The sequence below is a fragment of the Centroberyx affinis genome, unplaced genomic scaffold (assembly GCF_046629955.1).
Source record: "Centroberyx affinis isolate AG114_WGS23_722 - 3 ecotype Tasmania unplaced genomic scaffold, CSIRO-AGI_Caff_v1 ptg002900l_1, whole genome shotgun sequence".
Lineage (NCBI taxonomy): Eukaryota > Metazoa > Chordata > Actinopteri > Beryciformes > Berycidae > Centroberyx > Centroberyx affinis.
In genome coordinates, this window is record NW_027281025.1 from 8,006 (window position 1) to 146,108 (window position 138,103).

The 138,103-nt window shown below is 42.6% G+C and overlaps 3 protein-coding genes across 5 annotated transcripts; 1 reads left to right on the plus strand and 2 right to left on the minus strand.

The window, feature by feature from the left end:
• Positions 1-25,092: 25,092 nt before the first annotated feature.
• LOC139658431 (kinesin light chain 1-like) lies at positions 25,093-52,319 on the minus strand. 3 transcript variants are annotated; one of them, XM_071536562.1, is made up of 17 exons: positions 52,261-52,319; positions 44,014-44,284; positions 43,208-43,438; positions 41,961-42,039; positions 41,127-41,355; positions 40,477-40,564; positions 39,644-39,745; positions 38,798-38,971; positions 37,890-37,989; positions 36,092-36,144; positions 35,731-35,798; positions 35,208-35,316; positions 35,035-35,043; positions 34,589-34,741; positions 27,161-27,285; positions 26,731-26,788; positions 25,093-26,570 (listed from the first exon to the last, which is right to left on the minus strand). In XM_071536562.1, the coding sequence occupies exons 2-17, from the start codon at positions 44,260-44,262 to the stop codon at positions 26,496-26,498; spliced, it is 1,902 nt and encodes a 633-aa protein (XP_071392663.1). In that variant the 5' UTR covers positions 44,263-44,284; positions 52,261-52,319; the 3' UTR covers positions 25,093-26,495. The 3 variants fall into 3 exon arrangements, with proteins under 3 accessions (XP_071392663.1, XP_071392662.1, XP_071392664.1); XM_071536561.1 differs by lacking the exon at positions 35,035-35,043 and having other exon boundaries at positions 41,961-42,042; XM_071536563.1 differs by lacking the exons at positions 25,093-26,570; positions 26,731-26,788; positions 27,161-27,285; positions 35,035-35,043 and adding an exon at positions 30,311-30,695 and having other exon boundaries at positions 34,616-34,741; positions 41,961-42,042.
• A 5,123-nt stretch (positions 52,320-57,442) lies between these two features.
• Positions 57,443-60,234, plus strand: mrpl2 (mitochondrial ribosomal protein L2). Its single transcript, XM_071536560.1, has 8 exons — positions 57,443-57,508; positions 57,991-58,083; positions 58,184-58,391; positions 58,539-58,680; positions 58,810-58,925; positions 59,063-59,173; positions 59,719-59,792; positions 59,882-60,234. The coding sequence occupies exons 2-8, from the start codon at positions 58,012-58,014 to the stop codon at positions 60,089-60,091; spliced, it is 933 nt and encodes a 310-aa protein (XP_071392661.1). The 5' UTR covers positions 57,443-57,508; positions 57,991-58,011; the 3' UTR covers positions 60,092-60,234.
• Positions 60,235-60,310: 76 nt separating this feature from the next.
• On the minus strand, positions 60,311-108,820 carry LOC139658429 (phosphofurin acidic cluster sorting protein 2-like). The gene is made up of 24 exons (XM_071536559.1): positions 108,549-108,820; positions 86,788-86,875; positions 80,633-80,722; positions 79,862-79,987; positions 78,183-78,345; positions 76,633-76,724; positions 76,176-76,256; positions 75,746-75,805; positions 74,122-74,273; positions 73,886-73,979; positions 72,827-72,910; positions 71,960-72,084; positions 71,555-71,687; positions 71,345-71,449; positions 70,851-70,957; positions 69,513-69,667; positions 69,276-69,386; positions 67,776-67,878; positions 65,548-65,590; positions 65,406-65,448; positions 64,816-64,954; positions 64,372-64,595; positions 63,552-63,665; positions 60,311-63,308 (listed from the first exon to the last, which is right to left on the minus strand). Exons 1-24 carry the CDS (start codon positions 108,758-108,760, stop codon positions 63,193-63,195), a joined length of 2,760 nt encoding a protein of 919 aa, XP_071392660.1. The 5' UTR covers positions 108,761-108,820; the 3' UTR covers positions 60,311-63,192.
• Between the last annotated feature and the right edge of the window lie 29,283 nt (positions 108,821-138,103).

The following is a 138,103-nucleotide window of genomic DNA, read 5'->3' on the forward strand; positions in this document are numbered from 1 at the left end:
CTTTTTCACCCAGCGAGTGTCGGGGACGTGACACGGTCAGGCAATCAGGGACAGCGCCTCTGTGGCGTCCCAACAACACAACCCCAACCCCCACCCCACCACCTCCTCTTGGCACTGCAGCGGAATGCAGCCGCTAACAGCTCGGTCCCATCTTGGTGCTCACCAAGCCGCTAAGCACAATGTCTCTTTTCAAAGGAGACGCTCAGATGAAAAAAGCAGAGTTAATTGCCTTGGCCACAAAAGAAACCTCCCAGCAAGGCCGTCCCATTTCCCCTGGCAATTAGGGCCCGGTTCCCCTGGGTGCTCGTGAACGAGTGCGTGGGGTCGACGCTCATGTGAGTGAGCTGCACCATGAAGACCACATTCCACCTGTCATCTGCTAACTGCAAATAATGTGTGTAGGACTTGATAGATTAGTTCCTGTGTGCTGCCACTACCTAGATGTAACAGGAAGGAAGGGAGGCCAATATTTTTTCAAAAGGGATGGCATGGCAGCATTAGCCAAGCAGCAGCTGAAGCCTGCGTTGCGTGAGAAGCACAGGAATCCTACAGCAGAGACTATGCCTAGCTGTCCATTTATCTATCTCTATACATGCAGAAGTTCATTCCAAAATGCTTCATATCCATTTTGGGAAAAGAAATTGCTGCCTCAAATATAGGTGTCTTCAAATGGTGGATATCTCATTTTGCAATAAAGCTCTTCATATGCAGATCTCACATCAGGGATAACTAGGTGGCTGGGGCAAGATGAATACGCAGGCTGTGGGCTCCCAGAGGACAAACAGTAGACACTCATCATATAGTGCTGGTGAAGTTTAAAGGCAGGGAGGACATGAGAGACATCAGATTTTACATTGCCAATTTTAGATGATGCTCTTATCCTGAGCGACTTGCAGTGAGTGAGCAGGTAGGGATTTGGCATCTCACTCAAAAGACTGCGTCCTCACATTCCCGCACAGCTAGGACTTGCAGGACCAAACCGCAGCTACAGAGTGGCTCATTACAGGCCAATGGAGATGTAGCCATTAGCCTACCGCAAACGATAATACTAAAAACAGGGGAATAGTAGAGAGAAATATGAGGTGTTAAAGGGGATAGAGGGAGGAGAAGCGGAGAGACAAAAAGTCATAGGTCACTGAAAAGGAGATTCTTTCTTTTAATGAGAAGTGCAGATGTCAAATTACAGAAAAATAGTCACTCAAATAGTAACCCAACACACTCTTTCGAATTCCTTAATCAACATTAACATGGACTCTGCTGAATGTTTAGTCAAGTGTTGAGCTTCTGATACTAGCAAATTTATCTGAGATTTATGACGCAGTTCCAGATGACTCAGACTCAGAGTGGTTGTGAACCAAGGGCATCATGTCCCTTTGCCTCTCTGTCTCGCTATGAACAATGAACCCTCTGTGACTAATATTAAAAATAATAATTATAACGGGGCAGGGTGAGAACAGTGGCTAACTAACTAGACCGGTGAGGCAGCAGCAGCGGAGTTTTCGATGATTAAAGCAGAATAATTAGCTCTAATTACTTCCTGCTCTACACATCATCTCCTGCAGGTCATGCACACCGAGAATGAACAATGTTTTGCTTTTCCCAGGATTTAGGCTGGAGGAGAGGGAGAGGGAGGAAGAGGGGGGTTGAGCTGAGTTTCTGCTCACCAATCTCTTCAAAACGCACAAGCATGGATGTGTGCACGCAAACACACATACATGCATGCACATACTTCATCGCAGGAATGACACACATGCACACAGATACACACAGAGGGTTTGTTTGTCAGATTAAACTAAGAAGGAATTGAGTGACAAAACCACCTATTATGGGCTCATTTGTATGTACATCACAGCCTCTCTTTGTATTAGAATAAGATGTGTTGAGGCGCGCTCCTCTGCTCCTCAATGAGAGAGTGACAGCCCTGCAAACCCCAGCCCCCCTCTACAAGCCTGTGAATGGGCGCTCTACAGTCGTTCCGCAAAGTGCCCAGTCTGCATTAGCATGGGTAACGGCTCCCTGAGAGTGGGATGGGCAACACACATGGCATGGACAAAACGGCATGGAAAAAAGGGATTGGTAAGAGCTAATGAAATGGTTCAATTAAACAGCTGCACTCCAACAGCCAGTATCATGTTTAAAATCACAATCATGTGATTACATAACATCAGATCTAATGTATTCATTACCGGCACTGATCATTGAGGATTAGCTGAGGGAACATTGGGTACAATGATGGCTCTTTGTGCTTAATTGGAAGATTTCTGCAGACAGTCTGCGCATTATGCAGCAGATTGTGAGATATGTGAATAATGTGAATATGCAGGGGCCTGCTTGGGCAGCCACTGTCATTAGTACCATCCATTAAAGGTGCTACGTGTAGCATTTTTAAACATCAATATATCATTGTCAAATTAATTTTGTCCAGGCTCCCTCTACATTTATTTTGAAGAGAAAGAAGAAGGATAAAAGCCAACAACAGCCCTTGACAACAGTGAATATGCATTCTGTCAAGGTAGGCTAACAGGTAGGCTAGAAGTTACGTAGTTAGAATAGTGGAACTGGAACAAAGTAAATATGGTTCCCGTTTCGTGCTATAAAGCGATCTCCCTTTGTGCTGTAAAGCAACTGCAGCAGATTCCCCACAAAATCTGACCCAGCGGCACACAATGTGAACTGCAGTGTAGAGGCCGGTATAGATGCTCCCACATCGTATTGGCAATGGTCTTATGTTTATAGTAATTGCACTAATGTGTAAAAATTCTCAAAATTATTGTGGTAATGATTTCTTGATGCTAAAATGTTACACTAACATCTTTAATAGAATGGCTGATTCATCTATTGTCAGACCAGGTGAGTCAGGGTCCACTGAAGACTTCCAAGGGCAGGACTCTTGTTTACTCCCTGTTGGTCTCATTGGATGATCAAAGCCTTATACCGCTGAGAGCTCAGACTGTGTACTCTTCTGACCTCATGGCTAATATTAACAAGCCCAGGAAACCGCACTCCCACAGGCAGGAAGGCCTTACACACTCCGCCTGAGTCTCCTACGACTCTCCCAGATCTCCCAGCTGTAGCAACCACAGGTTAATTGCTTCAGTCTGTTTCTGTGTTTAGCTGACGTGCAGGGGGTGAATACCTAGAGTGCTAACTATGTGAAAGCCCAGTCATGGTTTTGGAAAAAGCACTAAAATGGGAGTCTAATGATGGTCTCTCCTGTGACTCTCGTTAGTCCCAGCCAAACCGACTCGGGGCGCATTTCCAAAGCATGACTTGATGACACATCAAACATGCATTTAGTGCATGCTAGATCAAAGTGAAACGAGAGCTATCCTATGTGAGGATGTATCTGCACGCAAGACTCACTGAAGGAAGATGAGTCCAGGCACTCTGACACAGAGAACAAGGGTAATGAGCCTACACAATATCCTCCTCACCAGTCATCCACATCCATCAATGCCACAGCAGGAGCAGATTAGATGGACAGCATCCATCACATGACATCACACACTACTGCTGCAGGCTCTCTGCCAAGGGAAAGAGATCTGTGTGTGCATGTATGTGTGTGTGTGTTTTGTGAATTTCGAGGGAGGTGTGCTGGTAGAGTGTGCAGCTGTGGGCACAGCGGGGACTGTACCAGTGTGCCAGAGATGCACTAAAGTGAGCTCTGCGACCCATGAAAAGTGACACTGGGCACCCAAGCCCCCGCTGTGGGCAAATCGACACCCCCATTTACAACTTGCCATATCCCCCCCCAAAACTCTCCCTATCCACACACATCCTCCACCCCCGCCCACACACACACCAACACATATTACACCCGAAGGCACCCGCACCATCATTCAGGGAGAGACGAGCCAAAGGAGGGTCAGGCTATACCCAGATCCCAGGACACACAAGGTCAGCCTTTGCCTGGCAGCGCAGTTCGTTAAACCAGGCACACGGAGAGACATGGCAAGCAGACACACAGCAGAGGGATCTCATTATAGATGTTAGCCTAAACACAGCCTGCCTGTCAGTACTAATGGACCACTTGGGCTCCAAACCTTAGGCCCTTAACGGGGCGCACCAATAAATTTCAGGATTGAAATATGAGGTTCTTTTGCCCTAGGAATTTCTAGTTTCTACAAACTTGTATACGAACTGTCAGAAACAAGAGTGGAAAACTTGTCCAACCCTTTAATCTGTGTCATGTCTGTCAATTAGAAGTCAAGCCAGGTTTATTTATAGAGCGCTTTTAACAAGCAGGAATGCCACAAAGTGTTTAACAGACAACAAAGGACACAAACACGTACAAAGTCATGAGAAAAAAATAAAAGATAAAACAAAACGTAGCTTTGTGGGCATCCAGAAGGGTTTCCTGAGGATACATGTACACATCAAGTCCATAACTGTTAGTAATACTACAGAGTGAAGCTTGATTTGTGTATGAAAAAAAAACATCACAAAATCTCTGTCTCTCTTTCATTGTCTGTGGAGCATGTCTAGGCTGCACCTCTTGATAACATGACAAGTCTGAGCTGTTGAAAAATTTGACTGGACTATCCTTGACCATAGCTCTAATTAAATGGTAATCTCCTTTAACAGACAGCAACAGCTACTCAAATCTTTCTATCCCTCCACGCCACCCCAAGGCATCCCCTGTAACATAAATCTCTCTCTCCCCTCCACCCCTTTCTTCCCCTCTCTTTCTTCCTCTTCTTCGCTGCCCTGTTGAAAGTCGGAGCCCCTGAGAAGCTGGCAGTGGCTGCAGAGGCAGCTCACATTTCAAGACAAAGCCCGATCCTCTGTCAGAAAGGAGACACTTTCCAAACCAGGCCTGCTATTTATCACTGGGAAACCTGTTTTTCAGCCTGCTCTCTGTCTCACACCTCAGCATTGAAAAGCTGCCCAACAAAGTTGCCTTTCCACAGGGAGTGACTAACGGATTGTTAGGAATCGAGCTTGTCGGAGCTTTAACGATTTCACAATGAGTAGATGCCACCTAAATTACCTCCCCTCTGTCTGCTGTCCCAGGGAATGATGCATTTTGTTGACAATGGGCACAAAAAAATCTATTACAGTATGTGAAGGTATGCAAGGTGACGTGGGCTCTGTTTGAGTTTCACACAAACAGAAAGAGCGGGGTTGAGAAGCTCAGGGTAGCCATTGCGTCAGCACAGTGTTAGTTTAGAAAGGTTCGGATGAGCTGTATTTTCAGCGGAGACGGCCTTCGAAAACTTTTGCCACATCGTACAAACAATGCGTGAATTTATATCCTGAGAGTTATCAACATTCCAGCCGACTGCAACAGTCCAACTATTGTGAGAGTAAACAGAAAACCCATGGCCGCTGAGACTGTTTGGAGAAAAGTGACAATTTGTTAGGATTTAAACCCTTGTTAAATATACAACATGGCTGCAACTGGTTAAGATGCAGTTTCCTGTGTGAAATTACATGGTAGGGATAATCAGATAATGACCCTGTAAGGAGCAGATTTGCCTTGTTTTAAGGTGAAAGGTCATATTATACAGGAGCCCCAGTGTTTCAGGGCCTTAGGTTAGAAAACATGTCTTGACCTTTGATCATAAAGCTGCAACTCTGGCTGACATGTTTGACACCCAGGGTCAAGCTTATAACTACACAGGCGACAACTTACAACCTTCTTGGAGAGTGGAGGGTCAGAAAACACGTTCTCTAATCTTCAGTAACAAAGAGCCACTGATTCCGGCAACTGAACTTCAATTTTGAGGGTCCGAAGGCGCAGCCAGCTTCCCTGCACTGTGGCCTCATGGGTTGCCAAGAGTCAATGAAGTCTTTTCTGACAAGTCTACTACTCATAGCCTAAATGAGGAAAAAATAGCTGAGTTCCCTCGGCCTCTGCAACATAATCGTCTGCTGTCTGCAGGAGCAAACATATTCTTTAACCCGACAACCCACCTCTTCATTGAAGCATATTAAAAGGCAAACCTCTTGAAAAATCAAAGTGCTTCAATCATCCAACAACTTACATGCTAAGCAAACATGCAGAGTGAGGGAAAAATCTGCAGGCTGCCTGAAAGAGGTATAAGTAAATGTTTTTGTTGTTTTTTTTAGGGGGAGCCGTTATTTCGTTTGGATTAGCCTACTTCTGTTGGAGCATGGCCAAGGGAAACAGCACACTTGAGCTTCTGTCTCCCCACATACCTTCAATCGGCCCATATTTCAGCTCCATGAAGCCACCTGCTCTTGTCTTTACACATACTTACCAAGTTAAGAGGAAATGACATTACTAGCACTGCACCGTCATTTAGAGAACAGTGAAAGATGCTCTTGTTGTCTCAAAGCAGGATAACAAGGTTAGCCTCCAAGTGATAAAAAAAGGAGGTCTGATGAGACCATGTGCAGCAGATCACATGAAGATTATTAGCACAAAAAAAACTCTCAAGGATTCATTCATTCCTTATTTTTACAGCATAATCACTTCTAGGTTCGGAGTAATATAGTCACTGAACTGAATCCAAGAAAAGAACAGAGGCTAATGTTTCATTTGAAAACTGGAAAGTCAATGAAAGCCTGACATTAAATCGGTTGAAATTTCCTTGGGAACTGGTCTTTGTCATACAGTAATATTCCGTCATAAACCATTGAAAATAGGCCTTTGTTTATGACTTGTACTGAGTAGTTTGGCAACACTACATTTAGCTAGGGGAAAAAAAAAAGATTTTCACCAAATAAGAAGCATATGGTTTCACATTCAATTACAGCCATTTTCTCCCGCTCACATTTAATAAGAACCACTTGTTCTCCGCTGCACAACTTCTACAAGAGCTAGGAATCATCTCACCACATAGCTCAGGGTGACCTCAGGAACTAGCCACCTAAAAGCAGCCCTCATTCATAAAACCCTCAAAGGACCTCAAAGGAACATCAGACACACCACAAAACCCTGTAGGAGATTCTCTCTGCAGGCCTTTAGGTAAAAACGTTGTTTTCATGGAATAAAACAAGGCTAGATTCACTCCAAGGTCAGCCAGTCAAATTCTGGTCATAAAACAATGTTAAAACTTAAAAATGGTGATATATCACCAAAAAATGCATGATAAATTGAATTGTCAACAAATAATGATATCAAGATGAGGGAGCATCATTTTAGGAACTACTACAGAGAGATAATCTCATTGAGTAATCTGTAAAACAGTGTGATTTAATAAAAAAAATAATTTATCTTGATCCCAGATGTGCAGCTGAATTGATCCAATCTGTAATCCCTCTTCTTGTCATACATATGAGGAGCTCAAGCTCACTGCAAGACACATGGGCCTTGGCATAATGCTTTGGAAAGCCAAAGTAGTATTAGCAGACCTCTGCACGCAATGTCTATGCTATATAAATGGCGATTTCTGGTGCGCATAGGCTTTAGGCAGGATTAGTGAAACCAGCAGCAGCTTACAGGAACATTGCCATTTTCTTTAAATTTGAGTTGCCTGTTTTTTTTTGTGGTATATGTTTTCAATTAAAACAAAAGCAAATTAAATCAGGAAAAGTCTCATCTAACAACCAAAACAGTGCAATAATATATGATGCTGTAACCACAAAGCACTTAGCTAAACTCCAACAAGAACAAGAAGTAGCTATGTAAACTAATCAGGGTATTAATATGCTCACATTGATAGGAAAAAGTGACTGTTTGAGGCAGAAACCTAATAAACATGAAGCCAGTGAAACCATGGCAACCCACCCCATCTTCACAGTTAAGTGAAGGGAAACTGATACCCATCATCCACATCCGTCCACCAGGCCGGGTTTTTGCTGATTTCAGATTTGGCATCAAAGGCTGGTGCGTCGCAGTTAGAGCGCTGCGGTGGCGACGCTCCGGATAAACACATTCATCTGAGAACATTGAAGGACGGGCCCTGGCTCACTCACATCACCTGATCCACAGAGAAAATCAGATCAGGATCACAGGATCAAGTTGGCATGTGCCAGCGCCAGAGAGAGAGAGAGAGAAAGAGAGAGCGAGCTGGGAGCAGGAAGGGGGAAATGGAACAGAGTTCAAGAAGGTGAAGATGAAGATGAGGATTACTTTCCTGGACGATTTACACACAGTGGCTGGTCTTTATGCATATCCCTCCAAGCACACATAGTCACCTATGTATACATTTCTTCTGAGAGGTAACTGAGCAAGTTCTGCCCACAGTTCTGCCCCCCTTGAGCAGTTTGGGCTTCAGCGCCTTGCATAAGGACAGTACAACGGTGACAACATTGACCAACCCCCGCCCCCAGTCACCAGTTCACAGCTGGAACACACTGTTGTTGCTGTTGCATTGCACTACTGCCCAGTGTTTCGTTCTGTAGAAAATCAATTCAGGTACCCATTTTTCAAGATGGAACCTTTTAGGCAACAATTTGCAAAGAGACCGTAAATGCAACAAATGGATCCTTTGTGTGACCTTTAATCCTTCATTAGGCTTTTAAAGCTGACAGAGTTCCACTTGAGAGCTTACACTTCAGTCTGTAGTGGCTCAAAACGTGCCTCTCTTTCCCACTCTGTATTAGCCTAATGCTTATTAGCGGCCATCTGCATTGAAATATGAGCAGGGTGGCTGACCTCAGGTTCTCTCTGACCCTCTAACCTCCCTCCCTCATGTTCTAATGTCCTCCTGCTGACCAAATTACTGGTTCACACACTCTAAAAGACACAGATTCTTCATTAGAGCATTTTCTAAAGCATAGTGAACCACTGTCGACATTTTGGAAGCTGGAAAGCTCTGCAGTAACCCACCAAAGAGAGTGCAGTGGATAGTCTGCACAAGAGGAAACCGCCATAAAAGTAACTTTGAATTACTGTTTGCAGCCCAAACCACCTTTCACTTCTTTCTGCTTTCCAGCTGTGACATGAAAAAGGAGGAGGCAGTTCATCTTCAACTTGGGAGACGTAAATTCATGACTGATACAAGTTTTTGACTGGTCAATTGTGGGTTCCTCATGTTACTTTGGGGAATATATTGAACTTCCTTGCCTCAGTTGGAACTACTTAGTAGTTCAAAAGCAGCGCTTCTGTCTTCAAGTTACTGCCTTTTGCCTTTGTATGTTTCAGTGCCCACATCAAAAGAGAGCATAATTAAGAGATGAATCTTGGGGGAAGGCTTTAAACAAATGACAGTGCTATCATGGGTATTTTATAGTTGTCCGCAGTAAGACTAATGTGCTCTGCCTAAGCTTTAAAAAAACAATGCCTAAGAGCACTGGTTACTCCTTCCTTCCTTCCTTCCATAAGCATTAGTCATATTTCCAAAGTAAACCAACTATTTACCAGAAAATAAGGTGCCAAGTAATGGCTTTGGGAAATGCATAGACTTAACCATTATGAGAATCCCAAACGGCAACCTCAAAAGAAAACATTTATAGAAATAATGTATGTGTGTGTGTGCGTGCGCGAGTGTGCGTGTGTGTGTTTATTGAGGGAAACAGAGTGCAAGGGGCCAACAGCTCGGGGAGACTCGGGCCTGTTGCACGCCTTTAATGCACACGGCCACGCTCAACATATTCTGTGAACGTCTCTCACCATTTCCTTCCACTGGGGAACGCGCTCATGTTTAATGCCTTTTGAACAGCCACAGAGTTTAGAAAGAGTTACAGTGCCAGAAAAGATCAAACAAAGAGCGGGAGGGGGGGGGGGGCAAAGCTGCAGGACATCCACTCTTTCTCTTGTAAGAGATGAGAAACATTTGTGCGAGCGTCTATGAATAGCAGTGCTTGTTTAATTCATGACTAGCCTCTTTCTGCGAGGTGTTGTCAAATTCAGCCCCAGCTGGCTGCTAATCTGAAGGCCTGCTTATCCATCAGCGGGCCTGATGTAAGGATAACCACTGCTTTCATCAGGATACAGTGATGATCAGCTTCTGTAACATTTAATGCAATCAAATTAAAAGCCAAACAGCTTTTTCAAACAAAATTACTTAAAAAATGGAAAAATGCAGCAATTTCCCCTCAAGGTATTTATCAGTGCTTATGAGTTAGGACTGAGAACTAAATGGGAAACGCTGAAACGAGAGCACTCAGCATTACTACACTTCAGCATAACCACTACCATTTGACATGCGTTTTCTTCCACTTGACTTGAGCATGTGAGGATTGGAGCAATGAGTGGTTGATTGTCATTCAAGACACGTACAGTTCGAACATAAAATTTTTGAGAGCGGATAGCGGGGGTTCTCTACCCTTTTTTTTGTTTTTTTTACATCAGAGTGCGAGACGCTTGCTGTTCCCGAGTCAGAGGGTAGTCTTCTCCTTTCAAAGCGCGCCACCATCGATCTGCATGTTCAAAGGGCGTGAGAGAGAAACAGAAAAGGAGAGCGAGAAAGAGAGAGAGAGAGAAAGAGAGAGAGAGGTGCACCCGGGGCTCATGTGTCATCTGACCTCATTTTAAGACGGACCCGTGAGGTTGCAGGGAAGGCAGGGGTGTACCTTTTCACGGCAACCTTTTCTTTCCTTCCTCCAAAATGACAGAACAAGAGGGCCCACACAAAGAGGAGTAAGACGTCTGCCTGGAAACCATCCACACAGAGATGAAAGAGGCCTGGTGAAGTCACGGCACAAAAACGCAACGGGCAGAAATACACAGCCCCATTACCCAATAATGGTCCGGTGTGTTTTTCCAAAAATTACACCTCAAGAGAGAGAGAGCAAGAGAGAAGGAGAAGGTGCTCAAGAGAGTGTATATTGAATGAAATTAAGATTTAATACACATGCAAGGTGGATGATTTGTCATGCATATCATCATGCAGTATTGGCACTTGACTTTATTAAGGCCATGGGTTCTTCCTGAAATTAACAACCCAAATTTTACTAACAACCAAAAATCACTCAGAGGCTATGCTAATGGAAAAGGAAACCAGGGTGAAACAGCTGGGCTTCCATTGCCCTCCTCATATATTACAGTCTGAATCACAGGTTTTGCATTTTCCCATGCAGCCATGAACTCACTTAGAATTGCATCCCAGGATGAGGCATTGCCAGCCATGCGTAAGGAGGAGAGAGAAAGAGATGAATAAAAAAAGAGTAAGTGTGTATGGGCCCGAGTCGGCCACTACATGGGTCTATACTTATACAGAGTGCCACACTGACCCACTTCAGCACAAACACAGAGCGCCAGGTCTGCCTCGTTGTCTGGCTTCTTCCCCAGTCTGTCAGTGGAGACACACACCAGGACAAACAAAGCGCTTACTATAAGATACAGACAGATATGCACCCGCAGATGCACGTGTCACATGCACATACCACACTAACACATGCTTGCACATATATACACACACACACACACACACACACCGCCTTTCCTGAATGGCGTCAGTCTGCGTTTACATATTTTCTAAATTCCAGAGTCAGTGAAAGCGCTGTGTGTTCGGCAGCGCGGGGGCCCCATCTGCACCACAGGAAGTCAACAGCCAAACGGCTGCAGGCCTCGTCCTTCCACGGCTGTCGTCCAGACCCTTAGGGAGACCGCAGCCTTTGCCCTCCCTCCTGACCACACACACACAGAGCCGGGGCCCTCGACCACACAGTTCAGGCTGAGGAAAGACAGCACCGCCGCCCTCTGTCTGGGTCTTAACTCAGTCGGGGACACAAAGTGGTGGTGAAAGCTGTGACGCGCAGGCTGCCGAGGTCCTCATCCACTCTGACGTAACGCCAGGAGGAAACAACCACAACAAAACATCCACTTCCTCAGCTATCTGGCACAGGAGCAGGAGTTGGGGGCCCCTGTCAGACACAACACTGCATTTCTATCAGTCGTCACCCCGACAGATAGTGACAGGAAACACCGTCCTGTACTCCCTAATCAACAAGGCTGTGTTCGCTAGCTGCACCTGCACAGAGCAGGCTATTGTGTTTTGTGTGTGTGTTTTGTGTATGTGTGTGTGTGTGTGTGAGTCCTCTGTAGGATTTGACCAATGTGGGTTTTTGTAGGCTGATACCAATACCAATATTTCTTGACCGAAACTGCTGATAGCTGATATTTTGTGATGACAGTATCCAAAATTAACTTTTTGGCTCACCTGTCAAGGGATAGCAAACTAAAACAATATATCTGCCAAGAATAATTTCTACTGAGCAAAATGATTAGTTTCACCCTACCTGTTTTCAATGCTATTTCATGTGTAGAATCAGGTGCTGTATGTTAATTTAAAACTTGGTCACTCGCGTATATACTGGATCAAGTTTGTAATTCATAATGAAGTGTGACAAAGTTTGAGAACAGGCAAAGACCAAAGACTGTATATAACCAAGACGCTCAAATGTTATTGTTTCAAAAAGTTACTGTAGCCAGATTGGTGGGTGACCCTTATTGATAATAAGACAGCATTTGGTGCTTGGCGAGTGTTAATTCTGGACCCTGTGCGCTGATATTCAATAACTTTGAATTTGACAATTTTTATGCCAAAAAATGCAACACATTTCAAGGATTCAGTGTTTCCCCCAAAATGTTATTCTTGGCAGGGTGGCACAACCTTTGAAACAGCAATTAGACCATGCACCACTACAATTTTCCATTCAAACCCAGGATAAACATATTCATGCATACCAGTATTGATCAATTATACAATAAATCTATAATCATGTATGTATGTAACAAACTGCATCGTATTGTACGTGGACAACAATGACTAGCAGATATCCGATTTTTAACAAAAATATCAGCAATATCGACCTGACATATCAGATATATCAGTCTAACCCTCGTTCTCTGGGATGCGAGTCCATTCATTCACCACAATACCAGAATGGAAGGATGGGGGAATCACACAAGACAAACAGGAAGCAGGTTGCTATGGCAGATGTTGCTGGTCTCACCTCTGACCCCTTGTAGCACTGGTGAGAAAAATCCCCAGTCAAACAACAGAGCATTTCTCCTGTTGTGAAACTTGCTGTAAGAAGCAGAAAGCTCTGGATGAGGTTTGGTCACAAATGGGCACGGGACCCGAGCCAGAGGCCTTTAAAGGAGTAAGAAGCCAGACTCCACTGTGTCAGTACAGACTTGGGAGAGACAGATGTTTTTGGATAAAGAGGCAACTTCCCCAAAGCAGCCGCCCGAATACAGTTACAGCACGGGCTCATGTCAGCTCACATCCCATCAGGACAGCCACTTCCCAAACACAGAGTAACAAGGTGATGTTTTAATGAAACTTCCTCACGCAGCAAACGTAAATTCAATTATTCAGCCTCTGCTGCGCCATCCCTCTGTCGGAAAAGATCAAGTAAAACACACTGATGTCTGGCTTAACGCAGACTGAGAGAGAGTTAGGGAGAGAGGAGAGAAAAAGGAGGATAGAGGTTTAAAAGGAATCAGTAGTCGGAAATGGCATAGCTAGTGAAACTGTGGGAGGAACAAACCGAAAGGGAGAGGAGGAAGGTGAAACAGAGTGTGAGTACAGAAACAGAGAGAGGACAAGATGAGACGAGGAGGCTGGTCTGGCTGTTTAATTAACGTAATTAAAGCCACAGAAAAGAATGATGCGCTCTGTGTAATGAGCTCCCTTCTCTGCTGTAGTAATTACCGTCCACTAACATGGAACAATGCTGGACATAATGTGCTAATGCCACTGGGTGTATTGGCTGGTGGAGAGGAGATGTATAATCATTAAACACGGCTAGGCAACAGACCTCAGGTCAGCAGAGGGTGATTATGTGACCAATAAATAAATCTATAGAACAATTAGCCTCACTGTTAGAGGCCGATTACATGGCAAACAGCAGAAGATACAGAAGTTCCTCAAGTGTGCTGGAGTCCTGACAGGAACGACTGAGAGAGGCAATAATGGAGAAGTTAAAGGAAAAATCCACCCCAAAACACTTTAACACTGTTAAAAAAATGGTGATGTACCTTGCATTTCTGGGCCCATTTTGTTTGGTGGTACATTTTAATTATTCCCGCAGATAATTTTTTAAATCTAAAACAACAGTAAATCAACGGTGAACATCAGGTTTTGGTGTCTACAGTGGCCCTGAGGGTCAAAACACAACGACATTTCACAAAACACAATGACATTTCAGATTACGGAAAAGGTGGGACAAGAGTTCTTGTTTGTGATTGGACAGAACCCAAGTCCCTGGCGACAGTTCAATGTAATTTCCTGTTTCTATTGTGAAATTCTTTGTGTTTTGTGAAATGTCATTGTGTTTTGTGAAATGTTGTTGTGTTTTGTGAAATGTCTTTGTGTTTTGTGAAATGTCGTTGTGTTTTGTGAAATGCTGTTGTGTTTTGTGAAATGTCTTTGTGTTTTGTGTAATGTTGTTGTGTTTTGTGAAATGTTGTGTTTTGTGAAATGTCTTTGTGTTTTGTGAAATGTTGTTGTTTTGTGAAATGTCTTTGTGTTTTGTGAGATGTTGTTGTGTTTTGAGAAATGTTGTAGTGTTTTGTGAAATGTTGTTGTGTTTTGACCCTCAGGGCCACCGTAGCTGTCAGTACCTCAGAATCAGAGAAAGGGCTTCTTTCTAGACTCACCGTTTTGCAAATCATCCGGGGAGAAATCCATCATAGAAGAGTAAGACTAGAAACCAATTTCTCTACAGACAGTAGACTCAATAGTCCATAATGCAACGCAACCACAACACATGTTGTGTTTTGAGTAAGGGCATGATCATAGACACGACCCAATGTTCACAAATATTTGTATGCCATATCTATATGCCCTACAGCCACCTTTGATTGAAAACAACAACTGCACACCCCTTTTCTGGGGGAGGAGGAGCACAAGGCCACACTAGCAAACGTGATATTTTAGACCAATTCCACACTGTTATGCAGTGGGGGCTGGTGTGCAATGAATTTGACTCGTTCGGCCAGCAAGCTTATACCCACTGCAGTCCAAAGCCAATGTGTGCCTTTGTTTTTTCTGCAAATGTGTCCTTTTGTTCATAAGAACTTACAGAAATTTGTGTCACAGCAAGTATAGGCCTACTGCCCACTTATCCACGTAAGAGTAACTGAGGGTGGATTTTTCTTTTAAAGAAAGGGAAGGAGGAATAAGCTCTTGACTGATTTCAGAAACAAAGTTCTCTAAAAGTACGAACTGCAACTTACTAACCTACAGCAAAGTGATGAGTGAAAGGGAGGATTATGAAAAGGTAAAACCGTCAAAGCAGGCCTCAGCGTGTTTGAAGCCATCAGGCTGACAGATTGTGATGGAGCTGATTTTTATAAAAGGTTATAGTGACTAGTAACTGTTAAAAGCTGTGAAGTCTCATTGAAAAATCTTCCTCTTCCACGTACAGACACTTTGCTCTCTTCATGTGTCCCACTGCATTCATCTCGCTGTCAGAGAAACATTAGAATGGTTGTCTTTGGATATAAAAGCTGGGGAGATATAATCACATCTGACTATCAACCCGAATTCAACAGGGATATCATGGGTGGTATGGGTTGTACGTGACACCTCTTGCTTTCAGATTTGGCAATGATTGTGACATTCAAGAGCAAATGTAGGCATGCAGTACGCGTATCAGCCATCCCCGCTTGTCAATCAAGTTAAGTCAACATTTTCTTAGGCTTGCTTGTCATGAAAAACACAGAAATATGCAACAGTGAGGCGTCTCCAAATCCATTTTAAAATGTTTTCTTTGTGCCTGAAGTTCTTTGAAGGTCCCTTTCAAAAACTCACAAGAAATATTGTTGTGGTGGGAAATTCTTCTTTGAGAGGAGTTACTGAAAAGATACAACTGCTTTTCCAAGGCCTGGCAGAACACTTGAGGTACTGCGGCGGTTGGTTCACATCCAATATGTATGAGTGCCGCGGATTCAAAGAAACCAGGAAGCTCTAAAACATTCACATGCTCCCAGTGCCAAGAGCTGATAAAGCCACCAGCTTCAGTCATACGGCACGCTGTACGTTGCCTCCATGCTACGGAGTAATCCCCAGATCCAGGGCTTTAGTCGGGTACTCGGGCTAGGAGGTTATGTATATGGGCACTGGCACTGTATATGTAGGCTGCCATGGAGATGGCTCTGCCCCTCCTGTGGCCTAGGAGCTCTGCTGTAGTCTACCACAGCTGAAAGACTAGACACAACATAATGTGGAGCACTGCCAGGCACCACAGACATCTAAAACACCCAGCTGACAAGCAAGCTGGATGATATAGTAAATCAGCACAGATAGGAGGACGTGCAAACCACTGAAGGTAAATGTATTCTCTCTACACAACAGAGTGGGTCCTCCGCAGGGTCAGTTGTAGACAGCTGACCCCATTCATTTGGAGATCAAACATAGTTCATGGCCCTTCCCATTAAACACCAGTGGCCCTTTCAGCCTGTTTAAATCCGCTGGTGTGGCGGGGAGGAGCCGAGGGCTGATTGAGAGCTGCCTCATGTCAGTCTGCCTGTGGCCGTTGCTATGATGAGTTCATTCAGCCTTGGGACACAAAGAGTTAATGGCTGTTGGGATTATGCAATGGCATGCCAGACGCTGCCTCCCCCCTCATCCCCCTCCTCCCCTTCACACGGGCTATAGCCAAATTAGGCATTCCTGCACGTTTCAATCAGATGCATTTGAATGCAGCGGCGGCACCACACATGCTTTGGCACAGACGTGGGAACAAAACAGGGATTTGGTTTCACTCCTAAAGGCGAGCTGCCCTCACCCAGGACTCACACCTGGCCTGCGGGGAAAGAAGTTGTCATAAGGATTTACGGTAGTCGGAAGGGTGATATATGCAGAGTGTCAAACTAGTTAAAACATCTGTATTTATCATTTTTAAAGTGCACATGAAACCATGAGTAATCGCTCATAGTAGATAAGTGATCCGGCAACAGCAGATTAGACAGGGTTACGGTTAAAGAGGGTCAGAAGATGTCAGCCAGTGTATCTGATAAAAGAATAATCATGTCACATTATTAGAGGATCACAGCAACTAAAAGCGGGAAAAACTCCTGTTTATGCAAACATGCTACTGCATATATGCAAGTCTTGCTCTAAATGACTTTAATTACTCTAAAATGAGACATTTGATGATATACAAGTGATGCCAAATCTTAAAAAATGACTTGCTGGTATGAAAGTAAAACTCATCACAGCATACCATTCAAATTCAAATAGCTGAGGCTGAGCTGAGTAAACTACAAAGCCAGTCTGGCATATCATCTCACTAAAGCATGGAAGAAAGGGCCATGAGTAAGCGCCATAAAACAGAACATTATTGAGAATAATACAACAAAGACAAGAGTGGCGGTGGTGGGTTGGGGTCCAAGCTATCCACTCCACCAGCCCAGACAGTGTGGTGTAGGCAGGCACCAAGTCAATAGGAAACAACAGACATCCTTCCAGACAAGGCTGTCAACCACAAGGGGCAACAGACCAAGAAAGATAGAGAAAGAGAGACAGACAGAGTTCTAGGCCCTACTTCAATCACAACCACGGGGTCCTGTTCCAGAGCCAGCAACACCACAAACACATGAGCCAACACACTGTCACATGCACTCACACACACGCACACCAGCTAAAGCACATGGGCCATTAGCTACAGTTATCATAATTTAAAGTGAGTAGCATTAGCCTCACAGTCCCTTGTTGATTTGGCTTTATTGATCACGCAGAGCCAACAGAGGCCACTGAGGGCAGTGGTCATTATGCAGGAGTTATTTTCCTGTCCCAGGCAAAGGAATGTCAGGGAGATTCTGCCTTCCTGCACACATCAGTACGGCCATTAAGCACCGGCACTCTTCCCACTGAGGCTACATGCAGAGGCGGCGGTAACCTATCAACGTCCTGGCCTGCTCATGTAATGGATGTCCATGCAGGACGAATCTGAGCCAATGCATTTGAACGCAGCACCATTTCTATGAACTGGAAAACATGCTTTGATCCCCTTCCACTGCTCGAAACCACCTTGTTTCTCTCTCTCTGTCTCATCTCCGCCTCAGGCTCATGAGCCAGTTGTTTTTTTGGCAAGCATTTGATCCATAACTTCAGACTCCAATCAACACATCTTAGAAACACGAGTACAAACTCAAGTGGAGGTATGCTTTTTTTTTTCATTTCTCCTCCAAATTATTTTATTTATGAGGAAAATAAGGAGGGCGATAAGATGGAGGTAGAAGGAGATGAAGGATGAGGTCAAGTCTGAGAAACTGAGCAGCCATGAATATAACTTCTGAGTGTGTGAGAGAGGATCTTCCCCTGGGAAAAGAGCCCAGCGGTAACTTTGGTCCGTCTCTAATGGAGTGAGTGCAAACGGCACATACATCTGGGTGAAAAAGGGGGCTCTCAAGTTCAAAGGCTGCACCTAAAATTGGGTAAACATTGTCTGATGAATGACCAGAAACAAGAGCTGTGAAATACCTTCAGGAATCCTCCCCCAGTTCCACAACTTGTGTTACCGATGCAGCCCTCTGATGTGCAGAACCTCACTGAGAAGCAGATCTATTTATTCGACTCTGTCCATCAAGCTTTCTCTGCAGTGTGTGAATGGCTTTGTTGTGTTGTCACGCTTGGCTCTCAGAGTACAGCCAGCTTTGGCTAACCTTGGAAAAGCCCTGCCAAAGTTACCCTAATGACCAACATTTCTGTCTCTTATAAGGTCTATAGGAGACTACATTTTAAAGCAGAACCCCGGCCATTTTCAACCTGGACCCCATTTTCCCATCTTTTTCCATCATACCTGACTGACAAAAATCTTGTTAATTGCTTCACTATAGAGCAACTTACATTTTACATGCCTTGGTGCAGCTCTCCAATACAGTCCTACTAGGCCAACAGACACTCCAAAAATCAACCGCAAAAGCATCCAAAGTTCTTTTTCAACACATGGAAGCTCTATAGCAAAGCAACTGACAAGATTCTGGTCAAAATTGATTGGTATGATGGACAAAGAAAAAAGTTAAGAAAACAAATCAAACTGTCTTAAAATTGTTTTGCCATATGATACAAAGTAAATCACGACTCCCTTGCGATGTATGCATACAGTTGTTGCACAAATATAATAGCTGTGGATCTAAGATACCATTCACAAATGCTGCGCTCCCTATTTTTGTAATCCATTTAGATCTACCAAAAAAAAAAAAGAAAAACTTATCCAGACAACAATCTAAATATGATGATTGATGTACCCCTCGGGATTACAAAACTGTGTGTATGTGGGTGTAAAGGAAGCTATTTCACTCCTCACAATCTAGGCTATTCTTGTGTTTATTTACATCTCTTATCCCCTATGAATCTCAGCATTCACAGAATCAGGACCAGTTTGCAGCCAAACAGCCTATGGCCATGGCAGGGTTAATAAAAGCCAAGTGTATGGATTTTAACAGAAAGCAGCGGCAGGTGGGCATGCCAACAAAACATCCAGAAAGCCCACATAGTATCTGCTCTGCCCCAGCCTTCAGACCTCATGCTGATACAGTACAAATATTATAGATTAGCTTTATGGGCCCTCTAGCGCTATATAAATGCAATCAATTATTATTATTATTATTATTATTAATCATGGTAGTGGAACCACCGCTTAGTAAATGCTGCTTTCAGGATTCCTTTCTGCTACACCGAGCTTAGACTGCATAATACCTGCTTCCTGTAAACAAAGCTTTGGGCAAAAAAACAGTCCATTTGTTGTCCAGTTTACAGGCGGCTGCGGAAGATGGTGTGATGATTCAGAAAGTCAATAAAGTCACATTCAGGAGGGCTCGCTTCTGAAATGCATGATGAAAATTTCAACTTGGAGGCATAACTCTTAAGTCGCCGTGAAGTGAGTATTACTTTGCGTCAGGCATCGAAATTATTAACGCCCTAGGAGAACCGAAATGCAGATCTTCTCCAGCCGCACCATGAGTTAGGGAGATCAAAGACGAGGGCCTGAGAGGAGATGAGCGCGTGAGGATGTTAACTAAACATTTCAGATCTATCTCAGCTGCTCGGCGCTAAGCCCAGTCATCTTTTCACAGAAATACCTCAGGTCTGAGACTCTGTTGATGAAGCAGCGGAAAAGGGGAGGGGGGGGGGGGTGAAAAACACACAGGGAGAGAGGTGGGGAGGGAGGGGGAGGAAGAGGGCATGGATGACATTGGCTGTAAGGGGGAGGGGGTAGATGCTGCATTTACATTATAGATGTTTAACTTCATAAGTGGCTTTCATCTGCGCTGAGAGCTGCGTCAAGAGCACTTCACTGGTCAGCTCCAAATGGAAACCAGATCGAGATAAAGAACCCAAAAGCAAAGACTGGAATGGCAAAACGGAGTGGTTATTGTAAAGACAAAAAAAAAGAAAAGATCTGGGTAAATATTTGATCACGGCGCCCAGATTCTGTAGATCGGACGACCCTGCAGAAACATGGACTGTTACAGTGTACGGTGTATAGAAATAAATTTGGCATACAATCACCGTCTACAGCGTTGGGAGTGCTGCAGCCCGCTCTGGCCCTTTTGCAGTGCATTCACAAGAGAGCACTTTAAAAAAAGAAAAAAAAAAAAATAGGAAATTTCTAAAGCGGGCTCACATGCGAGGCTGTCGTGACAGTACCTGGCTTGGCTCTATTCATGCCTCTTATAAACAGGAGCCCAGAGCAACCTCCCTCTCTCTCCTGCTGCCTACACACAGAGGACACATTCATCCCTAAGTGGGCACCATGAGGAGGCTGGGGAGGGGGGAGGGGGGGAGGGGAGGGCAGACACACTTCACCTTTAAGGGAATTTTTTCAGGCGCTGTGGGTATCATGGCTACACAAACGGTGCAGGCAACACTGCTCGTCTACATTACAGGCTACATGTAGAGATCAGATAAAAATTCACCCCGTTTTGACATGATGAGCTACGAGTTTGTGGGCCTGATCCTTGGCAGGATAATAACATTCCCCTGCACAAACTAGGAAGGATCACTGGCACTTTTCTTGGCTTTCCTTACACTCCGCCGAGGTTATGAACTTTAGAGGCTTCAACAATCTTTTTAGCTCCTTTTTTCTTTTTTTTGGATAGTACTCTACTGTGTTTGAAGCACACCAACCCAGAATACAGCACTGCTCTCCATCAGCACACATGACTGGGACCCATGAAAGCATGCCAAGCTCGGGCTCAGACAGGCAGCTCAGAAATGCAAACATGGGAGTTATGAATATGATAATCAGAAATGGCGTATCCGATGTGTTGTGCAGGTTGCAAGTACACCCCTGGGAATACATAATGGGGGGGTGATGGGACTGCCTTCAGTGATAGATGGAAACCCACTATCATCCTGTAATTCCCCAGTTCCAAATGGGGAAATGTAATTACTGTGTAATTGCATAGGCTACTAATACCCTGATAGACATACTGTATTGTTTAAGTGATAACAGATGTTGTTTGGAAGAGCTGAGTTTTCCTATAACATTCTCAAACTGGGGTGTGGGGGTCGGGAGGCGCGTGGGGTCCCAAACAAAATGAAGAATAGTTTAATTTGTCTAGAATGTAATTAAACAGCAATTATCCCAGTCAGACAACGCATAACAATGACAATACTAATCATAGGTTTCACTCTCAGCGGCTTTTTCTCCTCGCGTACAGTGTAGGTAGTTCTACAATTCAACAGTCAATCAACAACAACAATAATCTCCCTGTATGGGGGTCCCCGGGGACAAAAGCAGGGGGTCTATATGAGGCTCCCTGGGGCGTCGTGTCTTAATGTGTGTCTATGTGGAGGTCTGTGGTAAGAAAATGTTTGCGAAGCCCTATTGTATACAGCATCTAAACAGAGAGAAATTGATGTGCGCTCGCCGTACAAAGTGTCCAGGAGCTTGTTACCAACCTTGGAGGCAGATAATACCGACGGCGTAGAGCGTTTCCACCGGTGTCTTTCTCTTGTTGATCCCCGTGGAGTTAGTTTTGCCTTCCCTCCGCCGGTTTTCGCTCTTGGGTGATAGATCCATGATTGTACGGTGCTCAACGGCTCCCCGGCGCTGTTCTCCGGTTATGGGAGACCCGTAGGGAAAAGGGAGCGTACAGGGGATCCGTGCGTCACCGCGCGCGTAAAGGTAAGCTAACCCCCGCTACCTGTGCAGGTCTCCCGGGAGAGCAGACGGCCTGCTCACCTGGTTGTTTTGGAGACTAGGAAGAAGGCAGAAACATGTGGGACTGACAGCAAAATACTACGCTACGGTCTAGGCTAGCCAGGCGAACGAGTTACCGAGGAGTTAAGACCGCGAAGACCCGGTGAAAGTTTGTAGTTTAGACTTCCAGGCAGCCTACGGACCGGTGGATAAACAGCAATTTTCTCTCCAGCCGGACATTACAACCCCGTCTGTCTCTCCGCCGTCTGCCTGCGCCCAGAGCCGCCGACCGCCGGACCAGTTCAGCCTGCAACAAGAGGGAGTTTCGCTCCTCGGTGCTTCCAACTTGGCTTCCTCCCACTCGCTTTTTTTTACACCAGTCAAGACAGCGGGAATAAAACACACCGCTTCCTGTTACTGTTTTCAAAATAAAAGCCTTATTCATACACGTTGCAACTTTTTTTAATAAGCGTTTAAGTAAGATGTTTTCCCCCAAAATGTCCTTTTCGCAGCATATATTCCTGGCCATATGGGCCTGTGCTAGATGTCATATATAGAGAGTTATAGAGAGATTTCAGGTATCATATATGTGACTCACAAAACATATACCTGAAATCTTGAATGGCTAATTCTCTTGTAAAATTCAGTTTTAACCCATATTAGTGGCACAAATTTTGTGAAACACGATAGAATACGTACCATTTCCACATCCTGTATATATGTTATAAATTCACTGTTTTGTTTTTGGCTTGTCACATTTTTTCATGTTCTCATATATTTTTACTTAATTTGTCCATTTGTTCGATTCTTATTCATATCTTTTTTTTTGTTGTACCTGTAACGACCCAACTTCATGACGAGGATCATTTAATTTCATCTAATCTGTACACCCCAAACTTTTATTATTTTTTTTTCAAAGGGGAAGAAAAAGTTTTGCTTTTATTTTGAAGTCAGAATCATCTAACTTCCTGTTTTAGTCAATGTCTCTCTGTCTGCTTGACGGCCTCTCTCATTCCCCACAGTGCAGCTTCCGGTGCCCATACCTGAGCTGGGATAAGGAATACAACACTGCGACCCTCTGGCGGAATGCGATTTGTTTTCGGGGGGTTGAACTATCTTGTCTATCAAGTCTATTAACAGTCAAATAAATACAAATATCAAATAACTAAATCCAATATGTTTTTATTTACAACGGCATACCTCTGTGGTTGTGCATAAATGCACAATGTTGTAATTTGGCCATAACGACTAATCCCTATAATATTCCTATAATATTTCTATAGTGATTTACAGTGGGAGTGTGGCCCGCCATGATAGTTTACAGTGACCTTATCCTTCCTTGTGGTATTTGTTATCTCACATACATGGCATCACTCATTCCTACCATCATTCCTACAGAGAATTCTAGTTTCCCTGTGACATTTGCACAGTATCCTTATGAAATGCATTCTAGGATTAATAGTTGTTTTTGGTAAGGGGTCTAACCTTGATGTGATGTTCTCAGTTGTGTGTCTATTTTTTTTTAAGTGTGTGCACCGTTTGTCCACATTTGACATTTAATCCAGGTGGAAGGTGCACCGCCTTCTGCCAAGCTCACACAGCCTGAACATGAATGATTTTGACAGATAATAAATGGCATCAGCTGCACAGAGCCATGAGTCTTGGCCATGCTAATACATAATGCTCTGCACAAGGGCTGCTGGCACCACTGGTGGCTCTGTGTGTGACTGGTGCCATGTTGCTGGTCCAGCTGGCACCTTGCTACCTCTGGGTCACTCAGTGTGTTCCAGTGTGAGCATGTAGTTAACAGCTAGCAGATTAAAGGGCCAGCACAGTGTAATCTGATGATCTGAAGGGTCTGCTGTGACTGGGGCAAACCCGGGAGAGAAAAACAGAACTCCAAATCTACCTGTTTGCAAACTTCACAACACCGTCACAGCTTTGGCACCCTGAACCCCTGAATCCCAACTATATTGTACAAAAACCTGACAGCCTTTCACCTCATTCATCCTCTATGAATTCCTCAGTTCCAGGGAGCAGGAGCGCTTCAGCAGAAGACAGGAGCTACAACCTGCCTGCTCTGTTCTTTTGAAGTTTCGGAGGGCACGGTGTCAAGTCTCATGCACTAATGAACTCAGCTACTCCAACATGCTGTTTGCTTTCCTGACAGCTGCAGCTTCCAAGACCTGGGAGAGGGAGTCTGACAGCTCTGGGTGTGACTGAAGCATCTTGGGAGTGGGGAATTTCAAAGCAGCCGGAGAGGCTCCCACTGAGTGTAGAAACCTCAGGCAGACTTCTAACTGCAGGGAGGAAACTCTGGTAGACACATCATGTATGGACAAGGCACACTATAAATGTTTATAGGTTTCCCACACTCACCTGGACATTAAATTTAAAGTAAAAGTAAAATTTGGGGTAAGACATGACTTTGGTCAGAATTATTACTTATGATCTTGTCAAGAAATCCTGTGAAATCATTCATTTTAAAACTGTTATATCAACACAGATATCCTTCAGTGTTTCCCTCAGGATGTTAATTGTTGATCCAAGGACAGAGAGCTGAAGCATATTGATGAATGAAGTACTTTCATGACCATTCGTTAATGTTGAAAACCTTTTAAGGAATTTCAAGAGTTACGGGAACTCTGTGTTTACAGGGAGCATAGTGCAGGACTCTTCTGCCTTTTCAGAACAATTTATTGGCGAAGGCAGGACTGACAATGTGAAATGAGTCATCGAGTGTTATGGATGTGTAATGAGATACAGGTTCAGCTATAGGAATAAATAACAAAGACACACTGCTGAACAGGAAAATTGTTGGTTTTATTTTTGAATGAAGATTGGAAAATGGTGAAGATTTACTAAAAGATGCAGAATTTATGACAACAACCACACCCAAATAGATGCAAATTCTTGATTAATTCTTACCAACAATGACTGATTCTGAACCAAAAGAAATTCACTTCAATTCTGTCGCCCATAATCCCTGATTAGGAATTGCAAAATTTATCAATTTATGATCAGATCCTATTTTGTACATGAATTAGAATGAAGGACAGAAAAACATGACACATGTAAAACAAGAAAGATCAAACATAATTAGAACATTCCAGTTGTTTTGAGTAGTTTCTCTAAAAAAAAAAAAAAAAAACGCAATCAAAGACAGAAGAGACCCATCTGAGAATTGTGCAAAATCTATCATTTATAGTTTACATCTAGAAATGTATCATTCAAATCCTAAGCTCTGTAAACAGCAGGTTGAGAAGATGTGCCCACAGTTGGCAACTCTAACTGAAGACTGTAGACTCGACTGAAGCACAAAGAAACTCTGAGTCTGAACTTTCCAACAGTTTAGCTTTCAGCCAAGTCTTGCATGGCACCAGAGATCATTCAGGACGACCGGGCCAAATTACGCGGCCCAGTCCAGCTTCATCATTTTATACAACTTCAAAATGTGTAAGGTTTTCCTGCAGCAGGTTCTCTTATGGTTGTGTTTTCTTATCTAACCGACTCTCTGAGACCATAAGCTGCTCTGAGACGATACACAGGAAGAGCAGCAATGACACGCTCCATGCACTTGGATCTCAACGCTGGAGAGAATAAAGTAGCAGCCTATCTAAAATTCAATTTTTTTCCCAACATTGTATGAACAAAAACTATCCATAAAAAGTAATCTGACTTAAATCGCATGTCAAAATCTAGTAGGATAAACATTTCACCCTGTTTCCCAAAGCTTTAACCAACACCTTGCATCCTCAAAGAAATCTCAACAGGCAAATGTATAACTATTAAAATGAAAATAAAACTTTCTTTTAACAAAGCATAATCAGGTGCCAACTTTACAGTATGCCATTTCAACCCCAAAACCCCAACAATTATTTCTATTTGGGGGGGAAATAAAGCAAAATCTATAAAGCATCTTTTTTAACATGTAGATAAAAACAATCAACACTATGAAAACAACGAATGGCACAGGAAGACAAAAACCCAAAAGGGATTTTCAGGAATGAGAACATCTCAAGCGAAACAACATAACAAAAGGAGAAATATACCAGCACAGTTGACATTTAATGGCGACAGATTCCATTGATAAGTAAAAGCACGGAGTCACAGTGATTATACATGAGGGGGAGGGAGAGATGAGGTATGAGGCACCGAGGCGGCTGGTCCTAATATCAGGAACATGATCAGGAACAGAACAGTAATCTCTCACTGGAAATGAATGGAAGTCCAAAAAAACTAAAATTGTTAATTTAAAAAAAAAAAGAAATGCCACACCCCAGTAACATACCTATATATATATATATATATATATATGTGTGTTGGAGAGTGAAAATGTCTTTGGGTCAGATGCTCAGATGGCTGACAGATTGTGTGGAGTGGGGGTGGAGGTGGGGGTGGAGGGGGGTGTCCGGGGCTGAAGCGGTGCTGGTTTTGGTACCGTTGTCACTGTGGCTCAGAGAGCAGGCCAAGGGAGAGTGGGAGTATCTTTGGGACAGTGGTGACAGCAGCTTGAGGCTCCCCGCCTGCCCAGCTGCTCAGTTTCCACTGTACAGATCCACGGTGCTGGAGCTCAGGCCCCGGCTATCCCTTAACTTACTGCTGCCCCGAGTCTGACGGAGAGAAGAAGAAGATAGATAGGAGGAAGATACAGAGGGTACAAGAGAAGGGAGAGGAACAATGTGGAGGGGAAAGCAGATGAGATTTTAAGAGTTAGAAAATGAATTTCTTCCCATTTCAAGACTCCAAACTTTTCCACAAACTGTTCCTCACCTGGAATGGGTCGTCACTGGTCTTGTTCAGGTAATTTAAGGAAGCAGCTCGCTTCATGCTGTTGAATGGCAAAGGAAAATGGTAAGAACAAATTTGTGACCAAGGCAATTGTACACGTACAAAGTGATGGTGGCATGAATTTCACTCTGGGTGAGTTCATGAGGTTTATTTATGTAGTTGAAAAGTTAATTTCTGAAATGCTACCTATCTGTTTTTTAAATGCTACACATCTGTTTTGTCAAAAACAAAGAAAACATTAACTAAACTTAATCATCCTGTAAAACATAGAGAAGCCAGTCTGCAAAAGTGTTGTCAGACTTTAAATTACCTACAATCCTTCAAAAAGTACAATTTGCCTGAACTGTCTGCTAACCATCATTCTGTGAGAATAGGTGGCACTTTCTTTCAAATAGATTTCTTCAGTTCTTACTTGGTGCTGCGAGGTTCAGGCGGTCCGTTGCCCTGCAGTTTCTTCACCAGCAGCTCGCTGCTGCGGCGCAAAACGTCCCTCAGCTTCCCCAGAGAGCCGCTGCGCTGCAGCGCTCCACTGCCATCCTGCAGACACACACACTCATCAGCCGTCCCATCCACTATCACTGCTATTTTGGAAAAAATAAGTCAGAACCGCAGCATTTTTCTTTTTCTTAGTTGAACTGAAAATGTACAACTCCATTTATATGTTGAGTGAGTTGACAACTGTTACCAAACCCACTGTATAATTTAAAAAATACTGTACATGGTTGTCAATGAGAAAATAACCTTTTATTTTTTTACCCAATTCTGAAAACCTTACTTTTACAGATGCATGGTTTTCTTTCAGCAACATGTCATATATTATTTGTCATATAGGTCAGTCCTATTCAATGAATTCCTATTCAATGGTTGGCTGCACACAAACAGCATGATCCTGAAGTACTCGCACAAAAGAGCCTATAAATGAGACATATGTACCTATGTGACCTTACAGGCACAACCACTAAAAAATATTGTGCTGTGTGAATTAGATGCTCCTGAAATATTTATCTAGATTTGTGTATGTTTGTACAGCATTGACATGTTACAATAACATGGAAATGTTAGCAATCATCTAATTTTCTGTTAATAACTGGCCATCATCATTTATATTGTGACCCATAATTGTGAGTAAGGTTTGCACAGAAGAGGGGAAGTTATAGTATGAAGGTCTTTCTTATTATGATCCAATGGTTGTACCCCTGTTCATCAACAGTACACAACCCAGAGGTTCTGTTCATCCCATAAGATATAATACTCAAAAGTGTTCCTACATAGTATGTGTGCTAAGTGTACGTATGATAAGTTTTATGGTAATTTATCCATCCATCCATTCATTCATTGTTACTTTTGGGTCTACCGTCTGTCACATACCCAGCTGTTGTGGATAATGTGTGCGTTTTAGTTACAAACCATACAATCATCAATTATAACTTGTCTGCCTTCCTCTGGTCTGGGCATGATGCATAGCAAGGTAAAAACCGTGTTTGAGGTGGGGTCTTCATAACACAATTTAGCATCATCACCAGCAGGGGGCACTAGGTGCATGTTTGAAGTTTTAAATGCAGCTGCCAAAGAAGCAACATTACTGTTCCACTAGGTGGCTCTGGAGCCAACATTGAAGATGAACAAGTCAGAAGAATCTCAACTCCCACTGGTTGCAAATAGATACAGACGTTTTTATGAAGTGTATAATCTGATGAAGAGAAAAGACAAACTTCACAAATGAAAAACTTTATTTGAGAATACCAACAAGTGTTGATGCAATAATCTTCACAATGCAGAATGGTAAATATAATGCAGTCCTACTTACTAAGATAGAGTTTATAGACCTAACCATTTAGGTTCTTCCGCTTTAGGAAACTGAAGTCACACTATATATGTCAAGAACAGACAGTTCAATAAATAATCAGCATTCCACTAACACAACAATATTGTCATAATTATGTGATGAACATTGTCAATTCTCATGTTCAGAGTTGCATTAGAAGTATAGGCCTACTCATTGGAAGGAATGGAGAATCAAGGCAAGTAGCATACTGAAAGCCGTATAATGAATGCACTTATCAAATCTATAAATACAGCCTACAATTACACTTCCAAGATGTTAAAGTAATTTTACATTCAGTTAGTTGAACATCTGAAATAACATTTGATCTTGAGGAAACACTCGCACTGTACTTTTGGTGTCTAAAAAGAAGCTTCACCAAAGTGACAATGTTCACTTGCAATGAACTGTGTGACAAAGGCAACACACTCCATTAAGCTGTGTTCAATATACAGTATCCATAGCCAACGTGGGCCTTGTACCACCAAAACACACACAAATACACACTAACACTACTGTGGAATCCAGACTTCCATCAAACTGTAAGACTAGCTTGTCTATTCTATTCCTACACCAACAAATAAGTCAAAGGCAATTTTCTGGGCATTAAAGTCCATTATATGTTGAAATCTATTATGCTGCAATCTCATACAGGTAGGTGGCCAATATCCGTGCTAGCTGCTCCAGGTTGGTCTCTACTATTATTTTTAGCTTTTCAGCACTTGCCATTGTTGCAAATTCCCTTTGTAAATGCAAGCGAACCTGTACATGGTGTACAGATGTACAGCCTGTGTGAATGCTGCACCAAGGACATTCTGGCCAGTTAGAGCGACTCGAAAATAAATTACCATGGCAACAACAGCTTGCTTTGATCAGAGCAATTTGCTAACAGCATCGGCCTAACTGCAGTGGGGCACAACGTCTTCTGGTCGTTCCTGACAGGCAACAGCTATGGTACTGTGAAAAACATGATTGCCTTTATATTCAGCCACAAAATCATAAAAAGCATTTTAAAAAATGTAAACAAAATTATATAAAATTAAATTGGAAATATATTTATAAAAACAAAAATGCTAATGCTCCCTTCTCATTTCTTCCCAACTAGGCCGTTAAAGTTATTACCTATTGTGATAAGCATATAACTATACAGTACCTTTTAAAACTGCTTAAGCATTTGATCTCAAGCATTTGTATACATTTAAATAGATGCAACTTTAAGGTAGCAAATCAAAGCAATGAAGAAAAAAAAAACCTTTCTCAAAGAAAAGATACTATGGCTAAATACAGGCACCAGGTTGGAAGCCAGTTTGAGGCCATCTATGTCAACTTTCTCTTGTTCTAGGAATAGGCTGCAAGTGCTCAAGGCTAGCAACAAACACAAATACAGAGTGAGACCAATGCAGAGCAACTGTGAAAATCCTTTTTTTTTCAATGATATCCGAACAACTTCAGCCTATAGTGACAGTAACTTTCTACAATGTATCAGACTGTGGTTTGGAGTGATGTGTGGAGCAAAGGGTGCAGTCACAGGGGACACTGATCCTCCTTGTTCAAAATCATACGGCATTTATGTTTTGCCTTCTTCCAATAGATTCAAATTCAAATGTTACTGCTCCCGTTTAGTCAGATAAATCTACTAAGCACATGTGAAAAATTACAAATGGGTGTTGGAGAGAGGAAAAGTGTGGGTGAGTTCCTCAGAAGGAAAAGGTTACACACAATGACATTTCAATGTGTTACTGAGACACAGAGAGAGAGAGAGAGAGAGAGAGAGAGAGAGAGAGAGAGAGAGAGAAGAGAGAGGCAAAGGAACGATTTCCGACAGGGTGGACGACACAAGGTTAGTGAGAGTAAAAGGATAGAGAGAGAGAAGATGGAGAAAGAGGAAAAGGGAAGAGCAGAGCAGAGATGAGAAGACCAAACGTCCCAGCAGGTGTCAGTTGAACAGGGGACAGAGGTGACAACCAGGAGGGGCTCTCTGAGTCTCTGCCGGGGGCACCGGGAATGGTAGAGGAGCTGTTCATTTGGTGGGAGAGAGAAGGCCAGAGGGAACGACAACACACATCCTTTGCTATTGTGTTGGGGAAGGAGAGAAGGATGGAGGAATAATCTTGATGGCTTAGGCCTGATAAAAGAGAAAAGAGAGAGAGAGAAACAGACAAAAAGACAAACGGCACACATTGTAAGATTAAGAGCTCTGGGATGTGCTTCCTACGCTACATGCCTAATGAGCAGTACATCTAGGCTTGATCCCTTTTCTACATTAAACTACACTCTCCACTTTCCTAGGCCAAGTCTGTTGTATTAGCACTTATGGCTTGAGGTTTCTAAACCTCAGTAGAGCAGGTTCGTATGTACAAAAATTATGTGAAACTCCAGCACCAGAGCCATGTTTCCGTCATCTTATGAATTGTGCTGCAACGACCAAGCAGGTCAGCGATGCAGTAGGTTGGTGGTTGCAGTCACCGTGACTCAGCTGTTTTTCCCTGTCTCTCTGGGTGCCGGGAAGGATGAACTTGGCACGCTGCACCCAGCCAGTGACTGTGCACTGCAGACGCAAGACATCTGCAAGCATCAGCACTGCAACGCACATACTCATATACTCATTACACTGATGATAGACTGAGTGACATTGGCCCTCATTGTGAATAATATTTCTATATTTAGGCTATAGCATTTTGAATTCTCCTCCATTGCTATGGAAATCTTCCATAAACCTAGCAGGGTAAAACGCCCAAACCTAAACCCAAATTTGTATTTGACAAATGATGAAAACATAACCTTGATCAAACTATATAAAATCTAGCCTAAGATCTCACTTTGCTACTATAAAAATACCTTAATTGATGACTAATTATCTAGCCTATTTTGTCAATATCAACCCTCAAAAGCTTATTGTGTGGAATGTGAAATGGGAGGTCAAGAGGGAGAGTACAATCCACTGAGTGAGGAAAGGAAATTTGATTGATAGACTGATTGGTTGTCATGGCAAGAGTAATCAACAAGGAAGTTGGTTAGTAACACACAGAAAAGGAAAAAGCACAGGATGACACTTAGAGAGCATGCAAACTAATAAGCAATACACAGAAGCAACCTAGCCAGCAGCAAATACCAAAAGCACAGCCACACACATACACTAATCAAATCATGCATTTTAAAACAGACACGGAAATACATATTATTCATGAACCTGAATAGGCCAACCACAAAACTGCTGACACGCTAGCTTTACAGTGCACTACTGACATCTCCTCACTGTTATTTATCATCTACTTCCATTGGTTAATTACACACTAAATAAATGAGCTTCTGAAAAGCATCGCTTAAATCAGTTCCATGTAAATCAATACACGGTAGGCATGTATTCAAATGCCTTTAACCAGGCATCATTTTAAAGTCAAATGTCAAGATTAGCTGTATTAGTGTGTAAACATCTTCAGTAGTCTCAGTGGTGTATTAGGTTTATAATCAGACCGGCCGCGCGCCACGCTGGGACACGTTCTCAGCTAAATGATGCATGACAAGAGCGAAGCGTGTCAGAGGACAGATGCCTTGATAAATGACGAATTTGAAACTTTGGAAGGTTTCACATGATTTATGTCTGGCTAGTCCATTTTGATTGTCGTTGACCACCATAGCAGGGCCCGCTTTACCCCATGATGGAAAACAGACCTTTGTCTCTGAAAAGGTTTCATAACAGGCAAAGCGATGGGTGACTGGTCGAGCCTAGATACCTATCACATCATCTGTCAACAGATATCTACATAGCCTAAGGACGAAGCAGGAGATAAGACTGTAATTTGCAGGTGCATGTTCTATTCTACATTAGGCCGACTGATACCATGGTAGAATGAGACTAATTACAATGGTAGTTATTAATTTTTGCAACTTTGAATAATGAGTGGATGGATGGAATACGCGAAGCAATCTTTCAGTCAAAAGCATCAAGTTATTTGACATACTAGCTCTCTGAAATGAGCACATGAGCACATTTCTCCCTTATTTCTTCCCTTCTCCCGTGTCAATATAATGTTTACTGCTATGGTCTTTATGAGAAGAGTGAGCACACACCCAGCAATCCTCCGCATGCCATTACATGCCCCAAAGAGAGATAGGTGCATATATACTCACATTAATATACATGCCATTGCATTTGAGTTTTAGGGTGGTTTTGAGTAGTTCTAGTATGCGTACGGAAATGTGTGTACATTTCAATAGAAAAGGGATTCATTCAGCAATCACTCAAGACCCAGCAAACATAATCCCCACCTTTCTTCCTAATATTACTCTCAGTCAGAGAACACAGCAGACAGGTTAACAGACAAGGTTGTGCATTTCACCCCAAGTGAAAAAACAGTGAACACAAACGAGTGTCCGTGAGTGTGCATGTTAAGGGTGAGCCTGGCAGGCTGGCAGTGCCACATGCATGTTTGAACTGGGCTGGTGCGGTGAAGGGCGTGGGTGCACTAGTGAGAGGAGAGGCATGGGCACAAACTCAAACAAGGCATCTCTGGGGGCACAATCCCTGCCCTGTGGCCTATCTAAGGCTCATCAGTGGGCTATAAAACCCCTTAAACTGCTGGACGAGAATGTCTTGCTTTCCAACACTCTCTCATAGCGAGGAGGCGGGTGACAGGTCCAACAGCCAAATGAGACAAGCAGCGCAGAGATAAAAGCCCGGCAGTGAAATGACACTAACGATTGTTGGTCTGGGTGAAACACAGGCTTGCTGGACGTTCTAATGAGGTGATAAAACAGCAGGGTGAAACATTACATGTCAACCCCCCGTTTACTGCGCTGAGGGAGAAGCATCAAGGATATTGGCATCCCTGTGAATTGTGTTAAATGGTCAAAACAAGAAATCCTAATAGGGATGTGAACAGGCTATATCTTTGTGAATATAATTAATATATATATATATATATATATATATATATATATATATATATATATATATATATATATATGTTGTCAGGATGTCCCAGAATGAGCTTGTGCCTTTTTGTCACCACCCCCCCACTTGTGTAGAAGCATTACCAGCAACATTTAACACAACCACTTATTAAAACAAGACACTAGGACTTCATTCACAAGCAATGAACGATAAAACATGAAGATCTAGTCCAGAGCAAACTCAGCTGCTGTCAAATAACAAAATCAGCATGCCAAGACACTCAATCAGCTTTATATTTTGCAAAAGGGATTTTCAGTTAACCTTTATGGGAAGGACAGGGCACGAGTTGATCGACTGGTACAGGTACAGTTCTTTGAATGCATATGACTCCAGAACTGGGACTGAGCAGCCTATGGGTGTGTTCACACTATTCCACTTATTTAGTGAAAAAAAAAAAAGAAAAAAAAAAAACACTGCCTCAACAGCATTTTATGAAAACATTTCTGTGATGATGCTGGTGCAGCATTTCATTTACATTGTAAAATAGACCTATGTTACATAATAAATGATAGATACATGCATGTGCCACTGATTTGGGTTATTTATGTACTTTGTTTGACCATGGCAAAGAGAAGGCTGCCTGCACTGGCAATGGAGTTAGAGGAGCCAGAGGGCTGGCCTGCAGTCAGACTGTTAGTGTCCTCTTCATTGTAATTGGTCAGCTCACATAAGAAATGTAGTCCACATCATGTGCACTTATCTAAAAAGCTGCTATTTTCTCACCTACAGAAATCGCTCCACTCTTCATAAAAAAAAATGGCGCACCAATTCTGAAGTGACTGCTTTTCTTTTGCCTTGAGGCTGCTCCCCATAGACATTAATGTAAAAAAAGGCAGTGGCAGTCTGAAAGAGATCTAATAGTGAGAACACACCCTAAGTGTTCAGTTACATAACAAGCCATTCTCTATTATTTTGTATCCAGGCTTTTACAGCACAGTCTGAGAGGCTAGGACTTGAGGACGTTCTGTACCAGTCCACAAACTCGGCGATGTTACTAAAGCCACCCTGTCCCCCCCAGTGAGGCCGCTGGCCATGAGACTGAACTGTAGTGGATTTGTACTCACCCCGTTCCACTCCACGCCCATACTCACTTCCTCGCCGGTCTCGGAGCCGCTCTCATACTTAACGCTGGACAGGCTGTCCCTGCTCCTCCGCCTCTCGCCATCTCCATCCTTCAGGATCTCCACCACACGTGTCTGGTGGATTGGGTCAATGCCCTGGTGGAGGTAACACACAGACACACAAATACACACACACTTCATAATCATACCTACTGTATCTCTGAGGGAGACTTTAGCTAGCATTATAGTCGATGCGGTGAGGGTGTATTTTTAATTATATGGAGGTATTAAAGTGATGTTTGTTCCCCGTCTCTTCTGATGCGTGAAAGCATCGGCACAGTAGCATCACAGAGACAAAGACGCATTAAAATGGCTGTGAAATGGGAGTGATGTTAGGAGTGAGTAGTGGAGGCTCTAGTGAGGCTATCCGTTAGAGAGAAACCACTTACTGTGTTGCTCTGGATCCAAAGCAATGCAGAGAGAGGAAAAAAATATAATGAGATCGACTGCCCTAGCATGGGGAACACACTCCATAACTTACAACAAAATGAACTAATAATCTATCTGTATGCAGCAAAGGCCATTCTCAGCTGTTGTTTGTGAGTGTGGAAGTGATGCTGACCTGCTTGCGAGACCTCATGGCACATTCCTCCAGGGTCTCAGCGGCCTCTAGTTTGCCCTGTCGGCGGTACAGGGCACCCAGGTTCCTCAGGGTGGTGTTCACTGTGGGGCTGCGCGCACACACATACACACACACACAAGACAGGGGCAGATCAATATTTACACAAGAGGTCACACATGGAACAACAGATTTTGTCAAAGCAGATCGATGTGTCATGTGGTGCATTGCGATCTAAAGTATCATATTAAAACGGTATTAATTCTCAGATTGAAAAAAACTGATTTATAAATCCATGCTAATTTAGTTGCACTAGAAAAATCAAGACAAATTACAGAAAAATAAATGTATCTTGTCCACAATATATTGATTGCGAACACTGATAATTATATTGACATTTTTATTTGATAAATGAAAGTCTGAAATGAAAAGAAAATCTGAAAGGCCCTAATAATGAATTCATGTCCCTTCACATGTTTTTATTTCTGACCAGGTTGTGATTTCATGTTTCTGGGCTCTGCCTCACCTGTTGACTTTGCAGGCCTTGTACCAGCCTCCATACTCTCCATACGGAGTGTTGTCTCTGTGCTTGCCCTGGAAGTAAATAAGGGAGAGGAGGAAGAAAAGCGCATGAAGGGGAGTGGTGGTTTGTACTGGATCAGCAGCATTCTTGCTGTGTTTACATATAACTATCGTTGCCGCTAGGGCTTATTCTGTATATGAAGGACAGCGTCCTGAAATAAAATCGTATGTCCAAAACGTTTCAGGTGGTGAGATAAACTGGTACATTTTCCCCATTGGCACTCATGCGTTTTTAAATGCTTTTTTTGCTGAGTTTTTGATCAGAATGAGATCAGCATGAATACACAAGCACTAGGACTGCTCACCTTGCTCATCTCCTCCCTTTCCTCTGCATGCATCCAGATAGGCTTGTTTTCAGCTGCAGACAGAGAGACAGGAGAGGTGTTCTGCACAGAGTACAACAAGACTAGAGGAGGGCTTAACCACTTGCCCTCATGAATCCAAGTGGATAAAAGATGCACTGGAGTTTCAAAACTACATAAAGACATTACTCTATTGTTCCAGTCAGTTGATGTTTAACGACTGGTGGCAGCTGGATGCAATAAACCAACACTGAGCTAGTCATATTACCCGCCTGTCTAGGAATAGAGAAGGCAAATTAAAACCTGGCTCCAGCCACATAGTGGTAAATTTTGTTTGTTTTGTGAGTTTGTCAAACCTTCTTGGTAGGTAACCATCTTTTTTGGATTATTTCTATCTATTTGGCTAGTGAAATAGGAGAAGTGGCTAGTGAATACTGGGATTCATCAGGCACCGACACCACTAGATGAGAAATGTTTCTTTCCAGGCTAGAACCACAGTAGGTTAGGATACAGAATTATTCAAACACTGGCCAAAAACCCTTTATTACAATTGTTAATAACATAAATTAGATTGATTGAGCAAAAGCATGCCCCTGAGTACGTCCCTAAAGAGTGGATATTTTCAAGAATTAGATTATTGTTCTTAAACTTTTATATACATTTTGGGAATTTCTTCCCCAACTTCAATAAAATAAAATGTGTGGATCTCAGACAGAAAAAAAAATACATAAATGCACCGTGAAATTGTTTTGTTACACAACAACCTAAGCAAGGCGTGAAGGGAGATGAATACTTTCTGAAGAGACAATATACGTAGTATGTCTCAACAGAGTAATACCCCATTTACTGATGCTCTAATGCACTTCAATGTGCTTATGATGTCTAACAATGCACTTGAAAACTTATTGGTAAAAGACAAGCCATTTAACATTACCATTCATTGATGCATGTGGATTCATGAAATAGGCTATGTATGTAAAACCCACAAATGTGAAATTCCAAAGTTCAATGACTTTAATATTAATTTGAAAGTACTCTCATGACTGGTTTAGTAAAAACATAATAATGAACATAATGAACATAATATAATCATCATTCATTGGGACAGAAAATGTTGCTGCGTACTGTTGCTGTGCTTCCTTTATCCTTCAGTCAACCAACAAGTCGAAACAACAAAGAAAATAAATCTAAGCACTACTCTCAAGATAAGTGATTCATGAAAAAAAGCTTTGAGAATATTCTGAAACCCTTTTGGTTTTGCTAAATAAGCTTCAGAGTGGAGCATTGTGCCAAGTCACTTTCTTTCCTTTTTTGTGGTAATGCAGCATTTCAAAGTCAGCAAATCTAATCCCTGGAGGCAAACCATCAAATAACTTAGTTTAACCTAAAAGAGAAGAAACTGCAAAAAGAGTTCATCTTTCAAACAAGTAAATAGACTCTTTATTTCTTCAAAAATCCTTTGAGAGTCCTCTGAATGGTGAAGGTGGGCACCCTGCTTACAACATGGTCCACTTTTTAACCCTGTGCCCATCACTGACCCTGCTCGCTGGTGCAAGACAGAGCAGAAGATGGAGTATAAGGTGACGGTGGAGGTAAGTAAAGACAATGACATACACAACATTTTATCTCCTGCATATTTTGAGGGAGAGTTCACTGTAATACCACCACCATTTTTTCTTAGGCCAACATATTCATCTTGGTTAAAGGACGTTCGAACCTATAACCTCCCCGCTGCGATGTAATAAGAAACTAATGGACATGTGCCGCCATATAAGCTGCTCTGCCAGCTATAACCTCTTACCATCGACGGATCCAAACTCTTTCTCATGGGCGCGGGTCAGAATCTCTTTGTACAGAATCTCAGCCTCCTTGTATTTCCCCTGTTTGAGAAAGCAGGATGCCTGGAGAAGAGAGAAGGAGAAAAAGCACTTTTTGGTGTTGGATCAAATGGGCCTATTGAATCACAATGTGCCCCCGAGAGAGCACGGGCGGCCCATCGCCATATTTCTCCTGCAGAGTACGGCTCATGAAAAATGATCGAGTACCGCTGTGTCTCCCTTACTGTCTCCAAACAGCCTCTCAATCATTAGTCAGACAAGATGGGAGCAGGAGGCAAGGCCGCGGAGAGCTGCAAGAACGACGGCAGACAAAGCCCTGCTGGCTTGGTGCACACCAAGCAATGCTAATTGAAACAATTTTTTTTTCCCCCAAACATTCGTGCAGTAATGACTTTTAGCAAAGATGATGAGAAGAGTACAATGGGAAAAAATCACAAACACCTTGAATGACCGTGAAAGTGAATAAGACATGTTCACATTTCATGACTTTTAACAAAGCAAATATAAACATGGACCATGTTGAATAGAATCCTGTCCCTTTCATGATGTTTGGCATACTGAAAAACATCAGTAGAAAAAAAAAAGTTTGAAAGAAAATAATCAAAAACTCAAGGTGAAGCTTTGCAGACAGAAAACAGTGACTGTAAAACATGCTGAACACCTCCACAGATACTAAGCTGATGGGAACAACTGACTAGTCCTGCTCTCAATAAATGTACACTCTTCTTGCGTTTACCTTGGTACAGTTCAGTAGACTGAAACTCTTGTCAAAATGAACTGGCTCATATCAAAGTGAAAGGTTTTGAGGGTTCAAACTGTGAAAAAAGGACCCTAAAGGCTGATACAGTGGTAAGATGAGTTCCTCTCTCACCAGGTTGTTCTTGGTCTTGGCCACGTTGGGGTCGTCTGGGCCCAGCCTGGACTCGTAGATCTCCAGGGCACGGCAGTAGTAGTACTCCACCTCCTCATACTTGCCCTGGTTCTGACACAGCAGAGCCAGGTTGTTCAGCTGCTTGGCCACGTCTGGGTGATCCTTCCCCAGGACCTGATGGGAAACACACATCTTCAACAAAGAGACCAGGAACACTTGGCTGTGATTGACTAGATGCTTACGAAAACACTCAAGTATCACATAGTAGGAGTTTTCATGTTTTGAATTTAATCAACATTTCAGTTTGTGTCTCTGCCTCCGTTTCTCCATGCATCTCTTCCCCTCTCTACCTCCCATCTCCCCATGCTGCTTTCATCAGGCAGCATGTCTGCCTGCTGGAGGCACTCAAGACTGAGAAGATCTAATAAAAGGCTGGCTGATCAATAGAGAGGGTACTGAATGGGGCTTTCAGGCAAAAAAGACTCTGTTCAGTGTAACATGCTGCGCTCTGAAGCTTCGCTGTTTCTCCTATCTATCTCCTGCCTCGCTCCCCCAACGCCTGTTATCCATTTTCGGCTGTGCTCTCAATTAAACCTTTTAATTCCTCGCAGACACGGGAACGGCCCCTGGCGGGAACTTCACAGACAATTTAAGAAAATCATTTGCTCTTTTCCCTTTTTATAGTAACTGGTGTAACAGTGGCTCCCACTGACATTTTGAAAATATAATCACTGTTAATTACTTTATTACAATGAGCTAATTGTTAACTGGTTTAGCCTTGAGAATGAGGTCTAGATAAGAGTATTGTGGACAGCTCTCCTGGTGCAGTCCAGGGACATGGCCTACCTTTTCTCTGATCTCCAGGGCCCTCTTACACAGAGGCTCAGCCTCCTTGTACTTCCCCCTCTTTCCATACAGCACGGCCAAGTTGTTCAGCGTCGCAGCAACCTGGACACCGCATACAGAGACAGAAGAAACCAGAAAGTAGGATAAGATTGCCTCCTTTATTATGCTGAATTCCCGGCAGTTAGGCATCACAAAACGGATCTTCTTTTACTGTTGTCAGATGACTTACCACAATCATAAAAATGTATATGGTCTAATCTAGCTGTCACTTTAAAAAGCCAAAAGTCTCCTGGGATATGTAAGATGGCAGTAACCTGTCTTGGTGTTTCATTATTCTGTCTGGGGATCAGGTGGTATGACAACAGTGAGAATACGAAGCAGACTGCAAAGCCCTTAGAGCAGCTTGGACTAGCACTGCGCTTTAATTGCCTCCTTTTACCTCAGTGTGGTCATCTCTTGGTGCCTCAATGTAAATCGATTTTTCTTGACTTCACAGAAGTCAAGAAATACTTCATATCTTCCCACTGGTCGCCGTTTTCCAACTGCATGGATTTTGTGATTTGGTTAGAGCTACATGTATGAGTGGGTATTGAACAGTTGTGATTGATGACTTTCATGCCTGTGAGCACTTGGTCAAAAATCCATACTCCAATAGAGGAAGAAAACCATACAGAGTCACTGAGTGGGGCAGTAAATAAGGCAGACCGGGCGGTTATTGCCTCCTAGTTGACAGAGTCTTTGAGTGATTATGAACCAACCACCTAATCTGATCTATCTAAACATGGATGTGTCCATGTGGAGATATGGTTGCCATGCCGACGGTGGAGTCTTACGGCGGGGTGGTCTTTGCCCAGGGTTTTCTCACGGATGGACAGAGCATCGTTCAGCAGATGGGCGGCCTCTTTGTATTTGTTCTGATCCCTGCACAAGAGAGAGGGAGAGACAAGACAACGTGATGTCAGGAATCTGCAGGGTCCAACACAGGCAGAGCCAACATCAGAGCATACACACAATCTACATACTGATGAACGTGGCGCCAAATTTAAAGATCTTTACTTCCTTGATTTGATTTCCTGTTGAAACAGGATGTTGGGGTGGGACATGATGCAGTGAGGGATCATTCAAAAGTCTAAACCAAGTGTGGAGGGGCAGGATTGTTAAAAAATCTTGATGGCTTTATTAGTTAGAAATTTATATTTACTGTTTGATCCCGAATGTCAATAAAAAAGAAATTACAAAAAAGAAATTTATATTTATGCCTACTAGTGCAGCAAGAGGTCACCATTAAAGATAAAGTTTTCCAGGAGTAAAAGTAATGGGAGTTTATTTCATGGGGACTTTAAAAGCATTTATCACTAATCATCAAGTAGTCTGTGTAGCAGAGGGGACAATATGCAGCAAGTAAAAAGTGAAAAATAACAGGAAAACCATACATCACTTTATGGACTAGCTAAAGCTCCAGTATGGAGGCTTGTGTTCCGACCTATAGACCAGGGCCAGGATGTTGAGCATGGTGGCCACGTCAGGGTGGTCGTGTCCAGAGGTCTTCTCCAGGTCCTCCAGGGCCTGCTTGCACAGGGGCACGGCCACCTCGTACCTGCCCTGGGAGGCGTACTGGATCACCAGGTTGTGGAGGGTCCTCAGACGGGCCGGAATCTCATAGCCTCCCTGCTGGGCCGCTGCCACGGCTGCACTGTTGTGCTGGTGCTGCACTGTGGGTTGGAGAGGCCACGCGTAGGGGGAAAAGGTCAGCTTTGTAGTCAAACACTGGCCTGATTACATCACTGGCTACGTTTGCATACTCATAATATTCTGGTTTCTGTGAACAATTTGGTTAGTTAGATGAAAGCGTTTACATGGCTTGACGTAACATTGCCTCCCCAAATAGGCCGGGTTTACATGGATTTATTTACTAGTTGGGTTAATTTACTCAGAGAGGGATGTGATGCCAGAAGATCCAGCCCACAGTCATCTTACTAGTTCAGGGTTCTTTTGAAAAATAAGCTTTTAATGTATTTTTGAGAAAAGAAAACACATTATCTAAAGTACATTGTTGAACAAAAATATACAATTTATCCCGTATCTAAATGTGTTGTCACAAAAAATTAACTAGCCTTTGAAAGTGCCATCATTTTTTGTTGTAATCATGTGCTATCAATCATTTTGGAAGAATGTGTATTATTTCTTCACCCCTAATGGTGGCTATCTCATTTTGGAATTAAACTCTGAAAGCAAAGAAAAGCAAAATTATCAGGTTCTACACTCTGCGAGAAGTATAATAATGTCGGGATGGGTTTATAGATAGCACTGTTCTTACTGCCTGGGCCGTGCTCCTCTTCGTCATTGGGGAAGAGGTCATCCAGAGAGTCCTTTGGTGTTTCTCCATCCTTTTCCTCCTGCTGATAGAGCATGTCACAAACAAGCCCATTAGACCCTCTAACAGACAGCAGGAACCACAAACATCACACCAGGAGACATCCAAAATAAACAATCAGTGGTAATGGCAACTGCAGAGACCAGAGCTGAAAACGAAGCATGACGAGCATGTCAATCTGATTATCTCAACAGCTACATCCATGAGAGATTATCAGTTTTTAGATATAAGCAGTTAGGAGTATTAGACTATTTCAATATCGTCAATGCTCTACATGAGAAATTCATTTTAACATAAACTTATGATTTCACCTTGATAAGATACAATTGCCTTTAAGGTCCCTAAGGGTAAATTGGATCCATCCATATTTACTAAAAGATTATATAACAGGGCAGGCTATCAAAAAATGGAACAGCTGCTTCCAGCAAGAACTATGATCCCTAAGGCTATTGACTGGATTGGTTCCTGATGAGTTAAGCAGTCAGTGGATGTAGACTATTACAGCCCCTTTCTATGACTAAGGATAAGGTCAGAGTGTGCAGGGATTCATCCCCACCACCAAATCAATGAGGACCCGACCAGCAGGCTCATTCCTGGAAGACCATGCAGGTCATTTCCTCTTCCCAGCACAAACAACAGCTGTGTTAATCGTCTAATTTCGGATTCCTGGATTTCCTATCCAGTTTGCTGTCCTTCTGAGTCAAATCAGTATATCAAGGCAAACAAAACACTCAGCAAAACATTAACTTCTCCAAACGGGCTCATAGCACAGGAGTTGTATTGGCATTTTCTAATATACAGCAGTTATTCTATCAAATTCTGCCTATGATAACTGACAAGCCATTTCCATTTCAATGCTGAGGCTAAATAATGAATGAAAACTGAAACCAATCAATTGGACATAATGCTCTTCTGCGAGCAGAGTAAGAAAAATGACCACCCAACATATTTTAAAGAATCCTGTTACAGTGAGGACCTACAATCTAAGCTTTATACATAAAAAAAAGCACTCTCGCAGAAATAAAATACCTCAAAATGCATCAACCCAATCTCACACAAAAATACATATTAGTCACCGTTTAATATTAATCTCAAAAGAAGAAAATAAACCAAAAAAACCCCAAATGTGGCAATGTTCGTGCTCATATCCCCCCTAACTAAGGAGCTTGAGTGTTTCAGAAGGTACTCACGGTGGGTGACACATCCTCGTCGTATTTCTTGAGCTGGTTCATGAACTCCAGGTGCTTCTTCTCCTCCTCCAGCTGGGCCACGCTCTGCTCGCTCTTCTGAAGCTTCTGCTGGGTGTTCGCCAGCTCGTCGCGCAGCCACTGGTTCTCCTGGCAAAGCCTCCTGACCTGGGCGCGCAGCTTCTGCTTCTCCGACTCCACCGCGTTCAGGTGGTTGGACAGGGCCATCATCACCTGGGAGGGAGACAGGCCACTCAGCATTACGGACTTGGAGCGAGGACCGGGCCAAGAGGCAAACAAGGTTGTTGGAATGACTCGTGATGGGAAGGCAAGAGAGCACAAAACTGAGGCTGATTCTGAGTGAATCATGATCACCATTCAAACTCAATATAGAATGGGGAAGCTGTGAAGAACCAGCAACTCCAACTGATCCAAAGTAGAACACAATAACATAGGGCGGGGTGGGAGAAAAAAACAACAAAAAACATATACATTGCAACCCCCCACCCCAATTCTGAATCAATTCTGCTAATCCTGATATCAATACTTGCAACCCTTCTTAAATTTACATAACAGATTTTGTTTTTAGCTTTTATCAAGAACCCTGCTCCTGTAGGTGTCACCCTGGCAACCATTTCACTGTGGTGTCAAAAAGTACCCAGGCCCCATTTAACCAAGCTACATCTTCTCAAGAATTATGGCAGCTGCGACTCAGCCAGTCCCGCATTTCAGATTAACTAAAGTACTATTTAAGTAATTTCCCCGTTGTCCCCTTTGGTCTTCCCCATACCACTACCACCCCATCTTACCTGTGCCTCTCCCAGGCCCAGTTCAATCATCTCCACTGACTTGCGCAGCAGGTTGGACTTCTCATGCACCAGGTTGGCCTCCTCATCCTTCTTTAGGCACTTGATGGTCTCCAGCAGGCTGTGGAGGATGGAGTTGTGCTCGTTCTTCAGGGCCTCCAGGCCCTGGATCACCAGCTTAGTGTTGGAGATGATCTCCTCCTGAGACAGCTTCTCAAGCTTCTCTTCCCGTGGGTACACCATGGTGGACATCTTCTAAGTAGCTCAGGGAAACCTGTTAAGATTAAAAAATGGGAACAGGCTGTTACAGTAGGCTCACCCATGGGATTCTGTGGAAAGGTGTAAAGATAGGCCACAGCAGCACCTGTCACATGAAAGGAAATATTCATGACAGGCTTCCAAACATGCAGCTGTGCTTGTTTACTGTTGTGTTCATTAAAACAGAACTTGAGACTGCAGTGGATTTGGCTTGGCTGAACCCCAACAGCCACAACAACTCTCTTGTTACTTTCCTTCCCTTCAATTGACGGTATCTTCTATTTCAGGTGACCCTTCACACTATAGACTATCCAGGCCAGACTCTACAGAGTGACAGGAGAGGAGCCGCTCAACACTGTCTAGCGATATTGCTGTCTCACACTGCGAGCCCCGCCCATGATGCTGACAGAGAGCCATTTCTCTGCTCTGCTAATAAGATCATAGCATGATCCACCAGCAACGTGACAGCCATAAAAGAGGAAATGAACATGCATTTTATCACTACACCGGAGATGAGGGATTCAAATTTCATGAGTGAGATAGGTCAGTATCTCTTTGAGCTGTCAAATTATACAAATTCAGAATGTGCATTTGCAGCCCATTAAGTAAGGTGGTTAAATAAAATACATTCATTAAACGGACCATGCCCCAAGTATGTTTGGCGACTTTCTCAGCTGCTCATGTTGGCCGAATGGCAACATGCATCCTAATTACATGCATGGAATGCCTGCTGTATGCATGGCCGAGGGCCAGAGGGACATGGTATTCTGGTGGACAGATTGTCAGGATTTGGCACACATAATAAGCCCTGGTTGAGAGTTGGGCTGTAAGCTTGCAGTGTGACAGAGGGCACACAGATGCTGCAGTATGTTCGCTTGCTGGTGCCAGCGCTTTATACCAGCAACAAGACAGAGGCCAAGCTGTCTGCCTTACTAGCTCAAGGGTCAAGGAGAGGATGACAAGACAAATGATTTAGTAGTAGTGCTGAGCAGTTGGTCCAATCACATAAAAAAAACAGCCTCAATAATATTGTATTCAAAACCCTGTAGCTCTTTGGTGAGTGCATGGAATATGTGCCATTTTCCCCAAACAACAGTGAGCCTATGACTCACTGTGCCACATCACTGCTGATTACATCATGCAAATGTTTGTCAGTGCATAAAGTAGCCTAGCCCTTGTAACTGTGGTCTGGCGGATCCAAACAGTAGTGAAGTACTGCATTCTATTTCAGTGGGGTTAAGGATGCGGGGGGTTTGCAGTAATAAACACCAGCTGAGAGAACCATCTGCCTAGAGAATAATATACAACACTATTAGGGAGCCACTCCCCACTTTGCTACTTGATTTTCAGCCATTGTCTGTCCAGATAAAAGCAGAGCCACTGAGGAAAAAAAACACCAAGAAAAGCCCTAGCCAACAATGCCAACTGATAGCCATTCACTTTGTGGTATGACAGGGGGAAGAGAAAATGAGAGCAATGATATGTCCAATTCTGGACAACTGCAATGAAACCAGCTGTAAACCCTGTAAAAAAAACGTTCCTTCCATCTTCTGTGAGTGTGATTGATTGCTGGGTTTAACAGTCAGGTATCACACCACCAAAACATCACATCATGGCCATACAACATTTGTTTTTCACGGGATCTTGGTCCAACTTTATACCCAACACTTGCACTGGCAAAAAACGGCTAAAACAAATCCAACTGGGTCTGTTGCTCGTACCCAGTACTAGTGCCCCTCCCATGATGTTACACATGTCACACCATGTAGGCCTAATCACAGCTGGGCTCTGTCAGGAGAATGTTATTTATGATACTAATTTAATGATGGATGCTGGGCATGCGCATAGGAACAGCTACTGCAGTCAATTAATGGCCAACAAGATTTCAGTCAGGCTATGGAGCTGAATCTAATCTGGATGACTTGGAGCCTGTATACCACCATAAACTGGATGCTGTGGATGAGCATGAGAGCAATGGTGATCAACAGAAGTGTCAGGTAATCTAACCCTATGGAGGGAGGAGATGGAGAAACCTATGGAGGATACAGTGTGGGTGGGTAGGTGTATCTCTGCTGTCAGATGAAAACCTCTCACCTACAACTTCAGCAATTTTACACAAATTGCCCCTTAAGTCGCCCCTAAAGCTTCATGACCCTCGAGCTCAGGAACCTGCTTATTCAAATCCATTGAAGAATTAAAAAAATGCATCGTGTTCAATGGGAAATTCAAAAGAAGACATTTTGGAGATAGACGCTTTTATGCTCAATGCAAAAACCCTCAGGGCGGGGAGGACAAGTGTGCAGGCCTACGCAAGTCCCTCTGCCTTACTGCTGTAGTGTAGGGTAGCATCTCTGCTAAAGCTGTTAAAAGCTAAAACCACGCCGACTGATTTATATCTGAGCAGATTAGTTATGGCCCCCAGAGGTGACATTAGCATCTCTCCTCAATCTCCTCTTACAATTTAGTACTTTATTGCACTTAATGTGTAATCTTCCTTTACCTACTTTCATTATACACAGAGGCAGCAGAAGAGCATTGGAAATCAAGGCGACCAACTTCTTCACAAAATTGCAGAGTGACGAGTCACATTAAACATTTTATCATCAGACAAACACCAGTTGCCCCCATTCCACTGAGACAAAGATCCAATCAAATGAACAGTAGCCGACATTCTTTCTTTTATGAACCACTTCAACAATTTTCAGATCATTAAACATACACCTAAATGAAAAGCATTTGTGAACTGAATGAGTGGACAGTACCTCAACATTTAATCACATCAATTCATATAGATGAATCACCTGGGCTGGTTCTGTGCCACGTTTTGTATATTTGCGTTTTTGTAAAACAAGGCCAGCATTGAAAACTAGTACTAATAAAATCAAGCAAGCATTAAACTCAAAAACATAAAAAACACATTTATGTCTGGTGAAAACTCATTAATACCCAGAAATGTGGATGTTTGAGTGCTGTGGCCATGGTATGCGCATATCCAAGGTATGCCAGCCAGAAAATGAACAGGAGGCATCCAGTCAGCAGTTGCGAGCATGCATAACTGCACTTCACATTAAAGCTAGTCAGCAGACAAGAGTGAACATGTTTTTAGGAGAGCTGCATTAAAGAAAGACCGAGCACAAATAACTGAAAGCCATGCTGTGTTGAAGGAAAGTGAGACAGGAAAATAGTGAAACTTGCTACATTTACATTTAAATTCAAATGCCTCAAATGCTGAACTCTCAATTGCAATGGTCAAAGAGGTGATAGTTCTAGATAAAATTTGAAATCACATGCCGTACACAGTCAAACACAAGCCTGAGCATATGCTAAAACAAACTAAATATGATATTAAACTAGGCCACTTGCTTTTGGAATGTCTAATCTGAGAGCCAAGCTATAGGAGGGTGGATTTTGAAAACAACTGTTACAACACAAACAGTGTTAATGCATACAGTTCAAACAGTACACAAAGGGGGTTTTGAGAGCCATCCCTAAGTAAAGTGAAAGGGGGATTGGAAGACCCTAACTTGGAAAGACAGACAGAGGGCTTTGCTTTGCCACTTAAGCTTATATTTCTTCCTGATGAGGTCTGGCACCAAAGATCTTAGCTGCTTAGGGTTAGCATTTTTATGATATAATATTTATGAGCTCTTTGAAAGATCAAGTGTATTCACAATTTAGACAGCTTATTACCCTAAACAGTCACTCAGCGGTTTAACACTGCTGTGGATGAAAGGACTGACTAACTCAGCTACATCGGTGGCAGGGTATTCCGCGTTTCAGGAATATGGGTTAGCAAGAGAAGAAGCATTTTCATGGTATTTGGGAGAGGATCAGGTAGTCTAGCCTTGGTACAAACAGGACCTCTACATTCTTCAGAGAGCTAGTTAATATTTTCCAAGTCTTTAAAGAGTTTGAAAGTCCAACAGACCTGTTAGTTTTTCTTGAAATAGGCGGATCTTGAATTAATCTTTAATCTTAATTTCTTTCTTTCTCCTGTGTTTCATCTATGCATGTGCAAATAAACAAATCAGGTGCAGGGTTGTGCACCTGATTAAGTTTTAGCCTAACTTCAGTAGCAGCGAGATAGCTAGCAGACGTAATGTAAAAAGTAATGTGGCTCGCTCACTTGTTAATGTGAGCAAACAGCAAATAGCAGGTCAACTAAATCTGTATGCCTCGACGAGCCTGTAACCATTTGACCTACCAAGTTAATACATACACAACATAGATAAGGAGTGGTGCATAACTGATGGTTATGCCTCTCATTTCGTAATTTGCAACAGATGGAGCATTTCACAAAATGTAGCTTATCAGAATCAAGTTGCAATTTAGAGCCATTAGGATGGATTAAGAGTGTCATCCTTATACAAATAAAGACCATTAGGAAAAAAAACTTTCCTGGTATTCCTGGTATAAGCAAAATGGTTTCCATCCGAGACAAATCTCAATTGTCAAAATAGGAATAAGAGTGGCAAATTAAGACTTTCGAGGGTCCAATATGAGAAAGCTTACATCCCTAAGCAAACCCACTGAACGCCTGCTGAAGGACTAAGCCATCCATCATTCACACTAGCCATGTTTCCAACTACTACGGCTTGCTGGACCAGAAAACTAACCTCAGTTTCAGTGGCAGATCATAGACTCATAATTCGGCACGGAGAAACGCTGATGAAATAATGTCTCCTCCGGCAATCACGCTACACTCCAGCAAAGTGCATTATAAAATCATAAAATGGCTTTGCTAATCCAAAGAGATTCTCCTTAAAATAAAAAAAAATAAAAAAAACCTTCCAAATGAAACAGTTGATTAAACAGGACAGGAGTGAGCGTGATAAGTGCCAATGTAGAGGAGAGGAGAACGGGAGCTGCCTGCAGGATGGTGACCTTCCCACTGATCCGTCAGAACAGCCAACATCAGCTCAGGGCGCCCATCAGGGAGCGGCCCCGCCCACAGCGCGAGGAGAGCAGAGGAGAGCAGAGCAGAGCAGAGGAGCAGGTCGGATGGGGGGAGGGAGCCATCCTGATCTAGACACTGCTTCTCTACAGTCATCAGACACAAAGGAATTGGCATAATGACACTATCTGGAAGCTCAAAAGGAGTTTTCACATGCCGCCATGGCTATGTGCACAAAACATTGTGGAGGGTTAAAAACCCAGTTTTGTGTTATTATGTGAAAATATTCCATTTACTTGCATGAACCCTTATCCTCACTTTAGCCTTAAGTGGTAAATGCCTTAGCTAACTCAATTTCTAACCCCAAGAATAACCGTTTCCCTTGTGAGGTCCAGCAAATGGTCACAAAGTGATAGAGACAGGTTGAGTGGACCAAACGGCACACACATCATGACAGGAGATAATAATATAACAGGTTATAGGCTACATTGATGGCCGATGGCCATTCATACAAGGCTAGCTGCACATCATGTCATACAGAAAAACTCTGGGGTGACCTTCATGGTTTGACAGCAGTGCAGTCAGCAGCCAGTTTCTGATAACATGATAAAGTGAGAAAATATGGGTTGGAATTTGCCTAAGCCAATCACAAGTCAAACAGCGAACTGTGGGTAAACACTCGACTAGAGTGACAATGTCAGCCCTGCTGTATGAGCTTTTTAAAAAGGGAAAATCCCTCCTAAAACAGAATTAATTTATTTCCATGATCCTGAGCATTTGAATCAATATTTGCTGACAACTCACTCCCAATGCTAGAACCCAAAGAACCTAGACTGTGCCACCAAGCAATACTTACTGGAGCAGCTGCATTGACATTATAAGAGGCTTGGTTTGTTTGTCGTATAATACTTCTACACCAAAATGAGCTTGAATTCATAATAGCGTTGACAAGAATATCACCCTTGGTACTGTCACTATGTCCACAAAGTCGGTTTAGCTTCAGCAGAGACTTCTTCAAACCTTGACTGTCCAAGATCACAGGAATAACATGAGAATCCTGTTTATGTTTATTTTTTTTTACTTCAAAACAATTCAACAGCCAAGTCTAAATTTGCCTTTGTTTTGGCAAGATGGATCAGGAAGTGAGGTTTATGGACAAGTAAGATGACTCACGTTTAAAAGGGGTTCAAAGGTTATACCATAATGCAGCAATTACCGCTAAACATCGCAACCCTAACCCACAAGCCGAATACAGAGCAGTGATGTAACAGAGGAGAAACCGGCGTTATGACGGACACTGTTTAAGGAAACAGACTCCGCATTCACTGGTTCATTCCCCTCTGAGCAGTGTGTGGTTCGCAGTGGAAACCAGGAGCCTCCCTCTGCCATCTTAGCCTGTCCCCTCCTAGTTGCCAGAGCCCCACTCCGTCCTCATTAGTGTCCATCTCCAGGGTGCCCTTGACCCTCGCATTACATCATATCTCCCCTTTGGCCAACACCATCATCACTCAGTCACCAAAAGTCAAACAGATTTTTTCTCACGATCAGAACTGGAAACTCATTTCTCTCCTAATCCCACCCTACCATCATTGCATATAATCATCCCCAAGTCCACTGTGCGGAGAGGGGATGAACTGAGTCACCCTGAAATGGCATAGCTGTGCACTTGGTACTGCCAAGTGCAATAGCACACTGCAGCTCTCTGCCTTTAGGGCAGAACAGAAACTGTGTTCATGAATTGAGATTTTTTTTTTCTTCGCAGTTGCTGTGACTTGCTTTTAATTTCAAGTCAAAATATTTCTCTGACCACCTTACCAAAACACAAAACTAAACTAAAATCATCCCTTGGCCACTGAATTTGCCAGAACTGAAAGCTGCTTCTAGGAAAAGTCATAAAAGAAGTAAAAAAAATAAATAAATAAATAAACTGAATTAATTAATTATTAATGAGCAAGTGCAGAACATGGCACAGACTCTGGGCATAGAGCTTTCTCCAGAAAGGGTGTGGTTGATGTTGATCCTCGACTATATCTTTAGGAAACGTAGAAAGACAGACTGCAGTGCATCAACAGGCCTACTGGTCCTCTGTGCCATCTCCCCAGAGATGCATTTCCTGTCCACTTGATGAAGCTGAACACCACCAGATCATTTCATCTTCCTCTGTTTCCTGCACACACAGCAACCCTACTCACTGGCCGTACCAGACACAAAGGAGCGCCAGCCAACAAGGAGGGTGTGGCAGGACATGGGACAGCTAGGAGGGAAGTGCCAATGACACTGTCCAAAATCATCCATCACCCCAGTGAAACCAGCTGCTAGAGGGGTTTTTTTCCCCCACGTATAGCTGGCTGAATAGGCCTGCCTGTGGTTACTGATGCAAGGGGAGATATCAAGTAGAGCATCTCTCTAACTAGAGAATTGATGAGAAAGTATGAGTATTAGTACACTACAGAAGTGCTCTCTGTGGACTGGACAGCCTCCTACACTGGAATATCATAAATGACAATAAATTCAAGTAAAGACCAGAGAGACATTACAAGACAGATTTGATTTGAAATTGAGATGAATGTGAATGACTCTGCAGCACATTTGCATGCATGAAACACAGAAATGGGTTCTTCAAAAGGTGAACATTTTTACCTCAGTTGAAAGCACGAAACGACAGATCAGGTGATCTGCTTAACCGCATCAGAAAGTACTGATCATCAGACTCGCACGTTCAATTTCATTATGATTTAATTTTAGATTTAATGGCTAACCGTAAAGCCAGATTTGACGAGGCTTTACCTCATCCGAGACTCAATAACAATTACTACGAGATTTTCCTGGAAGAGGACTCGATAATTTACACCATCTCCTCCGAAAAGCACGAAAAAGCCTGCTTGTTGGTCCGTTTTTTGCGGTCCCGTCAGCGACTGCTAGCTAGCTTCAGCTAACGAGCTAGCAGCTACCACTCCCTATTTGCTACGAGTTCCCAACGTCCAAACCGCCGCCCCGATAACGTCCAGAAGTGACGGCTTATCTTGACACTATTTGGTAATGACACTGCCAGATACAGGCTTCAAACACTGATATATTCGTGTAAATATAACACTTACCGAGAGCTAGGACTGACGGCTAGCTCAGCCCCTTTAAATCCAAAATGTCTCCAACAAGATTCTCCCAGCAGCCTCTGCGCCTGAGTTGATGTAGAGTGACGTCATGTTTTGTTTTCGCCACTTCTATTATTATTAGCCTACTATTATAATTATTATTCAAAACTGTGGACTGTGCTTCTACATACTTTAAGCCAAAGAGTGTTCTAACTTAACGGGAGTCAGTTGGGTATGGTAAGAAGTGGCACTTTCTATACCTAAGCCTGAGTCCAAAATTGAACTTTGAGTTGTTTGCTTTCATCATTATATGAGAGAGCAAAGATCAAGTCAGACATCTATTTGGAAGCCATATCAAAAAATAAATCACATCAGAGGAGCACCCAAGGGGGGCCAGTGTTCCCTGTAGATGTGTGTGTGTGTGTGTGTGTGTGTGTGCAGGATAGTTTGGTGTCCTACAGTCTAATAGTCAATCACACTGATCAAATGATAACATATTGTCATTCATCAGCCCACTTTGTCCCCAGACATGTATTTAATATACGCAGGTTTGGAAGTTTTCGTGGCAAATAATATTGGATGAAGGATTTAGTGCGTTGACACCCTGTCCAGTTTTAAAATGTTCAGGTACCACAGGAGATGTGCGAAAGCATTGCATTATTATATACCCCCCTCCACCCATTTATTTTTTCCCCACGGGAAAGCATGGCAGAGAGCAAATGGTGACATCTGGTGGTCAAATTGTAAAAAGTAAAATATTTATTCAATTTTTAATTTAAATTTTCTACATTTACTTATCTTGTTAAGAATAGGCTTTATCCCTATCTGTTGGGCAATAATTAATCAGACAGATTTTCCTCGCCCCTCTCCCTATTCAGGCAACATTCTCTCTTAAGTTTAGTTTCTACACCGGCATAATGGCCCATAGGCTAAACCAGGAAAACAGCTTCATGAATTTTGAAACAACTCAAGCTCATGATTACCAGGCTACAATACTTGTGCAGTCCATTCCCTCATTAGTCTAATTTGTCCAAGAAAAGCACTGAAAACTGATTTCAGAAGGATTAAGCCATAGACTTTAGACGCCATACAGAAGTACAGTATATACTGTATATAGAGGCCTTTCTGACAAAGTCTGTGCCATTAACTGCTTTTCAACGAATGAATGACTTTCTCACACACACACGCATGCATGCACGCACACACACACACACACACAATAATGAACATGGAGAACAATGTATATGAGGAGCTTTACGGACTCATTTATGTGGGCAGCTTAATATTTGTGGACGACACAGGAAAGATGTGAAACTAATACTTGTGAAGTCAGCAATATCACCCTAAACACCCTCAACTAACTCTTGCACCCTATGAACATCTCACTCTAAACACCCTCAAGATGCCTTTTCCTCACGTAAAGCAGCAAACTGGTGGACAGACACTTCCACACTCAACAAGGAGGGAATAATGAGTAGGAAGACCATTTTTCAACCAGAAGGGATTCAAGCCCCTGACCTTTGACCTCCCTGTGGGGGGGGCAAGCAGAAAGGCAAATTAATTTCTATCACAAAAAAACAAGTTACAAACTTTTCTTAACTTGAAACCGGCAGGATAAATGAGGAGAGGAAGACAAAGAGCCAAGTACTGAGCAGAAGATGATGGCAGAAGATGGAACACTTTGTAGAGTAATGGCTCGTGACTCTTCTTGAATGCTCCCAATAAATTTCATTTAGTTAAACTGACAATGTTTCAAAGGTCCCATTGGGATCCCAGGAAGATGGAACAGGACATAAGACTATGTTCTGTAAGGAACATAAAGCCCTAAATCTATATTTCAAATACTGATTCATGGTGAATTTTGACTACACCTGATGAGAGTGAGTAATAAAATGATTCCAGTGAGCAGCAACAAAGTAAATACATTCTACACTTTTGATTTTTATGTCATTTCTGCTTCATCAGATGAGTCGCAGTAACGAAGCGGGACAGAAATACGAGCAAAGGCTTGCATCAAAGGTTATGAGATCCAGATCCAGATCCAAAACCCACAACATCACAAATACAATACTACCACTGACTCTACAGGAAGCTTCATTCATTCATTCAACCACTCCAATACAGAGAAGTCAAACAGAAAAATGGCTTATTTATAGTATTGATAAGTTTTGTTTTGTTTTTCCCCCATACAAAATCACTTAAAATCAGTGGTGACATAATGCACAGAACTCTGAAACATCATAAATGCATTGTGGAGTGCATCACCATTGTTACCCAACCAGTCATTCCATTTTAGTGCACTGTTGGCAAACCTGTTGGCATCTTTTCTCTAACAACGCTGAACAAAGCAGACATGAATGACATGGATTCAACTAACGAGCCTCCAGAAGTGTTTTATATCCTCCAGCCCACAGGGAACCCAGGTAGGAATGTTGTCACATAACTTACAATCACACAAAAAATATTTTCCCACTTTTAATTCTTGTAAAAATGCAACACAGCATCCCCTTTGAAGAGTTTTCTTAACTGTGTCATCTCTTCTCTTCAGATGAACTGGTGGCTGTGGAGTGCAGGAGGATCTCTAACTATGCTGGTACACCTGAGACCAGGTCCAGACTGTGGACCGGTCCTGTGGAAACCTCTGGCCCTTCCTCTGGAAGAGGACAAACTGTTTCCAACCACGAGGAGACTTGTTTTCTGCCTCTTATTCCAGGTAGGGAACTGGTGCGCTAGTCAAAGCCTTGGCCTAAGTTCCTCTTGCTTTAAGAAACAGTAACTTGTTTGGTCGACTTTTTTGTTTTGGCTCTCTTGTAAAGTTTTTACTTACAGCCCTCTGGCTCCAGGCCTTGAACTGACGTGTTTTTAAAGGACAGATGTGGTGCAGTTGGAGCTTCCATGGTTGGATGCTAGAGAGCGCTGTCTTATAGACTGAGATACCTATGTCATCAGATAATGTTGTAATGTTGTATGTTATCAGATATCAAGTAACCCTAAGCTGAATATAATAAGGAGTTCTTCTAACCGCCTGCCTGCTGTGTTTCTCCAGTTGGGCCCTCAGCAGCTCTCAGCACTGAGAGTCTCAGGATGAAGCTCCAGCTGCCCGGCAATGAGCACATTGGCATCAGGAGCGTACTGGCTGTCAGCGAGAGGCTCTGCGAGTACTGCTACCCATGCGGCTCCTGTGATGACCACTTCATCACCATCAGGGACCTCCAAAAACACCTGATGGCCAGCTGGGAGCAGCACGGGGAGTGCAGCTACTTCTACCAAATGCTGAGCCAGAAGGCTGCTGGACAGACTGAGCCCAACACTGAAAGTGAGACTTCCAGGAAGAGAGGGAGAGAGGAGGAAGAGAGCGCCTCTCGGCCCAGGAAAAGGTCCAGGGTGACGCGGCGACACCAGTGTCCCCTGTGCCGAAACAAGCGGCTCAGAGAAGGCTGCAAAATGGAGGAAAAGATCTGCCTCCCTGCTGACAAGAAGGCAAAGAAAACAAATCACGAGCCCAACATCTAGGCGGTGTTTTATGTGTGTATGTGTGAGAGTGTGTGTGTGTGTGTGTGTGTGTTGTGGTGTCTTCCCCCTCCACTGCCAGCTGACTGTAACCTGGAGGAAACACAGCTGACGCCAATCAGCAATCAGACTCTCTCTCTGGATACAAGGAGAGCAGTTTTTGGAGGAGAGGGAGAGGACAGGAGGTGAGACAGATGCAACTCCTCCACCCAGAGAGCTGTGGTCTGGAAGCAGGAGAAGCCGTAAAGCTGCTGTGTTGCTGCCGTGATGCAAACATGCAAAACCGCTTCTCCTCCTTCCAGACCACAGCTCTCTGGGTGGAGGAGTTGTGTCTGTCTCTCCTCCTGCCCTCTCCCTCTCCTCCAACAACTGCTCTCCTCGTATCCAGAGAGAGTCTGATTGCTGATTGGCGTCAGCTGTGTCTCCTCCAGGTTACAGTCAGCTGGCAGTGGATGCATCTTTATCAGCTGCCATCCCACCTGACGCTGGCTCTGTGCTGCTCTCTGGCTCCCTCTGCTGGCGGTTAGGTGGCAGTGGCGTGGAGAGACACCACTGTGTGTGTGTGTGTGTGTGTTGTATCATCTGCCTTATCAGCATTTAAATAAATTGCATTGCCTTGCATTTCTTGGTGCTTTTCTTGTCCGAAAAACAAAACTTTATTCCTTTGACTAAATCCAACCAATTTTTTGTACAAATTGTTGCACTTAGATTTTTATACAATTGTTTGAAGTAGTTCTGAAATACAATGAATCATAGATAATATATATAGGCTTAATATTGTTTCCAACTGCGGGGTCTGAAAGATTGAATCACACATTATTTTCACATTATCTATTCATCAAACAGTACCACTCCAACACCGAATTCTATACAGCATTGTAATGACTGTTATAAAGATGAGACAATGGAAAACGTAGCTTGTAAACATTAAAAGGTTGTTGTATATATGAAAGCACTGCCATACATACAGAATTTGTAAATGATGAGGTCCCGCGCCCCCTGAGCCTCGCTCCGTATTCTTTGTATACTAGTTAACCGAGAAAGTTTATTCTCTACCAGTGATAAGATCCACAGTCCAGGACACAGGGCACTACAACGTTTCACACTAGGTTTTGTGGACACTCCACTTCACACGTGCAAGTATATAAGCAAACAGGTGAGACACTCCTATAGGTTCTCGGTCTAACAGGATACGAGCTATATGCGTCTTTCAGGGAACTGAGAAGTGAGAAGTCCGCTGAGAAGTCCGCCCTTACAAGACGACCTCCCAATTCTTTTCGTCCTAGAGTCCTGCAAGACCTGGGCGGAATAAAAAAAACAACAATAAAGCAAAACAAACAAATCACGGTCAGCAAGAGCAGTGATAAGACCCTCCTGCAATCACTGCAACACACAAACAATAATTTCACAATTAATACATTAAGCATTCACATTCTTCCGTGCCTAGATTTAAAAACAATTACTTTATTTATCAGATTAAAAATATATACCAAACACAATAAATAAAAATAGGCTACTATGGATAGCTGCTGCGCCATGCACTCTCCCACAAAGTAAGCACTGCATACATATCTTTGAACTTGTAAACAAGGGAAGAGAGAATCTCAGGAAGCTAGAAAAATACCAGAGAGAAAAAAAATAGAGGAGAGTTGTGGTCTGGAGACACGTCATCAGTGCGCGACATAGCGTGCAAGACAGTGAAGGACGCAGAAGAGGATTGGGATGAAATAACTTAAGTATAAAGGTTGGTTTAATGTCATATTTACACCAGACGACAGTTGAATTAGTTTACCAGATTAATAACCAATTTGGCTGTATTTCTCGCAAAAGAAAACAAAAGGCAGGTTTAATAATTCGGCCGTAGTTCGCTAACCTTAGTTAGTTAGCTACAGACTAAGCTAGCGTTAGCTAACGTTATTAGTCAGTTGTGAGACAGGCGGGTGACAGCATTGGCATAATCCAGCCAGCTATACAACAGTGGCTTTACTCCAAACTTGGTGGCTAGTGATATTTTGTTGGTCACTTTAACTATTTGATTGGTACGTTAAGTTTTGGTTCAGTAGATGAAGGACTAGCTGGTTAATAGCTGTCTGTTTTCAAAGGAAGAGAGACTGCCAGCTACTGCACGCAGCCAGGCTAATGTTGCATGCCAGGCGATGGATAAAAGAGCCAAGCTTTATGCCAGTAAACTAACAACTGATATCTTCCCTCCTCTCTGCCCTCCAGCCTTGTCAAGAGGACTCTGTCATGGCGGTGTCGTGTCTGTCTCGGGCTCTGCGGTGCCTGTCTCTGTCCCAGCCTGCTCTGGTGTCCTCACAGGTAGACGGTGCATTTCATGGACACAGACACTATCATGGTTGGTAATAAACTCACACCGTCACAAGTACCAAACAAGTTGTCCTCCTCACTGTGTTTCCAGGCAGTGGCGCAGACTAAGCTGGGAACTCAGGCCATCTCCATCGCTCAGCTGTCTCTGCCACCTGTGACTGTGTTCTGCACAGTCCGGCAGTGCAGAGGCTTCCTCACAACAGCGTCTCTGGACCAGAACCGCACACTGTGGAAGCAGAGGGAGAAGTACACTATCAAGCCCATTGGGATGAAAAAGACAGGAGGCAGAGATCACTCAGGTGAGACAAGGGTCATCTCAAAATGAAATATGCTTGCTTCGGAAATAGATAGAAGTGCCTTGATAATAGTTGATAATAGTAGTTTGTATTTGCATTACTGTCTGTAGTGAGTTTCCACATGGGCGCTGATCTTTCTCTGCCATACAGGAAGGATACGGACACATGGCATCGGCGGTGGCCACAAACAGAAATACCGCTGGATCGACTTCCAGCGGCTTCGCTATGAACCCGGCAAAGAGGACCAGATCTTCGAAGAGAAGGTTGTTGAAGTCCGATATGACCCATGCAGGTGAGATCAAGGCCTCTTAAACTTAGCTTCCACCACACATGACGATACAATACATTTTTTTAACGTTTCTAAAAAAAGATCATGAATATAGGTCAGTGTCCTCATAATCTGTTTTGCTCCTCGCAATAGATCAGCAGATATTGCCCTGGTAGCTGGAGGCAACAGAAAGCGATGGATCATCGCTACAGAGAGCATGCAGGTCGGAGACATCCTCAAAACATCTGGAGTTATTGGACGCATGGCAGGTATGAGTTAATTGCCATTTTGTCAGCTTGTTTGGTTAAACTCCTTCATTTGAGATCAGTGGTGTGTGCTTTGTCCAAGCTTTGGTTAATACTGGACAACTTTGGCCTGTGTAACTTTTGTGTTTTTCACTTTCCAGTCTCAGCCAATGAGGGTGATGCCTACCGACTAGGAGCTCTCCCTGTGGGCACCTTGGTGAACAACCTGGAAATACTTCCAGGGAAGGGAGCCGAGTACATCCGTGCTGCAGGTAACCTGTCATGTTATTTGCATGTTCGTGTTATATTGTATGCACTTTATAGTATGCACTTTATCTTGATGAGGGTTGATGACAACAAAGCACTGAAACTCTGAATATGTATTATTGTACAACATGCATTTTATTTTAATAGGTGATTCCACTTCTCCCATGTGATATAATTGTGTGTTGAATGAGGAAGTAACTGTTTGTAAGCTGCAGAACAAATTGTCTCAATGATGTCATTAGAGTATTTCTAATCTATTCTACCTATCGATGCACACTTGCACGTCCACCTCAACCTGTAACTGTCAGTGAAGAAACTGCATCTTATCTTATTTTCAGTATGTTTGGTTGGCGTGACTACTTTTATCTTCAGTACTCTATTGTCTTGGCTATGTCCCATTCTCTGTTGTGACAACTCATTCTTATCTTGCTTATAATTATCTTATAATTGCTTTTTACATTTGGAACAGTGTAATAGCTGTTGTGACATGATATTTGTAATGTGGTTAGTACAAAATAGTAATATTGTGGTTCATTTCATGTTTTTTCAGGCACAAGTGGTGTATTGCTCCGTAAAGTAAACGGAACCGCAATTGTCCAGCTTCCTTCAAAGCAGCAGGTTCAGGTGAGACTCTTTGGATTAAAATGACCCATGTCATGTATGTAAGACCAAACTCTGCTGTCTTTACTCACATTTTGTCATGACACACACAGGTATTGGAGACCTGCATGGTGACGGTGGGTCGCGTGTCCAATATCGACCACAATAAACGGATCATTGGCAAAGCCGGACGCAACCGCTGGCTCGGCATTCGCCCTTCAAGTGGCTTGTGGCAGAGGAAGGGGGGCTGGGCCGGACGCAAGATCAAACCTCTGCCCCCGATGAAGAGTTACATCAACCTGCCCTCCATCTCTGCTAAATAACAGACACTGACAACTTGACTCTGGATATGTTTGGGACTGAAGATTATTGTGTTTTATCGCTGGACAAAAGCTGTACAATGCTTTGTAATGTTGTTTCGGTCATTACAATTGTCATTAAAATAAAATGACTGAATAAGAACGCAGCATGAATGAAGACAAATACTGTTTGTACAGAAGATTAAAAATTTTATTAAACACAACTGCTTGTGAGAGCATGGAAAGAAACAAAACAATATAAAAATCCAAAACATATTTACATCTATAGTAAAACATGCAGAGTAACCCATATTTTTAGTGGTAAATTTAAAAATACTGTCATGTCATTTAAAATAGGGTTTGTGCAAAGACACTGGGTGGCATTTCCAGTAACCGGATCATTGAGACAGCATGTTGCAACACTTGTAGTCTGATCATTCATGAACAAGTGATGTTGAAGTTAACTGCAGTGCTCCGTGTTGGATTGAAGAGAACGTTGGTGTGAAGTGTGAAGCGTGCCGGCTCATTGATCCGGTCATGTAAAACACCCCCATGCTACCTCTAGATTTAGGGCAAAAAACTCTTGAGGTCAAATACATTGAAATACACTTGTTGTCATAACGCCCTTTTCGTATTTAAAGGGCTAACTCGCATGACAAGTTCCCTCCACGCGCGACTCCGGCCCGGCTAGCACTTCACAGCCCGGGTTTTACAAATCCACAAGGGCCAGGTCATCTCCCAGCTGAGAGGAGAGAGCGAACACTTCAAAAACCAGGAAACAAAGACAAGTCGACTGTACAGTCACAGGCAGACACGTATGGTGGTGGCTGTTGAAGCTTTTCAACATCAAGTGGCAAAACAAAAAAGTAACAGAGAGCCGTGATGGTTTCTCAGACCTCAGAAGGCGCTTAATCCCATCCACATAAACATGACATCCCTACTGAAAAAGGGTAAAACTGAAAACAAGTACAGCCTTCTGATGACTAGTAGGTAGTGGTTTATATTTCAAACATGGATTCTAACACTTCACCTCAAAACCAAAAGGGTGTCCCAATTAGAGCTGAAAGGTGTATAAAACCATAAGAAAGTGCATTACACAGTGGGAGAAATGTATGAGAAATTACATATCTAATAGTGTTTGCATTGTAGAAATCCAACTTCATAATTATGAGTTATGGAAATATATTTGGCATTTAAGGTGAGAAACAAAGCTAAATTGTTTGTGCTTTCAATTTAGTCGAGGGGAGGGGGGGATTTGCGATTCACAATAGTACATCTTGTATATTTATATACAATACTAAAAAAGCCAGCCTATCAAAGCTTGTAAGTCTTCACTTTATAAAAAGCAACAACAAAGAAACTCATACAGAAGGCCCTTTGTCCAAAGGTTTCCTATTGCAAAAAGTTCACATAAGTAACACTATTCAGGGAGTACCATCAAACATTTATCACACCTACACAGACACACATAGGCAGTGACTTGGGACATCTGGCAACACTCCAACCATACGCTTTTTCCACCATGAAATCATTTTAAAAACAATACTTGCACTGCGCTCGACAGTATTGTCAAAGCCCGTTTCAAGTCAGACCAACTCATCCTCATTACTAAATGTCCAGAAATAGGCCTACACAATACTGAATGGATTACCTATCTGATGACAGTAGTTTAGGTTATGTTATGTTTGTACTACTTGCATGTCCAGCCACAGTGAGGCTGTGTTAAGGGACACAATGGCAATTGCTTGTTTAGGATGTGCATACTTACATGCATAATGTGTTCTGATCTGACCAAATGTGGAGCACTTTACTGTATAAAGTTTATGAAGTTTCTTTTTTTTTTCCCTCAGTACTCTCAGTACTGATCTGACGACAATTACATTTTCTGTATATTTTCAGCGTAGTGTGAAGTTTAGCCAAGAGACGTGTCTAGCTGAAAGCTCTGGTGGTTAGACTGTAATACAAACTTGACTTTGGCACATCACTACACATGTGGTCTAATCCAGTAATACATAAGTTACTGCAGGTCTGTGACACGGACACTCTAGTAAGCCAACACATCTTTGCTTTGTGACCTAGCTGAACACGAGACCACTTTTCACAAATAAGTGGTATAAAAGCTCTAATTATTCTAGTAAAAGGCCAAATTACACAGCAACTGGGAATGAATTGTAAAAAACAAATCAGGACCTTGAAACATAGACAGAATGCAGTCACAACTAAAGGGATTCATACATTTGGCATTCAGCTGTTGGAGTTGAAATACATTATATTGAGTATCAGGTTACCCTGCTTCAAAGTGGTTATAACTTTACAGGCCTCCAGCCTTAGGTAATGAATCTATACTGACACCTATACAAGAACTTCCTTACACTGATGAACAAAGGATTCATTTGATGAACTGTTTACATGTTACAAATGCGTTATAGCTACATTCATAATAGCTACCTTCAAAAATACCTTGCTTGAATTGTTTTCGATTTGCTTTAGGTACACAGTGTGCTAAAAAGCAACAAGGCAGAAAGAACAAAGTTATGTGTTCCTCGCTATAAAAATTACGCTTTTGAGAAAAATAAAGTAAGGGACAAGTAAGAAAACAGAGCACTGAGTTAGAAGGGAAGGATTCCATCTAGATTCACAGCAATATTCCAACTTTCAAAAACAAACACGAACACAGTCTCAAACGATCTCACACACACCACTGCACATCACCAGCACACTCCTCCATTGTCTATAGAGTAACAATAAACGTAGGATTTCACAGAAATAATAAAATGTTAACAAAAACAAAGTGCAAACACAGCTGCCATTATCGAAATGTGGCAAATTGTCAAAAACCTCAAAATACTTCCGAGGCGGCAGCACAAATCTTACAAAATAGTACTTGTTCTTTTTGTAGTGTGTAAAAAAACAACAACAACCAACAACATCAACATCGAGAACATCAAATCGACAACATGAAACTTGGATTGTGTGTTGAACACGTGGTTACGAGTCAGTAAGGTTTCCACAGGAAAACTATTACTGCCGGGGCCAGTTGGCGTTTCCTCGACGTCTCCGTAGCCTCTCCTCTCGGTGAGACAAGTGCAGGGGAGAGTGTGGCGGTGAGTGGGCGGTGGCCGGGGTCACATGGGCTTAGTGTAGCCGAAGATTCCCACTGGGAAGTGCTTGACATGAGTCGGCCACTGGGCGGCCAGCTGGAAAAACTTGACGTCATTCCACTCCACTCCGTCGATAGAAACTGAAGACCAAGAAGGATTGTAATGTAATACATGAGCAAAAAGGATGGTAATTTAATTCAAAGAGAACATCAAAAATTCAATAACTCATGCTTGTGAATTTGGACTAATATATTAAAGAGTAGACACCCTATGTAACTGTGAGGAGAGATTTGTTGTACTTGACATCTCCACTAGATGGCAGTAGAACACCTCAACTGTGCTGCAGTGTGTGTGTGTGTGAGTGTATCCATGACTGGCCTCACCTCTCAGCATAGTGTGCTGATGCTTGGCTGTACAGATCAACCTGCTGATACCGTCAATCACTTGGCTCTTAGAGTCCAGCTCTTTCTCCTTGGGCTTCTTGCTGAGGAAAATCACTGTAGAGGGAGGCACAGAGTGAGTCATGCAAAAAACAAACAGTCTTTCTCGCACCCTTATTTCTGTAATGGCCCTTTCCCAGTAAAGAAATCTTCCTTTTCCTAGCATGTCTCTATTATACATGCACATTCCTAGACAGAGGAATATTTATTACAGATTAGAAAACATGGCACAAAGCAGAGTCAGCATGCTGAAAGCTGCTCCCAAGGTGTATACATGTATTAACACTATGTTTTTATTTTACTGTCAAAGTCAGGTCTATTTTGTGGTGCTGGCACTATGCATGAAGCGTGTTTGGGGTCCGGTGGCTAGTTAAATGACACAGCCCTTTAGGGAAGTACGTGTGTTTTAGCTGGTGGTTTTCAACTGCCTGTTATCTGATGAAGAGCACTGCGCTTGAAATGTCACCTGTGTAGGTGTTAATAAATTTATATTTATCATATTCCTGGGAGCAGCTTTCAGTATGAGGACTCTACTTCAGTTACATTGTGGCTTTGAGACACTGCTTATTAATAATGTTGAGGATCTAGGAATTAAAATGTATTCATGAGCATCAGCTAAATGCTTTCAATGTAAATGTACATGTCATGCATTCACTTCCACTTTGTAATGTATGACTACTAGATACCACAATTTTTATTTACATTCCTTCATACAGTGTGTGTGTGTGTGTGCGTGTGTGTGAGTCATATTCCCCAGCTGTACCTTTCTTGTTCTTCTCCTTGGTGACCACAGTCATGGCCATGCTGGGTGGAGGGGTGAGTTCTCCGCCGCAGGGCAGGCGGCTGACTTGCAGCGAACGGAAGTTACTCTTCAGCGTGTTCTTCAGTCCCACGTCTCTCTTTTCTCCCTCCCTCTTCTTCTCCGGGCCTTGCCACGTCCAGTAGTCCACCTGGAGCCCCATCACCTCGCCGCCTGAACACGGAGAACTGGAGACGAGAGAAAAGGTGGTGGGTGTTTAGCTTCCAGCTCAAACACAGTTCACACTTGCAGACAAAAGGCAAAAAAGACTACTGTGAGATAAGAAAACAGTTTTGTCACCAGTACAAAGCTTATTACTCAATTGCCAGCCATTGAAAGACTAGGATTTGTTTCTTTCATTGTATGTATATGGCAGATAAAGTTGAGTTTAAGTGAGTCTTGTCGTACCCAGCTCCAGAGAGGGCGGTGGAGACAGAGGGAGACTGAGGGGGCGTTCCCCCAATCTCCTTCCCATACGGACCAGCCGATGGGGGCGTTGGGGAGGACAGGATGCTTGTATTGCCCCCCATGGCATCATCTGAGTCCACTGCACAGCAGGGGGGAGGAAAGAATGTCATTCACAAAGCTTTAAAGTGAATAAATACATAACAAAAAGGTATATATTACTTGCCTGTGTTGAAACACATCAATCCTGGTGATAATCTCAACATTTTGGAGCAAATTTCATGGCATTTCAGACAGTAAGTCTGGGTCATTCTCCCCCTTCTGTCCCAATACATGTAACATCCTCACTATTAATTTACATCAGAGCTGGGTTGACCCATGTATAACACAGACACTCCTCCTCCATGTTCCTCATCCACTTGTTTGTATCGCTCACAATTGCGCAGTAGGCGGAGAATGGCTCACATTAGTGGATAACATCACACTTTGAGGTAATGGAGACTCTTGACTGCAGTAACCTGGCAGATAATACTATCTGCGTGTTTGTACCTGCTGGGAAAGTTAGCATGCGTATAAAACAGAAAGAGCCTTACCTGAAGTTGAGAGGCTGTGCTCCACAATCCCAACCTTTACCACCTGCGAGAAGAAAAGGTGTCGGAGTAAGACAACAAAATCAAGCACAGAATGAATCCGTTGCCCTGCTTGGTGCGTTTGCGTAAAACAAATCCTCCTTACCCCAATAAATGGCACAAATTTCTGACAGGAGTCCTCATCAGGGCTGTGAGCAGAGAGAGAGAAAAGAGGGGCTGTGAGTCCGGCCGGGGATGGGTTTTAACACTTCAACACTCCAGAGGTGCACATGAACACTCAATGGCCCTGGAAGGATGATGGCCTTTGCATGGCCTACACCATGTCCCATCGCAGTGGAGATGGCACATGACTGGCTGGGTGGAATGGGGTTATTCTGGGGTCACGCTACAATGAGATGAATGAAAGGACCGCTCCTTACAACCAAAATGAGACACCGTCCCTCTTTAAGAAGGACAGGGTTGGGGTTATTATTTTCTTTTGGATATGGGAATAAGAGTAATAGTTATCTTGGGTTCAGTGGTTGTAACCGTGTGGCTGTTAGGAGTCAGGAAGCAAACTGTGGCTGTTGCTAAGTGTCGAGCACACTGAAGGACTGAACAGCCGTGACCTTTTCAACATACTAGGGCTCTACTGAGCACTGACTGTCCTTTTGTTCCTGTGCCATCTGAAGGGATTAAGATTTATACTGTGCATTTCACCGCAATCACCTGCACTGAAAAAAACAAAAAAACAAAAACACGCTCGACGAAGATCACTGCTGTCGCCAAGCTTGAAATACAGTTAGCATACCACCGTCAGTATGGGTGAATTAAATGTACTGTAGAAGTGGGGACACCAACATGATTCTACATTACCATTGAAAAAAATAGTATAATAGAGCATAATTAGTATGATAAAGCATAATGCAAGCTGCTTGAATTATAATTCCTTTGACTCATATTTAAATATTTCTCTGACCTGACAGTAGTCCAAAACATCAATAACATTGGGTACAGTAGCAGTAAAATGTAGCCACCACTAATGCTAAAAGAATGAAAGTCATGGGGCAACCATGACATTTTTTCTTGGTCAGCTCACCTTTAAAATCAACTTAAATCAGCAATGACACTTTTACTGGTTTGCTTGTATTTTAATCTAAATGCAGATGATTTGGGCAAAATTTGAAACATCTTGCAGTTGCACCAAAGCCTTCCATTCATTTATTATCGGTGATGATATTGATATTGATATTGCTGGATGTTTGTGCTGCCAGAAAATCAAACATACATTCCAGTTTTGCCTGGTTCTTCGACTACTCTCAAAGAGCCATCAATACCATGAATAGCTGGGGTTGTTTTTAAGGTTGTTAGGCATATCTTCACAGCAACAACACAGAGGACTGAGAGTAAGAATCAAAGTCACACCAAACCAAGGACACAGGTTGGGATAGAGTGCAAAGTGAGGTTACAGTGAGTATCGAGTGTGAAAAGGGAAATGTTAGACACAGCAAGAAGCTCAAGCCAAATGGAGGAGAGAAAATAAGGAGGGCAGAAAACAAGAGTTGAATTAGATACCTGATGTAAAAATCAAAATACAAACTTCTCTTCCTTGAATGCAAACCAAAGGGAAAGGGGGAAGAAGGAATGCAACAGTGTTAAATTGTGTGTCGTATTAAGTACCTTCTGACCACTAGGAAGCCACTCTGACAGAGAGGGGAAGGGTTCGGTCAAACCTCAAAGAAAACAAGCAAACTAACACACGGAGGCAACGGGCAGTTCGTTTAAACGCTGCAAAACCAACAGGAGTGCATCTGTATTTGTGCGTGTGTCTGTCTGTGGGTTCTTGTCAGACCTCGTCAAAGCAGAGGTCTGCACTGACCTGAAACTGAAGCTCTAGCCCCACTCCAGTCGGACCTATTTATTAAAAAGTGAATCTGAAACGGGCCCAAACCTGCCTGTCAGGCTCAGGTCAGGAAGCAGACCTCTGTGTCAGAGTAAACAGCAGCTCTACTGAGGAAATGAACTAACTGAGGGTACACTATCACACATCACAGCAGTCTGTGAGTGTGTTTATTAATGTATGTGCCTGTATGTGGGTGTGTGTTTGCATGCATACGCATCTGTATATTTTCCCCATGCAATTTAAATCGGTATTCACTTGATACAGTGATCAAGTCCTGAGGAGGGGCTGAGCAGTCGTAGCCATTTTTCTTCCCCTGAGACTATATTTTAACAAGACACAGAGGAACATTAACATCAGTGCCACAAGTTAGAGACCATTCCAACACAGAGACATGCTTCAAGAGAACAGAAGCACAAACACATACATGCATACACACAGGCACACAAACACACGTGAGAATGCATAAAGTCATATAATCAAAGTTGCTGTACCTCTTCTGTTTGTAGGTGAGCATAGCTTCTGAGATGGGGAACTGGTGGGACACGTTGGCACCCGCCAGATACTGAACAACTCGTCCTGCTACATCTATGTTATCTGCCGGGAACAGAGAGAAACAACGGTAAGCAACCTGATTTTCCTGTGCAGGGTTGGGCATTGTTTGTCCGACTAACAAGATGCAAGCAAATTGATGCAAATGCTAATTCTTACATACAGTAGAGCGCTAGAGGACCGTGTGCGTTAATCATTCACATTCCACTGAATTGTGTGTGTGTGTGTGGGGGGTGTCTGTGTGTTTGAGGTCAACCATAGGACACACAGAATTGTGTGTCAAACACAAGGCCTGTGGGCCACATTCTGCCTGGCGTACATTTCTAGATGTTTTGACATTTTAAGAGGGTGGAAACAGACTGATTTTGGTTGTCAATTCATTTTGGCCCACTGCTTCTCTGCAACTGCATGTACCTCTCCCTCTGAAAGCAAGCACTCAGAGGGTTGAGTGTTGTGCTGACAGGTAACGTCAAAGAAAAAAACATGAATAGGCCATTGAGGAGAGAACCAGTATGTTTTTAATCTAGCCATCTTTCACTTTTCCTTGTGATTTGGTTTTGAGATGATTCAATATGGTATGTGGGACTCTGTCTATGGTGAGTAAAATTTTACCAAGTGAATTAGAAAGTAAGGTTGGGGCGAAGATTGCTAGACTCGTTTTGGCACAACAAGTGAGAACTGAGGAGGTGTGGAGAGAGAGGCTTGAGCATAGACGTTTGTGTGTGCATGCGTGTGTGAGAGCCAACAATTACCCTGCATGTGGGTGTGCAAACTGCATGTGGGTGTCAAGTTAATTGAAACCTAATTAAAATAATGCTTCACTTCTATAAAAATAGTCCTATAATAAGGCAATTACAAAACTGAATGTCTCATTTTCTCCCATTTTGATTAAGCCTATATTTTATTCATTAATTTACTGGCTGCCAGATGGCAAAGAGTAATGAACTGAAGTTTCAAGCTGAAACCACAATTCATACGAATTAAGTTAAAACACACAAGAAAGAAAACAAGGTGTGGGACCTCAGCATAATGTTTGTTTTCCACAATGACATATCCAGCCTGCAATGTCATGTGAAGTTTTCAGTGTAACTGATGCGCTTGTGATGGAGTTCGACAGCCCTTGTGGTAAATGTTTGAATCGGAGCTCTGACAGCGTGGAGGTCTGGGAGTTTGGATGAGCGCTTCCTTCAACATGCAGCTCCGGATGGTTTATAGGGCAGAGGAGCGGTGCGATGACGCGGAGCCATTCGCAAGGGCAAAGCAGGCTGCAGCTGTCTCTTGCAATTGGACCAAATCTCATCTTCCCCATCCATCACCCTCTGACCTGTGCTCTGACCCCCATCTCTTTCTCTTTCATGGTGGGTGAACATTAGATGCACAGACTTGCTTTATAGCTGGACACCAGAGCTGTGCATCACTGAAGAACATGAGCTCGGTCCTACCTGAGGCGGGCCGTTCCGTCCTGCAGAACAGCTCCCTCCATGCAGTGTCCATAAAGATACTGTTGAACCTGCTGTCAAAGGAGGCCACGTACTTGGCCAGGGGATGAGAACCTGTGCATGAATGCAGAACAATAGATTTCCACTAAGTTTAGGTATAAAACAATGCTGGAAATATTTGGCGAGCTAGTCAATAACTGGTACTTGCAGTAAGGTTTGTGCTAAGCCCAGATGCCTTACCTATAGGGATGACCAGGAAGCGTATGTAACTGAGCCAGTCGGGTGTCTTGTTGGCCAGCTGCTCCACAAAAAACCTCAGGATGGTGCTCAGGTAGCTCTGGTCGCCTGCCACCGCCACCTTGATCGTCGGCGGTGTCTGTGCATTGCAGTTACAGCTGCAAGGGTTGTAATAAGGAGATAGGGAATGAGCGAGTGAGAATGAGATGGAAGAGACAGGAAGAGAGAGAGTGTCAGAGAGAGTGTGAGAGAGAAAAGAGAAAATGTGGATGTCTGAGACAAAGGTTTACGCCTCAGCAGGGTTTTTCCTGGCTTAAAATGAGTCTTTGCCAGTACCCCTGTTGTGAGGGCCAGATGATGTCCTATATTAATTTGCATATTAGTGGCACTTGCTGTACCAATTTCGAGGTATCTGCAAGTTTCATCAAGTTAAAGCTAAGACTTTTTACAAGCTTGTAAATGCCAGTTAAAATGAAATATAAGACTGATTTTGTCACTGAAATGAATAGGAAGATGGGGAAAAAAGCAACAACAGATGCCACAACATACTTAAGACCTCTAAAACTGAATTCAAGACTTGAAGGTTGTATTTAACAATATTTAATGACTTTTGAGACCTTCAATTTAGGCAATCAAAGTCAAGACATTTTAAGACTTGCAGACAGCCTGAAATTGTTGCTAAATGCTAAGTAAGGTTGTACTGTAAAAATGAGCATAATATATCTGTGGGGTTTTGATAGGTTTGTTCAATACCAATGACTCAACGTTTTCTTTGCGAGGTGCTGAGATTACTGGCTTTCAAAAACTCACCCTATGCCATTCCATTCCCTATGCAGGAAAAACCCTGCTCAGCTAAAGCAGTGACAGCACTGAGTGAGCGTGTTAACATCAGAGGAGTGTATGGCTCTACATGACATGGCCCCAGCTGGAGTAAACAGGTTGACTGAGGAGCAGGTGTGTAAAGAGTGGAAAACTCGCTGTTCGGCTGGATTAAAGAGAAACAGGCTTGACAGAAGAGGCACAGCAGACTGAGGCAGCCTCGTCTCCCACTGACATGACTTCCTGAGGAGATGGCAGCCGAGTGGATGGATCCGAGAGAGAGAGAGAGAGTGAGGACTGAAAGTCAGTCTCGAACAGGGGAAAAGGGCACATTCTGAGAGAACGGGTTCACAGACAGGGAGCACTTCAGCAGATGTGAGCGACTGCATCCTGGAATTCTCTGGCAGCGGGCCGTGATAAACATACATGTCGAGGCCGCTTTGAGATGATGAGCAAGAAGATGAAAACTTTCCGATGGCTTACGCCTTTCAAACAACGTGTGTGTGTATGTGTGTGACTCACAATCTCTGGATGCGGGTAACGATAGTGTTGAAGGCGGCTTGAACATCAGCAGCAGAGCAGGTGGACACAATGGGCTGGCTCTGATCATGGAGCAACTGCGCTACATACTGCACAGAGACAGACATGAGAGGGACAGGGTGAGAGGCGGGGCTGAGCAGCCGGAGAAAAAGCAGGAAAAACACGCTGCTGGGCTAGACACAGCGTGTAGATCCAACATGTTTATGTTTGTTTTTTTGTATTCTGTCTTTTTGTAATGATGCCAACCAAGCTGACTTTTACATAATTGGCTGACTCCGCTGTCAACTGTAGGAGTTAATAACTTTGCTAATGTTAAGAGGCATGAAGATAGACTGGTAGCATCCCTTGCACGTTCGTTCTACCCAGCAAGAACCCGCATGTCTCATGTGCATCTATGTATGAGGAGCTGAGTGAGAGGGATTTTATGATTGAGGAGTTAGGCATAGGAAAACACACACACACACACACACACACACCTGTCCTTGCCATTCCATGGTGTTGATGAGGATGATGCTCTCCGGTAGGCGTTCGTCAGAGATGAGGATCTGGTTCAACTGGTCATACACAGATTTTCTTGGAACCTTTAGGACCAATCAGAACCAGTGAGTGAGAGGATGACACAGGCCAGTGCATTTCCATCTGACAAAACAAAAGATTACTGGAGAGAAGAGCAGATCTGTCTGCACCTGTGCTATGAGCCGCGACTCGGGGGAGCACTCGCTCTCCATGCTGCTGGTCCTGTCACTCTGGGCCTTGGAGTTCTGTCTGTCCTTCATGGAGGTGCTGCGGGGACGCCGCTGCAGCCTGTTCTCCACTTTACTGAGGAGGAAACAAACCGCAATGGGGCTTAAAATACACGGCAGGAAGAGAGAGGAAGTGAAAGAACTGGACTCAGAGGTTTGAGGAGCATTCAACAAAAACTCTACAGGAAACACCACATCTTCTGAGCAAAAAGATTTTTTAAAAATCCAAAAAACAAGATCGACAAAAATCCACCTTACAATACAGTCTGTAGTCTGTACAATACAGATGCTAGCATAATGAGAGTTATCTTACTATTATGTTTCCAGATGTAGTGTTCAGCAGTGTACCTGGGGGACATGTGGTTCTGGGACTCTGTCTTGCAGAGCTTGCCAACAGTGCCGGCCGGTCGTTCAGTGCTCACATCCCAGCTGCTGCTCACCTCCCCCGGCCCGCCGTCTTCAGTCTCTGTCTCCTAAAGCAAAAGGGGTGAGCAAAGATAACCTAAGAGGGCCGCAGAGGACAATGTTGATGCTTATCATACACCACAGCCACCGTCATGTCCCATTAATCTTCAACAGATTCTTTCTCTGGCTTTTGGTATTCTGTATTCTTTCGGTATTTTGTATGCGGCCAGCGTATCGAGGGCGAGAGTTGAAAGAGGTGAGGCAGGGAGGGAGACAGAGAGGTGCTGGCTTAGTGGATGATTGAGCTGAGCTGTTGAGGCTGGGGGATAATGATGCGAGCCCACTGTGACAGAGGAGATAAAAAAGTCATGGTCTCTCAGCAGGTGGCTGGGGAAACGCTGTTCCTGCAGCTCAGATATTCAGTTTGAACTGGGTTACTGGAGCAGCCTTGCATGCTGGTCAGAGGGGGAGGCAGGGTTAGGAGAGCGAGGTTAGACAGACCCAACAGCATAAAGGCAACAACAAACACAAACACTCCTCTTTCGTTTCCTCATCAGTCAAGATTTAGCCAGCGTGGGGCTGCCTTCTGTGGTCGAGTCATCCATAATGGATGACTGTGCTGTTTGGTTTGCCTGCCCTCGCATTCTCCCTCACTCTTTGCTTTTTCTTGGAAAACAACTGAGACCCATGGGAGGAAAGGACACTGGAGAGAGGGGGGTGTTGGAAGGATGAAAAGAAAAAAGAACGAGAGGGAGAATTCACAGGGGGATACAGTGGAGAAGTAAAAATGCTGCCGTTCCAAAAACATACCCCAACGGTTGTGTCTGTGATGCTGTCATCCTGGTACCTGGCCCCTTGCACTTTACATCTGTCCACAGACAGGAACTCTCCACTCTGCAGGGAAAACACACACTTTAGAATCTTTTAACTATGGGGGGGGGCATGACTTTGGTGAATAAAAGTCGCAAAATTCGACAGCTCCAAATGGGAGTGCTATGCTACATCTGTTCAGGTCCAGATTGACCAATCTTAAGATGTGTAACAGACCAGTTTCACAGAAGCGGCTCCACAAAGTCAAGCTTAGTGACAATGGCAGAGCTGGCAGGTATAAATATCTCCAAGTACAGTGACAGCCTGGACAGGCTTTGAAGCCTGTTCCCTCTCTGGCAACACTGATTTCACTAGAGCAAACTACTGACAAGTGTGTATAAACCCCGAAAGAATGACTGACGCTTAAGTTTATTTGAATAAAAGTGTTTAAGTGCTTCATGTAACTTCTGGTTGAATTTACTTCAATGTTAGATCAAACACTTTCCATTTTTGCCTGCTTGAAATGTTTATGAAGTTGAACTGGAGACATTTATTGAGCAAAATGGTGGGCTATAGCAGTCTGTAATGCTGCAGGCTGTTTTATTACAGGCTAAAATGGATTCCCAGATATTTATAAACAGCCCTCCCTCTCCCATCAGACTCAACATGTCTCTCTCTCTCTCTGCCCTTGTTATTTCCAATAGACCATAAATCTCAGACGAGGAATTCAGGGATCGCTCCATCCAATCTTCTCTCCGGGCCTGTATGTTGTTTTTTTTATGCGTGTGTGTGAATGTGTGTGTGTTGATGGGGATGGAGGGGTCGTTTAGTGTCCCTCCCTACAAATACTGGAGGGCTGTGGGGGTGGATAGAGTAAGGGCTAAGTGGCGCTTGTGCTCAGAATGTCTCGCCTATAGAATCATGGTCCCAGCATGCCTTTGGGAATCCCTAGACTACTATAAAGATAATGGATTGGCAGGCATTTAAACAGGTGCTAAGGGGCAATTCACATGACATTCTTTTACATAAAAAATAAAGAGTGTATGGTCATCAACCTACAGGACATGACAGCTCTCTGTGCTGGCTCTTTTGGCTGTGTAGGCTTCCAATCTCTGTCTGGGAGCTGGAGTGAGACATCCCTTCGAAAAACGGCCTGAAAACGGAAACAAGTATTTGAATTTGAAGGAATGAACAGACGACTGGATGTATGACTTATTTTCAGTCAAACGTAATCGAGTCTACATGGCACGCATCCCCCAGAGAGATGTGAGGTAAGAAGTTAAGTACGGCCATACTTGAGTTTGGGCTTGGGCGTGCTGAGGACGCTCTCGTTGTCCTCCATCTCCGGCCCACTGTCACTCTGGTTGTACACCTCCAGGCTGTCGTATAGCAAGTCCAGATCCTCCTCCACCTCCTGGGTCTGGTCCACGGGGTCGGAGTCCAGGACCTGTCGCGCAAGAGCGAGAAACACGTCATCAACACATCTGTAGACTGTAATAAGGTGTTTGTAATTACAGCCATGGATTAAATATAGAGCGGGGAGTGGCTGCTGCTGTGCATTAGCTAATCACTTACAGGGCTGTGCTAATGGAGCTTAAAGAATGAACGAGATGCATTGATGGCTGTAAAATGAGCGAATCTATGCTATAAATACATCCATGCCTTGGTCCTGAGCTGGCCAATTAAAAGGTAAGTGAGTGCTAGAGGAGAGCCAAGGTGCTGGGCCTTGATCTGCCAGCTGCACGGAGGGGCTGTATATCATAGGAATTGCACACAGGCAGGTTGGTGGACTAATCAGGTGATTAATGCCACTCCATAAGAGCAGGAGCTGGCAGGGAGCAGATAAACACAGTCTGTCCCCTCTCCTCCTCCTGGCCATGTATTTATAGAGCTGTAGCCCTGCACACTGCCCAGCCACAAGGAAGGGATTAGAGACAGGGAACGTGATGAAAGATCATCGGGCCACCTGGAAGCTTCTAGAAACATCCAGCCAAACACAGGTCAGATGACCTACAGGCTCTTGTAAGAAACACTGGGTTAAACCTCTCACATGGGTACATTGGTCCAAACTGAATTAAATATAGAGCTAAAGAGATTACTAAAAAAGGTACTGCAAATCCCCATTCAGTCTGAAGACCTGTATAATTAAAAATAGTCCCAAAGTCCTTATACAACCAAGATATTTGTTGGAGCCACCAGTAGACTGTTTTTGTAGTCATAAACAATACCATAGACAAGTGCTCTAGATATCCCAATTAATCCCATAGATTATGCAGTCGTAGGGTAATTATTATCATTATATAGGCCTAACACAGATCATCTACTAATGGACATCTAGGGTAGTTGCATACAAATGGCTTATGTGCTGCTGATGGCCTGATTACAAGCCATTATGTAGTAAAAACCCATAGAAAACATTTATTCAGGAAGACTTCAGAAAGAGAAAAATAAAAACCACAACCCTGAAATAGGACAAGCGCATGAGCCCCCCATTTATCATTAGATTAAGTGGTAGAGAATGAGGCTGTTAATGGATTCACCATGCAGATCACTGCTAATGGCAATGTATGAATCATACATCCATGAGCACAGAGGTAATGCAGCCTAGCGCCATAATGATGCTTGAATCTCTATTGTGGCCATGATATCTTTGCAGGCATTTCTCCTCCAGTCAGGAACACATTAGCAGTGATGTGGCAATATGCTGTTTAGACAGTCAATACTGAGAAATTCTATTCGCCTGCCCCGGGGGCAATTTAATAACTGATATGTTTCACAGCTGATTTACTGAAAGCTTCATAACAGATTGAGAGTCCAGGCGAGTGCATACATGGAGGGGGCATGAGCAGAGTAAACGTTACCCCCCGAAATTTCGCTACCTCGTTTGCTTTGACAAATGCAGTTTTTTTCACAACTTACCTCATCTGTTACCTTGAACCTCTTGAGCAAGGCCACAAACTTCTGCTTGAAGTTGGGTTGCTGTTCAGAAAAAAGGGACAGAGGAGACATGCAATTTCTATGAAAGAGAACCCCCTGAAAAAGGCAATAACTGTCGTGATTAAACAAGCATGGCAGCTGGGCTCGGGCTTATCAGTTCTCCCAGTAACTGTCCACTGGATTACTCATTCACAGCCACTCTATGTAAAGACCGTTATAATCACTCCAGTGAACACGCTATGTTCATTTACATGCTCGTCCACATCCCCTTAATGGCCCGAACAAATGGAGCACACGGTGTCCTTCCCCTTAAAAGCTTGTATGATGGCAAACACAAGTCTTGAGTTATTTTCACAGTCAATGATTGGCAAGTCTAAACGTCCATGCGGAGGAGGGAGAGGGAGCAGCTCACCCTGGTCATGGAAGTGGTTCGGATCATTTTCCTCCGGGCTTTCTTCGGCTTCCTGACCTCATCGTCTTCATCATAGAGATCCTGAAATGCAGAGAAGGTTTTGGCAGTCTGGATGATTTATGTCTCATAAATATCAATGTACAGGTGCACCTACGTCTCTATCTGCATGCATTCAAGCTGAATATAGAATATATATTCTTATACAAGCTGAATATAAAAATATTTTAAAAAGGACAACCATTTCTGACAAATCATGTGTGGAACCTTAGTCCTGTACTTAACCATGCAACACCACATATGGTGACGTGGGCTGTCTGTTATGTCAGTTTATGTTTCACTGGTATGTGTGCATGTTCATTTACGTGTGCAAGCTATGTGATTTTATTGATTTTATTTAACTGGGTATTCCCATTGAGATGAGTGTGCTGTCTACACCCATGCATATTCTGGCACTGACCTGGCCATGCACTGCGTCATCACTCGCTTCCTGCTCTGACGAGTAGCTGTCATCGTCCTCCTCAGAATAGTTATCCATGTCTGGGGAGCGGTCTGAGGAAGGCAACCCACAAACACACACACACACACTTGTCAAAATACGGGCAAGAACATGTCCAGTATTATATTAGGCAGCACTACATCTCTACAGATTCAAATTGGCAAGTTTCCCACCGAGACATCTCTGTTTTTTTTTAAACCTGGACTGAGAGAGGTCGAGTTTAACTGGTGACCTAAAAAGAGCCGAGCAGAAATCCAGGGTCACTGCCTTATTAAACATCAGTGTTGAAACTCATACAAACTGAAATCTCTGTGGGAATGAAGAATGCCTATAGGAAGTCGTTCCAACTCAAATCAAGCCTCCTAAACTTGAAATGAAATCTAGTCTACTTCTGTAAATGTCATACGTGCATTGTGATCGGTAGGCTAAGACGGTCTACATATATGAGGTTGTTTTTAATTTGTTTAATGTATATTATGTTCTCGGTATATCATCTGATGTGCACTAATGTAATTTTATGTCCTGGGTGAGGCCAAAGACAATTTTCCACCTGTGTGGACAATACAATTCTTTTCTATCCTCTTCTATTCTAATCTATTCTTCGACATTCAAACTGTTCAGTCTAATTAGCAGGCATAATGAACAAAATGCAGTATGTGGTAAAGCAAAAATATATAATTTTCATAGTGCATAATTAAACACTGAATTTGCTTGTCGATACATGCAATGAAAAGCTTATCAAATGCAAATTAGACTGTCAAGCACTTTCTGAAATGCATGTATAATATTTTGATTAAGCTTCAACTACATTTCAGTTGTTGAAACATTTTACTGTTAAGCAGATTTCACTGGTTTGAATGACCATTCCTAAGGGGTTTGGATTTAAGAGACTTTCCTGCACATTTGACTGCATATGACAGATCAGGTGATAAAAGTGCTTTGTTCTGGACAGCTAATTCAGACTTCCTTTTCACTGTGAAACATCCTGTTCTATGTTCCTGGATGGGATGGATGTTATTAAGGATCACTGCAGAGAGGAGAAAGATAAACATCTTCCTTTCCCTCTGAGTGACACTAGTTTAATACTTGGTGCATGAGCTCATCTGTTATGTTTGAGCAGCCTCCTTAATAACAACCAGAACAGGGAGGGATCAACTTCGCGGGATGAAGGCGTGGAGTCCATCCGATCAAGGCCCAACATTTCCCCTCTCCAGAATTAGAGCAGTGTAAGGCAATAGCCCCTACATCTGTTCAACTCTCAAATCAACATTACAACCATAGCTGAAGAGAATAACATACCCTTGGCCATAGGTTGGCCTGGGATTAATAGAGTATATTCTGTCCTTGGTTGGGAAATAGGAGCCATGCGAAAGGAGGGAAGAGAGAGGCCAGGGCAGGGAGTGCTAGCTCTAGGATGGAGGCTGAAATTACAGACAGGATTTGGCCGGGCAGCGTGGGTACAAGCCTGTCTAACAGACCCAAGTAGGGGGTGGGGAGCTGGCTGTGCCCACCTGAGGTTTTGGCCTTGCGTCCAGCTTGGCCGCTACCGTCCTCGTGGTCGATGGGCTGGCTGGACAGAGAGTACACGCTGATCTCCGCCACACGCACTGGCGCCTCCTTCACGTTGCTATGGAGACCCAGAATCTGTCCTCCGTCTGTCGGGTGTTGCATCACCTGGACACAGGAAGCAACAACATTATGGCTGGTCGTAGATTCAGGGGATATATATCCACAGAAATCAAGACTAAAAATATTTATACAATCGTAGGAAACTGCAGTTTTACACTATCCTTCCCTTGTAATGTTCTTGACAACATTATCTTTTCTGGAATGAATACAACTGTGCATGACTTGATATATGGATTACATCTGCCTCAATATCAAATCCATTTCAGCTGAGATGTCTTTGCGTCCCTTACAATTCCTGTGTCTATCAGTCACTCAGGAGAGCCATGCTGAAGCTGAATGGAACAAATGGAACTTCTATAAACAGACCGGCAGGATGGGAGAATTGTATCTCTCTTCACAGATATAGATCCAACAGAGATTGAGACGGCTTTTATTACACTGTTTTATGCTTGCAGAGATTTGCCAACTTGAACTGATTACAAGTTGACAGTTATGCGGGCTCTAAATAAATCTTCACAAGCACAGTACTGCTTTTCCATTCTGAATGTCTTCATCATGATCCAAGCCAATTTGCTCATATCATCAAGTCAAACAGCATAACATAGTTTGCATAAATTGTTTGAATCAGTTGAGAAGGGATGAGCTCTCATTTTTTAGCACTGTCCAGGGGGTAGTTTCAATATTTTGCTTGATAAAGTGCTGTTGGGGGAGTAGGGCTAATTTTGCTCAAACACTGGCAGGGGGGCACTTGAGGACTCCATCCAAAGCCCAATAACTGACTTCTTCCTACATAATGCCCTGACAGATTCAAAATGAGGGCACATGAGAGTTTACTCTACAGCTGATGACAACATAATTACCCAATGGGATACAATAATGGCCAATCTGGCTTCATTCATAGAAGTCTGTGGGTTGTTCGCTGCAGCAAACACAGCGGATGAGTGGTATTTTAAAATATAATAGTGCATTACTCTTATTTTCAGATGTCAATCAATTCCTGCCATGGCACTATTGTTGGAAAACAGGTTTGGCTAGACACCCATGTACAATGCATCTGATGCTGTAATTAGTATGGTATCAATGTTATCTGCGCTTGTCCCTTTCAAATAAACCAAGAACATTAAGTAAGGCTCAGTAATTATCAACTGTTGCACATGCATATCCACGTATGGACATCACACAAACATTCACACTGGGTAATATAACAGGCCACAGTCCATTACTTCTGCCCAGCATGGCTGAATACACTGTTGTTTCAGAAAAGTGCATATGAAACCAGCTCCAGATGGCCCATCATCTCACACAGCAGTATGTGTGATGAGCATGAATCATCTAAAATGACGTGTGACACAGGAGGCCTTCTCTCTGGCAAGACATGGCACATAGACACTAATAACCATGTCAATCACTGTCAAGAGACAGAATGCAATCACATGCTCAGAGCAAAATTATTTGTTTCTCACAAGAAATTAAATGGCAGACAAGGCGTCATGGAATGAAATAATAAAAGGAGGCATATGGTAATTTAAAATAATGTCCCCACAAAAGGGCTATATGGTACCTCAGCCATATTGATAACTCCCACAGCCAAAGTCTTGTAGCCCAGGATGGTTCGGTTCTTGTAGCGTTTCCTCCTCTGCAACATAATCTGGAGTCTGTTGGCGTCCCTCTTCAGAAAATGGGGGTACTAACAATAAAACAAAAACTCAGATAAACAAAACCGAATGTAAGCCACATTACATATTCATTAGCCTTTAGATGAGAACCGACATCTACACAGTAGACTCATTTCAACACACTCAATTTGTTTTGCTGGCAGCAAGGAAACTAACACTGAAGGAGGGCTGTATTTTCCAAAGCTATCAGAGGGTTGAATGAGGGCAGGTTGAATGAAACATCTTGCAGAAATTAAAAAAGAAATCTTGAGCCCAAATACAGAATTTATTTAGCCATTTGAATATTAGTTTGAATTAGCTTGATTCTTGAAGAATTCGTTTTGTACACGTAAGATGAGCTTTTGGCAACCTTCATAATCCATTTTATATGAAATTATAGGTTAATTTTGCCCTATGTTTACAAACATAACCCATGTAAACAAAACACGTACAGCTTCAAATGTAAACCTACAGTCACATAGTCATTGCTTGTAGCAAATGTTCAGTCAATTTCTGGATGAAAAATTGTCTTCAATCTAGTAAATCACAGAATAAATGATGGCAGTAGTGTGACAATAGCATTTCAATAAGGGGGCACCAATATGGATAGCTTTAACACAATTATGCCTGTCAATAACAATGCGAGATTTCACAGTATAATGACTGAGTGCATTTACCTGTAGTGAGAATGTAAGCTCCAGATCTGTCTCCATCAGGCCGCTGGGTGGGAGGACGTACTCATTTGATCTCAGAAGACGCTTGGATCCCTGGAAGACAAAGGCAAAGTTTCAAGTACCCTTATGAATTTATTTTTACATATCTGTACAAATGTTTACATATAGCATTTATAAATGCTATGTGGTTCTTTTTCTAGGCGAATTTCACATGTAGGCATTAGTGAAAAATCATTCAGGCACCTTAAAAAGGTGCAATAAGCAAGATTTTTTCCTGCCCCATAGCACAAAAAGATCATAATATATCTGTGGGAGCTAGGGCTGTTGATCAATACCAATGACTCAACAATTACTTCCCCAGGCGTGGAGATTTCTGGCTTTTAAAACTCACTTCCGTCCCACACTCGCTGTTTTGGAACACAAAATCCCCCCAAATCCCACATCTCAAATTGCTTCTCATTGTTGCTTTTTTTAGGTTTCATCTACCCAGGGAACGGTGACAGAGCATGCATGCTCATTTCCAGTACCACCCCGCTTCGCATTCACACATTTACACAGATTCACACCTTGGAGCAGCCCAGTACAAACAGTCTACTGAACAATGTCTACTGAACAGCACCACTGGAGCATGTGGGAGTTAAAGTGCCTTGCTCAAGGGCTCATCAACGGTTATTGCTAAGGCAGGAAGGAAAGGAGAGAGGGGGGATTGTTTCTTATTCCCCACCCAGATTTTCCGAGCCGATGTGAGGATTCAAACCAATGACCTCCTGGTCACAAGCCTGCTTCTCTAACCTCCAGGCTACTGCTGCACTAAGCATTTTAAAAAATCTCTGGCTAGGGTTCTTGATCATATAGGACAAAGATTTTAATGTGATAGTTAGATAACTGTCTAGGCTTTGGCCTGAGAGTGGTGTATGGTCCAGGTGAAAGTATGGCTGTAACCTGGAAAAAAAATGTTTGGCCCCTGGAAAAAAAACAGCAATATACATTCATTGAGGCTGGCTTCAACAACGTCTCATAAGAAAAACGGAACTGTCAACTTTTTTCAAAACACACAAAGGACTTTGAGTTTGACCGTTAGCTGCTACAATGTTGCATGTTGTTGCCAAAGATCTCTGGTAGAAAGTAACGGCCAAGTGTCTTAAGCTGCTGCTCAGGATCAAATTTAGCTTCATTATCTAACGCTTGGTGTTCTGGCCACAAGTGAGAAAGACTCATCACCAAAGCACATGCTGGTGCTGGCATGAACCTGGTGTGGCAAAATAGCACAGGGATTTAAATCCCATGGGTTATGTCAGTCTCTTCAAACTAGCGCCCAGTGTGTCCTGGAGGAACCATCGCTCAGTCCTAAAACACAACTCATCATCTCAGCACATTTCCCTTGGGCGCCTCTGGATTAAGTTCTGTCATGTACCTCGTCGGGGTATAGTTCAAACTCTTTAACCAAACGGCTTTTTCCTGCCTCTTATCATGATCTTGAAACAAGTAAGAAGAATGTGAACATGAGTAACAGCTTGTCAAGTCTCGGGTTCCCCATTTTGGGAAGGTGTCAAGCTCTGACTGGAGAAGGCATGCATCTGTTGTGCAATATTTGGCAACTCATAGATTGCTGTACAAATTTGTACTGCTCAAAGGTTAGTTCAGGTATCTACTCTACTACCAATTGCATAAAATAAGATTTGGTGAGCACCGTGGGGCAGGTAGGATATCCTGTATCCAACTTAATACCCTGGGGAGAAACCCATTAATAGTCTGATCCAGTGGGTACGACATTAGATCCTAATGCCATCAGCTTGACTGGCAGCACAGAGAGCTGCTGAATCATGTAACAGATACCAAATGAAATGGTCGGGCATGTGCTGAGGAATCATTACAGGATACCAGAGGGGGGGTTGTCCTTATTCAACTATGCAGTGGTGCTAGCTACAATAGGTCAATGCAAGAATAAAATAAACATGATGAATTTAAAACACCTGTTGTATATAAATACAAACCCAATGACAAAGACACAAAACATAGGAGCAATGCTTAAAAAGCTGCAAACTCTCATGTGCCCTTATTTTTTTTCACCATTAAGTAGCTTGTTTCACTCAGTTTTTTAATCAGACGTGGTCTTTTTCAGTCTATTCACACCTACCAACGCAACATGGATAGATGATGGAGAGAACAGGGTGAGGAAAAGCCACAGTGACACACACTGTGGAAGACAATAAGACCCACAAACATCCAGGACAATAGGAAGCTGTCATCAGTGGCTCTCTCCTAATGAGCCGCAGAGGGGAAGAGGAGGAGAGTCACAGCCCACAGAGCTGGCACACGTACCCACACTTCAATTAACTAACTCCCTCAGATCAATCGGGCATGTATAAATAGCAGAGCTGGAGCAAAAAAAATACAAGACTGCATGTAGCTGGATGTGTCAGGCAAAACAGAAAAGACACCCCACAAATCCATTTTCCTCTCGAGCTGAAAGTGGATGCTCTTATACAAGTAAGCTTACTTTAAAATATCCTCCAAATCCCACTGTTTACTTTGAAAAATGGCGATAGTACATATGACCAGATGCACAATATTTGACCGAATTGAATGATATGTTATAAATATGCAACAGGTGACATTTGCCTCATGACACTTAATTGAATTCATCCATTCCTCATACAGTCCCCAACCTTGCATGTGGTTGAAAACTTCAAAATCTCACCAGTCAACAAGTTTTTGAAACAATACGAGCTAGAGATAATGTTTTCATTTTACTACCTCAGGAAAGGAAAATGTTGGTGATCATTTCCTGCAATGCCAATAGTTTTAAAAACAGATGAGACTTTTTTTATTGAACTTCAAAGAACAGCAACAAAGCTTTGAAGAACTGAAGGGGGCATGGGAATAAAGAATCTTAAGCTTTGCTAAGCCTTGCTATGCATTCAGTAGTAGAGGGTTTCTTTCTATCTGGCATTATGGCTCAACATGCTACAGAGATGGAACATGTTGGCAGAGCCTTGACAGTATCCACAGCAGTTGTTTTGCATTACACAGAAAAAAAGAGAGAGGGTAAATCTCTGTGTCTGAGGCTGACCTTGTCACTAACTTGAGCGCCACAAAGAGAAGCCTTGTATGCACTACTTTCTCAAGCTCAGTAGCTGGTACAATGAATCAAGGCACAAAAGCCAAGCACTCTCAAACTGCCTGACATGCATTAACAATACAGCGCCTTGGCAAGGAAAGCTTGTACTGAATGTCCTGCGGCCCCCCTCTCTCTCGCCCTCTGTGCACCGCTACAAGCTTCTCCACTGTCTTTCTGGGGCCAGATGGGGGGACGTAACAACCCCTCTCTTCTACCAAGCTCAAAATGCCTGTGGGAACAAGCCTGGCTAAAACTCCAACTCTACACTATCACCCTCAAGGTAACTATTTTAAGGATCTAAAATTCTCTAAAATGGGGTCCACTTTTTGCAGCTTAGACGGGAAGTGATTCAGGGTCAGGACTGCAGCTCCATGTGCAACTGTATTAAAGTAGATTTGGAAGGCATGCTGGGGCTTCTGCTTTCACCCAACACACACTGACACAGACTCTCTCTCATACACACACACACACACACATAATTGGATCATATCTGAGAGTGCTGCACATGGAAGTGCTTTGGACAGTGGCTAGAGCTGAAAGGAGGATTGCACGCCTTTCCGAACATAATCGAGCTCACGACGACGTCTCGCCACAACCTCAGGCAACCGCACAGAGAAATGACTGATTCCATAATCCTGTAGTGCGCATGTAGCACCAGGCCGCTCTGTCGCAACCCAACATGTGGAAAATGTAGGAGAGGTTTGTGTGAGGACCCCCTGGTGACCCGGCGGTCTCCAGGGTGAGAGAGCTCCCCGGGGAACACAGAGCCTCCTGGAGACCGAGCTGCTATCTCATCGTCCCTAATGTTGAGGGTTGGGAGACTGTCCAAAAGGTTAGTGGGTACGCATCCCAGGGGGTGACGGTGCATGCGGGCCACTTAACCTGATGAGCCTCGGAGACAGAAAGAGACGGTGTATGCCGAACAGAGAACTGATGACATGCGGTAATGAGGCTTTGTCATTCACCGTCCAAAAACAAAAACCCCCGTCCCTGCTCTGTCATCTTCTCCGACTCTCTCTTTTATCTCTCCAGCGTCTCCGTTCTCCCCAGCCAAACCTGCTGGAAATTGGATTTAATGCTCCAGTTCCGGAGCCGCGGCGAACAGAGCTTGCTCGGCTGTCCTCCGGGCGGCTCAGCAGAAATGGAGAGATTTCACGCTCTGGAGACAACGCAGCTCATGGATAAAGCCACACTTGGTTGCTTGCTTTCTCCTCTCCGGAACGACAGTAAGGGGGAAATGATTTGTTTTTCTTTAAATAGAATGACCTGGTACTGCATACAATTTCAATTAAAGTTCATAATGAAGGGGAGAACATTGAGAGCGCTACGGAAAAAATTGTCAATTACTGACCAAGGGAATAAAAATGGTGGCTTCCTGATGAGATTTGGTTCCCCTGTCTACAGTGTTATGTTCACCCAGTTGTTATTCCACTTCTGAAATGCTAAGAATGGATGTTTAGATAGCTTGGACCGTTGGATGGAGGCAGCCATCTTTATGCATCTGCCCCATTAGGCAGCAGGGAAAAAAGAAGGATGTATTACATTAGATTAAGATATATATAATGGGAGGCTTGCTTTGCCACAGAAGGTGAGCCTTTTGGATCTGACTGCACATTCCAGCCATGGTGATAATTCACAAGGAGCACAGTTAGCCAGGCTTTATTAAAAAATGGTGACTATGCTGACTCATGGTAACCAGGGAGTCATATTTCTTGCTTTCTCATGTTTCATTCTTACATATGCAACTATAAAAAAAACACCACTGCAGTAGAATGGCCTTGTGGGTTTTACAGCTATAGCAATTCTCTATTTCCTATTCTTCTTTCCTATACTGCTGGGAATCATCATATTCCCTGTTGGTATAAGCACATCCTCAGTGCGCAGATAAAGCCAGCATGTCGGGCACACACTGTGTCATTCAGACATGGCGCAGGTGGCACATTCCTACTTAGAGGTCGACTGAGGGGAGAGCAGAAAGATTTGGAAGGCTTTAAATTCACATGATTCACACGACCCTGGGCCAGAAAACCCTTTTTCTGGCCCAGAGACAAAGGGGTCAGGTGGATGTCAATAAAGCATCTGCAAAATAGGAAATCTAACGTGGAAACAGATACCAGACAGAGACCAGATATTAGATTTTTCCCTGTTGTGTGGGCAATATAAAAGCTTTTGTTCTTGTGTTCTACCAGTACAGTGCTGAATCACTCAGGTAAGAGTTGTGGAAAAAGCTGGCTCCCTCCCCTAAGCTCGCTATGAGGTGAGTCTAATTCTCAAATTCTCCTCTACTTGGGTTTCCTGGACAACTGCAGTGAACAAAGTTTGAATGACTTTCTCCTGGGGAAATTATTTCCACATGGCCACCTTAGGGCACTGCGTGTGCATGTGAGTGTGTGTGTACACTTAAGGTGTACCCACTGCCCTTAGTTCTTTCCCAAAATCAACTGTTTTCGGAGGCAGTGGACCATCATACTCACAACCACTACTAGGCTTACCGCTGAGTCTGTGTTTTAAAACCGTGAAGCCTGGCTGCACACTAAAGACAGAGTGTTCCAACAGTCATTTGTAAGACAGTGTGCCGGCACGGCTCAGTCTAGGTAAAGCCAAGATGTTCCGGTGAGGTAGGGTGCAGTAGGATCCTCACCTATCTTTAGCGGGACACAGGAAAGGGCTAGGCAACATGTGTTAAGACTGTGCACCCGTAGTCACAAAAATGCATTAGCAATCAATGAAAGATGCAAAATCCTTCTTAAGGTACTAACGCCCCTGCTTAGAGTGGTAATGCTAGTCTGCCTTTTAAAGCACCTGAGTGGATGTGACTCACCAGAGCATCCTGTGCAGCTAAGGAGGAGGGTTTTTATCAATCGGCAGGATTAGTGGCATGTCTTATCACCGACTAGCCTTTGTGACTTATGTTCAACAGGGTGCAGCCTTGGCAAAGATTTGAGAAACAATGAGCCACAGGCAGACTCCAGGCTGTGACACACTGCTATCAAACGTGTTGCAATCAAACATGTTCCCGTATATATAACTCACCCACCTGTATCTTAACAGCTATAGACAGGGAGTTCAGTTCTTTATCCAGTTCTTTGAGGACAATCAGCTTTTTCAGTGTGAGACTGCAGAGCCTGTGTGAGAGAGAGAGGGAACAAGAGAGGGGGAGAGAAAAAAGAGAGAGTGAGAAAGAAACAGGTTAGTGGCATGACTAACACTCCATGAGCACACCTTCATGATGCATTGTATCATGGAGTATGACTGACATTTCTTAAACTTAAGACAAAACGACACAGACTGTTGCCACATTTAATTTCCACTTGTGTCTTTATTCTTCCATTATTCCGCAGGTGTGACAGTAACAGTGGGCCACATCCAAGATTCATCAATGATTGCCAAGTAGGAAAGTGAGCGAGCAATCAAGAGAACAATCAAATGATATTCTGTGCAGCATAAAAAGGAGTCTGGTGTCCCTCATCTTCAAATAAAAGTCACTGAATCAGGATCCTTTGATTTCTTATCGCCAGCTTTATGGGTGAATTCCTCATGAACGTTGACAGCACAGATGCTTCGACAAGCCATAGTGCAACAAAATGTCTTCAGTCAGCCCTGTTTCTGCATGCTGCTACAAATTAAATTGTTGAGCACAGAGGTTTAAGTGATTCATTGCCATCTGTTCGCTATTAAATAAAACAAGTAAGAACCACATACCTCCCCTTCTAAAATGAAATCAATTTTTGATGGGCACACTGGGCCTTATAATACTAGAGATATCCTTTAGCCAGAGCTACCACGCTAGGAAATTATGAAGCAGACCATCTGAGCACTTTTGGATGAAGAATGGGTGGGGGGCAAAAAAGGCGTACAGTGCTCATTCTCACAGCAAGAAAAGATATTTAATCAGAAAAACACATGTAGGTCAGAAGGTCCCAGCGGACACCTCTGCAGGTCAAGCATAGCTGACACAACAGAGAGACAGATACAAAAACACAGAGAAACCAAAAAGAGTTAAAACAGACAAGCCTGTGTCCAACATGTCTCTTTCGTGGGTCTACAATCACTTGTGACCTTTAAAAATCCAGAAAGTTCACTGCCTCTTCAGCCCCACCCACCCAAACTCCATCAAAAAACTTGCCTCTACAGCAAGACACTCCACAAGAAGTCAACAACCTCCCAGCGCCAAGTTTGCCGAACTTCCTCCTGACCCACTTTTCCACCAGTCCCATTGCATTAAATAGTGATCACTCTCAGCCACAGTCCAAGGGGAAGCAGAAAGGGGGGGGGGCTAAGTGACAAAGCAAACAAACAGCTATCCGCTCACCCACTTTCCTTGAGAGAGCCACTCTGCAACACTCACTCGCTCATTCACTTCACCCAGGCACTCCCCTCTGTTGTACAGAGTTGTGCAAGCACGATTCATAAAGCCTCATCAGGTTCAAGCACTGATAACATGGTAAACATGGTGAAGAAGACAACATCAATTTGGTCTGTTCAGATTGAACACTGTGGAGTATATATGGGACAGACTGAGGACAAAAAATATTTCCTTTAAAAAGACCCAATTTGCAATTGCAGTATGGCACATCACATACTGTCTCTACACTACTGGCTTTTTTTTTTTTTTTTTTAAGATTTTTGTTTTTTTACTTGGAAAATTATTGTCTGAGGTTTGGACACAATCGATGACAATATGTAACAGCTACAAATTGAGTGTTATATGCATTTTGAGGTTGTAAAAGCTGTGTTGACATTTGTACTGTTTCTCGCACTGGAGTAAAACCGGCCTGTACTATGACTTTTGCAGGGTTTAACAGTCCCAAAAAGCTTAGACGGCATTCCGCTACATTTTACAGGGAGGTGATGGAGGTGATGGGGCATCTGTGTGTGAATCGCCAGGTTTAGCTCTTTTGAAAATGTATGAAGTCCTCTTGGTTGGACGATTACCTAAGTTACCTCATGCGCATAAAAAAAACACACAAAAATACCCCAAATGTGAATCTATTTGAGGCTAGAGTAATTAAATGTTAAACCTTGTAGGTAGCGCGCAGATCCAGCATGGCTTATGGTGAGGATGAGTCACCAGCCAGCCACAGCTCTCCGTCAGGGGGAGGGGTGGGGGGGGGGAGGGGCGGGAGTGAGAGAGTGAGAGAGAGTGAGAGAGAGGGCAGGGCTGATGGTTTAACAACATCTCTATCCTGTCCTAGCTCTCTCTCTCACTCTCTCTCTCTCTCTATCTCTCTCAGTGGACTGGGATTCAGATGTAATTAAAAAGGCTGCAGGCGCTGAAGGGGTTACCTAGGGAACCGGGGATTTTTTATTATTAGACAGAGGTGTTATCTCCACTCCTGCCTGCCACTGTGTCGCGCTGTAAGTGAAACTCGTTGCCATCTGTTTTGGGCCTGGTGCCAGTCTGTCCCTGTGCCCCTGCCCAGCGCCGGTTCACTGTGCCACCCAAACAGTGACGCTGGTGACAGACCAGGTGTCGCGCACGAGCACTAATCATTGTGCTAAAATATCTGGCAGCGGCACTGCACTAGGTCAAGGATAATGCAACTGGCTTTAGAGAGGAACTGCAGCATGGATACTCCCAAGTGTGTGTGTGTGTGTGTGGCTGCAGGAGGGGAAAGGGAGCTGTTATTTGTGGTGTGGTCTCCCCTTGACTCACCAAACACCAGCGCACATACTTGAGATCAAAATGGGGTTTGCAGCAACCCCCTAAAAGATGCATTAATCCTCCTTTTTGGCTTGTCATTCCCACATTCCCAGAAAAAGCCTGGGGCGGGATCACAGCACGCCTCTCTTTGCCAAACGGGACCGACACAAAACACAGTGTTATCAACCCATAGAGAAGACCGGGTGGGTGGAGGATCCATACACCAGTCTCGAGTTCAATATTTCTGTGAACGGGCGGTGGAAAAGCGAAGATAAGTCATAATATGTTTTCAGTCTGTTTCCCAGTTGATAAGAGCCCATGGGGGAAATCCCTCTTTCAGTCTCAGTGCTTGCGCTGGTTAAGCCAACACAGTGCTTGCCAAGTTCCGCTGGTTGGGTCATTATTGTTATAGCCCGAGTTTATTGATCCTCACTGTTGTTTACGTTTTGAGTCAATTTGTGTTTTGCAAACGCTCCTCTCTCCTCCTGACTTTCTCTCAACCTGTCTCCTTCTCTTCCTGGGTGAGACAGCTGTGGGTGGGATGATAATTCTTATTCTTAGGTGAAATTGTTGCAAGGGCAGAGGATACACCAACTAAGGCCAAGCAGGATAGAGAATCCTCCTATAGGCTAGTTATAGGAAATCTAAACTGACCGACAGTAGCCTAATGTCTTGTCAAAAATCAACAGCTATTGACCGCTTTGATGGACGGTGCTGCCCAGTAGGTGCCTGAGCACCCTAAAGCTAATAGGTTTAGCCTACATGGCATCACTCACAGCAGCACGAGCAGTGCTGCTCAATCTAAGTCCATTAGTGCGTCCAGGTCACTCACTGTGCCGTCACTAACTGTTGACTCATTGGCCTCTAAAGTAAAGCAAGGGCATTAGTTTACAAGGCCATTTTCCCCTTTTAGAATTATATAGACTGCTCTCAGTGACATGCCAGTATTACCAAGGAAATGAAAAGTATGGTGTTGGTAAATTTACATTCTTCTTGTGTGAAGCTTGAGGGAAAAAGCTTAGACAGGCGGGCTCATCTATATCGAGTAGAACAAAAAGCATCCAAAGCTCTGCTGTTAAACTGACAAACATGAGCAGCTCTCAACCACAGCCAGTGTATTCCACACAGCAAAGAGCCATGATAACATAATCCCCAACACTGTGGAGGCTTGCTTATCACCCGACCTACACTGCATTATTATGGGCTAATCTAAGCATTACAGACAGGCAGGTTAATAAATTATCAAACGCAAAGGGAAGAAGAAATCAAAATAAACTCATCAGGACTTCAATGCACTCATTAGATAGGGGGGAGGCAGGAAACGGTGCACATCAATGCCATTTTCCCCCTCGCTTCACTCACGCTCTTGTTATCCTCAATCAAGCCCATTTTCTCTCCATTTGACAGAAGATAGTTTCCACTAACATTTGTCCCTATATGTCCTGATTCATAGCAGCTTCACAGACTAAAGGGAGAGGGAAAGGGTCTGAATAAAGATATATAGCGATTATTGCTCATCCTCTAGAGACCGTAGGTTTTCTCCATGCCTAATTCAAACTGTCTGACCCAGTCTCCTTCCCTCTGTCTAATTGGCCGGCAATGAGGCTGAGGCTGAAAGCAACATCAGTCATCTCTACACCTCATTGTCCTCTGATGCGTCACACAGGGGTTTTGTCCAGTGTATGACCCCATTTCAATTAGCAGGCAATTAGACACAAGGTGAAAAGAAAGTGCACCTAGGCCTCTTTTCATGACTGTCCTCTGCCGCTCTTTTTTCACACCAATTTTATCCTGGAGTCAAAAGCACAGAAAGTGAAGAAAAAAAAAAAATTAGCCATATAAGCCTCATGATATTAAAACAGTACTTTTACCACTCCTCTGTTGCTGGCTTCATCGGTTATCACAAAAAGTTCAGACACTCATACCTGTATGACTCCTGTCTAATTTGATCAGACCTTCAAAATGGCATATTATACATGGATAAAATGAGTCCACTGTAGTTTACTGGATGTTATTTGTCCAGTGGTAGAAAACTGGCTTAGTCGACACAACTTGAATTTCCCTATTAAATGGTTAACTATGAAACATTGACATAATTGTTCAATTGAAGTACTAAAATAAACAATTCCCTCTCTAAACAATAAACAACCACATGCCAGTGACTATGCATCCAGAGCTAAGATCAAAACATTTAACCATGACAGATCTGCACTCCTTCAATTGAATACATAGTTTTCTGATGCTTTTGTGTGTTCAATTTCTGAGGATAATATGTGATGTCAAGAAAAATCTTTAAATTACATTTTTTTTGAAGACCAGAACAGAATCTACTTCTAAACAGAGATATCTGACGGCCATTTGATAACAATATCCTATATCCATTGTCTCAAGTTAAAAATTCAGTGGACAGAACTTGAACAGGCATGAAACTAGGAAGCCAAGTTGAGTGCCAGGTATACTATTCACACGGCCTCTACATGTTTAGGGCAAGTCATTTCTTGGTTGAAACCCAGTTTTTCAGGTTTGATTCTCCTGAAGCCTGATAGCACCCGATTCCAGGGCACACATCCAAGGAAATCTCATGGAATTGGTTGTGGGAGGTAAATATCTCTTGAAGACCAGCTGCCACACAATTATCTGGTTTATAACTACAATTGTCTGTCTGCATTGGTCCAAGCTGTGGCTTTATAATGTAGCCTGTAATCACTTTATTTCCTTATTACTGAATAGTCCCATCAGCCTAATATCATCCAAGCACTGAGTTGTTCAAGTAGCTTTGCATGGGTAGAAAGATTTTGAAAGAACCACTTCCCCCAATTAAAATTATTTAGCCTAAGAACCTAAAACATGCAAGAATACTGTCCTCAGATGTATCTTGTAACAAATTAAATGATTATATGAAAATAAGAAAACCCACAAAAATCATTAAATAGAGTGAAGGGTAGGGAGCTACTGCCGTATGAAAGATGGTCAGTGACTAAACTTGAATCCTTTCACGTTTATCTGCACTGAACAAACAAAACAAGTTATCAGGCAGCACACTCAAACAGCCGTGGTCAAATATTTGGTTTTAGATAAGAGAGGCCTGTGATTGTAGGCTATACTCCATGATGCATTATCTTATCTTGGCTGCTTCATTCATTTTCTGTACGGCAACAACAAAAAGACTTTAGATGGAAAAGTAACTAGCCTAACTCAAACATTCTCAGCTTAGGCTATACGGTGATGTACAAGCATCATTCAAGTAACAAATTCAAGGTTTTAAAATAATAAATAAAATAATGTCCCTCCTTTCACTGAAAAACCAGAGGGGTTTCATTTCAGGACAAAGTGAGGACAAAACAGTGATCTTAAAACAAAGGATGTATGACACGATTGTGTGCAACTGTTCCAAATTTCAAACACCTCATGCATGCCAGTGTTGTACAAACATGTCGATTACACGAGCACATATTGATGCTGCCGTGTCTCAACTCTCTCTTCCTGCCAATGCAGTCTGATTAATTTGGCACACCTGTGCTGACGTGATGCTGTGACATCAGAGGAAACAAAATGAATTGCGGGAGGCGGATTAAAGGTGGAGAGCGAGGTGGAAGTCAGGGAGCAAGAGCCTCAGGGGCATACGCATTTCCCACAGTGAATAATCCATGTCGTTAGCCCCTCTCTAACCTCACCTTCCCCTGACTCAGGTTGGCTAGTTTACCACACAGGTTCAGTCTCAAAGAGCACCTCTGGCCTAACACCAAGCTTCAGTCACTCAGTGCTTTCAGCTGGGTTCTTTAGTAAAATAATACCGCACATATGCCAGTGGAAACAGTTTTCATTACAGTGACATCAAAAGGCATTTAAAAAATGTAAACCCCGACTCTGAAATCAACTCCCCAGACCCTCAGCCTAGGCAACAGATCTGAGAAGATGCGACTGTGTGCGGGTGAGAGAATAGTCAGTTAGGCTGCAGGGGAGAACCTGGTAACCACAGTGCTTCCTCTCTGTTGATTCCTTGTTTATGAAAAGTAATGATGTTGGAGCCAGAACTGACAGAGCCAATTCAAATCCAGCTCTTCAGATCTTTCTTCATATTATAACGAATGATGTAACAGGTGGAAATATGAAACTGATCTTTCCACTATAACACATCCTAATATTGGTCATGTAGCTACAGATCCACTGACATGAGGCAGTTTGAGAAAGGGTTAAAAAAAGAAGCCTCGCTCACTATGGTAAATGAATGCTTTATCCATCACATGGATATCATGACACCATTCAAGTGTGACTCTTGGATGGATCTAGTGTGCTAAGTGTCAACCGACAAAACAAAGCGTCTCTACACCTTTATCTACCACCCTGCAAAGCCATTAGTCCAAGATGTGCTGCTGTGCAAGAGTGCATGTGGCTACTGGCTACGCTATTTCTGGACCACTTAAGTGATAGCAGCATCTCAAATGACTTGGTGATAGAAACATCCTAAAATTAAAGCATCTACAAAGAGACGGTAGCTAGTCATCCCATGGCAATATTCTTAAGAATGAAATCTTGAGATATGGGTGCTAACACAAATCAAGTGTCGTGGGGTTGACTGTCTCTAGGTATGTTTCAGCCATGCTCATGTCCTCATTCAGTGTTTCCCACACATAGACTTTATTTTTGTTTTTTTATCTGTCCGAGAGAACGACGCCATCCGCGATTCAATTAACTAGTGGACAATCTCCCCTCGCTCTACCCTCCAGGGTTTCCCACACATAGAAAACTTTGTGGCGGGTCGCCACAATATCAGCACTGACCGCCACAAATTATCTTTTTTTTCACTATTTAATCGTAGAACTGCATGTAGCGCATTGATTCGCTCAGCCCCTAATTGCTCCAAGCAATCTCTCTCTCGCGCTCTCTCTCTCACTTGCTCTCTCTGTTGCTCCCTCTCTCTCTCTCTGTTGCTCCCTCTCTCTCTGTTGTTCGGTCTCTGTCTCTCTCTCTCTCGCTCACTCACTCTCTCACCGGACCCGCCTGTTCGCCTCGCACTGCACACGTGTGAGGGAGATTTTTTTTCCATGCCAAGAAGACGGCCGACTGAATTCCCGAAAAGAAGAACTAACAGTTAACGTTATTCGGAATACAGCTGAGTTTCCGAGATTAGCACGCTGTATAGCCTAGCTGCTAGTTAGTATCCACTGAGTGGACTGATAACGTTTTAACTCTGACTCTGAATGTTTGCTCCCTCAATCCAGATTAATATTGAAAAATATTTTCAAAGAAGGAAAAGGACTGGTCCTGAGGAGGCGCACAGACAGTCTGGACCAGAGGAGCTGCTGAGCAGTAAAACAGAGCAGATAATAATGTCAAAGGCTAGTAATTTAACAATGTAAAGATACGGGTGAAACTGACAGCACAGAGAGATGTAGCAGGGCAGAGGGGCAGAAAAGCAGATTTCTCTGTAAAAGGGGTCTCATTTCTATTCTTCACCTTGTAGACAAAAGCAAGCAACAAACATACATATAAACAGTGTAGCACTGTTTATATTTTTAAGTTATGTTATCTTTGACACAAAGTACTTTAGATATACACAGGTTAGTTATTTGTTTGACAAATGGAACTATATAAAATGGAGTACATTAGATAATTTTTCAGACATCCAGGTAATGGGATCCTTTATTGATATTAGCCTATATATTGACAATATAAGAGAATACAAGAATAAAAAGGCACTCAACTGCACGGTATAAACATAGGGATAGGGTCGAAACTAAAAACCTATCAAGCTCGCACAGAATAACAGCCACAGCTCCTCATAGACTCACATGCTAAACATTAGCTTGCATGGCATCAGGAGAGAAGCCAACAAACCCTCTGAATTGAATGATATGCTGCCTAAACAAAAACACACTTTTGTAATTCTTTTCCCCCTGGTCAGCATTCTAGTTGATGTTTTGCCAGTCCCATGCCCTCGGATCACTGCACAGCAATTGTCAGAGGCACAAAGCAGGGGGAAGTGGAGGATGGAGAATGAGTGACGTAACCCAGGGCTGAATGAAAAGAGACAGTCTGTTTGGTGTGTGCCGGGGGGGGGGGGTAACCAAGCTAGGAAAAAAAGACTTTTCAAATGATGCTTTCAGTGTCTTCAATGTACTTTCGCTTGTACTCTGCCCGAGTTGTGAATGCGGTCACATTCTTTTGATAAAACATGCTTGAACATAATGCTCTGCATGAAATTCTTAAGGAAGCCGTGTATGGCACAGGCTTATATTGGGGGAAATCATAGAAAAACCCCTTACTTTCCAGTCAAAGCCCATGCTGAAGAAAGCCGTAGCACTTTGTTCCTCTGTAACACCATTACCTGTTCATGTCTAGCTGCATAATTGAGTCCAAATAAAGTGTGCGCTAGTTTAAAAGCCATTTCTCCTGAATATTTAATTCCCCTACAAGAAAAAAACGGCAAGGGAAAGTGTATTCGTGGTTAGGGCTGGCCTATGTTCCTTTATTTTTTCTGTCAAATCCAGAGTGCCTTGACCAATACAGCAAGGCAATGGGGATTGTGAAGTGCTATGGCCAGAGAGGGAAGACGCAAGTAGTTAAAGATTAAGGTAGGTTATTTGGGAACTGCTCAATTAATTTTTGAATCCAATCTACATTATGAGTGATGAAGACTAATCCTGGAGATTGAAGGGATCGGTTTTAACAAGTTCACACAGTGGGATGTGCCATAAGAGATTAGTCTGCACTTAGGCCTGCACGCAAAAGCTATTTTAGCCCCCAAATATCTGGTTATCTGTGCCAGATGGCCATATGCTGGTTGGGCTGTAATTCCCTGAATGAAATCTTCTCGAGGCCAGAGTGAAAGAGGAGGAAAAGGCTGTGACCAGGGTACAAAAAGAGAACAAGAGGAAGCTATTCATTTGGCATGGCCTGATCCCTATGGCTGCCCGGTTCACATTAGACACAACCAGGGTCCACCAGCCACAGTGGCAACAGAATCCACAGTTCAAAAGCAACTTTCACTATTTTACCAAGAGATAAAAATCAAACAGATTGATTATTTCCATTAATGGGTTATGTAGACCAAGGGCTTCGACAGCCTTAAGTCACTTTGATACAACATTTTCACTTCTTAACATGCATACCTCCATGTGAGCTTATGAACTGCCAAATATTGGCAAGTCTAAAAAACAAAACAAAAATATTTACCTTTATCATATACAAACAACAAAGATTAGCCTATAACCCTGATCTTTTGTGTCCAATTGCTATTATTTATAGCAAGAGTCAAAAAAAAGCCTCAATGACCATGGTGACTACAGATCCTAATGGGAGATGATCTTAGATGTTGACTTCTCATGAACTCGTATGGAGCTAGTGTGCTAAATTGTTAAAATATTTTACAAAAAGTAAAATAATTCTTACAAGACTTTAAGGAAATTGTTAATTGCACTTTATTGAACATGGGTGAGAATGGTCGAGGGCTGGCATAAATGTTTCCATCTGACTAAATGTTAATGTTAATTAACATGCAGCCACACAACAGCCCTTTGGCCGTTTTTAATGTCCTTATTCGAAATATAGCCTACGCTCTGTCATTGCTTAGATGGATTTTAGCTTTGTTGGGCCAGCTGGTACAGAGACATGAGCAGTAATGGAGTGGTTTGGTGCAATAGGGACAGGTGTTATCACTCAGGTATGAAATCACCCTGAGGGATAGGCTATGTTATGAAAAAAAAGAAAAGAAAAACGCATTGAGGAGCAGGTAAACCGGTTGTTATTTCTGAGAATGCAAGAGAGAAATATGCAATTGCTGCACTCATATGTGTCATAATACTCTTCTGTAATATGGCCCTTGTTGAACTCTGTGGTCATGAAGCATCCCAGAGCTATGGTAGATTCTGGTTGTTGTCAGGATTACAAGCACATTTTATGTAATACTAAGTAGGGCCGGTGCATTAGAGCTCAGTTGCAGTGCCAGATTTTATTTCCGTTTGGTGGGATAAGCCTATGTCCTTTCCTCAAAAACCAATTTGAAAAACACAGCCCTCGTTTTTATCTGTGAAGTGTGAATCAAAGCGGTTTAACTACCAGTATACTGTTGTTGTGTCTCTGTCTGGGGAGAATATTTCCACACCTTTCTGATAACGAAAGCTGTGCTAGGGAGTTGTGTGTGTTTACTATTGGGAAATAGGGGGCATAAAGATGGGGCTTGTTGGTGGTAAGGTATGAAATGCAGAGCTTGCCGTTCAGTGAAAAAGGGCAACACATGGAATATTGTTATTGTTTTGGCAACCGCACCCCGTGAGAAAGCATTTCTCCCAACAACACTGGAATCAAACCAGATTAAAAGGACAAAGCAGTCTAAAATGCTGAAAAATGTCAAAATACAGATGTGTAGTAAACGTGTGATAACAAGACACCATAGTACAACAACCAGCATAACACACAGGACAATGTTCATGGTGCAATGTGGTCTCCCTTTTAGATTAATGCTTCAAGACACATAAGCTCCCAGTGAGCTTCATCAAACTATTCTTAGCTTCTTTCCCATCTCTTCAGCCTCACTGGTACCAATTACATGTATAGCACTGGGTTTGATTTGCACCTCACCGTGCCCTGTGGAGCGTGCGTGATCAGACAATCATTTACAGGAAACGAGTACATGGTTGTCATCCTGTGTTGCCTTTTTCTAGTGGTAAACAAGCTCTTTTGCTCAGCCCTGACCACAAACTGATGAGGTCAGCAGGTCCATGTTTGTAGTGGCCATGCAAGACAAGACAAGACCAGACATGACATGTTTACAGGCAAAATCAGCAGCAAGGTGAAACACTTTCAGACAAAGACACCTTGACCAGGGTCAGCTAAATCATTACAGATGAGTCTTAAGGGGTAAGAGAATGACTGACATTTCCATAATATGCAGAAAATGGTACAGCAGCATCAGATTATTGGTTTGCCTCACCTATACCCTCTTACTGTAGATAGGTCTACAAGTTAATGCCTGTTCCTACAGTCAGTGACTTTTCATCTAACACTTCTATAAATATAGGCCCGGTCACAGCGAGGCAGAGAGCCTTTGACACGGTTATGACTGAGCTTTAAAGGAAAACTGATCATTTTCATCCTGGGCGTTATTTTCTTAGTTTTTGATTGTGTTCAAAATGTTGTCACTTACTTGTGTTGAAAGGACATCTTTTAACCGCTTTTTGGGTTCAACTGTTGGAGCTTGCTTCAGCTCTTGAGTATGTATTGGAGAGCAGCACTACCAGTGAGTTGTAAAGCTCTACAGCGAAGAAGGTGATGACTTGTCTTTATGATGTTTTTTATGTGAAGCAACTGTGTCAAACGCTTCTCATGTTTTGTGATGTTTTTTTATGTGAAGCAACGGATTGTAGCACTGTGCCCAAGACAAATTTCCCCTTGGGGACAATAAAGTTTACTCTACTCTACTCTAAAGTTTGAGCACAATCAGTTATCATGATGGCGAAAACCAGGAAAATAAGGCCCAGGTTGAAAATAACTGGACTTATCCTTTAAAATCCTATTAAGGTGGATGGCCTGCCTGACATCAGCATGTCTTTGCATGCCGTCTACTGGTGGGATCATAACAAGCTCAAGAGCAAGGCCTTGCTTAAAACAACCTCCCTGTCTGGCCTACTGACCAAGAAAATCCTGTCATTCAAGCACCTTGATCCTTGAAAGAATTAAGCTGAGGTCTCAAAGAAATATGCTACATATGCAGTACATGTACTGTATACCACCCTAGTCCATGTCTAGTAAACATTTTGGGGTTGCAAGCACAGCATGAAAGGCAAAATAATCCTTAAGCTCTTAACAATAGAAATGAAATGGTCATGCTTGGAAAGATTTGGAATTGCTAAACCGCATGAATAAATTAAAATGTACAGAGTATGTCAGAGTCTGGTATTTATAGCTCACAGAGCTTATGTAAGCCTGATGTTATTGAGCTCATCTTTTTAAAAATCACTGAAGATGATTCATCTTAAAAAGCCCTGATGAATGAGGTGGATTGTGCAGGGATGAAAATGCAATGAAAAGGATGGGTGAGGAAAGCCTGCCAGACCTCTGCATTGACCCTTGGGAGCTTTTACACATCAGAACATCTGTAGCTCTCAGCAAATCAAAACAGACCCAATCCGAGATTGCATAAAGGAAACCTCGAACTCTTACTTCAGTGTAATGTCTTCAATCTACCAACCTTGGGGACATAAGACAAAACTAGGCCAACTCCAGTATGCAATTTGAATAAGCAGTATAAAAATGTAATGTAATTCTAGTGGAAAGTGATCAAAAACCTACTGGCTGTTAAAATGTAGTAGAACCCCAGTTGTATAGTCTTTAACATTAATTCACTGTCTATTTGGAGAAATAACCTAGCAAGACTACTCAAGACATGTCCATCAGCCAAGGAAACACACAAATAGGAATAGGACCCCCAAATTATGGTTGGTCACCTACCAAAGGCTGGTAGAGTAGCAAACTTGTTCAGCAGTAGAGCGCACACCCATAAACCAACGGTCCAAAGTCAGAATAAGTAATTATATGAAGGTTGCACACTTCTCCATTATGCCAAACCATGTTGGTAATGTAAAATAAATATTTTCATATGGAGAGAAGTGTGCAACCTTCATATAATTACTTATGCAGAGTAGCAAACTTACCAGCACCATCCAAAATTTCCCAGGATTTGGTTGGTGGATGGTGTTACTTCCCCACCCTGAAATTTCTGTACGGGCAAGTCGACAAAGTCCCATTTAGGTTATTAAACACCTTCATGGTAACATAGGCTCAGAGTGTTTTCAGATGAAGACCACATACTTAATCCCTTTGACCATATACAGTATGAGGATCTTAAATCGTCTGCTCTCTTCACTGATCATAGATTTTAAAAACATTACAACCCAACATCCTCAGTCTCATCTGTCTGTAATCAAATGCCAGTAGTGGCAGTGTTACTGGTGGTTCACATCTGTATTTGGTTCCATGGTATTCATAAAGAGGACAACAACTAAACATGGTGCATGGGTGCATGATGCATCAAAATAAAGAAAATATTGCTGTTGAAAGCAATATAGAGCAAGGTTATGCGTTGTCAGTGCTAATGACGCTAGCTGCACTGTGGCTGACAGAAGCCTTCCAAAACTTGAATCTGACTCAAAACTATTTTATGCCACGTAGACAATGCTTCAAAAAAGAAAAATGGAGGGGCACTACAAACTGGGTATTGTGCAATCAATAAGTGTACAATGGTCAGCATCAGCAAATACGATTCTGCTTTATTTCCTAAAATGATGAGAGGGTGTTGTGCTTTATGATTCATACACCTTGATGCATGTATCCAAAGGGTCGACCTACTCGGAAGGAGGCTTGAATTAATTAACAAGTGATTTATTGCCGTGTGCGTCTCTTCTACCAGTGCAGATTTCACGAGCCGACAAAACAACTGGTGCATTTAATTACAATGTTTCTGCAATATTACTTGAAAGAAACAGTGGTATTGCACTTACAAATAGCAACTTGATGACGGCCCAGAAATGGTTTCTGGCTACTCCTCCCAAACCATTCCCCCCTGGCTTAATATGTCCAAATGACTAATCTGCTGTATCTATCCAGGATCCAGCTTCCCCAGAGTTTCTGTGTACTGACTTTGCTTTTCTTTGTATCCGTGCAGTAGTAATTTAACATCAGTGATGTCAAACTGAGTGGAAACTGAAAGGGTAAGGCTCATTAGGCCTGAGTAATGACAAACAAGCCAACAGTTTGCTGCCAAAAGAAAAACACAAACACGCCCAAAAATTGCAATGTGAAAAAGAGCAGCTGCAGAGATGGACAGCTTTCAGTAAAAGGCTACCATTCTATCATCAGATAAAGAGGAAAACAAAGGCCGGGGGAAACGGCGACATGATTCCTTACCAGGGACAGAAAGGGAAGTAGATAGTTTGTAGGTAAAAAGACAGTGGGGACTGGAAGACGCAACAATCAGGATGTGCAATAGATGATTTCAGAAAAGACAGCATTTTCCCTTCCTCATTCAGAGACAGGCCCGCCCAGTAGAGTTGCCATCCAACAGCCAACCGGTTTGAGTCGGGCAGGATGATACTTGGGCGATGTTTCCCACTTAGCATCCCAATATTTTTATCAACTGAATTTCCTTTGTGTAATGCTTGGAAGCAGGGTAGATTGAAGCAAATCTGAAGCAGGATTTTAACCACAGAAGGCAGGCAGTGTGGTGCAAGAATCTTGTGAACTAACTGAAACAAACAGAAAGAGGTCTCTAGTCACTTTTGCCCGCATAATCTGTGATTTGACAAGTGGGCGGGAAATCCAGTTAACTGTTATTTGAGAGTGACACTGTATGGATCATTGTGTCTTCACATAGACTGCAGAGGCAAACGTGTTACTTACTGTTTTGCAGTCAATAAGTGCTTACTGTTTCTCAGGGTCTTATTTGGCAAAGACAAGGGCAACATTTCTATTGGGCTTATGAGCACAATAATGGAATTAGAGAAGTGGCCAGAGTGTTTGTTTACTGGAGTAAGTATTTACAATGTAGCAGAAGTTCTCTGGGTGCTGCTGCAACAGCGCTACATGTTTTTTATACCGTCTGTCATGTGCTCTCATCCATCGACAGCACTCCAAATGCTGGAGTGTTTTGTCTTTGAAATAAACGGTCTCTGTGTTGCTGCTGGCACATTTAACTCAGGAAATGCCTGAAGGGGAGAGGTGGAAAATAAGGAGAGAGAGAGAAAAATAGAGAGAAAAGACAAGCTGAGGGACATTGTCTCTCTTTCCCCAATGTGCGTATTTTGACAGGATCCTCCCTGTGTCAGAGGACAGTTTCCTTGCCTCTCACTTCTTGGCTTGGGGAGCGGGATCTCCCTACACAAGTAGAGACCCCATTATCCACCCACACTAGAATTTGGCCCCGCTCCCATTCTGAGGTACAGAGAGGGGGAAACAAACCTTTCTTCCCTTTGTGAGGAATTCATCATGGGCATTCAGCGCATGTCCATTCTCTGTGAAGCTCTGGGCCAGTTCAGCAAAACTATTCAACGCAATCCACAGCTCCGACACTGCCCCGCCTCCCAGAGAGCAGGGTGTTGGTCAACAACGGGATACAAAAAGGGGCGGAGAGCAGAGTGAAGCGGGCTGCCTTCAGTCGCACCAGCAGCTCTCTAGTTGCGAGGAATGTGAAACGTTTCCCAAGGAAATTCCTCCTCCTCCAGGAAATCGGGGGAAGGAAACCAAGAGAAGCTTGACACATTTCAGGCGGTGGGAGTGAGCATGAAACAGAGGGGAGTGAAGGGGCTGGTTGGTCTCCTAATAGGAAGTCTCATCAGACTGGGCAGGGAGGTGGGACCTGTAGCCAAAAGTCAGGACTGGCTTTCTTCCATGATGCCAGAATACAAAAAGCAACTAGAGCAATGCCGAATTTCCAAAATTTAAAAAAATATGTGGCAACAGAACCTTGAAAATAAGACATACCAAGTAGGGATGTATATGGGATGTATATTTTGAAGAGTTTTCTTTCTCCATATTGGCTGTGTTAATAAACAAATCACCACCCTGAAGTCAAATGCTCTTAGTAGCTATATCCTAATGTGGCCCTAGTGTGTTCACACAATGTCAATTAACTTTTGGCACAACCCATCAATGCAATTAAAGGGAAGTTCAGTTCACCAACAGGACATCAAGTGAGATCAGAGTTGAAAAATGTTACGAGGTCCTAAAGAATGAGCAGGACCTTGCCCTTATTCATAAACCCACATCACAGTAACAGAGAATTTGTTTCTAAAACTAGTCCAATTACACAAACTCCAGTAAGTCTTTAAAGTTTCGGGCAGCAGGCCATAGCCTACCGCCTCCATTTCTGTTCCAGTAAAGCACTGCATCAATTGTCAATATTGTTGTTGTTGGAGCAGAAGCAGAGTTTTAAATATGACACGGACTGACATGCAGTACTGTGTCACATTCCTGGAGGGCCCGGGAGATGGCTGCTGGGGCCTTGTTTATGATTCCACAGGGAACTCAGGGATTAAGCAGACAGTGTCTGTGGGCAGCATCAGATTACTGGCTCATCTTCTTTTCCTGTTATGAAATCAGATTACTGCAGCTCCCTTGCTAGGAGAAACAATGTCCAAGCCTTAGGATGAAGGGGTGTCTGAGAGGTTAATGGGTAAACTTCCTCACGTTATCTGGTAGACTGGCCTCCTTTATTTGTATCCTGGTTTAATGGTTCCATCTCGGGTTTAATTAAACATATTGTGAATGAAAGACTTAAATCGGCGAGATTAAGGCTAGGGATGATGAATGGAGATTGCATGCCAACAATTCAAATTTCATGAGAATATAATAAATGGCTATAGCATATTTTTGACTGCATCACAGCATTAGGGATATGTTGACTAATGCCGAATTAAGGTTACGGATTCATCTTCACTGACCTAGAACAATAAAGACACAATGTTGCTCCAATACAGACCTGAGCTTGTTTTTGTTTGTTTCCTTTATTTGCTGGCATGCGGGCATACATCCATTTGATTTCCACTATGACAAATCAGGACAGAAGAAACAAACCTCAGCCTCGAGCCGGCAGAGTACACTCTATTACTATCGAGATAAGGCCCTGTCAGTCACAGGGGAATAAGGTCGTCTTGGGAGTCGCATGAATCAAACAGGCAGAGATGCCTCACTCACCAAAGATAAACGTCAGAGGGAAAAGGTTTCTTTGTAGCTAGTGGGCACACCTTTAAGATATCCTCGCCTCCCTAGACCCCTAGTGAAACTTGAAAGATTGGAAATATGTTTATCTGTAGTAAAATTCCTGATCTTGAAATAATTTTTTTAACAGCTTAACATTAAAATCCTACTGATCTAAATATGACAGTGCAATGTTAATTTTGACAGTCTGTAAATTGGCAGCAGTTCCCTACTATAACAATTTCCCTTCCATTTTGAAAACCAGCAAGACTAGAGAGCCTGGATGGCAAACATAACCAACCTGCTTGGTAACCCCTATCTTATTAGTGATGAGGTGAAAGGTCACAACTTTTGACCCCGAGTTGTAAAAGATCTTTGGGCTTGGTAAGAGCCAACCCTCTGATGCTGCTGCACATTCTGCATCCTTAGTAGATAAACATAGCAGAGTCTTGACCCCTGCATTAGTGTCATACCTCCAAATACCGCACCGCTCCCTCAACAAAGATACACATGGGCCATTCGGATTACTGAGCGGTACTGCCAATCCGCTCGCAATGCTACAGTCTCGCTTTAGCATTCTTTTTGCACTACAAAGTTATCAGTTCTTACAATTTTTCAGTCTACTGACATCAGAGACAGGCAACAGGCTAACAAAAGTTGTAACAAAGTTTCTATTACCTTAACCACAATCTAATCATGTGTGCACCCTTTGAGCATGTTATGTCATGGGAAGGAAAAAATACCTTTGAAAGGGGTGGAAAAGAAAGCCACTGTACCTGAAAGAGTGTGCAGCGAAGCTGAGCTTTTCCACAAATCAATGTACTCTTGTACTTTGAGAGGATGAAAAAGGTCTCTCAGAGTCCTATGTCAAAGTGAAATTAAGCCAAAACAAGTGTGCATAAGTCATAAAAGTCACCAATGTGTTTCAACCATCTAGGTCTTCACCAGGGTGTGAAGAAGAATAGATAAAACTCTTACACAAACTTTTTTTCATCCTCCTCAAATACAAGAGTGCCTTGATTTCTGGAAAAGCTCAGCCTCACCATACGCTCTTTGAGGTACAGTTGCTTTCTCTTGCTCCTTTTTCACATTTTAGATACCCCATCAATGAGCACCTTGTTTACAATACAGCTTACACACATCTACCACACACACAGAGCATAGATTCTTCTCTTTTAAAAAAAACTGTCTGATTTTTTCCTGTAGCAGTATTGAAGTGCATTTCAGGAAAGTTGTCTTGTGAATTTTATCCCTTGCCTATCTTAGCAACATTTCCAAAGCATTGATCAGCTATTTGTCTGGGGGCAGAAGGGGGAAAGTCGGGGTAGGCTAGCTCTGCCCCACTAAACAGAGGTCTCATGTTACTTTGGAGTAAGGTAACAGAACAGAATGAAGGGACAGGGTACTGCCCCCACAAAAAAAAAAAAAAACAGCAAGAGAAAATGCATCTTATAAGAAGTAAGCTGGAAGACCAAGTTTGCCACAAGGTATTAGAAACACTGGTTGAGGCAGGCAGGCATCGCAGTGCAGGAATGAAAACAATGGTAACTGTCCAACAGGCAGGAGCAGCAGTGCTAAGGATGGAGCTGCCACAACAGCGTTTAGGAGCCACCATTCAGTCAACTGACACATACAGCAACAAAAATACATTTACTCAAAGCATTTTGCTGATGCTCGTGTTTAGACAAAAGAGTCAAGAGTCAAAGCCTCATTGCCCAGATGATAGATGTAACAAATACTTCTGTGAACCTAGAATTATTGTGTATGATTGAGACGTGGTAAGTAAAGAAGCAAGACCCAGGGAGGAAAGGCAGAAAACATCCTAGTTTTTTAAGGAGTCTACTACTGGCACTGTGCCATAGGTGTGTCAACACCAAAGCTGTCAGGAGCCACAACCCCACACTGAGAGGGCCTACAAGAGCTGACAACATATTTTCCAAAGTGGATAAAATATTTTCCCCTAAGTGTGGCTTTCAGTGGGGCTGCAAGACATAAAAGGGCTTTGGAGGATCAGTTTTTAAAATACAAAGCCAACTAAAGGACAACAGATGTGTCTATGTTTTGAAGGAGTGACACAATAAAAAAACAGTGAATAGATTTTAGTCCTATGCCCTTATTTGAAATCGTGCCACTCAGCTGGACATCCACATATGCTAAGGGCTAGTTGAGGAGCAAACAGCTGCACACAAAGAGGCCCAGCCCCTGAAAGAATGCCAAGGCAGAATCCCCAAAACAGGCCCTGGGTTGGGCTCCATGCAAGATCCTTCTGAATAGCCTAGGCTAAGTGGTCTACAAACACAGAAGGTCCACTGGCCCAGAAATAGACCTGTCAAAATTACTTTGTAAGATACTGTAGGGGGTTGTAATTCCAAACCACCAACAGAAATCATTGCCAGTATTTAGCATTTAAGCTAAATAAACTTTTATGACATTTATTATGTTTTATTCCATTACATATCAAATGGACAAATTATCTAAGACATCAACAAAGATTCATGTCAAGCAGCTACTCCAGTCTTATACTGAACTATGAGCAGTAAACCTTTAATCTAGATGCTTCTGCTCATTAATAATCCATAATCACGCTCATCCTTATTCATCTTTAATTCTGCACCTTGTATGTCATCCACCATGGAGAGAGCAGATAGGGTACAGGAAGAGACAGAGGTGGCAAATCAATAGGTAGCACTGTGCTTTGTATGGCATAGTCTATAAATGCACTGACATTTCCCCTGCATTTTCTGCTGGACAGTATTCTTAAAGTTTAATGGATACATCTATCAGCAGCATTCTCACTAGAATCACTTGGCAGAAATACAGAGCCTCAAGGCTATTTACAAAACAATGCTTGTAAAGTTTACAGTACATCAGCCTAATCTGTTTGTGACCAAGACAACAGCTTTAAAATAAACCTAAGCCATTTCATCACAACCTAACATCAATGATCTTGTTGTTGTAAAACTGGTCACAAAAGCCAATTGTCCTTTTAAGAGCAGATATAACAAATAATGGAATCATCTTTTCAGATAGAGGACTGCAATAAAAAACAGGATAGTGAATTGTCAAAATATAAAGCAATGGTGTCACTTCAAAGACTACTAGGCCTATTCATTGTCATTCAAGGTTGGCTTCAAATCAGCTGAGCCGTGACAGATTCATTGCCATATTCCATTTGAATAATGCTCAAATAGAGATTTGAAAGATTATAATGACTGTAAATTCTCCATGTTTTCAATGTGCTACGATTTCATTCACACTTGCATACTCATGCAGACATCAAGCAGTAAGCAAGCGCACATACACACATTGAGTGTGGAGGAAGCCCTCCCCTAAAAAGCCCACTTCTCTCTCAGTGAGTGGAACAGATCTAGGTCAAAGCTGATTAATGTGCCCACAGCTCCCGAGAGGTTCCTGGTCAGGTGGCAGCAATGCCTGCTCTCTGACGATGAATACTGATACAGAATATTACCACTGTAGTCAAAACTAAATGGTGTGATCAGTGTAAGATTAAGACAACGTGGATGACTGTGAATTTAGATACACAAAAGACATCTAAAACGAACACTTTATTCTCTCCTTATGTCAGCTGATGTAGCACACTACTTTTGGTTGTGTTTATAGTAGGTTTATGGTTAAATGTAACCAGTCAGCCAAAGCTGGGGTGTACTAGAGTGGCTGAACATGAACATAAAACAGCCCACACTAGAAATGAAAATTCTGACAAAACATGTGCCAGCTGTTAAATTGCCCAGTTGTTCAAATAGCTCATGACATACAGTACTGCTTCAGGGTGGAAAGGATGGCTGCTGCTTAACATGTATGAGACAAACGGCATCCATGTCACTGTATTTATAGATGTGTTGCCATTGGATGGCATGCATTCCGTAAATCAATTCAAGCATAGGCCTACATGGAAATAGGAAACTGCTGTGTCTGTTAAGCTCCTTTATCGTAGGGCACAAAGCCGAAGATGAGTAGCAACAAACAATCTGACTGAGACTGTGGTTAGCTGAACTTTTGTTAGCGATTTGTCATGCCGATGGGCGGATTAAAATACTGTATAATAGAATCCAATAGAAGAGAATAGAGCTGCAGATCACGTCTTTGCTATAAATGCAAATTAAACATGGAAGCACTGGCTATTTAGCCAGCTGCATCCTCTACTTTTGAGAAACGAGATAGCTAAGTGGACTGAGTAAAAACCTTGCAGCATCATGCATGAGAGAAACTCACACAGTAGTGCTATTTGCTAGGTAGCTTTAGCATTAGCTAGCTAGTTAGCTTGCTAGTTAGCTACCCTAACACTGTTTGGCAATGTGTGGCAGCTCGTCTCTCTTGACCAACATTATCCTCTACGAGGGCGTTGTTTGTGTAACGTTAGCTGATTATTTATCAGACAATACGGTGATTTGTAAACACTGTGATTGCGAGCTATTCTGCTAACATGAAAACGTTCACGTTACCTCGGAACGCAGCTCGGAGATGAGCGGTCTATCTCCCAGGTCGCAAAGAGGTTCATGGGCACAGGCATGGTGCCCGAGCCCGAGCCCAGGACCACAGCCCCGGCTACCGCTCCAGTCGGGAAGGTTGTCGGTGCCGGTCCACCGCCGCCACCGCTGCTCGGGTTCAGGAAAGCGGCCCGGACGCCTCCTCTCTCTACAGCCGCCGCCATCATCACCTCCACTGCCTGGGGAGCAGCTGTTGCTAACTGTCGGACGAACGCGCGAGCTGCTGAACTCTCTGCTGTCTGCTCCAGTTCCTACAGACTCCCAGCTCCTCTGGACGGACTGGAGATGCTGATAGGCGGGGCTTGTCATTACTGATAGGGGGCAGCATGTCCCTGTTTCTAGGGTGGGACATCCATACTATATAGTATTTATGTTAGGGATTCAAGCCCAGGCCTGAAAACATATTGCTATCCTAGATTTTCTTCTTCTTACCCTTACGAAAAACGGTAATGCTACAGTAAATTTTAGGATACTACACGCACATGACAGCAAAGGTCTTTAGGAATATTACAGTGATACCATAGGAGATACAAACACCATCGAGCATGATAACATTACTACAAAATCAGTATTGAGTACAGCAGCGATAATTTATGTCCCTATAGGAATATTAAAGAAATATTATAGGAATTTTATAGTGATACCATAGGAGAAAAAAATACCATAAAATACTTGAAGGTACAACCGCCAATAAAAACAAAGATCAATTATGTTATGTCTTATTTTTTGAAAAATAAGGGGTTTGTGAATCATATTAAAAATCATATATAAAATCAATCATGTAGAAAAATCTGGTCGATGTTTACCGATGAACTTTAAAGTGGGTGTGACCTGGCTTTGGCAATAACTCCATGTTATTCATGTTTTGTCATCAGTTTGTCATCATAATCAAACATCATACAGGTTTTCACTCATTGTATTCATAATGTGGGCGTTGCGAAGCCCTTTGAGACTGTAACTGTAAGGGCTAAAATAAACTTGACTTGACATGTTCAGGAGGGTTGGAGACGTGTGTGAGTGCATGTTTCAAATGAACAATGGGAGATTTCAAAATGTATAGGTCTGGCGAACCAAATATCATGAAATTTGACATAGCCTACATGTTAAGGATTAAAATACAAGCAAATCTATATTTATGATTCTCACTGGTGTGTGAGGGTATGGTCTATCATATAATGGATCACCACAGTGTGTCAGCGACCAGTCCAGGCTTTGTTTTGTCCCTATATAATGTCTCCATACAGGACAGCTTATGCCTTAGCCAACTAAGAGGATGTCAAAAAAAAAACCTTCCCTACCTCTCTGCACTACTGAATATTACTTGAATACAACCATTGGAGGTGCTGGCCAGTAACTCACCATACCATGCTTCCCTGCAGTATAACATTATGGCGATGCACCAATTAATAATTTAATTAGTGGATCAAGTGAGGCAACATGCTAACTCAGCAAGGACAATTAAGATGTGGACTAGGACTATATGTGAATATGTGGATATGTATTTGTGCAATGTGTTTCTGCTGTACTTTGAAGGAAGATATAGAATATTGTTTATTGCTTAGGCTACTTTGCCAAATGTTTCTGTACCAATTCTATCTATCAACTTAGACTGGGTTTGCATAATCAATATGAAACTTGGCACATATGTTAGAGCTTTTGTTAATTATTTATACCAAGTTTAAAAAAAAACAAAAACTAAATCCATCAAGAGTGATGTGTTAAGCTAATCACACTTAGTTAGACTGTCACCTCCTCCTGCCATTTAAAAAAATATATAGATATATATATAGTCCATGCCTAATTTGACAGCAACACACCGTTTGTTTTTTTTTGAAAATAAGTTCTTTGATCAAGTATATATACACTATTATGTGACAGGAAGACTGTGGGCAGTTTCACCTCTGTGTGCTCAGTATTTAGCGTGCTACAACACTTTAAAGATGATGCAAAGCTAGCTTGCACCATCACTTAGACTTTCAGCAGAGGGCTGAGCCTTTGCTATGCACCATGGTGAATGAAATAAATAGCCTGCTGTGCATACAGAGGTGAAACAAAGAGCTTATTTGGTAAAAAAGTTAGTACATTCCTTTAGCTCTGCCTCGGCTGGATGTCTGTCACAATCCCACAGATATATTTGTCTTTGCAAAACCTGCTGTGAGTATCAAAACCTAATCTAATCTTCATAGCTATACAACTCTATACACCTGACAACATTCAATCTTTGAGACTTTAACCCTGGAATCATTTGATTTCAATGCAACCCCAAACATTCTCATCCTTTAGTACACTAATTCCTTTTTACAACATTATACTTTAACAATATTCTGAACATATATGTATCCATATGTATGTTCAGATAGACTAGAACAACATTTATCCTATTTTGTATGAGTGAAAGTGTCCTCAAGAGGATATTGATCTTGTTTAGTTAACTGAGATGCTTGCACATGAAAACCTCTTGGCCAGGATCAAACTCAAGCACCCTGTAAACGTCATAGATCAGCTACTACCAGAGAAGTCAACATGACTGGACCTGCAGTACATGTTGGTTGCCTTCTGATACAGTAGTTAATCATCTCCTGCCCTTAAGGTTTAACCTGTGAATAATTTTGAGATGCTGCCTTGACCGTTATGGATACAGTGATTAATGCATAAAGCTGTAGGAGTGCACTGCCACCTGGTGTGTGAATACCAGCACTAGAACCAGAATGTGGGACATTAAAAACTAAATTTGCACCTTGTAAATCTTCCAATAGGTGGCAGACTTTCTCTATTATTATAAGGCATGAGATTACATGCACAATTTGCTCTCTCTCTCCTCTCTCTCTCTCTCTCTTTACCCTCCCCCCTCCTTTCTCTGTGAACCTCCAACTCCCATAAGTATATGAGTGGGTGGGCTCATATAATATGACACTGTGACACCCTTGATGTTTCCACAACATAACACCTTGACACTTCATAAGTCAGGCTTCCACCTTCATTGAATTCTGTGGAAGAGAACAAAATTACCAGGCATCCGTTTGTCACGCCACACCTGTTCAATCACGGGCATTTTCCCACAAAATCACAGAGGCTGTTCACATCCTAATATCAAGAGAATGATAATACTAAAATCAAATCAGGAAAGGTCTGAGAGAAGCCAGACTAAGAGGCTGCCCACATTGAGGCTTTGGATATGTTAAAGTGTTGCAGGGTATTTGCTGTCTTTCTGATAGGCTTAGTGCCAGTCGACAAGTCCTTGACATAGGCGATAGAGCGAATGCTGCATTGGGTCTCTCCGACGTTAGTTTGCACTCATTGGCGTAAATGTAATCAACAAACATAATCATCTGCATCATCTGTTCAGTTAGTTATTCTTTCAAAGATGCTTGTTTGAAAACCACAGATCCTTTAAAATGCTAGAGTGATGAAAAGCAAACGCTGTATCCAAGCAGATCTTTATTTTGGGGTTTTTCTTTTAGGTTTGGGTACCAGCCGCACCGCTCCATCAAAGTCAGAGAGTTTTATAGGCAAGCTTTCGATTATGAGCTAAAAACGGCACTTTTTTTGGATCACTGCACAAGGTTTTCAAATTGCAGTCACACATGTTCTCATTTAAATTTAGCACTTCAAGGGCATTAGGGCTTTGTAATGTTTGCTGAAACTTGGCAAAGTGGGTGTGAAGAACATCAAGCCCAGAGGAGCTGAGGGTCTGCCTTGTGCCTTGTGCCTCTCTTCCAGTATTTTAAGTGGCACCAGATATCATTGTTACGCTTCTGTTGCCACCCTTGGATGACTGAGTACTGAGGAAATGGGTTCTCTCTGCTGGTTCTCTCATGTGGTTTGGCAATACAGCACTAATGAATCAAATCTGATAATATGGTCATCTTTTTGGCATTCTTGCAGAAGCTATTACAGATTTAGAGAATATGAAATATTGTTAATCTATACATTGTTAGACAGCTCTATGCAGTAAATGCAGCAAAATGTGCACCATATTGACACATTAATGAGAAGTGGCTTGGACCACTTGAGAGGCACAACAGAAATTATGCACAACCATATGCTGACTCCTGAGGAGCTGAGCTTAGCGGCATTTGTGCTGCAGATGAGTATGAATACTTTGCGTGGGAGTCATATGATACCTGCAGCACAAACGAGAGAAAGTCTATGTTTATCTGAGTTGGAGCCTCTGGAGGCAGAGTCAACATCTGCCTTCCTACTCACTTTATATTTTGTGATGATGAAGACGTTAACCTGACAAGATTAGAAAGAGAGTGAGGAAAGCATTTTCATTTTTAGCATTCTGACTCGACTGGCTGCATCCATGTGCATGTTTATAGCTGTGTATTTCGATCGGTTTTGACAATCTACTAATAATTCCATCCAATGTAACACTCAACACTAACTCACATTCCCCTGTTGCTTTCAATGAGGCTGCTGTCTGTGCTGTCTTACATTAAAATGGATGGCATTTGAGAGGAGACATGGACCAAAGACTCATCTCATCTACAGTGTAATCAAGCTGCGGGCGAAAGAAAAGGGTTAACGCTCTGGACTATCAAAGCCAACCCATTTAACACCAGTTTAAAGGAGGTCTCATTCATCAGGGAAACTGTGCACAGTCTTACTGTTATGTTTCTCATTTCACACACATATTACACCAGGCTCCAATCTTAGCCTGGAGTGATTGGTCTCTGGTGAGCAGTCAGACACAATTTAAAGGTCCTGTCTATTTGTAATCTCCTTGCCACATGCCCAGATACAGTAGAGCAGATCAATCCAAAGCACATCTATTTCTCCTCCATAAGGCCTCTGTATACCTCTCTCACGACTAATCACACTTCAAAACACTCAGGGCTGCAGATAAGCTGCTGACCTAATTAAGGTTTTGCGAGCCCAGCAAATTAAGGATATTATGTCTTGTGGATCACATCCTTCCTTACTGAACAATCGATGTACAATTTCCTACATTTTTGTTGAATCTCAGGTATTTACATTATTTCTGTGTGGTTCGGTTCATGATATACTGGCAACGTCAATGAGGGCAACATACTGTAAGAGAAGAAGTGAAATGAAAGCCCCCCCTGTCAAGTGTCAGCTGGATCAGCAGATATGACCAATGTGAGCGTAAATGAGAGCTCCTCTCATGAAGGCTGCTATAGCCTATCTGTGTTCTCACTGACAGTAAATCATAAAGACAAAGGTAAGCCTTAAGTTGTGGCTAAGCTGACATGCACAGGACAGGAGGCGGATGCAAAACAGTTCAGTTTCACCACCTACCACTCAAACCACGCAAACCTTATTTGCAGATTATGACAGACATCAGGTATTCCTTAAAACAAACCATTGGCCATGATACAGAGAACATGGCAGTTTTTGAATGGGGGTTTGTAAGCTATTGTAACATAGCACATCAGTTTGTATTTGCACTTGAATGACACAGAAGTTCTCTTTCAATCTAGCCAGCATTGCTTTTGGCTGCTTGTTTATGGAAACTCTCCTCACGCAGCGCACATTAACATTTATACAGAATGAAATCTTCCCTCTACTTTCTTCCCCAGACATCTGGAGATTTGCACTAATAGCAGTTTACTGAGGAAGCTGAGATAGCGGAGAATGGTAGTAGTGGGGGAAAGAGAAAGAAAGGGAAAGAGAGAAGCCATGGGAAACGAAAAAGTGATGGAATGAGTTAAGGATGAAATCCTATTAGAACATGTGTGCAAATCATATCATGATATGCGTGCCCCATCACGTGCCAACAACAAATCTCATCTTAATGTTGCAGTACATGAAGTCTGCATAGAGCACATTCATAATTGTCATCCACTGTTTCTCCATGGTATCAGCGCGGCTCCACTGATCTCTGAAGAACGCCGTGCCACATTCCCCCCGACGCTCAGTGTGTATCGCTCCGGACAATGCATGCAAGGAAGACAAGAGAGACGAGAGAGCTATGAAAGCCATTAACATCAAAGTCTGCCACGGAGAAGAGAGACAAGCCTGCAAGACAAAAGGCCTGCAGGAGTCCTAAAGAGCCATCTCCTGCGAGGGCTGACCAGGTCTCAGAGCACAGTGACAGCATGGGTGGCTCGTACGAGGCCAGGCAGCCGTACAAAAGACAAACTCTGGACGAGAGCCAACGTCGAGGGCGGATTTCTGCTGCCATTAAAAATCCTATTTAAGTAGAAGCAGGAAATGCACCTGCCAGGTTGCTCTCTCCCACCTTCCCCTCTCTCTCTAATGTGTTCAGATGGGAACCATTGTTGAAAGGAATCGTTTTGCATTTAGATTTCCCAGAGTAAAAAGAGGAGCGGGGGGGTGGGGGGGGAAATTCCCTGCTTGCCGACATGTTTCTCAAAGAGAAAGCTCTTCCTAATGAGTCCTCTTTAGCTTAGGTGATTATTTTCTGCCATGGAGTTGTAACTGACTTGCTAGTACATGTTTTTTCCACTATTAACCCAGATATCCAAAATGGCAGCCCTGGGGTATGTTTGATTGCTCTTCCCCATTCCTTTGAACTCCACTGCAATCAGTCAACCCAAACTTGGGCTGGTTTTCCCCATGAAATTGAAAAGGTATCTGTCTATCACAGCGTTCCCCCAAGTCACCTAACGAGACAAATCGTCTTCCTGAAATGAACTGTGAGGGCATTGGAGGGCATGTGTGCTATCTCTAGCCACCTCTGTCACATGCAAATCAAAATGAATGCAGTCAAGTTGACGCAGAGGTTTTAGTCCCTCCTTTGTATAATGTGTGTACAGTGGCAGACAAGTTCATCCTTTCCCAATGCAAGTATTTGTATCAAGCCTATCCAACAATAGGCTGCGGAACAAAACATTTGCTCATAAAGCTCATCCAGCATCCTCTGAATCCTCTGCATCTGTCCAGTTAAAATATTTTCTATGATGGCAAAAGATTTTTTATGATTATACTGACATAACTAGTAATACAGAAAATATTTCAGCCACAAGCATTTGAAATATGTGTTAAAATGTATTAATGCATCGGTAAGATACTTCTGAAGACGCAAAATCCCCTCAAAGCCCTAGTTGAACACTACAGATTTACAGCAGTACTAAACTGATGAGACTAGTTAAGGGTGAAAAGAGTAAAGTGCAACTCATCATTTAAACTCAAAAAGCATTGCGGCGGTACAACTAGCGCTGTGAAGAGGATATCTTCTTTACAGGCAGTACCATGACTTGGCATTTCCATTTGGCCTGACATCATTTGAAATTTTCTGGCTTTAGAGAAATGTGCAGTCAGATGCTAGACAGTTTATTCAGCTTCCAAAAAACTTTCTAGGCTGTCGTGAGCTGTACTAAGATTGTGCATTAACATCTAAATCCTACTCTTAATATGTATTTTAGATAATAATAAATGATAAAATACAAAATCCCCACTCTATTTAAAATAGTTGTTTCTGCTTATATTTTGTAATTTGTAACAAGGTACATTTTCATGTATTTCTGCCCATCCATAGATAAGAGATAAGGCAGTTAATAATGAATGAATTTAACTCAGAAAAAAAGTTAATAATGATGATAATGACTACTACTACTACTACTACTACTACTACTACTACTACTAAGTATTCAACAAGAAGTAAAAAAAAAAAAAAACATTGTACGGATGATTCACTGTCAAGCTGTGAAAAACACAAATAGAAGGCCTATGTGTGTGGACCATGAAGTTTTATACAAATTTGCTTTGATGTCTGAATAGGAGAGCTTGCTCCAAGCCCTGCAGCTCCTCTGTCCGTACTTATTGAGCTGTGGTAAAAGGATGGATGGGGTACTTCAAGGAAATAGGGTACTTGTGATAAAGCCCGACAGGATCCTGCTGTTTCCCTGATACCACCCACACCAAATATATGATACATTTATCTAGGCTGCCAGTTATGAAGTGAAAGTGCCACTGTTTTTCTGAGAGCCACTTAGAATACGCCGGGACCGGTTGCCAGATAAGGTGGTGAGAGCCGCTTGTCCTCGTCTTTCAATGCCCTTCAACAGGCATCGAGCTGTGACGGGAGGCGCCCGGCACATCATGAATGTCAGAGAGGTGGGGGGGGGGCTGCTCAGCTGACCTCACCTTTGTCCGTAACTTGTCACAGATGTCCCTCACCGCCTTGTCCGTGGGCACTTCAGGGCAGCATGGGAAACTGACATATCTGATTTTACTGACAGAGCAGAACAGGAGCAGGCAAAGGATCGCTTTGCAAACACCGCCCCGAGGGCCACAACAGAAAAACAGAGCACTGACTTTATCCTGTTGGTGAGCTTGAAATGTCAGGAGCTTTTTTTTCTCTGACCCCTGTCAAAAGTAAACGCTGTCAAAGTGGAGCTGTTCTTTTTTGTGTGACCTGTATTCCTTCAGCATTAGATTCTGAGAAAATAAAGAGACCCGTATTTAAATAATTCCCCTGTTTCAGTACTTGTGCTGTATAAAGGCTGAGATAATTTGCACCCATTTAGTGTAGCTGTCAAAGAGGATAAAACTGGCCATGTAACCAGGCCGCTGCTTCTGCCTGACATTGCACAATGTGTGCATTTATCCCAAATGTGTTAAGGTGTCCTGGTTGTTGGCCTCATGCCACTACTTTAGAAAATGTTTGATTAACCAGATTGACCCTGCTAAATGGAGGCCTTCTAATGGTTATCTTATTTGTCCAGATCTAATTTGTTTTACAAAACTGATGACTTTAGCATTACTTAAAGCTCATATGATCTACATGTTATTTGGTTCATTAAAAACACCCTAAGCTTTAAACCCTTAGGCAAATAAATGCAATTGCAGTTCATTTCTATAACAGCTAAAGGGATAGGAGGGAGGTAAAGCTCACTGGAGGTATTGACTGGAGGAGTCAATTCACAGTTGTGAAGATACTAGATCAGCATGTTCTACATAAAAAATAATCATTAAAACTTTATGTTAATTTTAGCAATATTGCCTCAGTGGTATTATGTACTTAAGTGCAGTGAGCAATTCAAGAGAAACATTCAACTCCCCCCACACATAACCACAATCCAAACACCTACCATGATTCCATTATTATTCATGGAGGTTGTTTTCGGTGACGTTTGTTTGTCTGTTAGCAGGATTACGGAAAAACTACTGGCCGGATTTTCATGAAACTTTGTGGAAGGGCGTAGCAGGGGCCAAGGAAGAACCCATTACATTTTGGAACGGATCCGGATCCGACTCACGAACAAGCAATAATAGCACGAACCTTGGCGGAGGTCTGCGCTCTCCGAGTGCCCTTCTAGTATTATAACTGTATCACAATATCACTGACTTGATCTGAACTCCTTCTGTTTTCCCAAACAGATTTCTATGGAGGTGCTCGCCCTAGTTAAGTAAATAGTGGCTTAATAGTGGTAAAGTGGCCAAAAACCATATTCAATAGCACATGATGGTATGATACATGGAAGACAATGATGGAAAAGTGAAAGGTAGAGAGCCAGGAAGACAAACAGAAAACACAAGCAAGGTATCTTCTCAGTGGGATTTTTGACCCAGATCTTGAACAGAATGTTTGAAGCTGCAGGCGATGTCAAGCGTGGATCCAAAGCATAAATTTAGATTAATAAAGTTCTACTCTGTTAATTAGTCCACATCGCTGTAACTGAACTAACTCTGTGTTTCTTCTTCAGTATGATATTGAAGAAGAAACACTGAGTTAGTTCAGTTACAGCTATGTGGACTAATTAACAGAGTAGAACTTTATGAATCTAAATTGGTGTTTCTTCTTCAGTATGATATTGAAGGCTGTGCATTTAAACCTAAATATGAAGACACCCACACAGTCCATCACGTGGTTCACTAAATCTGTCGTCTCTCCAGCTGGAGACTTGATTCTGTTCCCATCAAGGCCAACAAACTCTTGTTTTATATCTTGTTGTAAAGCATATTTCACTGCAAAAACAAAAATACAAAACTTTGTCTAAGTTTGTTTGGCAGTCTGATGATAGAGTTTTTGCTGGAGGCAATATCTATATAAACTTCAGCTGCATGACGAGCTCTAGTGATGTGATGACAGCAAGAAAGAACTTTTTTTTTTTTTTTTTAGCATTTTAGCAGAGGAAGCATCGTGTTTCACTAGTGATGGTGTTTCAGACCATATATAACAGTGATTCTCAACCATTTTCACCAAAGACCCCTAATTTAGTCCACATTAGGACCACAGACCCCATGAGAGTTTGTCTCTCAGACCCAAATATATTTTTAGATATGATTTTGTCCAGAATTCCACGACTATCTGTATTGTAGGTAGAGAGATAACAGTGAAACTATGACCAAAATAGTATTTCTTCTATGTTATCTAATTGTATTAGCTTCTTGTAAATGAAATAATGGTGAAGTTTAACAATTCATCAATTTTCTGGGGACCCCCTGGAACCCCCTCAAGGACCCCTGGTGGTCCCCGGACCCCACGTTGAGAACCACTGATATATAGGAACATTCAAAATGTTTTGTTAAGGCTGCATTTCTAAGAAGATGAATGCGAGATGTTTACAGTAATCGCATCAGATATTAGGCCATTAAATATGATGCTAGAATATGGAAAAATGAAAATCTCAAATATGAATAGCAAGCTGGAACCCAGCCTGGGATCACCTGTAAATTCAGGTCACTGCGAGCCTATGTGGGGAAACAGCTGCGCACGCTGCTATAGAATAAGCCTTGTTAATTTTCTGAAGTTTTGGGCACAAGAAGATTAAGAGTTTGTTTATATGTGGCTGTGCGGATGATTACTGGGATGGCTCTCACTGCTGGGGCCGGGGGATTAGAAAAGCATAAGAAACCCAAATGTAAAATGGTCTGTTATCTCATGCCAGGGAGGAGTGCGGGGACCAGATGTTATCTTTATGTGGGTAATGGGTTATCACATCTCGGGGCACAGATTACAGATTTATTGTCCCTCCCTCCCTCTCTTAGATGTTATTGAAGGAGGTTTCATTATCTTGTCTACGCACTGTCACCTCAATGACTCAGCGTCTTCTCCTCGACCCGATGCAGAGTCACAAAGCAGCTTAGTTCCCGTCACCTCATTTACCCTCCTCACACCAATCTCAATAGCTCCTTATCGCCATAAACATATCATTGAATTCCAGCAATGACTTTCCGGTTATTAACTTTCATACTGCGGCGCTAAAGCTGATGGGAAGATGGGGAATTTATTTGACCATGGTTTTGGGGATTAGAAATGGTTAATGGTTGTTTGGCTTTGGGGGCTTAGAAGGAGATTCCAAGTGGCTTGACACATGCAGTTATCAAAGTATGCCGTAGATATTGAGTCAGATGTCGAATCACAACAAAGAACCTGCAGAAAAAATCATCATCAAAATCAGAGGTTTGATCTGGTTTGGCTGATTTGGCCAGTAACCAACAACCAAAAGACTGTTTAACCAAGCTAAGACTTCATTTACAAAAAAATAAAGAAGAGGCTGAATTTTTTATGCCTATCCCCAATCGTTATTGTCTTAAATCATCTAATATAAACTTACTTATTCAGTCATGATGAACTTCATTAGGGCCACCAGCTGTTTTAAGTCGATGTTGATTTTCGGTGCGCTCCTTTGCTCCAGCTAACAGGGGAACATGAATAAAATGGGATTAAAAGATATTCTATGGGCCCCTGTGACCTGTCACATTATCATACGCAAATGTAAGTAGGATCACTTCAGAGCAGAGTCTCGCCTCTCCAGTCGTGTCCTTATCCCACTGCAAAGTCCAACAGCATGCAGTCTTCTGAAAAATTTAAATATGTCTCTGCATTTTCAAAGCGTCTGCAGAATCCTACATACTGTGGACACTATAATGACTTGGATATCCACAAAACTGCAGAATCCATAAAACTGTCACTTCAAAAATTGCATGGATGCCAATCAGTGGACAGCAAAAAAATCTATAAATGGCAAAGGTGACATTCTATCTTCATAATTGGAGAGTGTTTGGGTGAATTCCTTATGTTTTTCCCTGAAAAAGAATCAAAGGAAGTATTCTACAAGTCACTGCATGGCTGTCATAATAATGTTGCACTGGGAGTTATTAAGTATATTAAGTTAAAACGTCTGTCAAGGCAATGGATGGAACGAAAGTTGTCAGAGGATAGAAAGTCACTGTTGCCACCAAATATAAAAACCCCCAAAGATAAAAGCCCTACTATGCTTCAAAGAAATATAATGAAAAATAACAAAATTCTCAAGTAACTATCATGTATTTGCCATACATCATGTATTTATTGCGATGATTATCGTTTAATCAATGCTGTAAATCAGCCGTGCAGCATATTTCGCAGCAGCCTGTAAGGGAGTAGTTACAGTAGCTTAACCCGGTAAAAAATATATTTAGAAAGTTTAAGATTGTCTGGCTGTCTCAAGAAAAACATTTCAAACGGTGAGGCGAGGCGGCGCTGAGACCCGCTGTGGAGCGATGGGTGTGGGATCTAATACACAGCATGTCCTGTCCACAAAACCTAACAAAACCACCACCATCTATTGATTCACACGCTGCACACACCCAACAGTCTGTCCCAGCACCCGGCGCCACCTCAACCAGAGCCTCCATGTCATTTATTATTGACAGACCACTGAAGAAAAAGCCTCCGCCCCCACAACCGAGGAGCAGCCGCTGACCGATTTAACTACTTTGAGTGTACTTGAAGACAAACACTGAGACTCACAATGACTCAACATTTGCATTTCACTTTTAATCTGAAAACGCTATCATCAGATTCGTTTCCAAAGAGACCGAAGAGTATGAGTGATTTCAAAAGTGCTTGCATTCCTCCTCACATTTTCACTTAGAAGATCTGCTTTATAATCATATCTCTGACATACAAACAATAGGACCTCACAGCACAGCACTTATTATTAACATATCATTAATGTGGGGAATACTGACTACTAATTATAGTGATAATATCTGACAATATTTTCAATAATACATAAGGAATTTTTCTAACTGTCTGACTCAGATTTTTATATACTTTCAGGAGATAATTTTGCATGTTTGTCATTATTTCTGAGTGAAAGTCCAAAAAAGAAGCAGTAGAGACCGTTTATACTAAAAAAATCTAAATGTTTCAGCAAACGAAATATCTTGCTACATGATGTGAAACAGACCTGCAGCACATGTCCTTGTGTGTGAGGAACATGCAGGCTCAAAGCCTTACCAGAGCGGTCCCGTCCTTGTCCCTCAGTACTAAGCCCAAATCTCTGTCTTGTGCACATATTTTCCTCTCAGAAGGCCCATCATGTATAACAGTAATTGGCCACGTGCAATCTAGCTCCTATTTCTCTGGGGGATGTTTGTTGTCCACATTCAGTTGGATGCACACAAATTTGAGAAGCGGTGGCGAAAAACTCCATATACAGCAGGATCGATACAAATGGACTGTTATTAGATGTGATTTGAGGAGGTTGTTTGGGGACTTTTTTAGCAATTGGATAACTCCCCCTACACAACACTAGTAATCGATCTCAAATCACTGCACCACCAGATGCACTGAATTTCCCAGCCTTTTCTCATTTCTTTGACCTGCAGTGGAACAAAAACAAAACTTTACCCAGGAAGGCGCCGCCTGGGGTGTCAAATCAGCGTGTGTCCCGATGAGGCGGCTGCTTTGGCTTTCCATTTTCTCACCACAAAAAATCATTGCATACTACATATTAAGGCACGCAATCACAGACCCTCACCCACAATAATAGCCTGAATGTCACGAGAACGGATGGCGGCTCGCACCGGAGAGAGGCTTTCTATTACATATCATAGCCCCTATTTTGCTTTGGTAGACAGGGTGCAGGAGAGAGAAGGGGTTAGGGAGAGGGGAATGCATTCATCCCGCCACTAGACTCACAAGGTGTTGCCAGTGCAAATGTGGAAAATCTGGAACACGGCATGTAATCACCTCGCTAATTAAGGAATAATTTTCTGAGCACAATTTATTGCAAAGAAAACCCTTGCTATTGCCATCGCTTTCTTTTTTTTTCCCTACAGGGAAAATACTGAGTGACACCAAGGTGAAGAGTCAACAAGGGAGGTTGGGTTTGTCTAAGTGAAATCCATTTTGTACATTGCACACATACCTCACAGAGACTTGGTCAATTCTAAAACAAAAACAAAAAAACAAGCAGTAATTTTGTTGGGAATGAAAATGATCTTCATATCAAATGCGACTTATGTTGAAATTAACCCGAAATTTCTATAAAAACCCCTCTTTGATCTGTAATGCCTTCAAACTCTTAACAGAGACCTCCGGGGTGAGAGAGTTGCTCAGTATTTCACCAGCCAGAACTATAAACACATTCAGTCTTAGGTGTTTCTGTGGTATGTTAGACAGTTTTAAGATAATCAGGCTCTTACTGGACTTGTAAATGATGATAATTGCTGGACATTGCTTGAAATCATTGCAGGTGGTAATATGTCTAAGTTAGAAAGACACAGCATGCATCTTCAGGCATGTTTACTGGCCACATACACAACCATGAAACCCCTCCAGGACAACATATCAAGTATGCACATACGACTATATCTTCCTCTCTCTACATGGATAGAATAGAACACTTTGTGCAATATTCAACAAACCCAGTACACTGTTAAGGCTAATGAAAAGCAGCGTAACACAATGGCTTCTTTATCTGAACCCATTATAAAGGGCTGGGTGTAAATTTGACGAGAGTGAACTGAGCAGCCATGTCCACTGAACGATGATAATGATTATCTCCCAGTAATGGTTGTGTTATGTTTGTTTACTTCCCTCTTTGAGACGAACCTTTCTGCACACTTACAAAAAAAAGAGTGTAACCCAAAAAATGAAAACTCGTTTGTTTTATGTTCGTCAAACACTGCATTCATGATAGGGGATTTCTTTTTTTTTATCATTTGAATGTAACACCAAAAACAATCCAAATCGCTCTCTTGCTCAGTATCGCTGTGTATTGTGTGCTTGTGTTTCAGGGAGAAAGTGTGTGCGCTAAATGAATGTGTGATTTCGAAGACAATGAGAGCGAGCCTTCATTTGTAATCAAGACAGGCGTTGGTAGCATCCACTGGCAATGCAAAAATGTTTTCGTTAACTTGTTTCCTAAGCCAACTGCCAACATTTTCATACTTCAAAGAACTGTTTTCATGCCCACATTCTACTGTGACTCCAATGAGAGATAGAATATAATTGCCTTATATGAATAATTCAGTCGTGGGATGTATGATAAGTTCTTATCAGGGCTTTTCCTCTAGGTCCTGGAGACTGTTTTCCCCTTTTTACATGGCTGGCTGCTCCTCCAAGGTTCTCTATCTTCTGCTCTCCCTTTCCCTCTGATGCCCACCAGGAGAAGCAAGTCAGCACAATTCACACTGACTGACACCGACGCCACGGTCATTGCCAACAAACAGGCCGATCTCTGCTTACTCTGCGATAACGTGGCACGCTAGATTAAGACTTCATCTTTCAAAACGCGGAACATGCACGACATGGTTCTGCACGAATCATTAGAAATTCTGCATCATTGTTTCCCCTAATCGCCCGTGTTTATCGCGATGACAGGTTGGGGGGTTGAAAGATCACCGATGGATTCTACAAACAAATGCAAAGAGGAAACGTTATTTACGTGCTACTGCAGGATCGTTTTCGTAGCATCTGTAAAAAGCTGGCATAATAATAGCCGCAGTTTGTAGGCTACCACACAGGAAGACAGTAGAGTAGAGATTATGCTTCCTTGAGCAGATCTGTCCGGAAAATGGGGCTCGGCAAATCTTCAGGACTTTAAAGCGCAACAAGAGTTTTCCCCTGTGTGTTGAGTTTTTGCGAGTGTCGGGTCTGTAAAGTGATTTTTTTTTCTCCCTCCTCCCTGCTAAATCCATTGTTATGGAGCCTATGCTACAGAGTTTAACAATGACCTCAACCAACTCACTCTCTCTTTGACACTCTGTGACTCCTTGCAAGAGTTACCATACTTTGCAGCTTACTTTACTTCAGAGCTGTCTATCCTCAGCTTATATCAAAGGGATAGAGTTTCTTAACAGCTGCCCAATTTTCTCAAAAAAAAAAAAAAAAAAAGTCCCCCTGCTATTCTCTGCAGCAAAAAGTCACCTCTAGAAGTATCTCACATACACATCAAAAAATGAGTATATTTCATAAAGAAGGCAGAGAATGATGTGCTGTCGTTAAAGTGCATATGCCCATCTTGAATTGATCGATGGGACGGCTCTTCAAATTTAACGTTCGGTACATTCCGTTATATATCAAATCCAACCTTGGTGTCTGAAAGTTTGCATTCTCCCTGCAATTACGGCCTGTGGCTTTCGAAGGTATTCATGGCAGATCGCACTGAGAGCCGAGTCAAAGCCCCGCACTAAACGGACTGAGGATCCATTTCGCATTTGGCAACGTTTAGCAGACATCTCTGTTCTGAATCTGATATGACGGCGTGACGCTCGGCAGTAAAGCGTCTGAACTGTCTGCAGGAGTCAGCGCTTTTAGAAGTCTTCCTCACATGATGGAGGAAGCGTTGAGGGCGTCTGGTTTATGTGGAAGGTTGAACTTCTCTTGGCCATTAAATAAACTGCTGCACACAGTAAGTCACCTTCTATACTCAAACGACAACGTCTGGGAAGTATGGACGATTGTTCCATGAATATTTAAACTAACAATACAAGCCGTATTCCAAGAGATTCTTAACTCCTCAAACTCTTCTGACTTAATCCCACAATAGTGCAGTGTGATAGTTATTTTCACCACACTGGGCAGTTCAGAGCACTGCTTTTCACACATGGCTGTAGACATCAATATTGCAGCGGGACTGCTTCCCATCAAACTGTTTGCCTTGGCCCCAGGTGAGCTCCTGAGCTCTGCATGATGTCCCAGGCTGCCAGACAGTTTAGGGCCACCGTCGGGCTCTATATGTCATTCTGATGCCTCTCTCGCCCGGGGCCATGGAGGCAAACTGGTGTTCGCTTTTAGCACTTCAAGGTCCTTTGGATTCCCCCCTAAAAGTGTGGGGCTGGAAGCAGAAAGTGTTGACCTGCGTCGGTCCCTGGGTATGCATTCTAAAGCACACCCTGCCTCCGCTGTGTAACCCCCGTGACAGGCCCAGGCTGCGGTATTCTGGGCCAAGAGGCCTTGACAGAAAAGGGCCTGATCTCCTGTGACAATGCAGCTTTCACTCCGGCGCAGGCACTGTACTGTTCACCTGACCCCCTCACACCAAAGGCTGTAATCCCAACTTTTCCATTACCAACTTTACAGAGCCACGAGCCACGTTCCGAGGTCCTCGTCTGACCTTGCTCTCCTCCATTCTTAAACACCGGGGCTGCCAGCCTGCCTGCCTTGGCACCACTACAAGTCTTACTTTCCTCAGCCGCAAGACTTCCAACACCAGGGACTTCTTACAGCATCAAAGAATTAGTGAAAGAAATATGACTTTGGATGACAAATATCCACTGTCTTGTCTTAAAAAACACACTGTAAACCAATCATGCATCGTCGCTTTCCACTTTGGCCCGTGTGTGTGTGTGGCATTTGTCAGAAGATCCAGGGTGACCTTCTGAGGAAATGAGTTTATTTAATATAGAGCCGTTAGCACGAATAAAAAAAAATAGTTTTCCACAACATCACAGACACTCTTCATAAAAATATCAAAAGTGTTTATCTTACATGGGCAATTACACAATGACCTTGGTTAAAATCTTTACATTTATGTTCCACTTGTGTTTCTTTAAGTCCTTTTCTGAATAACATTCAACTTGAACTTGCCAAGGAGTAGGCTGCCAATTAATACTGAGACCGGATCAGTGCTTCGGGTTCTTCTGTTATGAAACAACCTTGTGATAATTCTGAAAAGTTAATCTCCCATTCTTTATGCTTTCAGCACGACCCCCGTACAATACACCCACTCAGATGAAGATCTACCACTTGAATTGGAGGACCTACATTATTTCCCAAGTATCTAATGCTGTCATCAACACCCAAGCCAGTCACAATGTTCACATTTTTCCCATACATTTATTAATGAAATAATCTGCCAACTTCCAACTGCCAATGAAATTAAAAAAAAAACATGAAAGACAGTGGTGTTGTCTAGAGATTCAGTAAAAGCAGTAAAAGCTGAAAACAAATGAGTCCAAACTTTGCAGCAGCTTTAATGTTTCTCCTGATCGTCATCCCATCCACTTCTTTAATCTGAGACATCAAACAGACATGTAAACTTTACAGTCCACTGAGTCCAGCCTTTCAGTCTTTATGAAGTCTCAGTCCTTTCAACATCGCTGAACTATTTCTAGTCGTAATCCATACAATAACATGCAGCCATTTAATGAAGAAGTCTAATAAAAATACAAAAAAAACCCCTAATGGCTACTGATGGTGCAATAAAAGAGTAAAATCAATAAGGGGACACTTCTTGGCGGGAATCCAATGCTCAGCCACATCCCTTGGCTCAAGTTGCTCTGACACAAAAAATTATGAGCATACGGCAATCAAAAATAGAAAGCTAAGGTCATGCCCTGTAAACAATATATTGGCTTAGTGAGTTGAACGCTTAAACCCACGGCCTGCTGAGCTGGCCAGGCAGCAGCTACTATGACTGGGTGGCCACTTTAATTGTTGGAGACTTTCACTGGAAGTGACTGAAGCGGCTTTTTAAATACACCAAGTAATTAAAATACAAAGGTTAATGATTATTATACAAAGGCTCACATTTATTTCAGCCACCCACACCCATTCACAATACACACACACACACACACACACACAGACACACAGAGGCACACAAACACTTCCCACCCTTTGAAGAGAGACTTCAAAACGACAGAACGCAATTCAACACTTGGGGTGGATTGTTCGTCTCATATCCGGTCCACGGAGAATTGTGTGACATGTAGCATGACAAGTGTTTGTGTTTAAGGTGGCGAACACTTGCATCGCCGCCGTTAAACCCGCTGGAAACGGATGAGTTCCCTGCATGTTAATGGACGCTCAGCGGTGAATAAATAATTGAGTGCAGGATTACATAATGGATGAACTTCCTTCAAAAAATGAGCATTGTTGAACAGCGGCGGCTGAAGGAGGATAAGAGGCAGGGTGGCCCGTCGAGAGTTTGACAGTAGAAACAGCGGACCCACGGGACAAACGCGGGCAAGTGCGCCTGGGGCCTCGTATCGCAGGCAGGAGATCAGAGGAACGACGCGCGCACATGAAGGAGGGACTGGCATGAGAGAGGGAGGAGGGCGAATATGTGGGGGAGAGAGAGAGAAAAAAAGAAATGACATTGTGACTCAGAGAGGTGTTTGGCTGGCATTTTCTGCCCGGTGGCGGCTTGGTTTTTCACCCGGGTTTGTCACCTCGCTTAACACTTTAGGAAATTAGCAGAGGATATTTATAGGGCCTGGGGGGCAAATATGGCCCCGACGCTACAGAGAGTGTGCCTGAAACTGGGATTAACACAATTGGTAAATTGGGAAATAACATCAGAAAATAGGATGAGAAAAACAGCTCATTGCATAGCAGCATCATGATTCTCCCATTGTGTGAGTGTGTCTCTTGTTAGATAAGGGTTGTGATGAAATTGTCCCATAAACGGCGGCTCCCCTGGTTCACATGCACAAAAACGAAGAGATAATTTCGTACACAGCGCTGACAATATATTCAAGCACGACGATGACAGTGGACAGGCTGGTATTATGGGCTGGAGTAATTCTCCGTCGGTGGCAAGCCTTGGTTAGTTGTGCTCGGTACGCAGGCGGAATATTAAACACAACAACAGACATGACTCATGAGACATGCATAGATCTACTGAGAATAACATTCTTGACATGACCTGAAAATCAGGTCATGATGTTTATCAAAGGAGTTTATAGAAAGAAGTGGAGTCAGTTTGTCGGCTTGTGTTCCTGATCACGTTTCCTCTATCACCCGTTCTGTGTTTGCACTGCTGTCAGATACTTAAAAAAACATGCTGTTCCCACAGATTCTGCAGAGTGTGATTACCAATATTTAAACCTCAGGCCTTTGCTTGATATTTTTGTCCTTTTCAGCAGGCCGGATGACTTAATGGTCTTGAATTTGTTTTATGTTCCTTTTTTAGTGCGCAAATTTTTTGCTGACGCGGCAGCTTCCAAGAAAGGCCTTCCAAAGAGGAGAAATAAAAGGCTGGTTTATGTCACGACTGCTATCCAAGAATCTCCCATATCTTCAGTGTTACTCTTTAAAATGGTGTGTGTTGTTTCTTTTAGTGTCCCGGCTAGAACTAACAATAAAATATGTTCTCCTTTCTTCGAGGGTTGTCTCTGTCGCCTAGAGTTCCCTCTTTGTTGGAGCAGCTGCTCTGCTGAGGGATAAGACCGCTTTCACGGCCAAGAAATCACAGCCTGGCTTTTTATAATTAGGTGAAACATCTCTTTCAGGAAAAAAAAACGAATACAATCAAACGGATGAATGAACTTTCAACAGCCATTACAACAGTGCTAGACTTATGTGAGCAACACGGCTTTTGTGTTCGATCACTTTACTGGTTAAACGCAGTCAAGATGGGGCACTTACGAGTGGATGCTTGTGCTTAATTCATCAGTAAGTGGTTATTTTGCGCCCTGTGAGGTACAAAGACATTGATGCTGTTGCTTGTTTTTACCGGTTTGACATAAGGTGGAATGCATAATTTTCCTCTGCACAGTCGAATTAGCGCTCAAATCGTTAGCAGGGCAAGAATCTCTAATGAGAGCCGAAGAAAGCTGCTATTAAACTTCTGAAATGTTTTAGTCGAGCATTCATCGATGCGGAGACCTGAAGAGGCTTGAGATACAATTTAACAAGACTTACAAGGGAGTGCATAATGTGGGAAGAGGTAGGGCCTCCTCTAGAAAAGCTCTTAACTATAAAACCCCATTTACCGACCAGGTCACGCTGATCCCCTGGAATCTAATTTCACCTAAAGGGAATGTCAGAGTTCTGCTCCAAAAGCACTTTTTCTAATGAACTGTAATTACCTTTCATCCACATTCTTCCCCCCCTCAATTCAAGTGTGGCTTTGCATTTCTTTCATTAAATCCTCTCGCCTTCGCCCAGCAAGTTACGTGTAATTTACTTTAACCTCCGTTCTGTAGGGTAACCTTCAAATTCACACCTGCGACCATTAATCCTCCTTCAAGTTTTGATGGCATCATACACTTGATGGGGCCAGATTATGATGTAAAGAAAAGTAAGAGCAGAGTATGGGGGGAATTAATGTCCAACAAGCCTATTTCTCTCTTAAAATCGAATATACAGTACAGTCTATATTTTTGTTTTTCTGAATGGAACCTGAATGGAGCGTTTCCTTTTAGTCTATGTATTTTTTCTGAATTCTCTATTATGCCCAGTAGCATCTGAAGAGTTCTGTTAACATTTTAAAAGGATTTCTTGCAGCGCCAGTGACCTTCTCTTTCCTTCCTCACCGTTACCTTAGGGTACGGCTGCATAGATTGTGCTACCATACAGTGAGGGTGACTTTGACGAGTTCCCGACACTTCCTGGGGGCCTCGAGTTGACATCCAACATGACAAGCAGCCAATCAAATTCTTTAAGGATGGTTTTAGGTTATCTTATTTCATTTAAAACCTGTGACATTGTTATCAGAGGAACACAGGAGTCGGCGGAGTTCGAGGATTACGGTCTTCCCTTTTTTCGTGTTGGTCTAGTCTCACCTTGACAAGTCCTTTCTCGGTCTTTCTTTCTTTCTTTCTTGGATGTTTAAGTTTCGACATGTTAGAGGGACCTTCCAAAGTTTTAAAATTGAGGATAGCAGCTCTTGGTTGGAGGAAACTTGAGCAACCTTCCTCAGGGACTTTGGTAAATTAGTGTGGCATGTCTAAGAGCTGGTACCATGGGGAAATCAAATGATATTGTTTTGAATGTATCTCCTTTGTGTCATGGGAAACAGAATGAGGGATTGTTTGCATTTCTTCTACAGCGCACTGCTCATATGAAGGAGAGTCACAATAACAAGTGATGTGATTGTTATTTTGATTTTGACAATCAATAGAACAAATATTCCTTCCTAAATGTTGCTTGAGGTGCATCAGTTCTCTCAAGCATCATGACACGGTTGTAGCCAGATATCATTTGATTTCCACTTATTTTCTGATAGATTTCAACCCTAAAATGCACATGCTCCAGCTTGATGTGCCGCCCAGCACAGCTGGGATCCCAACTAGAGCCAATGATGCAAATATGATCCACAAACAGATTATTATTTACCACAATTATGTGGTATGACACACAACATCCAATCTTCCTGACACATGGTACAAACAAGTGGATGTTGTATAATTTTCTTCAGATGAGCTATTCAGCAAAGCAACAGACTACGCAGGAACAAATCCTCAAAAGAGTTTTAGTTTTTGAGACACTGCTCAATGATTTTCATGAAAAAACACAGATGTGTGTTGTTCTACCTTGAATAGGGGTACCGTGACATTTTGGGGACTGTGTTCCCACACTGAAAAAGCACCGAGGCAGAAATTATTTACCTTATTCTTACCTAATTTGTACCCAGATTCTTTGTCTCTAAAGAACAAGTACAAAGTCAGGATCTTTGGAAGTGATAATGGAGGCTGGTTTGATTTTTCAAGGTCGCGTAAACAAGTTCACAATATTTGCATTCTCTCACTTAAAAAAAGCAGTATTTCAAAAATTGCAAAAATAGTCTAAAAACTCGGAGAAAATGATGCATGGCTTTAAAACCAGGAGATCAGACTCTGGTGCCCTCATTGAAAATGCAGCGGCATGAGTCTTGACAGGAACTCAAGAAATCCAAACGGATTACACCTGTCCCTAGACCACTGCACCGGCTTCAAATACATATCAGATACACTTGTCAGATATGAGCCGACGAGGTCTCTAAGATCATCTAGCAGCCTTTTAGTTTAGTTTAGTTCCCAGGATACAAGCCAGGATACAATCAAAAGAAGGGAAGCAGCTATTAGTTTTTATTCCCCTGACTGTCAGATGACCTGAGAGGCACCCAACATTGCATTCTGCCAACAGCCAATTTACAGCTGCAATATGCAACTTTCTGACATTAAAATGACGATAAATAAATAGGACATATTATACACTATCAGTCTGTGTCTGTCTGCGACCCTGTGCGTTCATGCCTGTACCCTTTGTGCTTTGTTGTTCTGGATGTTTTTGGGTGTTTACCTTTTGCTGTGTCTGTCAAGCGCAGGGAAGTCAGAGCAACAACAACAACAACAACGACAATGGCGGAAAGAGGTCTAAGCTAAATGTGCGGAAACCCGTTCAACAAGGCAGGTAAACATCAACACCACTTTTCTTACTGCAGATTGCCTGTGCTCGCTGTCTGCTTGATCAACGCTTGCAGAGGCTTTATGGATGCCAGCTACCTCAGCCTCAGGCTAGATGGTGTGTCAAAGTAGACAGATCATCAAGATGAGTGACAAGTGTTAGGGCAGGGACTTGACCAACTGAGGGGGAGGAGGGCGGGACTAACAATACACTTCCTGCCTTAAGGCAAAAAGCTGAATATTGTAGATTTTGACTAGTTTTTACAGGTGTGTGTGTGTGTGTGTGTGTGTTTGCGTCTGTGGAGGGTATGCATATATTTTTCTTAATTCCTTTCCATTCTCTTTGTAAAGTGTGCTTGTGAGACAGGGTAAAGCAGTATACCAGTAACCAATAATTTACTCATTAATCTTCAGTTATGACAATCCTGGTCTTGGCTGATTTGCTGTGGGACCTTGGTTCAAGCAACAGCAGAAGAAGAAGCGGCTGCCGTTTATTAGCAATGAACTCGCAGGGATGCAGCGCGTCCGAGGATCCTATTAAATCCTGAAGATATGGCATTTATTGAGAGGACCAGTGGGCAAAGGAACAAATAAGGCAGACAGGGAGGTAGAGGCAGCGCTCCCTACTTTATATGTGTTAGTTAATGAGTATGTGGCTGCGGGTGGCCAAAGGGGGACCAAGGTGTGAGCCATTGCACGCCGCGATATGGGGCAGATGCCTCAGCGATGACAGCTGGCGAGGCAAATGGTCCAGAGTGCAAACATTCAAGGTAATTACGGAGTAATTACCGAGCATTGCTGCCATATGGAAACCAACTGAGTACCATATATCTTATTATCACCCAGAGATGCTTCTGGTACTGATATATCAGCGGGTGGCCTCTTCACAGGCAATTTGATGGAGTCTTGAATTGTGAATAACATCACCTTTCAGTAAATCTATTTAGAATAAAATTGCCCACACAATAGCAGAAATTCAATTGTGTTCCACTGATTCATGCCCGGATAGATGAGTCAGTTATGCTAAATAGACCGGTCCCAGATGGACAAATTGCTCATGAAAGCTTTGTGTAAAATTTTGTTTTTGTCACAATGCAGGAAGTACGGTCATGCTGACAAGAGTTTTGTAGCTTGATCAATTATGGTAGTGCAGGGAAAAAAAAAAAAAAGACAGAACATTGCTTTTCTTGACACGTCAATGTGTCACGTCAAGAAATACAGTTTATAATTATTTGTGACATGAGTATTCTCAGTCAGAGACCACATGGAAAACGGCGTAATGGAATTAATCAGCCTCTCCGTTTTTTTACTTTAACTTTTGTTTACCCGTTATCTCACTGACCTCCTAATTTCCTCCAGGCTCTTCACTGCGCTGTCTCATGTTTACCAATGAGCTTGTTTTCATGAAAAATGGACATAATGAACACACCGCATCAGCGCAGTGATTCATTTTTCACACTTCTAGCAACAAAACCTACATCTTGCGAACAGCTGTAGATGTAACCCCCGTCATTGATCTTGCGAGCCGGAGCCGGAGCCGGAGCCCGCAGCTCGCTGCGTTTTTGATGTTCCTGCCGTCTTTGTACACCAGTGAAATGCCTCACCCCCTGCCTGCAGGGCTGAGGAATCACCTGCTTCACTGGAACCAACACATAATCGCTTATCTACACTTGTCGTGCTAAGCCTGCTACCTTCGCCACTATTTGTCTTTAGATCTTCTTGGCTATCAGTTTTTTGACAGCACTCGTTCGCACAAACAACCGCAAAAACATGGAAACAGAGGCATTCATTCACGCACACACACACACACACACACACACCAAAACATATTCATAACATAAAACAAATCCTCGAGGCCTGAATTTAGCGTGTGTGTTTTCACTAAGACTTATAGGAATATATTAACAAAGGGATGAGACATTCATAATATAATTTCTCATGTGGTAGAGTGAGCATCTCAATTCATCATAAAATGCAAAGCAATATGTGATCACAGGATTTAATGGGCTTATCATCAGTTGAGTAATGATGTGGTCATCTGGCTGTACGCTACCTGTGACCAAAGCATCGGTTTATAGAGAAACACTCTAGTCTGATTACATTAAAAGAGTTGAGTTAGCGTTGGTGTGAAGTTATGTAATATGTATGTGAGAGTTTTAAATTATAGATCCATGTATGGATTTCCACAGGATTGGATCTCATCTCTCAAAAGCCATAAAAAACCTTCCAAAACACAGGTTGGTTAATGATTTATTATTGCTATAATCATTCATATGTTTCTTATATCTTTGCAAATTTTCTCATTATATTATTATTTTTAAACTTTCTACCATTTCAACTTCCACTTAAATTAAACATTCGGCACAGAAAGTGAATCAGTTAGAAATGGCCTAAAGTGTAAATAAATAATAAATACAAATATTGCTATTACAAAAATTGAAAAGGATACAAGATTACCAAGCAGCACCATTGGAATACTCTGAAAGTTTTTGGACTGCTTGTGAGAGACAATGATACTGTATATTCACATTGGGAACTATTAATGGCAAAATTTGGAAACATAAACTTATCTAATGCCTGAGATAGGGCACCATGAATTATTATCTGAACTAATCTTTTATGGATAAATGAATCCTTGTATTAAACAAGTGAAAACTAGAGCTAGCTGCTTGCCAGCTGTGAGCGTCTTGGTAAATAATGTAAGGAAATCAAATCCACAATAATAGCTCAGTAACTTATGGGCCATCCGCTGGTCTTTTAATGCCTTGCAGTTGTGATTTCTCAAGATGTTTACATGGAGGCATATTGGGGGCCTCATATTGGGTGCCAAATGCCTATAGCTTGTTAGCAGCAAAGTAAGCGATGCCAAGCTAAATTTCTCACTGAAATAGTGCAGATACAAAATATACAGAAGAAATATTCGCTATTGAGTGGGATCCTTACAGCAGAGCTTCTCAGTCCAGAGCGCTGCTGGTTTTCTATCCTACCAGCTAGTTAATTACTTTCACCTGGAGTCCCAGGTGTCAATCAATCCCTGATTAGATGGCTAGAATGAAAAGCAGTAGTGCTCTGGTCTGAGGACTGGGGCTGAGAAATGACAGCATCTCCCCACATCTCTTCAGGCCCCTGATCTCATTGGAGATCTGGCCAGATTTTTCATTTAACAACATTTAATATGGGCAATAGAGCATCATCCTGCTCCATACACTGGCTGTACTTGACAGTATGTTTCCAATACTGTTATGGGGATAAAATGATAAAATATCAACAAATGTGCACTCAAACTTGGAAACATACATCATGACCTATGAATGTGTATTCAGATTTATGAATGTGTAGGCATGTCATATTTCCAAATGGGTTTTCACATTTGTAGACTTGTATCACTATCTGAAATTCAAGAGTTGGACTATTTGTAATTGTGAATGAACATTTGTGAATGTGGGGAAAGATTTCAATAGTTGTGGATGAACAGTAAAATGTCTGAATATTTCTGACTTTTGTCTATCGTATTAAGTTTGCAGCTGCTATGGCATTCATTCAAATATTGACTTGCATATTCTTAAATCTTTTCTGCGACTTCACATTTACAACAAGGGTGTGCAAATATTTTCGGTTAGTGTAAATTCCAGCAGTGTAAGTTATCAGGTGTTTTTCTAAAAATACCTTCACAGTAGATGTCTTTGCTATGTGAATATTGCACATGCTAACACTAGTAATACTAGCTGCTGCTACCGCTCCCTGCCACATTAACCCACAAAGCACTGAAAGAGCCAGAAATAAAGGGCATCTACCTCACAACTTCAACCAGTCGGGCTACTGTACATTTGGGTATGTTTAGCATACACTATTAGACAATAAGAAAAACCATGCTGTCTTTTATGTCTTTTAGCAAAAAAAAATGAGATCTAGTTTCTTGCCCTTCTGGCAAGCATAAATAAACATCTCACTATTCATTATTTAATCTTTATCAGCAGCTTACTTGGGTAAGATGTATACTACACACAGCGTGTATGTTTGTAAAGCTTGTATAAACTAAAAAAAATACTACAATACTAAAAAAAACCAAAAAACTTTTCTATCATTAGTCAGCAGAGTGAGATGAAAAAACAGGTTTTCTTTGTCAAAAGCATGCTCATGAATTCAACAATCTGCACTAGGCTCATCCAAATAGAAAATGCTGGGAATGACAAATAATTTCGCCAACCATTCATGACTGTCTCTTCTTCCCCTGCAATGTTTTGATATATTGTGTTGAACAACAGACTCATGGAGAAATTGCATTCTGGGTTCTCTGAAGATTTCTTTGTGTGCATTCATCACAAGTGAGCTGGAAAATGTCAGCTTAGATTGATAACTGCTCACAGAGGATGTAGCGCAAAATGGTCCCGTTGCTCACCCAGAGAACCCTGGGAGGCCCCTATCTGATGAGTGAGAGAGGGGGACAGGCAGAACATAACAGTGTGGCTGCAGATAGGGCTGGAGATACTGCAGGGTTATTGATGTGCTGTAATAAAACAGCGGGAGGCCTATTAGTACAAGCTTAAGAGCTTGTCTTCACCTCCTTAAGACTATCAATCATAACTACATTTGTAGCCGATTAACATCGGCTCATTGCAGCCCCATCGATTCCACTGGAGCTACTGGAGCTGTTTCACACTGGAAAATGCTTTTGGCCAAAATTCACCTTTTTGGAAAAACGCCTGCCGTGACAACTTCACTTTCATTCAAGCTCAAGAATTGAAACACTGACATAACATAACAGGAGTTATATGGCTTGTTGAGTTGGCTTGGATCTCCAGTGCTTTCACAGCTTCCCTCCTAGGGAAAGGCCTGTCACTTCATTTGTGAAGAAGGCAGCCAGGCCCTTGATCTTAACTCGTTAATTATAAAGTAATTGATTCTCATGCTACTTATCTGGCAAATTTGTGGCACTAATAGATATTGCATGAAAAGAACAGGGGAAAAAATCACTACAGAAAATAAAGACAGATATTCCAAATGCTGGATGCCTAACAGCGGGATATGATATGTATTTATTTTGCAACTTTAAATTATACATCTGCCTTGACATGCTTTATGTCCTGGATGACAGTCAAAGGAGGTCTGTTGTAATGGAAAAAAATGATAGAGATTAACATAAGAAGCCAGGATCCCACTCCCATCCTTGTTATATCCACACCACACCTACTTTCTCACATTTGTAGGTGATTCAGGGGTCAGCCATTGCTTTTTTCTGAGGGTGATGGATGATTGCTTCAGGGATCTAACCTTTCAGCATCCTTCCAGAAACTGAATTGGGCAAAGCAAAGCCGCAGGTTGTTCAAGCCTAGTATACTCTAATTGGTTGGGAGAGATCCAACCTTGATTTAAACTGAAGTTCTGTATTGGCATTATTGAAAAGTTATATTCAGTCATGTGTTTGCTGTGTGACATTTGTCCTGTTTTCAAATGGAAAGGCAAAGTCAAGTCTCAGCACAAGAGCAGTTTTCAAATAGTGTGACGCTGATTAGATATTTTTAGCCAGTTATTTCACAGCAAGTCATAACATGAAATCCAACAGAAAGTGACTACGCTACTCATTCGTGGAAAACAAATTTGTATTGTGGTCCATTTGATTTTACCTTTTAACACGCTGTGAAATAACAATGGGAATGGACCTCCACACTATTTGTAAACTAAAGTAATGTTGAGACTAGCAAAGCAGTGGAGGAAACTCACACGGGTGTTTTTATTGATGTACTTTTTAAGTTAAACATCACATTTAGTTCATACTGAATGATTAAGCCAAGGCTGACTTCCTATTTGATTACAGTCACTATTCAATCAAAATCTATGTATTTAATCAATCTCAAGATTTACTGTAGATGTCTATGTTTAATTTTTGTGTTCTAAATTATCCGGTACTTAAAAATACTGTTTTTAGTTTTTATTAAACTGTTACTAAAAATACAGAGAGATACAGCTTTTTACTAATGAACTCTGCGATGAATATCTTGATAAAAACAATGGGTCTTTTCCACATGATTTGGTTAGTACCTCTGTACTGTGTATTAATGTGAACTGGGGGTTGAATTTCCTCAAACCTAACTTGTGAAAGGCGAGAATACATGAATGAGTCACACAAGGGCTCACAATCAGTGTGTTCAGTTACAGTGTGTTCTTCCTGTGAATGGAGATAAAATAGGTAGCTGCTTTGTAAAGTTGTTTATTTTACTTCACCACCGGTTTGTAGAATATTTTGTGAA

Bases quoted from the DNA above. Each gene is read 5' to 3' on its own strand.
- LOC139658431 (XM_071536562.1), bottom strand. From the start codon at position 44,262: ATGTCCACCATGGTGTACCCACGGGAAGAGAAGCTTGAGAAGCTGTCT. The intron at 40,565-41,126 runs GTCGGAACACAA...TCTCTTGTGCAG, and splicing joins ATCCTGGCCCTGGTCTATAG to GGATCAGAACAAATACAAAG. The intron at 27,286-34,588 runs GTGAGTACAAAT...GTGTGTCTGCAG, and splicing joins TGGGCGTGGAGTGGAACGGG to GATGGCAGTGGAGCGCTGCA.
- mrpl2 (XM_071536560.1), top strand. From the start codon at position 58,012: ATGGCGGTGTCGTGTCTGTCTCGGGCTCTGCGGTGCCTGTCTCTGTCC. The intron at 58,084-58,183 runs GTAGACGGTGCA...CTGTGTTTCCAG, and splicing joins CTGCTCTGGTGTCCTCACAG to GCAGTGGCGCAGACTAAGCT. The intron at 58,926-59,062 runs GTATGAGTTAAT...TTCACTTTCCAG, and splicing joins AGTTATTGGACGCATGGCAG to TCTCAGCCAATGAGGGTGAT.
- LOC139658429 (XM_071536559.1), bottom strand. From the start codon at position 108,760: ATGATGGCGGCGGCTGTAGAGAGAGGAGGCGTCCGGGCCGCTTTCCTG. The intron at 64,596-64,815 runs GTACGACAAGAC...TCTCGTCTCCAG, and splicing joins ACCGCCCTCTCTGGAGCTGG to TTCTCCGTGTTCAGGCGGCG. The intron at 63,309-63,551 runs GTGAGGCCAGTC...CTTGGTCTTCAG, and splicing joins TCAGCACACTATGCTGAGAG to TTTCTATCGACGGAGTGGAG.